This window comes from Leucopleurus acutus (assembly GCF_964270905.1).
Source record: "Leucopleurus acutus genome assembly, chromosome: 8".
Lineage (NCBI taxonomy): Eukaryota > Metazoa > Chordata > Mammalia > Artiodactyla > Delphinidae > Leucopleurus > Leucopleurus acutus.
This window is the reverse complement of record NC_139151.1, coordinates 67,313,902-67,435,678: the sequence shown is the minus strand read 5'-3', so window position 1 is coordinate 67,435,678 and position 121,777 is coordinate 67,313,902. Positions and strand designations below refer to the sequence as shown.

Below are 121,777 nucleotides of genomic sequence, written 5' to 3'. Positions count from 1 at the left end.
TACTGTGATGTTCTGCCTAGCAAGTTTTTCATGAAAATGTTTTTGTTTTGTTTTTTTAATATTCTGTGGCCCAATTCATGAAGAAATCAGAAGTATTTAGGTGCTTTGGGTCCAGGGTCACTTACTGTTTGAAGCCATACAGCTGTGAGTAGTAGAGGAGTTGTACATTAGAGAAGCCAGTCTGTTCTATCTAATCTTGATTTTGTAAAATTTCAGAGGATTTGCAGTTTGTGTTTAAGCAGTAACATCTTTCTTTGCTCTCACAGAAACTGAAATTACAGTATAGCAAAAATACAGTACAGCTAAACTAGTAACACAGGGAAATTATGTATGCCCTAGAATTGTTATGAAGGCCAGAAAAGCACTGTAATGCTTTTGGTGTGGCTCATCCTTAAACACACACCCACCGTGGAAAATTGATGATCCAGCCCTGTGGCATTTTTTTCCCTGTAGGATTTTTCTAATTACTTGAAATGTGAACAATATTTATAGAACAAGGGAAACATTTATTAAAAATATTTAACTAATACATTATACTTTAACCCATATTTATAGTAAAGGATTCTTACAAGGAAGAATAAACGGTTTTATGATACAATTAGTATAAGAAATATCCACGTGGGGAACTTCTTTGTAGTGTAAAAACACCATACATCTGAAATGACCATCTGCATATAAAAGCTACCAATGATGCTTCTGTGCACAATGATTGATTAAAAAATTCAACACAAACAGAATCCAAAATATACAATTAATGCAAGCTATCCACAGCTAGCCCAATAATCATCAATGATGAGGAAACACTGGAGCAGGCTTAGTTCCACTTTGTCTGAAGTTACACATAGTAAGATTGACTTGTATCAATGGCTCTGAGATGGCTTTTATGAAGACAGTACATAAAAGCTGTTCTCTCCTTATCCGGTAAGCTTCACAGACTGTATAACTCCATCAGTAATGCACTTTGATACTGTAGCTGTCGCCAAAGCAACATGTAGTGTTTACAGCGGCCATGGCAAGTCGCTAAAGTCAACAGGACCACCGAGCCCAGCATCTGCTTCCAAGAGGCTCATTATGACAGCCATTGCTGCTTCATCATTACTGGGACTGCTTGAGCCTTGATCATTGTCTATCATATCTATGCCTATGTGAGGGTTCTCACCTGTGCAAAGAGATGAAGACTGGTCAGTGATAATACCAAAGCATGTTTAACTTTAGTAAGCGGTTCCTAAGCACACTTTTAATAAGAACGTTATACCTAACAGTAGGGTGAGAAGGATGAGAGAGGCTGCTTTTTTGGGGGTGGGGTGGGTTGCCATATTTCTTTTTAACGTTGGTGATTTTCAGAGGGAAGACCCAACTTTTTAAGAAGAAAGTACTTAAAATTCAATGAAGAGTATCAAGTATGAGTTAACCTCATTTTAATATTCTGATATAACCAGTAATAAGGAGAGAATTATTACAGAAGGAACAAAATAGGAAGATAGAGATTAGGGGAAAAAAGATCTAGAAAGCTAAGTAGAGAAAAAGATGGGTGGGGTGGGAGAAACAAACTCTTCATTGGCTTAATGACTTTTAATACCCTCTGAAATGCTTACTGATGACCCTTTTAGGCTTTATCTGAACCTGCATGGCTCTCCCTCCGAAGAGATTATGTTCCACACATTGGGAGAAAGCCCATGTCCAGGGCGCTGTAGCCTCTTGAGTTCGAGGGACAGACCTGGACCCCAGCGAGAACCCAACCATTAAACTCAACTTTGAAGTAAAGATTTAAACAAATTTTAAACCTTTACTTTGTTCTTATCAAGTTTACCTAGAACTGGTTTGTTTTTCCAGTTCAGTTCTTAAAACTGACTTTATGCCACATGTTTTTTTTGCAAGCTCTTTGCATTGGAAGTGAATAATAATGCTACTTACCAAGAATAGAAGAGCTATCAGAATATGGATAACCTGGGTTCTCCTGAGCCTGCCCTGGTAGTAGGCCACTGGAAGGAATGTCTGGAGTCCCTCCATTTAAAATCTACAAACAAAAGTAAAGTTTTCCCATCATCAGCAGTTTCAATCAGTATTTTATGCAGTGTCACCAAAAAAAATGAAGCATGTTGAAAAGAGGAAGGTGGGGAGAAAAAGCTTCAAATGGCTTCAGTTTCTTATCGGATGATTTCACAGCAGAGACTCTTAGGAATGGTCACAGTAAGGAAAAAACCTCTCCCCCAAACTAGTCTTCTCTTTATTGGATTCAGCCCACACAGGCAATTTAAAGGCTGAATAAAATCCCTAGAGCATTCACATGTTTAAGGCCAAGGACTAAACCTCAGGGAGCCCAGCTGGGCAGGTCCCCTGTAAGGGAGGAAAACTTCTTACAGCAACAGATGTTGCTGAAGAAGAAAGGGCTGTTACACTGTGAAGAGACACAGCTCTGAGGAGTCGCAAATGAACAACAAAACACTAGAATAAATCATCACTATAGTTATACCACAGATGCCAACATTAGTAACCACTGGTTTAAGTTCTTAAGAGAGGCTACTGAGAAGTATTATTACCACTCCTCAGTAGCAGAACTCTGTCTCCCCCAACTCCCCACCCCCCATGACTGAGTCTCATAGAAAAGCACCTTTGAGAAGTATTTGGATGTAGGTGCGGAAACAGTTTGGTAGAAGCTGGGATTTCAGGAGAGGCAGTGATTTCAGGCCTTGCCAGTAGATGGCATTACAACTTTATCTCCGCAATTCAACTTTTTGAAGAGACTCTCAAAAAGACTACACTCTAAAAATTATTGAGGACTCCAAAGAGCTTTTGTTTATACAGGCTATATTTGTCAATACTTACTATATGTGAAGTTAAAGCTAATACATTAAAAAATATAATAAAACTATTACACATTAACATGAATAGCATTTTAATGAAAAAGAACTATTTTCAAAAATAACGAAAAGTTAGAAGTGTCATTTTACATTTTTTGCAAATCGAATGTCTGGCTTAACAATTTAACTGGATTCTCATTTGCTTCTCCATTCAGTCTGTTTAGGTATGTTGTTTGAAATACATATCTGAAGGAACTCTGGCCTCTCATAGATAGGCAGTTAGAAAAGGGAGGTATATTTTAATAGCCTTTTCAAATAATCGTGGTATTCTTTGATATTACATCAAAACTCAGCAAGCGGAAGTTTCTTAAAGATTAGTTGCAATGTGGAGTTTGAAACCATATCAATGAAATTTTGATACTCTTATGTTGAAATCCATTGGTGTATCTTGGCAATTAGGATGGATCTTTTTTACCTTTGCATGATTTTGAAATATCTTACGTCATTTGGAAAATACTGGTTCACTGAGTTACGTGTATCTTCCAAATGTGGACACACTTCATTGTACAGCATCAAAACATCACCACTGTTAATATTACCTACATCAGAAATATCTTAAGTTTTGGGAAGCAGTCAAGCTCAAAGTAGCAGACACAAGTTTTCCCCAAAATTCTAATTTTTGCCTGAAAGCTAAAATTTTATCACTGTCAGTTGTTTTCTTTGAAGTCGCAGGTTCATTCATTTTCAAGAAAATGTACACTAAATACCCAAGTCTGAAAAACCATAGTTTGCGACAGTAAAAATGGTTTCCTATGAAAAAGGTGATTGGGTTCGGTTTATAACAAACAGTCGCACAAGTGCTTTTCCTTGAGACAACCATCATACTTTGTGTGCAGCACAAGTGCTTTATGCACACTTCCCATTTTGTAACAGTTTTAAAAAGATTTACTCAAGGATTTTATAAAATTATTTTACTGCTTTATTAAGGACATTCTTAAATGAAGCTGGCTTTTATTATTTTGAGTATACGGTGTGAAATACACTGTCAGTACATTCTGGTGCCACAGGCTTGATTTTTGTAAAAGCACCAGCAGTCTTACCCAACATTGCTTTTTCACTATCAGTTCACATATCAACACAGTGAGAAAAAACTGTTTAGCATTATTATGAAAATACATTTGACCATGCAGACCCCTGAAAAGATGCCTTCTCCCTAACCCCACCAAAAGACCACAGATGACATTTAGGGAACTGCTGCTTTATCTCACCCTGCCTTCGTACTTCTGGATGTCCAGAGTCTCCTGGAACCTATGAGGCTCACTAAGCCTCCTCTTTTTATTATATTTAGGCAGGCTAAATGGCTCGTTTTTGGACCTGCCAATTTTGAAAGTGACTGGGAAGGGTTGGAAGCCTGCGGCCACCTTTACTTTTGTGGCTTTGGCACACTATTTAATGCTGTCATTTTTAACTCCATCTTGTTTAGATGCCTTTCTTATAAGGTCCTGCTGCTGATGACTCAGAATACATTCAGAATTTCTTCTCAGACCCACTTTCATAAGCCCAAAGAAAACATTTTCCAAAAATGCCTCAAAAATACTTGGGGCTTTGTGATGCAGAGTATACTTTTAGATCTCTGGCATTTGTTGGTGTGAAAAGAATCAGAAGTCAAGAGACCTGAATTTAGTTTGGGGCCATACTTACTAAATTCTGGGCTAGTCATGTAACATTTGGTAGCCTGGATTTTGTCACCTATGAGGTTGTGAGGATAGATGAGAGAGTGTATATGGAAGTTCCCTGAGTAATATTTAAGCACTGAACTGGAGTGATGACCTTCCAAAATAGAGTAGTGGGATTCTTGGTACCAGGAAATCAAGTGCCTAAAAGTTGAATTGAGACACAAAGAAGAGGATACCGTGCTAGGGAGATGGTAGATCCAGTATGGAGGAAGGACCTAGCGGTGTAACAGAACAGAGCTAAGAGCTCAGCCTGCGAGCAGGGGGGAGGGGTGTGCCCAGCCCAGACTTCATCTGTCAGTACTATCTTCTGAGTCATTACCGAAGGCCAGGCACTTTCACATATATACTTTCATAAGAGGACTTCATGTGCAAAGATGCTGGCTGCCCTAACCTATGTTAGCCGCATTATAGAGAAATCTAAGGCTTAAAAAATTGTATAGGGCCACATAGCCAGCACATGGCAAGGCTAGGCTTCAAACCCAGACCCATTAATTTATTGGCTTTCAAACCTTTTTGGGGGAAGCAAAACCTTTTTTCAAATAAACACTTTTACAGAAGAGTCATGTGTCAGAAGTAAAGCTTCCCTAGAAGAAGCAGGAGTCTTCCTACCTTGTCTTCCTCATCACCTGCCCCTCGCCCCAATCCTACCTGGCAGCACCACAGCTCCTGGTAACATGAGTCTCTGAGGAGCCCAGTTTTGGAAACCCATGTCCTGCTTTTGATACAGTTTGTGCCCTATGTAAATTACTCATATTCTTTCTCTGTGTACATGTCTTAGGAGCTAGGGGAAGGAAGACTATGTCTCAAGATGCTGGCCTTTGCAGCATCCTAACCTATGTTAACATCAGACACTATAGATTTATGATTTACAATTAACATTGGCCTAGGCTTGGTAAATTCTCTCATCAGCACTAAAGATGAAAACAGATTATTGGTTTCTAAGACTATAATATAGTCTTCTGGCCAGTTCTTCATGAGGGCTGGCGACTGATAAACTACTTGTACTCAATGCTGTCCCATCGTAGGAAACCCAGGCAGATACCTAAGTATTCTGCAACTGCAAAGGCATGACTTGCCTTCCGAAGGACTGCTGGTGGTATCACTGTTTCCAGGACCTGCACTAGACACTAACAATATTTTCTCCCTTGAAAACTCTCAGCAGAGAACTAGATAGTTTTAGGTACTCACTAACCCTTCCCTCACGGGAGCTCTTGAATTCCTCCCTCCATACAATGGACTGATAGCTCCCCAATCCTTAGAAAGATCTCTTTCTGCCTTCCCCCACTCACATGGGATAAATCCTCTAACAATGTCAGCAAGGCTCCCTAGCTCCACTGGTATGCTTTGTACCTCACCTAACACAGATGCATTTACTTCAAGGAGGAAAAAAAGGGCCCTACCTGTTTCAGCAACCACAGTTATATATTCCCACTTCCAGTATTTCAGAACTTGGGCAAGAGCTCTCTGGATGAAGAAGGGCCTTAGTCTAAGAGTCATCAGCCCTACCTTCTTGCCTCCTGGAGAAGAGGCATCAGGGGGAGGTGTACTTGTGATGTTCAATGGGCTGGAGCCACAGCTGGAAGGCGATGACCCTCTTATCCTGTCAGAGAAAAGAGGAGTTAGTCACATTGCCTTTCCTTTTTTTCATTGGAGTGTGTGTGTTTTGTTGAGGGATGGGGGTGAGAAGAAGGATGAAGATCTAGAATAGGGATTGGCAAACTTTCTGTAAAGGGCTAGAGAGTGATTATTTTAGGCTCTGTAGGCCATGTGGTCTCTCACAACTACTGAACTCTGCCACTGTAGCCTGAAAGCAGCCATAGATGATATGCAAGTGAATGGATATAGCTGTGTTCCAATAAAACTTTATTTATAGGTGATAAGCTGGATATATCCCATAGGCACCTGATCTAGAATACAGATCCTGGAGGCAAGCTTCTCACTGACAAAGCCCTTGGATTAGGGTTTGGATTTCAGGTTGTGAATTTCAAGTAGGTGGCCAGTTTCATTTGCTCACAGAATCCAGATCTCAGAGTTGGTGGCATTCTATCTTTGATACAGTGAACTAGAATCCACAGCAAATGACTTATTCTCTACCCTACAAACACTGCTTAGCTAGCGACTACTCAGGAAATGGAGGGTGCTGCAGTGGTTTCAGCCCCACCTAGAAAGTGGCCTCAAGTGAGCAGTTGCCATTGTCATCTTCTAAGGCAACAGGTGATGAAAAATGGGTCCAAGCCTTCCTCAGCTAGCTTATTTCTCAGCATAGTAGGTTTACAGAGGGAAAGACTTAGAGCTGTAAATCCACATAAACTCTTGTCAAGCTGAAGGACCTCAGCAAAGGAAGCCATGACCTGGCACCGCAGCTAGAGTTTAGGGAAACTTGAATGGCAGCTGCGTGACCACCAGGCTCTTAGCACCTACACGGATGATTGCAGCTTCTGGGTCTCCCAGGGACCCCTCCACTGCCTGGCAGTCTTAGCTTTTGGCCTGTACTGCCTAATTCTGTAATTTGTGAGTAAACAAGCTCTCTCTCTCTCTCCTGGATCATAGGCTTCTGAAAGGCGGGATACAACTATATACCAGGTGTTCTTCACCCACACAGATGACTACTAATTGCTTACTGAAAAATTGTTGAATGTCTCCCATTTTTCCCTACCTATATCTACGGAACCACTGTTTCCCCAGCTTCCCTATCTTAGAATTGCCTTTTCGTAGTTACTTATTTCATTTTCAATATCTAGTCCTTAAATTACTGATTTCTCTTTTGGACACTACTATCACTGTAAGGTCCGCCTCATTCCTGGTTTGTTAAGCATGCTTACCTTAATCTCTTCCTATTCCAATCCAATTTCCACGATGCTTATTTTTTGTTTTTGTTTTTTTGGGGTGTTTTTTGGCTGTGCCCCGCGGCATGTGGCATCTTAGTTCCCCAACCAGCGATCAAACCCACACCCCCTGCACTGGAAGCGCGGAGTCGTCACCATTGGACCGCCAAGGAAGTTCCCAGCCTCCACGATGCTTATTAACACACCACTTTGGACACCTGCTCAGCATCCTACAATGCACAGGGTCTTCCAATTTTCGTCCAGTCTCAACTGTTCAACATCATTTCTTAGAACTCTTAGCAGTCTCCCATCACAGCTCTGTGGTTCCTTTCTACAAAGAGGCTGCCAAGGTAGATGGCCTGCTTTTTGTGTCCTGAATACACCACTCACATGCCCATTCCAGCGTGTGCCTGTCTCTTCTAGAAGGAACACGCACATTCATCATAAAACCCAGCTAAGGCCAAGTTCAAACCGTCCTCCCTTGCTTGCTTCAGCCCATGCACTCTCCGTTTTTTCTTTTATCATAAAGAAAACAGGCTTCACAAAGATTGTAAGACCTTTGCGTTCAAGGACTGTCTTAATACTGTCCTTGGATGGTCTCGCGCAAAGCACAGGGTGTGCCGGGACTGATCAGCACCAGATTATCAGTGCACACTGCACCCACACCTTCCTGAAGTATCTTCAAACAGCCACATCCGTCATTCCTGAAGGGCTGGAACAGAACTGTGCTGTTCTGGTATCCCACTGGGATAAGAGCCCCACTGTGGCCAATTAGAAAACAAGGCCGGCCTCCAATTCTCCTGAGAGAATCAATCCAGTGGCAGCAGGGATCCTATGATTATGTTCCATTAAGTTTGTATGCCTAAGGACCTGGTTACCACCCTCTCCATTGCCCAAATTCAAATGGACTTATAATTACTGCTTCCCTCTCAATGACTGTTCTTAAAGACTTAATTAACAATTTTTGAACACTCGCTACATGTCAGTTCTAGGAACTTTCCTGAGTTCTCTCACAATCCTAGGGCAATTTCAGGGAGAGAGATATTGCCTCCCTTTTATGGCTTAAGTCAACAGAGTCCAGTAAGTTAAATGAATCTCCTAAGCAGAGGCCTAGGACTCAACCCCGATAAACTGCTTCAGAGCTTCTTCTCTTTCATATGGAACAGGAGTTCCGCCCAAGGGAGCTCCTATTACTAGCTGATTTGCTTGGTCTCTATTACTAACCCTAGGCAACTTTTTGACTGGAAGAAGCTAAGGTTTTGTTAAGGCCCAGATCAAGGCAGTTCACAGCTCTGCTCCTGCAGTCCTGTAATGTTAGTGTTCATCTACCCACTGGGAAGCTCCTTGGGTCATATACAAAGTAATGAGAAAGTTGAGCCTCCCAGAGTTCCATTTAGCTCTGGCCTGTTTGGGTTTAGCTTCCTTATTTAAAGGCAGGATTTCTCAGTCTCGACACTACTGACATTTTGGACTGAAAAATTCTTCCTTAGGGGTCAGGGCTTGGGAGGGCTGTCCTGTGACTGTAGAATGTTTAGCAAGCAGCATCCCTGGTCTCTATCCACTGGATGTTTACCAACAACCTCCCACTCAGTTGTGACAACTGAAAATGTCTCCAGACATCAACAAAACATCCCTTGGGGGGCAAAGTGCCCTGGGGTTGAGAACACTGGTTTAAGGGAACAACTAGATGTTACTTGCCTGTGGATTTCCATGATTTCCTCAGCAATCATTCGACCTATTTTTCCTGCCCCAGCCCTGGTTCCCCCTGGAATCCCTGGAACAGTGGGGTGGGTCCTCTTTGGGCCACCTACAACAGAGGAATCTGAGAGTGGGAAAGGGGAAGAAAGCAGAGGGAGAAATGCTATTATGTGTTAAATTAAATCCACTTCATCCCATGATCCACTTGAAGTTCAAGCTTAGGGTTGTGCCCTGAGGGACATGAGAGCCACAGCTTGTCAGGAAACGGCATTCCGGCAGGGAAAAGCTCAGGTTTCCTTCCAGGATCAGAGATGTTGATATTAAAGCTTCTAGTTCCTCATGCACTCAACATATGCTGGCCGAAAGCCACTGGGCTGCACACCAGAGTCACAGAGATAAGTCGGCATCCCTGCCCTCAAGGAGCTCACAGTCTAATGGGGAGACACACAAGATAAACAATGGCTGGAACAAACTGCGATAAGTTTTACAGGTCAGCAAGAAGCACCCAACTCATGCAGGGCCAGGTGCAACCTCCTGGAAGAAATGAACTCTGAGCTCAGTTTTGAGAGAGGAGCATAAAGTAGGTTGGCAGAGAGGTAAGGAGGGGAAAGCATTCCAGGCACAGCAACCAGTGTATGCAAGAGCACTGAGGCAGGACACAACTTGGGAGACTACACCAAGAAACTCATTACAAATGAGGATGGAAGAGTGACAGATGAAACTGAGAGGCAGGTACCAGTCAGACCATGAAGGGCCTTGGATGCCACACTAACAGATTTGAACAGTATTCACAGGGGACAAGGAGCACCAAAGTGCTTGACACAGAAAAGCACAAGTTCACCGTGTGGAGAATGAACCGCAGTGGAGGACGCGGGCGCAGAGGAGGGCAGGGTGACTAGAGTTGGGCAGTTATCTGCAGGAAGCCAAGTAACAGATGGGGAGGGTGAGGTAGCAACAGTGGGGTTGGAGAGGTTTAAAGAGAAGGGACAGGAGTGTGTGTTTTGATATAATGGGAGAGGTAGGAGTCCCGGTTTCTGGCTTAACCGACCAGACTGTGGGTGAGGGTGTGTGCAGAGAACCCATCTGGATGTGCGGAGTTATAGGTGCCTGTGGGACTCCAGGTGGCTTCGCCCAGGAGGCCGCTGGAAAGGCAGATCTGGAGCTCAGGAATGAAACCGGATGTAGGATTCATCGATGCAGAGGCAGGGGCTGAAGCCATGCAAGAAGAGGCCTGAGGAAGCAGGAGTCAGGTGCGGAGCGCAGCGGCCAAGGCCGAGCCGGGGGAGGGCCCCGCCGGGTACAGCACACCCCGGTGCTGACAGACGCCCTCCTCCCACCACGGGATCCCGGCAGCCATCCCCGAGAGCACTTCACATCGCAGCCACTGGGAAGCCAGGGGGAGGAGAGCACAGGCAGCAGGAGCTGCCCTGTCAAGGCTTCCGGGGTCCAGGCCGCCTCAGCAAAGGTACGAACAAGTTCCCGGCATTCCAGCCTCAACAGAGAAAGTAAGATGACAGCGTCCTCAGTGATCATCCCCGCGAGGCCTCCCTTGTTCCACAGAAGATGGTGGCCGGGGACCCCAAATACCGGGGCTCGGGGATGGGGGCCACAAGCAGCTTCTCAGGGGCAAGCCCAGACGTCCCGGCGGCACATAGTTACCTTCTCCAGAGGGCAGCGTGCTGTCCATGCTGCGGGGGGATGCTGTGGGCTGAGGGAAGCTTGGGTCCCCGCCTTCCAGGACGTTGGCTCTGTGAACATCCCAGCAACAAGGAAACGTGAGTCAGGCCTGCTCAGAACTGTGCACCTTTCACCTTGGCCAAGGTGTACGGTGTCCACTCTGGACCTGGACAGGCCACGAAATGAAGTGTCTGAGCGGCTCACAGGTCTCCTCACTGTCTGAGGACACGATGGACAGCACCCCGGCCTCTGGCCTCCCTGGTGCAGGTGGGGCGCAGTCCAGCGGAGGTGGCGACTGAAGCAGCCCACTGCCGGCCCCAGCCCCTCGATCGGCTCCGCCTACAGGTGGGGGGTTTGGACCTCATGGGGAAGGAGATGTGGGGAGCGGGCCAAAGAGGAGGGCCTTCCCTTCCCTGCTCACCCAGCAGGTGGCAGCCTTTGAGGGGGCATTCCAGGGGCTCAGGCCGCCAGCCTGGGGGCGCAGATCCTCGCCCCTCCTCAGCCAAAGCCAGTATGGGCTGGTGAGCCTCTCAAGGATTACCAAGCCTTCCCTCCATAGTGATACCAGTGGATGCCAGGCCTGCGGAACGCAAAGGCTTTACCGGGTAGGAAACGCTGCTGTCTCCGGCAGCAATTCCACCAGCCGGGGCCTCAGAGGTATGAGTACTGAAGCTCATCCCTCGTTAACCACCTTTTGGCTTCCGCCAGTCCCGAGGCTTCACAGGATATCAGCAAGACGGCAGTAAAGGATGCAATACTGGCTGTCACCTGTACCCCCTTTCCCAGGTAAGGGGCCCAAGGCATTTCCCTGTGAAGCAAGGGAGCTTCTGATATACGAAAAACACTTACAAAACAACGGTGTTGGTGGAGACAATGTATTCTACTTCCTTGGTCCAAGGGTTCATGAAACTGAACCACCGACTCCGTAGTGTGATGAAAGAACCATCTTTGATTTTAAACTTATAGCAATTAGTTGTAATCTTTTCTCTTGTCTGTAAAACTGAAAATACAAAGAGACCATGAACATCATTGTTTCCTCAGACAAATGCATTAAACTAACCAAATCCTAAGTGCGCTCGGGCTCCGAGGCCGTCCTTCCTTAATGAGCCACGGGAGCTGGCGCTTCAGAGAACAGGCTGTTTCTGAGGGTCTGACCCTGAGCCTTCCAACCTGCCACTGTTCTTCAGAGTGTATGAAATGAAGGCTCTGGGAATAACTGACTGCATTCTAGACATCTAACTGGAATCAGCTATGAAGTAAACACCACACAACGAGAAGGCACTGTCCAAAGGGCCCATGTTATTTCCCCATCACAAAGCCTGAAGGCAGTACAGCATTTTTAGGACATTTGGATTCAGAGAGGTCACTCACCTATGGAAACCTCATTCTTTCATGTAACAAACATGTAATGAGCATCTTTCATGTGCCAGGCACTGGAGGTAAAAGAGGAGACAGGATGTGACTCCTGCCCTCAGGAGAGGCAGAGGAGATCAGTCTTGAGGGATGAATACAAGTCTGCCAAGGGGAGAGAGGGAAGAACCCAGCACTGCCCGAGGAGTGGCAGGGCCTGGTAGGGCAGGGAATGGAGAGATGGTCAGTGTGGCTGGAGCACAGGCCTCTGCAGGCGGAGATGGGGGCAGGGGTAAAGCTGGGGAGGTGGGTCAGGGCCAGAAGGTGGAGGGTCTTTTGAATGCCTGTCAAGGGTGATTGGGCTTGAGTCTAAAGGCAGGAGGTTTTAAGCATGGATGTGACATTACCAGGCTCGATCTATCAGAGCATAGATGGGATAGTGACGGAAGACGGACTGCGGACAGAAGCGAGTGGGGAGGCCTGTTAGGAGTCCATCACAATTATCAGGAGGGTACAAGGGCTGAACCAGGGTCTTGGCAGTGGAGGTGGCAGAAAGGGGCCTCTTTGGAAATGCATGTCTGAGGTGAATGAACAGTTCTGATGGAGGAAAAAGTAAAGGAGGGAGTCGATGTTGGTTTCCATCTCAGGAGGCTACATATTTGGCCATGCCATTAATCAAGAGGGAAATGTAGGAGGCGATGCAGGGTTTTGCGGAAAAGAATTAGATCCGTTTGGGCCATACGAAACCTTTATAGGGTCCAGATAAATCCTCTGAACAAGAGATGTCTTCCGGAAATTGCCCTGGCCCAAGTATAGAAATCTGCTAGGCAGTGGGGTAGGGGGTTATCCGTAAGGGGCTAGATGGGGCTGGGCGAAGCAGTAGCCTCCTCTCCTCACAGATGTCTTGGCCGGAAGACTCCTGGGCTGGTTGACTCCCACGTCACAGAGGCAGAGTTCTCTGTGAGGTTACGTGGACTAGTCTAGAAGCGGGGGGGGGGGGGGCACTTTAAACTTAAGACCTGTTGTACAACCCAGCTTACCTTGCCTATGACATTCTGCGAGATGTCCTATGTCATCTTGGTGAAAATATTCATAACATGAGGTGCCTAGAAGTTCTTGTGGTAAATATGCCAAAATTGCTGTTGCCCTAAAAGGGAATTTTTTTTTAAAAAAAGAAAAAGCCATTCAGACGATTAACAGCATCTCTGCACCGGCTGAATCCCGCTACAGCCAGTGAAAACAAGGTCAAAGCCGGGTGGGTTCAGAGGGCTTACTACATGGGTTTTGCTTTTTCCTCATGAAACTGACTTTAATCAGGGCTATAAAAACAGAGGGAAAGAAAGCAAAGAATCCTTTCAAAGGGGCTGTTAGCACAAGATACCAAATTTTAGGAGGTTTAAAAGTAGTAACTGTATTAGATAAAAATGTGGTCGAACTCTAAACTCCAGGGCAAAGCTTCTCCAATTTACCGGCTGCTTTTTACCAGGATGACCAAACACCAGAAGCTCCAGCAGCGGGGCCCACAAGGACCTTGAGAGGTGGCCGCCTCCTTTTCCAGTATTTAGTGACTATTATCTAACAGCCAGAAAAATTACTACCCTGTGAATACTCTTAAGGAGGCAGCAGAGAACAGTGGAAATTTGGGGACATCTGGGTTCTTAGCCCAGGTCTACTGCCGATGGGTTGTGAATTCTGGAGAAGGCCAGGCTTCAGGCTGAGTCTCAGTTCAACCACCATAAAAAATGAGACTGGACTAGATCAGTGTTGTCCAGAAGAACTTTCTGAAAAGACAGAAATGTTCTACCTATGTGGGAATAGAATCTAAAAAAGAGTGGATATATGTATATGTATAACTGATTCACTTTGCTGTACTGCAGAAACTAACACAACATTGTAAGTCAACTATACTCCAATAAAAATTAATTAAAAAAAAAGAAATGTTCTGCATGGATACCATTAGACACATGTGTCTGCTAAGTACTTGAAATGTAGCTAGTGAGCCTGACGAATTGAATTTTTAATTTAATTTAAATTGATTAAAATTAAATTGCCATATGGGGTTACTATAGCAGATGACTGACTGTATTGACAGCTCAGGACTAGATAATCTTTTCCGAGTCCCACATGCCAGAATTTCAATCACAGTAATTAATGGTCCTGGAACCTTCCATGGATTCAGGTAGCATACTACACCTACTATTTCTCTTTCAGCCATGGACATCAAACCACCCCACTTCATTGTCTCTACATGCCAAAGAATGACATGGAGAAAAATCTCTGTATTTATGATGATAACCCACTGGGTCTCATTGTTCATCAGATACACCCATCATTTCCTTCTCTCTATCCCTAAGAAAGACAGCCGATGGCCCAGTCTTCTCTGCTTTACTCAGGGTTGAAAACCCTCTACCATCATTGTTCAAGCATAATGTGCAGACTCTTACCTCTGGTCTACAAAAACAAACTTCCCATCTATTGCATGCCGAGAGACATATTCCATAGATTTCACCCTGATTTCCCCGTTCGCCGGTTGTGGAACCATGTGAGAGTGCAGTCGTCCGATGGCGACCAGGCAGCTGAGATTACACCCCTCGTTGTCTGGTTCGTTGTCTTCATCCAGCCCCATTTTTGTGGGCGGCCAACTTTTCAAATAGCCTGTGCTGTGGATTGTGCAGAAGCTTTTTCGATCTGCTAGAAAGCAAAGTCCATGGTCAATGTCAGTGTGGCTTTGGGGTCTGGGGGCACAGGCAGCCTAGTCGGGGGATGTAGGTAGGGAATCAAAATATAAAAACCAAAGCCTTACTGTCCAGAAGTTAGCATCTAGTGAGAGAGAAGACAGAAAAAACAGGTATCATCCAGTGTCATATACGCCTTGTAGAGCTGGTTACAGCAAAAGGGCATCACATGCACCAAGGAAGCAGGAGCTAAATCTCCCTGGGGAGAAGAAGGCCGCCCCGAAGAACTATGAAGGAGGTGGATCAAGAAGGATGAGCACTGGGTAAGGGACCAGAATCTGTAAAGGTCTGAGAACATACAAAGGCACAGAGAGGCATCCTGTACAGGAGACAGCAAAAAGCTCCGTGTGGTCGAAGGGAAAAGGGAGGCGCTGGGGGTGGAGTTGGAAGGGCAGGTTGGGAGCATATCGTCGGAGCCTTGGATTATTTGCTCACAAATGTGTTAACCTTTTTCAGGTAGGAAATGGAGAGCTTCTGAAGGTGTTTAAGTGGGGAAACAGCAAAATCACATCGTGATTTGGATGTTCTAGGAGCAGAGTGTTGGGTGAACTGGAAGACATGCACGAGATGCTGAGGACTGTACCATGGCAGTGCCGTGAAGATGAGGCAGGGCAGGACACAGGAGAAATTTCTGAGCTTGAACTGCTGGGATTTGGTATGAGTATCAAAATATTTGGTATGAAAAAAGAAAATAAAGATGACTCCAACTTTTTCAGATTGAGTGGTTAGCTGGTATTATACAATTTATTGACTCAGGGCAGAGAATACAGAGTAAGTTTTAGAGGAGGGGGAGAAACGATTTCAATTTGGGACACATTAAGTGTGGAGCACCTGTGGATTCCAACAGTAACACATCCTTATGGAATAGTTTACCAAGCATCAGGTCTGTGCTAGTTACTGGGAAACAGTAGAAAACAAATCAGACCTGCCTTTGTGGAATTCACAGTCTAATGGGGGAGAGATATGTTAAACAAATAACTACATAACTGCAACTGTAAGCAAGTGTTAGAAAGAAACCCTACAGGGTGCTACAAGCAGACATAAGGCAGCCTGAGGGAGGGAGGGAGTGACAGACATTGAGGTCCACTCTAAAGGACGAGCTCGAGTGAGTCAGGGAGGGGAGCTGGTGGTGAGAGAGGGGCATTCCCGTCAGAGGTGACAGAGCATACGGAGACTTTGGGTAGAAAGGGTTTGGAGGCATCAAAAGGAGGTCAGCAAGTCTCAAACGTATGTAGTAGTGTCAGGGGCAGGGGTTTGCAAAGTCACATGAAGGATTTTAAACTTTTCTTCAAGAGCAGCGGGAACCACTGATGGGTTTAAAACGGGGCTGATACGAAGATTTGCTTTTTTTCTTCTTCTATTTTTTGGCCACGCCGTGTGGCATGCAGGAGTTCCCCAACTAGGGATCGAACCTGCACCCCCTGCAATGGAAGCGTGGCGTCTTAACCACTGGACAGCCAGAGAAGTTCCAAGATTTGCTTTTAGAAAGGTCACTCTGGCCACGTGAGGGGCTGGAAGCGTGCTTCACCAGGCCTGTGAGATCCAGGGTAGCCTCCATCTAGCGACAGTAACAGTAAACATGGAGGTGGGTAAACATACTTCAGATAACTTCTGCAGGGGCAATTCATGGCAGCAAGACATTATAACTGACTAGATCAGGAGGGAGGGAAAGGGGGTGAGGGTGCCCCCCAGGCTTCTAGCACGCACAGCTAGATGGACAGTAGTGCCATTTACCTTCGAGGGGAAGCTCAGGTGGTTACTTCTACATATATCACGTTTGAGATGCCCTTGAGATGTCCAAGCAGGTAGATTAAATAAGCAGTTAATTTACAAATCTGGAGTTCAAAAGAGAAGTGCAGGCTAGACAAATGAACTTGGAAGTTAGTGGCATATAAATGTCATTGAAAGCTAAGGGGGCGGATGACATTACCTATGGATGAGTATATATCTACTCTTAAGAGAAGAAGGCTGGGGACAGAAGAGGAGGAAGCAACAAAAGGAACCCAGAAGAAAGCCCGGAGTGGGAGAGGACAGGAAGAAAAACACTTCACAATGGAAGAAAAATGAGAAGTGTCCACTGCACTTAGCCACCTGCAGGCACTGATGAACTTAGAATAATTCTGGTGGGCTCGTGGGTGCTGGGGAGGCAGGGGGCTGTGACTTAGAGAGTATTCTTTCCCAACCACAGGAAAACAAACAGGACTTAAACAGAGGGAGCCTTCCCACAAACCTGTGTCATCGTGACACCATCAGGGCCTTCCAGCTCCCCCGCCCCCCGCTCCCCAACCGCCCCCACTGAAGGGGGGCTAGTGAGGTCCTGGCTGCAATCCTGGGACCCGCTGCTCTGAGCCCACCCCCTGCTGAGCGCTCCACCTGTGATAGGATTTAAAGAACTGTTAAGTGGTTACCTTTTTTCTTTGAGCAGGTGGAGGGGAAATCCTTGTCTTCAACCTTTACGGAAGGCCTGTTACACTTCATCCTACAGAAGAAAGAACGCCGTGCTCCAGAACATAATCGAGATGGCCCAGGGGTTATATCTGTTTTAACTGGAAGTCCAGCTGCAAATCAATACACAAAATGTGATAAACTGAGGGTAGTGTTGTCTGTCAGGAGGGGGAGTGTGCCCTTGAAGAAAGTCTTTTCTTTCCTGCCTTGCTGTTCTGTAACAATGACGTGACAATAACCCTTCTCCTCAGTCTAGGCCTTAACAGATGCTGTATGGACAGGGGCGCTGTCAACCCGGAATGCTTACAGATCACAAAGAATGCAGCGACTGATGAACGGACTAGGTGCTCCAGGGAATAAAGAAATACACACAGGGTTCCTGTCCAGCAGGAGTGGACGGCTGAGAAGGGGAGATGGAAGTTCACCAGGAAAAGACTAATGATAACACAACGTGACGTATGAGTGATCAGTGCCAAGTAAATGGCAGAAACAATCGGTGTTTCCCAGAGGCAGAAGCAGGTGGGCTGGGACTTGGAGGATGGGCAAGACCTGGATACTGGAATGGAAAGGAGGCAGCAGGACTGCCTTAAGTTCTCAACCCTGGCTGGATGCCAGAACCGCCGGATGCTTCATCAACCTGCAGTTTCTGGGACCCCATTCTAGATCTGTTCTTCCCAGTGTGGTAGCCACTAGCTACAACGCAGCTACTGAGAAGGTGAAATTGGAGGTGTGCTGTACGTGTGAATGAAAATAGGATTTCAAAGACTTAGTACCAAAAAAAATGTAAAAGACCTCATTTTGGATTTAGTGTTAAATAAAATACAGTATTAAAGATAATTCTGCATTTATTTTCACTTTTTTAAACGTAGCTACCAGAAAATTTTAAATCATATAAATTTCAAATATAAACTGGCTCATATCTGTGGTCTGAATTATGGTTCCGGACCAACTGAATTAGAGTCTCTGGAGAAAAAGCATGACTGTGATCCTGATAGAAACATGGGCTACTTGTCGGTGCAGAAGCCGGGGCTGCAGATCACGGCTGGGGGGAACAAGCGCCCACTGCCCACCGCGGGAGCAGCCATCACAGGAATGGCTACTGCCGGGGGCTCCTCCTGGGTCTCCCTGCTCTCACCTACCTCCCGCACTGCTGCCTCAGTGATCCTCCCCGAATGCCAATCCGAGCCCGCCCCGCCTGGTTCACAGCCCTTCACTGTGTCCCCACAGATGAAAAGGTCTTCGTGGTCCAGCCCTCTCCCTCCCCTGCGTGTTCTGTTCCAGCAGCACCGCAGCCCACAGCACCGCACGTCTGCACCCGTCCACAAATCATTTCCTCTGCTCCTTTCCTCCCTTCATCATTTGGCAAACACTAATTCATCTTTTCAAACCCACCTGGAGCTGTCACCTGCTCCGTGATGCCTGTACCCACGCCCACGTGAGAATTAATCATCGTTCCCTATGCCTGGCACTACATCTATGGCTGCACCCGTTATGAATGGCGCCGTCTCCTTTTCTCCCTGACTACATGGTAAGAGCTTTAGCGGCAAGGACCAAACAGCATTCATCTTTCTCTTCTGAGGTCACTAAAAAAATTGCAGGACCATACTATAAAGGGCAACAGGTACCAGGGACTGCATTGTACTTACAGGAAGAAGAGGAGTGCCTTAGTGAATAGGGTGATTTAAAGGAGATTCCTCTGGTGGTTATTTCCTTCCAGAGATTACAATGGAGAGCTTGGAAGCAAGAAACTAGTTAGGCTATGATGGCACTGGGCCAAGGTGAATATACCACGTTGTGCTTACTCTGTGCTGGAAACTATGTACTCCGTTATTAGCATATTAAATCCTCACAACTTGATGAAATAGGTAACATTTTGCAGATAAGGAAGCTGAGGCACAGAGAGGTTAAGTAACTTGCTCAAGGTCACACAGCTAGTAAATGGTGGAGCCATGATGCGAGCCCTGCATTTGACTCAGAGTCCGTGCTCTTAACTGCTGGAGTGCACAGCACCCCCATGGGGCTGAAGGAGAAGAGAGCTTCTGTGGCCTCACACAGGAGGCAGGGAGCGGGTGCAGGAGCAGGAAGCTGGGGGAGAACGTGAGTGGTGGCCTGCTGCAAGAAGGAAGCAGGGAGGCGGGCGGAAGGGCGGGGCAGGGCATCTAATGAAGAACCACTTTGGTCAAAGAAGCGTCATATTTACACTTGAAGTTTTCTTACTTTCATCTTATGAGGCTGCATGAGTGCAACTCAGATAAATAGAGGTGATTTTTTCAGGGGGAACAAATCAAACTGATGTGAACCCTTTTAACGCAGGAACATACAACTTGGAATTTCTAGATTCTGAAAAAAAAATGACTAAAAATCAGAAAGAATCAAATGAAAGTAGCTGTTTTTCCTCTCACGAGTTTGGACATTGAATTTTTTTCTTCTTTATGTAAAACAAAAGAGAAACAAACACAAAGTAACATAAACAATCCCACTGAGCCAAAGACAGCACCTGGGACCCAGATAAAGGGCAGAGAGGTAGGAACCCAGAGGCTGAGGTCCGCACACACTGCTCAGCCCGGCGCTCAGCCGTCTGGGCAGGCAGCTGAGGAAGCAGCGGCGGATCCCAAACTCACTTTTTGCATCTATGAGCCGCTCCCGGGGTGCAGTGTCAGAGGAGGAGAGCTGCTCCTTGACTTTGGCGATATCTTTAGGATGCAGGTAGTCAAATAAACTCTGACCAATCAGATCATTCTGTGGGAATGTATCATCAAAAAGGACAAGTCAACGGCACGTGGAACATACATTAACCAACAAGGGCTTGGCCTTTACTCTGCATTTTTAAGCACGAGAATTTCAAATATTTCATGTGTTAACATGTACACACGTCCAGTCGCTTTGCCTAGATATAGACACAATGAATGAGGCACTGGGAGTGTGGTTTTGATAAGACACGAAGGCAAAAGGGCTCAACCACATACATAAATAGTTCATGCTCCTCTACGGCAAAAGTCTTTCAGTATGTATTCCTTTTCATTTATTTCTGAGGCCCACAGATTCCCTTCTAAGTCCTCAGAGGGAGGAATGTAGGGCGTGGGCTCTGACTCTAGCTCCATTAAACCTCTGTTCTTAAACAAGTTGTGTCATACTATTCGCCTCACTAGCCTAATTGTTAGCAGAGATAAAAATAACTTCTTCCATAGCTTTGCTCTAAGACTAAAAAGAGCAAAACACCTTGGAAACACTAAATTTACATTAATTCTAATGTATATAAATGTTATTTTGATTCTGCAATTCTTCTGCTTTACTAAGTTTCCATGCAAATACCAGCATGTGAATGAATGAAAAAAACGAGTAAAAACTCTAGGGACAAAATAGGTGAAAAGCTCTGTTCTAGAAGCATTTATAAATGGTTATCTTATATGATCCTACAAACAGTCATAGATTGTATGGATTATTACAATCATGTTTTAGAGGACGCTGAGGTTCAATAGAGCTAATAAGTGACATATCACTGTTAACACAGTATGGGTGGATTCCCATTTTTCTTATTCCCTGGTATTGTATGGTCTGCCTACCTGTCTTCCTTGTCAGACAGCCCCTTGCCCCCCTACCCCTACACTGTGGGCTATTTATCTTGCAGCAGTGAGAAAGTTACAATGCTGGTAAGGTCGAACTTCCCAGTGGGGGAAGCACATTAAAGGAAGTTTTCTAAGTTTATATTCATTTCTGTGTACAGAATCTTCTGGAAGAAGGATGGGGTGGGGGAATATATAAGCACTTCACATGTCACTTGTCCACCATAATTATTCTGAGAAGTGGGGTGACCTTTTTGGCTGCTGTGAGGCTGCCCAGAACCAGCAGCAGGAGCAGTACCTGGCTGTAGTTGAGGATCTTGAAGACAGACTCTGACACAAAGAGGATCTTCCCTCGGTCACATCCTACGACAAACAAAAATCCATCTGCTGCCTAATCAGGAGAAATGGATAATCAATTTATCACACTTTAGGAAACATGATTTATAGTCACTCTGATAGCAAATAAGGATTGTTTTCTAAGTATCCAAAGCACAGGACTGCAGTCATTGACAGTTTCACAGGTATCCTGAGAACAGGATGTTCAGAACAAATGCCTTCCGAGAATAGTAAGATTCTCTCCAAGGCGGATATACACACATGTATTATCTAATGATTACAGGGGATAGTGCCATTAGAGTAAGTTCTGTTTCAAAGCAGAACTCAGCTTAAGAATTTTCCTTTGATTGCATGAAGGTCCAGAGAAATACATTTCATTGCTCTAAGTATAACAATGCTGTAATATCATAGAATCTGAGAGCGGAAGGAAACTTTAGGATCAGAACCCCCTGGTCCAATATCGCAGCCTCCATCTGTCCTCAACTCGAACACCTCCATTTCCAGGGAGCTCTCGGGAACAGTGGTTCTCAACATTTGAAGTGGGGTTTGCTTTCGGTTTTTTATGCTGATGGTCTGGAATGGGGCTAGATCACTGGTATGATTATTACCCCCTCCCCATCCCACCCTTACCCCCACCCCAAAGTGATTCTAACATACACAGGCTCGAGAAGTACTGCTCTCAAGTATTATCGCTTGACCCAGGGCTGGGCTGTTTGTATCCTAAATTATACAAAAAAAAGAAAAGCAAAAATTTCCCCTGACTTTCTTTTCACCTCTTCTTTACTTTAAATACAGGTAAAAATCCAAAGGGCCAGTAAAGATAGGTGTGGAGACAGGACAGTATTTGTTGGATAGATTGAAGCAGGTAAACACCAAAGCTACGGTACCTGAGAGCTTAGGATGTTTTGTGCATGTGTGACTGAATCCTATCCACGACTTTCCAGGCGGGCAACTACTCAACTCCTGTTGGGGCCTTCCCGGTGCCAGGGAGGTGCTCCGTTCTCTACCATGCACTTGCTCTACATTCAGCTACCACGGGCTAAATCACAGTGCGTCATTATCTTGCGTTATTTGCTGGGCCGCAGCCTGTCCTTTGGAAGAATCTAGAGAACCCTTTTCCACAAAAGGGCCTTCGGGATGCAGTTTAATTCAAAGAACTAGGAAATGAATTCATGTGCCAGAAGGTAACAGAATGGTACATGCACTTGTGCTGGGATAAAAGAAGTGAGTAAAAGGGGAACAGATTCACTATTGCTGTGAGAGGGCTTGGCAGGCTGTCCTGCCAGAAGGAAGCTGGGGATGATCCTTTCCTAAGTTAGGTCTCTGAGCTGGCCCAGGGGCAAGGGATGACGGTGAGGGGGAAGCGACTTCCCAAGCACCATCTGCTGGAAGCCTCATTCTGTCAAAAAAGAGAGTATTAATAACTTCCTCACTTGCCTTGCTGACAATCTTATATCTAACGAGAGAAGAGAGTATTTTGAGGCTTTTCATTAATGAAGCGATGTGGCACAAAAGATGCCTGGGAAGAAGGTGCTCATGACATCCTGGAAAAAATGCTGGGCAGAGTCAGGCCCAAACTGGTGACACGAGTGCAGTGGATTTGAACACATGCAGGGGAGGGAGAGGAGGGTCCAGAGGCTGGTGAACACGGTCAGCACAGGGGAGGCACAAAACATTCCGACACCGCTTTACTCGGGCAGATAAACACCAGCAGGTGAAGAAGCTGGGGCTGAGGGGACAGCCAGAGGGCAGAGGGGTGAGACACGAGCACCACGGGGCCAGGAAGACCAGGGCAGGCTCGCCCTCAGGGAGGACGGTGCTAAGTTAATGAATGACATGGAGCCGAAGCAGCCGCCACGTTTTCAAAACTCGGGACATACAGGATTCAGACACTATAAACTGATCAGGTTCACTGCTCCTTGACACGCCGGTTATTAAAGATATTTTGAAAGCACTTAGTAAAGAATGCTATTAGTCAGATTTGCACTGGTAAGGAAAAGTGGAAGTCCAGTTCCTGCTGCCAAACTGTTCAAACATCATCTGAGTGGACCCTGCCATCTGTTGAAGCAAATTCCCAAGAACTGGGCACCTGGAAGCGGCAAGGAATCAGACAGTACTTCACAGCCACTGCGATGGGCCAGAGATGTGAGAAAAGTTCCATCAGGGAAGACAAGTCACCACTGATGTTGTCTGAGAGAGAAGAGCAGAAAAGGCAAGCCCAAGATAAAGTATTTAGCTTGGATAGCATTAAAACTCTTACTCCAGACCTTGATAAGTGTGGGCATCTAATAGGAAATCATTCAGAAAAGCAGCAACAAGACAATTATTAAGCACTTGTCATCACAAAAAGAGCTGGTTTTATACATATACACACATATATATTTTTTTCTTTAAAAACACCAAATTTGGACTTCCCTCGTGGTGCAGTGGTCGAGAATCTACCAATGCAGGGGACACGGGTTCGAGCCCTGGTCTGGGAAGATCCCACATGCCGCGGAGCAACTAGGCCCGTGCGCCACAACTACCGAGCCTGCACTCTAGAGCCCGTGAGCCACAGCTGCTGAGCCCATGTACCACAACTGCTAAAGCTCCCGTGCCTAGAGCCAACGTTCCACAAGAGAAGCCACCACAATGAGAAGCCCGCACACCACAACGAAGAGTAGCCCCCGCTCGCCGCAACTAGAGAAAGCCCACGCCCAGCAACGAAGACCCAACACAATCAAAAAAATAAAATAAAATTTTAAAAAGTACCAAATTATCAGTATGGCAATTAGGACCAGCTACATAATCTGTAGGGCCCAGTACAAAATGAAAATGTAGGGACCCTTGTTCTCAAATACAATTTTCAAGATGGCGACAGCAGAGCATTAAACCAAGTGCCAGGCCCTGTGTGACTGCATAGGTTGCATGCCCGGGAGGCCAGCCCTGGTGGTCTCTCTGGAGATGCTGCAGGTATAGTTTACATCTTAACTCCAGCAAGTCCTCCCTGAGAACAAGGACATCTTTATGAAAAGGATGGAGAGGTGAGGGCAGAGTTGGGTCTTCCGAGCATGCCTTGAGAGGTAACCAAATGACCATCGCCAACTTCCTGAGAAGCCTTGGTCCCACCCTATAGCGTTTATCAGTGATTGGATGTTTGTAGGACAGGGCCATGCATAACCAGTAAGTACTAAAGTGTTTGCTCAATTAGCTAGTGAATGAAAATGGAAGACAGAAGACACACCTATCCAAGCTTCAACTCACATGAAGCTCTGAAGGGTCGCTAATGATAAGCTGGAATATGGGACTATCCAATAAATATACTTATTGGATGGACAAAAGAGAAGTTCAAAAAAACTGCACCTACGCACGATGTAAAAAACCTGGCCTAACAATAATTCACGTACAAGAGAGCCGGGGAGGGCCACTATTACAGCTACCCCGGATGGGGCTTCTACTGCAAGGGAGGCTACCAGGCCATCCAACCCCAGGCCAATCAGGCCACAGCTGGAGCTCCATACTGGGTTGTGGCAGCCACTCCTGGAGGGAAATCTAGCAGACAGATGCGGTTCTGTAATGTGTGGCAACCGCTGCTCCCGACCCCCTTCTCTCCTGCCTGCGTCTACGATACTTGTTCTGCAACATGCCTTGCAGCTATGGGGGACCAGGTGACATCTTCCGGATAAGCTGAAGTCCACTACTGTGCTTCCAGGAAGGTGCATCCTTTCTTGGTACAAAAGACGGCTGGCCTGGAGCCTCCCCTGCCCTTTTTCTGGCTGATCCGCTACTGAGAGCTGGTACAGGCCGTCTCACTCCAATGAGGCAACAAGCTACATGCTAGCTCAGCAGGGTTGTGTGAGAGGACACAAAGAGCCTGGTTCCTGCTGACCTCACTGAACCTCTATACGAGCCCCTCACAGCCTACCCCAGGACTGGCTACGCTGGAGAAACAAAGCCCTGTTTATTCAACACGTCTTCTGTTCCTTGCATTTAATACAGCACGTCACGAGGGGATGGATAGAGACTATTGGAACGAGCAGGCAGGCCAGGCTTACAGAGGGCCTGAAGCCGGGGTGAGCTGAAAATGGGTAGCGAAGATGCAAAAATGCAGCTGGACTAGCCTCTGTGCCGGGGCTTTGCAAACTTCTGCTCAGAGAAGTGAGGTCAGCCCTGGCTGCGGCGAGATGGGGCGGGTATCCTTGCCTTAAGTTGGGCTTCTCTGTTTCTCTCTTCACAGTTTGCAAGAGAACACGTTTCTGAATTTGGTGTCTCTCCCTTCAATTTCCAAGTGAATCTCGCTCTACCCAGAGCAGACCTGACTCAGCACAGAAGCCGGGTTCCCGCAGTGCCACCTCAGCTGCCTCTCTGCAGAGCCTGGCAGGAGAAAGTGAGCACTGCAGTCACGCAGGTGAAAGCATCGCCTCCTCCACTTACTTTCCTCCTCAGGCCATGGTGTCTTTGGAAGCTTGTTGTTTTGATGGAATTTTGGTATAAAGATTTAGGTGGCTGTTTTTGTGCTAGTGGTTAAGTGATGAGAGAAATTCTCAGCTGCTCTCAGTTTCAGTCCCTTTCTAAAACCTTCCTATTCAGGAAGGGGATTCTTCATTACCTCCTATTCTAACAAAATCTGCTCTTCTTATTTAAAGTCCCAGTAGCATAGACCTTCAATTTTTGCTTGAGCAAGGGTAGAAGAAGAGGGTCTCAGGGAAGAGATGTGAAGCCTGTTCAAACAGTAAGAACAAGGTGGAGACCCCAAAAGAGGAAGTGAGCCTAAGCAGGTTCAGTGTTGAGACATCAAATTCCCACACGCTGGTGCTTAACTCTGAAATTTGTAAAAATAAATGTTGTGTAAAACAATCCCATAATTGCAACATACCCTGAGAATAAGGTGTTTCAATTCATCATCTGAGAGAAAAGTCGGTTTGTAGTTTGCTTCTGTGTATGGATTGGTGGCACCTTACAGGGGAAAAAAGAGAAAGCGTTGGAACACTGTATTTTCAGATGTCTCATTCCATTCGACTGCCTCAAACCTTCCAGATGCGGCCAGTCCTTACCACCTGGGATCGAAATTTTGTCTTCTTTTTCCTTTACGGAGATAGGGCTAGATCTGACTTTGGACAGGAGCCTCTAATGCCAAAGAGAATTCCACCGAAAAGCAAACACTGCTGTCCACAGGAGACTTAGCAAGCTTGCTTTTGTCACTATAGTGAAAATCAGGAGCTGACACAAGTTAAAAAACTGCTTCTAAGAGAGAAGGCAGCTCTAGGAGCAAACTGGTAGAGACTCCTGGGAGGTTCCCTCCTCCCAAGATCTATATTAAATGGGTTGTCTAGCAGTTGCTCAAATCTCCACTCTAAATGTTCTTGGGAAATCATCCAGACTGCCAGGCCCTGAGTAAACACCCTGTAGAAGGCATTTACTGAGAGCTCCTCTTCATCAGGGTTGAATTAAATGAGCTTGGCAACCCGGAGAAATGCATTTCTTCAGTAAGTGCAACTCGAGCTCCCAGGACTGGAAGGCACAAGACTTATGTTTAAAAGGCTGTCAATCTGGCATCTTTCAGCAGAATAACTTAGAGAAAAATGCCAGCAGGAAATGACTTGAAATCTGCAGAATGGTTAGTAAAAGAGTGAAGAAGTAAAATGAAACGATCCATAACAATTCCAAGTACCACCGGGAAGGAGGGAAACAGAACGTGTCCTGACTTTCATATCAACCAACAAGGCACGTGTTACTGACCCACGTCCCTGCTTTTTAGGGTAACTTGAGCTCTGCCACTCTTTTCCTTCCAATGTAATAGAAATTAGTTATGATTTAATCTCTATCTTCACTAATATGAATTTTAAAATGCCATTCTCTGGGCAAAGGACACAACGTTTATATTTTTGAATAATGATCAAAAGTCAGACAAAACCAGCTACTTCTCATTTCCGGTGGCTTTGTAGAAATATAAAAGACGCAATTCTTTCACCACACAGGTCAGAGATCTGAGTGAGTGCCCACTTTCCAATTTCCTCAAATAGTCCAAGACTAGCTGTGGAAAATTCCAGGAACCGCAGTCACTCAAGTGCCTGATACAGTTCGGATTTCTCCTGTGGTGTGGATAAGTCACTTCCACGTCTCTGCCTCTGTTTTCTCACCCTCCCCGCACTCAGAAAAGAAGGAAAACACTGCTTCCCTCATAAAGAGTTGATCTGGTTTGGGAAAATTCCAGGAAGATGAAAATATCATCAGTGTTCATTCCTGACGATAAAACGCAGCAAGTCCCACCAACCAGTGACTCACTCTTCAAAAGGAACCATGATGAATTTTCCTCTTCAAAACTGAAACTGACTTTCCTGTGTCACTAAGGGCACCTACATTTCTGATGTATAGCATTGTATGCGTGGGGCCCAGGCACCACATATGCACCAGCTGGCGCTTCAGCAGGGTCCTCTCTGACACGTATGTCCATATACACACGCACAGGACATAGCCTCCACCCTCTGGAGACGTAGGACAGCAAAACTGCATCTTGATACCCACAGAAGCTCAACAATCGTTTCATTTGGCATCAGGTCTATTGCTGAAAATGACAGGCATATTACCCAAGGCTACACATTTGCAAGTAATAAACATTTGTCCCTAAGGAGACTCGGGAACATTCTAGGAAAGGGTGGTAACATTTGTGAGCAAGGGCATAAAGGACAATAAAGCCGGGATCTCACCTCGTAATGTTTTCATGTGCTGAACAGCCATCCTCAGCACAGTAAGTTTATCTAATTTCCTGGACATCGCGTTGCACGTTGGTACCAAAGAAGCCAGTTCATCAATAAAACTGTTCATTTTATCCCGACGCCTCTTTTCAATCTGGCTGTGAGCTTCCCTGAACAACAATATGAAAAATGATTTCTGTAAAATGTAACAGAGCATCAAGGAAACGATGAAAATAAATTATAGCTGTTTTCAATATTCATCTGTCAAGGCAAATTTAGAATCTGCAGAATGTTTCAAACTAGGCCTTCCTACTAAAGTCACCCAAAAAAGTGGGCTCACTGCCAGGTCAGTATTAGGTTTTATTTATGCTCACCTCATCCTTAGAATTGAGAAATATTACAAAAATTGTCTTTTCAGAGTAAACTGAGCTGTTAATTTCTCCTCATTTCTTTTCCTCTCAGCCCCGAGAAAGTTGGATTTTAAGACAGGGGTGAAGGAAAGAAGGGAGGTGGAGAATTCAAAGGGCAAAGCATCCGGAACAGACATCTGTGAGGGCGCCACGCTGAGCTGTCTCTGAGGTTTGTGGGGAGCCTGCTGTGTGGCCCGTCGGAGACCGACTGATTGAGACACCAGGTAACTAACACCACTGTCCTTGGATCGGCCATGACCCCACCTAGACGCAGCACTTGCTACATCTGTCCCCAAGAGTTTCCACTGAGGAATGTCACACGCCTTCCTCCCTGGAATTGCTGCCTGCCGAGTCAGCGTGACACTTCCATGGGCACACACTCCCTCCCTGACTGGTTTGCACCTGTCATTCGTGACTGTCCCCCTCAAGAGGTGTGTCAACAGGGCTTCCCTGGTGGCGCAGTGGTTGAGAGTCCGCCTGCCGATGCAGGGGACACGGGTTCGTGCCCCGGTCCGGGAAGATCCCACATGCTGCGGAGCGGCTGGGCCCGTGAGCCATGGCCGCTAAGCCTGCGCGTCCAGAGCCTGTGCTCCGCAACAGGAGAGGCCACAACAGTGAGAGGCCCGCGTACCACAAAAAAAAAAAAAAAAAAAAAAAAAAAAAGAGGTGTGTCAACAGTGGAAACGTAGTTTGCTGCCACTGCCGTAGCAACAGAACCGTAGGATCTCTTGCCAAAGCTGGTCCACGAGGGAAAAGCCAGAACTGTCGGGTCAAATTCTGCAGCCCCTGGTTCTGTGTCACGATACAGACTCAAATGGCCCTGGGGCTACTGGCAGGAGAGCTCAGGATCTGCATGGAAAGGAGTCGCAGGCATGGTTGGAAGCAGGAAAGACGGAGTTAGAGAATCTCCTTGAGGGAGCAGGGCGCCCCCAGGTCTAGCCTTCAACTGCACCTTGCAGAGCAATAAGGGCACTTTCAGAGGCTTGGGACAGCCCGGGGAACCGAGTCACTGAGCCAGGTCTCCCCGAAGGGCCCTGAGTCAGGAAGGAGTAACCTGCTGAAGACGGAGAAAACCTTTAGCCTTGATTTATCTCTGCTCCCTCCACAGCCCCCTTCCGGTTAACTGTGCTTAGACAGCAAAGAGTGAAGGCAGCTCAGCCTGGAGGGATGGAGGGAATGGAGGAAGGCCACATCAAGCCCGGGCCCCCCATCCCCTTCCTCCTTCCCTAAGGACGTGACAGTGTCGAAGACCGTCTGACAGACAAGGACCAGATATGCAGAGCCTCCTTGGCTACACACCAAGCAACCAAACCAGGACAGTTTATAGACAGAATGAGGGTCCAAGCTCACCTTGCATTTTTGATCCTTCCTTGGTGCTCTGTGTATTCTAACCTGGAAAAAAAAAAAAGAAGAAACACAATGTCCTGGAGATTGACAGCAGTTACACATCTGTTTTCTTCCCTGCCTTAGCCCTGTCATCTCTACATGACACACAAGAGCTTTGGTTGTTGGCCACACTGGGGGTGGGGGGAGGGAGACAAGTTCAAGCCCATAGGCTCAAGGCCTCCTTGCTTATCCCTAATCAAGGACATGGATGGAACCTGCACCACGTAACAGAATGTTTAATTATGCAAAGAAAATGGCTCTAAGGATGCTGACGTTCAAAGGACTAGATTCATGGTACCTTCCATGAGGGTCATCTTTGTCTGTGTCCATGCTTTCTCTGAGAAAACAAAAGAGAATGTGACTGTTAAGACATACAAAATAGCTTCTTATCGTAATACAGAAGGTCCTCATTTATCCAGAAACCAAGCAATTAGAAAGCTCAAATAGTCATAGTATTGACTCTTGATGTATAAAAGTAAAACAAACAAAACCAACTTGAACCTACTATAAAACCCAGACCAAACAAAAGTTATATATACCGTCTCAATAGAGTTCGTGTGTTAACATATTTTTACCGTATTGATTGTTTGAGAAAATTGGGAATACATACAGCATTTATGGAAACTCTTAGGTAACCAGAGTATCTGAGTAACTGTAACACCTCATTCCCCCCCCCCATCATTCTGGATAAATGGGGCTCATTCATTTGCAAAACACGTCAAGCATCAAATACACTATATATTTGGTGATGGTGGGTGAGGTGAGGAGGGGAAATCAAAGTACCCACAAAGAAGTACTGAGCAGAGCCCCAAGCCAGCTCTTCAAAGGCACTGCTACCCAATGCTCTGGTTCTCAGCTCAGCGGGAAACCCCGAGCCCTGAGAAACTGGGACAGAGGGAGGCATGGAGTTGGGGGGCCACAGAGATTCCTGAGGCCACAGCAGGGATCTGCCTTCCTTGCAAGGACTCCAGAATCCAGTTTTCACATCACCTTGTGGTTCAGTAGAAAACAGATTGAAATCCTCAGAGGAAGGAGTTCTAAATCCCCTGGGTCAGCTCACACCCTTCTCCAACCCCTAAATCGCTCAGGAGGGCACTGGCCAACATCTGGGCCTCCTCCTTTCTCCTGTAAGTAAGGAGGGATTATGGCCTTCCAAACAATGTCATCTCAAGGGCAAAAACAACTTTCTCAGGAGCACTGAGGCACATCACGGGCATTCTAGAACAGTGGTTCCCAACCAAGAGCCCTCAATTTCCTCACAGGCAGAGACTTTCTCTAGCTAGTTCTGAAGTTCAGAAGAAAATCTACAGGCCACAGGGGAAAACGACAACTCTCTCTTCCCTTTTGTCTAGACTTGTATCCGCTCACTGAGGCAGATGACCATCTCAGGTGAAAAGCAGCTCTGCCCTACAGGTATGAGTTTAGTGCATTAAAATGATAAGATAAAGGATTATGGTCGCTTAATTAATAGGGTCTCCATGAATTACAGAAGACCTGCAAACTGGGGTCCATGCAGGAAACCTGAAAGTTCTGGATGGAGACAAGGTTGGGAACCACAGATCTAGATAGCAGAGGTCTTAGAACATGTCAAGGCCTCCATCAGCACTGGCCCAAGACAAAGGCTCCACAGAAAGCACCTAGTTTCCCTGTTGGGGAGTTACTGCCATGGAAGAACACCCTCTCGGTCCTCACACCCACTCTCCATCCCCTGGGCGTCCACTCTCTTAATCATCTGGGATCACTTACATATTACTCATAGCATCTCCTAGTGGGCATCTGACCTCCAGCCACTGTGCTCCCCAAATTCGACCTGTGAACTTCAGCAGAAAGGACATCTGCTGTAGGGGGATACCTCCTTGGAGATTTTCCCTCATTAAACAGAAGAAAACCTCTCAAATGGACATTTGGGCAAGACTCCACAGTTGCCTCTACAAAACAAAACGTGCCTTTGGATGTTCTATGCTGACTTATTCCCTAGATGTTTGTTCAGCTCCAGAAGAGCTGACTGTAAGTGTGAAAACTTACTTACTCAAAAGAAAAGCCATCTAGTCTAAAAAGAAAAGTACTATTTAATATAAGAGGAACACACTAATTTAAATAATGTTTAAGGACAGTGTCACTGTTCCTATACTGTTTCCAGAGATGACCTCTACTTATTCACTCCACAAACGTTTAGTAAGCCATTGATGTCCTCCTAGAGAGAGGCCTTCAGGCAAAGCTCTTTTTGAAACCACTGAGGTTACATCCAGGGACTTAGCCATCTTGCTCAAAAGAGCAAAGGAAAATGAAGAAAGGGGTAAAATGTGGAACCTGGCTTTAAGGCTATTCTTTTTCCCTCGATGTGGAACAATCTGGGGACAGGAGCAGGGAGTAAACACCTCAGCGGTACTGGAAGCTCCCTCCTGCTTGCAATCCAGGGGGAAGATAAAGGGCAAAATCAACTACTGTGTGGCCACCTGGAGTTGGATCTTTCATTCCCACCCCTTTTCACAGAGAGGATCCCTTCTTCCAGGAGGGACAGTAGAGGCCCTAGATGGTCATGCCTGTGAGCCGACACCAAGTTTAGCCAGAGGAAGATGAGCCCAAAGGCCTTACTGGTAGTCCGTGGAGCTGCCCTTGCGTTTCCGGTTGCAATCCATGCCACCGGTGCCCAGGGGGCTGGAGAGGAGGTCGGTGGCACCTGGGGACATGAAGTCGCTGATAGTTGAAGAAATGTCCATTCTCTGTTCGGCCATTGGAGTCTGGAATAGGTACAAGGAGGCACAGAGGCACGTTTATTTCTACGTGCTCTTCTAAGGTGGAGGACGACCAGGGTGGCTCTGTGGAGGAAAAGGGACTTGATTACAGCACCAACATCTCTCTCGCCCAGCCAACCAGAACAGGACCAGGTAGAACTGGAAGGGGCATCGTATTTACTCTAGGAGTTACTATAGGTAATTTAGGCTCACCCACTCGTTTTTCTTGTAGCCACAAAGCTCAGAGAAACTGGGTGGCTTCTCCTAGATCCCCGTGCCAGGGCATGGAAGAACTAAACCAGAACCCAAGGCTCTAGAAGTTACAGCCCTGTGCTCCTCCCACGGAGGGGACCAAGTGTCTCAGATGTTCTGACAGTCCTAAATTAATCTTCTTCTAATCAAATCTAATCAATGAAATAAATATGATCTACTTGTTATCTTTGCGTTTTTAAAAATTTATTATTTTATTTATTTTTGGCTGTGTTGGGTCTTCGTTGCTGTGCGCAGGCTTTTTCTAGTTGTGGTGAGCGGGGGCTACTCTTCGTTGTGGTGCGCGGGCTTCTGAACGCGGTGGCTTCTCTTGTTGCGGAACACGGGCTATAGGGGTGCGGGCTTCAGTAGTTGTGGCACGTGGGCTCAGTAGTTGTAGCGCACAGGCTTAGTTGCTCCGCGGCATGTGGGATCTTCCCAGACCAGGGCTCGAACCCGTGTCACCTGCATTGGCAGGCGGATTCTTAACCACTGTGCCACCAGGGAAGCCCTATCTTTGTATTTTTACTACAATTTTTTATCATAGTTGTAGGAAAGCAGAAAATATCCTTTCTCAGCCTGTAAGTCCCACTTGGGAGTCAGGAAAAAGTGGTCCCTCTCCATCACTGGCCCAGGCAAAGTCTGTCCTGTCCTCCCAAACTGTCCTTTTGTACTCAGGATTCCACTGCAAGGAAAACCTAGCATAATGAAGTGAAGACACTGCAAACACTTGCAAAACATTTTGAGAATTCATATCTTAAAAGCGCAAAGTGAGTCGGCCCAAAGGAGAGGCTGGCAAGTACCTTGCAAGGGACTCCAACTGCAAACCCAGTTGAAGGTGGCCGTGCACTGCCCGCTGTCGGGGTCCAGCTCCAAGTGACGTGACTGGGGCTGTCACTCCCACTCTCTGGGCCCGAGTTTCCTCATCTGCAGAGTGAGAGGCAAGGGTGAGCTCTTGTTTTCACTGTCACTATTGTGCCCACACATTAGAGACCTGAGCCCTCCTGGTTAGGCGTGTGCGGTGTTTTCACTCTCACGACCATTGCTGGAGTGAACATCTTTGTGTGCGTAGCTCTGCACATTTGAGCTATTATCTCTAAAAGTCAGACTGACAGGTCTGAAGGGGACACACATTGTGTGTTTTGGTAAATACTGAAACACTGTGCTCCAGAAAAGCACCAATAATTTACATCCCCAATAAGAGCTCCTGTCAATCTGAAAGAAAAAAACGAAACCTCACTGTTTTTACTTGTAATTTAAAATTATTATGGGTGGCGTTCCTACGTTTATATGGGCATGTTTTGGTTTTCCTTTGTGCCCACTCATGTCCTATTTTCCTACCATATTGTCTTTAGGATCGATGGGCCTCCTAACTCATGCTCACCCGGGCACCTGAACTGGTGGGAGAAAAGCATGCAACGATCCTTGACTCTTCTGCTCCATTTATTCTCCCACTCTGCTACCATACTTGCTCTTTCCTCCTCGAACCTCCAACATCTCCCCAGTCCTCATGCTTAGCTGATACTTCACTAAGAGGCCAGCGACCACTTCTACCAGCTACCTAGATGCTGCAGGCTAGGACCCCAGCCCCAAAGCATGCTGACCCCATCCTCTTTTACTAGTCCAGACCATCTGCCCCAATCCTGCATCATCCACTTCCCCCACTCTAAAGCATCACTCCCATTAGGATAAGAACACACTCAAACAACTCTCATCTTGGGGGGGGAGAAAAACACAACTTTTTTGAACCCCACTCCCTGCCAGTTACTGCCCCAATTCTTTGTTTCCAATTGCTTTCCTCTTCCCTCGCTATAACTCAACTCAAATCAGGCTTTTGTCCCCATCATCCCACTACAACAGCCCCTGTTGGGTTCACTAGTGACCTCCTCATTGCTAAATCCAACAGCAAGTTCTCCATTCCCTCCCTACTCGTCCCATCAGCACATCTAATAGAGTTGATCTCTCCCTCCTCCCTGTCTCTCAGCTTCATGGTTCTCCTACTTCAGTGGCCACTCCTCTTTGGTCTCTTCAGCTGGTTCCTCTCGTCTCCTCGCCTCTAGCTGTCCTCGGCCCTCCTCTCTGTCTATACTCACTCCCTAGGAGATCTGTCTAGTTTCATTGCTTCAAATACTATCCATGCTATGACAACTCCCATATTTACATCTCCAGCCCAGATCTCTCCCCAAATTCCAAACCTGTATAACCAACCATCACCCTGATATCTCCCTTTGAATATACAACAGAAACATGAAACATCCATGACCAATCCCTGGTTCTCCCCAAGCCAAGCCTCTTGGCCATGCCCAGGTCAGTAAGTGGTACTTCAATCCTGCTTGCTGCTCAGGCCCCAAACCTAGAAGTCACCCCTGACTCCTTTCTTTTCTTCACAACCTGCATCCAATCCACCAGCAAATCTTATCAGCTCAAGATTAAAAAAACATCCAAAATTCAACCACTTCTCCCCTTTTTCTTTCATATTTCTGCTCAGATGAAACTTCATCAGTGAAGCTTCCTTGAAGAGCCACATAATATGACCTCCCCACCAACTCTTCCTAACCACCCCAGGCCTGCTTAATTTTTTCCCATCGCCCGTATCAGCATTTGGCCTGCAATAATCTACTTAATTTACTGGCTGTCCTCTCCATTAGACTATAAGCATCAGAAGAGCAGGGACTTTGGTTTACTGCTTGCACCCTTAGTGCCTAGAACACTTTCTAGCACACAGTAAGCACTCAAAAAATGCATGTTGAATGAATAAATTTATGTATTAGGAATATTAATCTTTGCTCGTTATAGATGTTGTAAATACTTCCCCCCACTTTTGCTTTTTAACTTTGCTTATGGTATTTGTATATACTAAAAGTGACATGTTTTAAAAACCCTGTCACCCCAAAATAATAAAAACATTCTCCTTTGCTGATGTTTTTATAATTAAAAAAAAAATTTAGTTCTTTAATCCACTTGGAAATTATTTTTGGTACACGACGTAAGGTTGGGAATTTCTTATTTCTCTCCAAAGAACAGACAGTTGTCCCAACACCACTCACTAGACCATGTGTCCTGTTACCTGTCACTTCAAATGCCATCTTTATTGATTTGTTTTCTATTTCTGGACTTTCTCTTCTTTTCCTTTGATCTGCTTATTTCCATCCTGGTACCACACTATTTATGATTGTGGCTTTATAATACATTTTAATATCTGGTAGAACAATTCCTTTCCTGCTTCTTATTCTTCATTTTTAGAAATTTCCTGGCTAGTCTGATGTATTCTTCAAGGAGTATTTTATAATCATTTAATCACATTAAAGGCCCTGCCGCAGCTGTAGCTTTTGTTGTTGTTATTATCATTATTACTGACATTAAGAGAAGTAGGCCAGCAGTGAGCACAGACCTCAGGGTCTCGGTGACCCTTTGGGTGTCAGACCTGTGGTGCCCCCTCTAGCCCCCACTCCTCTTTTTGAACAGCCATACATTTGCATGAGGTGGAAAATTTCAAGTTTCAGGGCTTCTGGAAGAAACCACACTTCCTGAGGGAAGGACTACCATCGGAGCTGCCAATGATAGTCACTCTAGGCAGGGGTGGGTGGGATAGGATTGTTACCTGAAGTTATGGTTCTTAAACCCCAGATCCACCTTGGGAGAAGCAAGGGGCCACTGGACTTGTTGGTCACCTCAAAGCAATTTTCATGTTTTGTCGCTTCCTTTCAGGCAGTCAACTTCTTCCAGAAACCTACAGTGGGGCCCACAGGAAAAGAAATCCCAAACAGGTCAATTTGGAGTAAATGCAAAGTCTCATAGCAGCTGAGGAAGATGGGGAACTTGCTCATGACTCCTGATTACAGGGAGCAATGCTGAGCTGACCATCCCGTCCTTCAACTGCCTGTTAAACTCAACTGCAAACACATGAGGAAGTCTGCCAGGAGATATTTTCTGTGAAAAACAATGCCTTTTAAATTACTAAACGTAAATTCTTGGACACGGCCTTAAGAGGAAGAAGATAATTATATTTTTCATTTCTCCTACTGGGTCAAGCAATAATAACAGTGAACAGTGACTGAGCGTGTACTTGGCGTCAGGCGCTGTTCTTACTGCACCATGTGGACTAACTCACTCAGACCTGAAAATAACTCTGAGGTAAATACTGTTGTTTCCACATTTTACCAAGAAGATCGAGGCAGAGAGAGGTGAAGAAACCAGCCGAGGTCACATAGCAGGAGAGCAGTGGGGCTCCAGGAGCTACACCTGCGAATAACGACACCACTCAACTCTCTCTCCAGCCAGGTGAGTTACCTAAATGCACACAACGAGGAACCACAGAAAACAAGTCTTCAGGAAACATTAAGCCAAGACGAAATGCCAGCAGGGCCAATACCTGAAACCGCTGGGAGTGAGCTGACGCTGACAGAAAACGTCCCTGAACTCAAGTACATGTGGTAGAGAAATCAGTTCTGAAAAGCTGCGCATGTTAAATTAAAGCGGGGGGAGAGTTTGCTGCCCTGCCCACCTCCTGCTGGCAGGATACAGGGGTCTCCTCTCTGGCCCTGCGACCCCTGTGGAAAGAACAGGCTCTGAAGGAAGAAATGGGCTGCACCCGCCCCACTACTCCCTACCTGCTCCACCTTGAGACGGAAAGACAGATTTTAACTGGGGCCTTCCTGACCTTCCTGAAGCACAAATTCTGGCGCTTCACATTCCACTGGCTAATTCTTGCATCTTCAATGACCTGCTTTTGTCTTGATCATTATAAAGGTCTTCAAATGAATATCCAGGGATAGAATGGACCGTGTCCTCCCGATTTATTCTTCCTCGCAGTCTGGTTCAGAAACCCTCACTGTCTGACACAGGTAACCCTGTCTGGGCAAGTGCAAACGATGTGACCAGGAATTCTGGACTCCCAGTCCCTAAGCCTCGATGGATAAGCAGCAGGGATGCAAAGTCCCCAGGGCAGGGCTGCTTGGGGGAGGCTCAACACACACGATCCCACCTAAATCTGATTCCCCATCCAGGTCCCACACTATCCCGCCAGCCCCCAAATTCGCAACCCAGGATCCACCCTGGGCGACCTCCCTTCTCCTTCTAACAGCCCCAGAGCCCACACTTGGCCCTTGGATGGGTGGGTCCAGCCACTTCATCCATCCTTTATTCATCGCCTCCATCCAGGCTGCTCCCCTCTCCAGTCTCGTCCCCTCCTCACCGTGGTCAGAGGTAGGACACCCCCTTGCTTAAAATGCTTCAGTGGCTTCATTGCTCTCCCCAAGCCTTCCAGATAAAACCCCAAACACCCCTAGCAGGATACACCAAGCCTCCGCAAAAGACGTGCTCTCTCTCCAGCCCGACAGCTCATCTGCTACCCGAGGCGCCGGGCTGCTGAAATACTTAAGCTCCCAAAAGCACGCAGCCGAGAGCACGAGGCCTCAGCTGTGCCCACTTTGTTTTACAGGCGTGGCTCCCTTTACCCACTCGGTCACCGGGTGAACGCCTGCGTGCCTTTCAAGTGCCCTCAGGTGTACCCTCAGAGAAGCCTCCAGCTCTCCCGGGCTGCCCCGCCCCTTCCCCTCGCCCGCTGCGGCCGCTCTGCCTAGACCCCGCCCAGCCCCACCAGCTGCGCCTGGATCTCACGGCTCAGCATCTCCCAGCACCATGCCTTGCATTTTCTTTCCCCCACTTCCCTGAAATTTAGATAAAGGTTCTCCGTACCAAACTCCATATGAAATTTCTTATTTTGAACATTTTTTTCCAGCACTCATGTTTACTTTATAGAAATAATAAATGCTAACATAGATTTTTGGCACTGTATTTTGCAAAACAAAAACCATGTTTCTTATATGCTTGGACAAGGTAAGGAAGCTGAATCAGCTGTGACAGTTATTTTTTGGAAAACTGTTTTCTCTCCAGGAAGGTGTTCTTAGATGTAAGACAATAAATGGAACAACGAAAGAAAAGGGACAAAAAACGTCTTCTGTGCTAACTACTTCCAGAAGAGATTTGAGCCAAGAGAGGGGGCTCCAAGAGGCCAAAGGTACCTGGGAGAGGGACGCTTGCTGACTGGGGGCTCAGGGCTGGCCCCGGTGCTGCCATCCAAGTGACGCATAGCGAGGACGCTCTTGGGAGAGCCTGGCCATGGTCCTGGAGTCAGGGGTCACACGTGTGCCCACTTCTGACCTGGAGATTTCTGAAGGGGGGAGGGAGGCTCTCTGGGTGGCCAGAGAAAGCCAGGCATGAAGGGACCTGGGACGTGTACCTGGCAAGAGCTTGGGGGCACCCTCTGTCCCACCTCAGTCCCCTTGTGCTCCTCGGAGCATAGGGAGAAGATTCTCTGGGGCTCCACACAAAGGAGCAACGGTGCTAGCAGAGGTGAGCCTGTCAGCCACTATTAGGTGCCAAAAGGAGACAGCTGGTACTCGGAGCAGAGTGGGGCAAGGCTGAAGCGCCCCTAAAGAAACCCACACACACCATCCACAGGAAGATGGCCACAGGGTGCCCTCCAGCTGTGGACCAGGCATCTCTGGGCTTTCCCTCCTCCCTGCCCCAGAATGACAAGCAGAGAAAGGGGAGCGTGTGGATTGTATCAAAGTTCACACATTAGCTGCTCCTCTGTGTGGGAAGTCGGCAGGCTGCCTCATGCCAGGCCTGGCCAAGTGACTCGCCCTGATGGATGAATGTGAGTGGAAGGGACAGTGGCAACCTTCAAACTGACCTTTACTGCGTGTCCCCCTGTTTGTGCCGAGACCAGCGATTCCTGGATAGAGGCTCCTCCTTTAGCCAAGACCCTGTATGGATGCAGCATGAACAAGAAGTAAACCTTGGCCACTGTAAGCCCCTGAGATGTTGAGGTTGTTTAACACCAGGGTGACTGGCTCTTCTGTTTGCCTCTGACCTTCCTGATTTAGCACTGAAAGTCCTGCATCCCCGGAAACCCCTTGGTCCCCTAGTTGACACAGGCAGGAAGAAGGAAATAGACTCTGATCCTGGAGCCACAGACCAAGCCTGAACTGGGAGGAGGGAGCGGGAATAGTGGCGGCCACACTGGTGGAGTTTAATCTTCACAGTAACCTATCTGTTAATTATGGTCATTATCCCAAATTTCCAGGTAAGGAACTAAGCATTGAAGAGGCAAAGACATCTTGCTTAGCAAGTGGGGACTGAAACCCACATGTGTCTGGCTCACTGGCGGTGGTTCTTTTTTTTTTTTTTTTTTTTTTGCGGTACATGGGCCTCTCACTGTTGTGGCCTCTCCCGTTGCGGAGCACAGGCTCCGGACGCGCAGGCTCAGTGGCCATGGCTCACGGGCCTACCCACTCCGCGGCATGTGGGATCTTCCCGGACCGGGGCACGAACCCGTGTCCCCTGCATCGGCAGGCGGACTCTCAACCACTGCACCACCAGGGAAACCCTGGTGGTGGTTCTTTATTCTGCCACACCACTGCCCATCCTGCCCCCAAAGCCACCCCTACAAAGGAAAATACAAATGCCCCCCAAACAAGCACTCCTGAGGAAGGAATCAGGGAAATGTGAGGAGAAGCAATCCTGGTTCAGGAAAGCTACAGAAACTGAAGTAAGAAGTTGTCTCTGGGCTTCCTGGAAGCCAGGGCAGAGAGGGAAATGCTCCTCTTACTTTACTAGGGTTAGCAGGGAGAGGTATCTGTCCAAGAGACTTGTTGGTTTTTTTTTTTTTGGCCACTCCAGGCGGCTTGCGGGATCTTAGTTCCCCGATCAGGGATTGAACCTGGGGCCCGGCAGTGAAAGCACCGAGTCCTAACCACTGGACCGCCAGGAAGTCCCCGGGAGACTCTTTCTATGTGACCTGAGCAACGCTGTGCCGAATGGCTCTGGCTCTGGGGAAACAAGCTTTGTGAAAGGACAGAGGGCTTCTCCCTTTATAAAATAGGACCCTGGTAAAAGCATGTTTCTCCTCCTGCCCCCGCCTGCAGGTGTAACAGCTGGATGGAGCTCTACTGAGACCACTTTGTGAAGCCTCAGGACGTCACTGGGGTAATGGCTTTTGATGTTTAATAAAAGGGCACAGCTTAGGAAAATATGGACGATAGTGAGTCAACACCCTCGCTTACCCGAGTCTAGTAGCTACATGCTCACCGATCTACTTTGCCACAAAACCCCTAGCTGCCTGCAAGGACCCCTGTGTGGCCACCTCTGCATCCCCACCACCTTCAAGGCGCTGGCCCTGGACACAGCATCTGCTCCAAAGTACTGTCCTTCCCCCATGCAGAGGAGCAGGGCAGCTGGCCCCGGTTCCATTCTCCATATTCTCAACTCAAGGTTTAATGAGGGGATGAATGTGGAGTTGCTCTGGTCTGTTCAGATGGTGGTGGCCTTTGAGCAGAGGTGAGAGACTGAAGGGTCCCTATCCCCTCTGCAAGTCCCCCTGATCCCCTGGTTACTCTGAAAGTTTGTGGGGAGTTTGGTTGCCTCACTTTACAACAGACGGATTTAGAGAACACTCACCCATGAGACCAGGTGCCTCGACCCTAAGATAACCGGGGTTTGCACCACGATCAATCAGCAAGCATTTCTTTAGCCCTAGTGGAAGCCAGGGCACTGGGGACACAGCGGGGTATGTTTAAAATCCCCTCAATCCTGATCACTGCAATAGGCAGGGCCGTGCCTGCAGTTGTGCAAGCAGTGCACTGCCCCATGTCAGTGTACCTGCGCCTCTGTTAAGTGGCAGAGATTTGTGGAGCCATTACTACAAATTTCCAGCAGGTGGCAGTCAAGTATCTTGAGGAAGAAATGCCTTTTTTCCCCTAGCTGTGGGGCATATGTGAGGTACAGGAGCAGAACAGAGGAGAAAATGATTAGCTTACTTGCTGGTGTGTGTGGGGTAATGGAAGGAGAAGGGACCAGGGAGGAGGGGAGACTTGAACCAGGTTTGCCTGGTGGACTGGATGATTAGAATGATGTTCTGAGCAGAGGAGAGCTCATTTGCAGTGGCTGTCAGGGGCCTGGGGAGAACCCCGTTTGTGGCACTTGTGTACCCAGTCCTACTGGAAGCTCTAGATGCTTGGGAATCCTGAAATCAAACAAAAATCAAGGCGCTTGCATTTGGAACAATGGGGCTTAGAGAGCCTATTGAGAGGGTCTCACAAGAGGCAGGGGTTGGGAATCCTGGAGAGTTTGGGAATCAAAACAAGGCTGGTCCAGGCTTCCCTGGTGGCACAGTGGTTGAGAGTCCGCCTGCCAATGCAGGGGACACGGGTTCGTGCCCCGTTCCGGGAAGATCCCACATGCCACGGAGCGGCTGGGCCCGTGAGCCTTGGCCGCTGAGCCTGCACGTCCGGAGCCTGTGCTCCGCAACGAGAGAGGCCACAACAGTGAGAGGCCTGCGGCCCGCATACTGCAAAAAAAAAAAAAAACCCAAGGCTGGTCGGACTTCCCTGGTGGCACAGTGGTTGGGAATCCGTCTGCCAATGCAGAGAACGGGTTCAACTCCTGGTCCGGGAAGATCCCACATGCGGCAGAGCACTAAGTCCATGGGCCACAACTACTGAGCCTGTGCTCTAGAACCCATGCACCGCAACTACTGAGCCCGTGCGCCTAGAGCCTGTGCTCCACAACAAGAGAGGCCACTGCAACAAGAAGCCCGCGTACTGCAGTGAGGGGTAGCCCCTGTTCACCGTAGCTAGAGAAAGCCCGTGCACAGCAACGAAGACCCAACACAGCCAAAAATAAATCAAATAAATAAGTTTAAAAACAAAAACAAGGCTGGTCTATGTGGAAAAGGGCCCCAACACCACTGATGGAGGAGAGTCCACAGCATTCCAGTCTTGGAGGGCTACTGAGGGCTGTTAGGAAGATTCTGAGATCTACTTAAAAGGCACAACACAGAGCACGCGCCTAGCCCAGCACACGAACTCAGTAACTGTTTGTTGAACGAGTGATAAAAGGGACACCTTCTTAGACCGTCGCCACGTCTGTCACTGAAGTACAGGAAAGAGAACAGCCTGAGGAACAAGCTACAGCCCCACTGTGCTTTCTGGGAGGACTCTTGGTCCTGGACGGGGATGCACGGACCACTGATGGCACCTGTGTGGGAAGTGGCCCAATTCCAGCCGACAGCTGAGCAGCTGCCCAAAATTGAGGTGGATCATGATATGGAGGCAAAGCAGAGAGGCCATAAAGAAGGGTCGTAACTTTCTGGACACTTGCTGAAGGAGACTTTTTATTTTATGTGCAGAAAACAATGAGTGGACAAGCAGGTCCAGATTATTCCTTTAACAGGTTTGATAAAAAAGACTGCAGAATAACTTGGAGTCTCAGGAATGTCCGGTTCCCCTTCAAATATCCATGAATCACCTGAAAAGGGAACTGATATTCCTTATTGCTTTTAATGCACCAGGCCCTTTATGACACAGTGGTTAGGAGCATGCTCTCTGCTGAGAAGTGATGGTCAGGTTTCAAATCCCGACTCTACCAGGTGTTAGTGTCTGGGGTGCAAATCTCAGTTCCAACATATACACGACCCTTAACTTTGCGTGTCAGGGTCTCCTGACCTGGGAGATACAGATGATAACATTACCTACCTCAGAGCTGTGGTGGAGAAAGGAGATGAAGAAAGTGCTTGAAGTGGTATCTGGCACATAATACACCCTCTATACGTGTTAACTATTATTATTTTGTTATTTAAGCATCACCAAAGCTCTATTAGATGTCATCTCTCCCACTTTAAAAATGAGGAAACTAAGTTTCAGAGAGGTTAGGTAACTGGACCAAGGCCAGGGATTTTATAGGAAGGTAGATTTAAACCCAGGTCGGTCCTTTCCACTATGTGGCATGGCCTCCATGCAAAATAAAAAATGGGCACATTCCAGAGTATGCTGTTATGAAATTCTTCACACCAGCACTTCCCAAAGATCTCTTCCTGAATACCAACCCCATGAAACTTTAATGATGTTACATGGGGGGGAAAAATCAATGGCCAAAGCAGCGTGGGGAATTCCGGGCTAAATGCTGGGTTTCTCCTCTGCAGGGCTTCTCGGAACGTTAAACAGGGCCCTGCAGAGGGCGAAGTCCAGGAGCGGCAGGGTCTCCACCTGCCCACAGATGCTGGTCCACATGTTTTTCTTCACCTAACATCTAGTGGACAAAGGTTGGATGGGGCACATTAAGGGGAACCTTGCTGTGCAGAATCATTCAGGATGCAGTGATCCTGCTTCCCCTCCCTCCCTGCCTATTTCCTCGCCAGAAGGTGGTCGGCATGGCTTTGTCAGCCTCCTGGCTCCTCTGAGAAAAGCCGAAGTTCTGACGACCCTGTCCCACTTGCCTCGTGAGTGGTCCCTGGCCGCTTCCTCCGCCCAGTGCCTGCCCTCTGCCTCTCAGCACCCACATGCATTCAGCCCACCCACCAGCCCAGACCCAGGGCTTCTCTGCATTGCCTGGAGGACCACAGTGGAATGTGAAGCCGCCAGGGGGGTTCACATGTGCTGCCACCCCGGAGGATGCAGGCCTTGTTCTCCTCGGTGCCCCAGTGCCGGGGAGGCAGGGCGTGCTCTGTACCGGTCACATCCTGGCTGCTCTGGGAGGCCACCTCCCGAGGGCCAAGCTCTCCTCCTGGCCCTCAGCCTTGACACACCCCTGCATTTGATGATGGTACAGGGGTGGTCATCAGGAGGGACCAGTGAGTCACACTCAGTAACCAGAGACACACAGCCTGCCTCCAGGCTGTTGGGGGCTTTTTCTTTTCTTTTCTTTCTCCTTTTTTTCCCCCTTCTTTTTTTAAAACCTACAGGGTAAGAGAATAGAGCTTGGCCCTAAAGACTCAGGGGAAGAACTCTCTTTCCACCAAAACACCTGCTGCCTGAAGTTGAAGAAAGTCCTAGAAAACATTTGCATCTTGTTCTAAAGGAAACAGAAGGATGCACTGCTGTTATTGGCGGTAAAGAGAAGGATGCTGGTGTGAGGGGAGCAGAGTCAAAGATGGGGCAGCCCGAAAGCTGCTGAGTTTCGGGGTAGGGCTGTGGATGGAGGCCGGCTGGGACAGGCAGCAGGGGGTGGACCCGAGCAGCGTTGAGACTCAGAGAGGAAAAGGGATGTGCCTCCTTTGAGAATGTGGGGAAGGCAGAGAGAAGGACAGAAAAATGGGAAGAATATCGAGCAGTGGTGAAAAGAGATGGAACAGCCTTCGCCTTTCTGCCACGGCAGGGAGCAAGGCCGACTACAGAGTGGGCAGGGACCTGAGGACAGGCCGGGAAGCGGTGCAGAGCAAGGGTGGGCAAGGCCGTGCACTGGGGGCTTATCCAGGCCTGTGACCTGCCCGCACCTCCCCCGGCAGGAGCAGAGGAAGAGCCAGGGTTCTGCCCTGGAAGGCGGGGCTCGCGGGGCATGGACGAAAGGGTGAGGGGATGATATGGGTGTGAAGAGAGGTAGGACGGGGTGGTGGTCAGTCCTCTGGAGCCAGACAGCCTGGGTTCAGCTCTGCCGCTTACTAGCTGTGTCCTGGGCCAGTTCCGTGACCCCTGGGAGCTGCAGTCTCCTCACCTGGAACAGGAGGACGATCCCTCCTCAAGACTGAATGAGGTCAGTACATGAAAAGCACTTAGGATGCCCGTCGGGTTAACTGCGGTTACTGAAATGGATGAGCTGTGAGGTGAGACAAGGAGAAGGCTGGTGGAGGTAAGCACGGAGGTCACAGAAAGCAAACTCAGACCACAAGTCTGGGGTGAAGGGGCTCAAAAATGGTGGAAGCCGGAGCACCTGAGGTGGCAGGGAGTGCCTGGCAAGTGGACAGTGAGCTCTGGGAGCAGAAGGCAGCCGATGAGCGACGGGGAAAGGCCTGGAGAGGGACCTGGCGGGGTAGAGGCCGTGCCAGAGGCCCGCGTCTTGCAGCTGGAAGCACTGAGGGCTCCTCAGAATTTGAGAGGGAGGTGTTACTTTAAGAAGTCCATTGGGCTTCCCTGGTGGCGCAGTGGTTGAGAGTCCCCCTGCCAATGCAGGGGACACGGGTTCGTGCCCAGGTCCGGGAAGATCCCACATGCTGCGGAGCGGCTGGGCCCGTGAGCCATGGCCGCTGAGCCTGCGCGTCCGGAGCCTGTGCTCCGCAACGGGAGAGGCCACAACAGTGAGAGGCCGGCGTACCGCAAAAAAAAAAAAAAAGAAGTCCAACCTCTTCATTTGACAGTCAATGAAACTAAAATTAGAGAAATAACTCCTACGGAAAGCTGGGAAGAGGATAATGAGAAAGTTAGATCAACAGGTGATGATAACAAAACGTTAGAGTGACCCAGGAAGACGAGATGGCGAAAGCAAAGGATGACGATTTCCCTGGATGGAGACCGCGGGAGAAGCAGAAGCCAGTGGCTGCCAGCGTCGCCCAGGGCTGGGCTGCACGGGGGACTCTGGGTGGGGGGAGCACCGGCTAAGAAGGGTCGGGGCACGGTCCCACCCACCACAGGATTTTGCTGATGGGTAAGGAGGCCTCAGAGGGCTACCACGGCCCCAAAGGCCAAAAGCAATGCATCCAACAGAACTTACTAAGCGTCCATATGCCAGGTAGTTTGTACAGTGGAAGAACTGGTAATTTGAGTAAACCTGCACCACAAATTGCCTGTGGCAGTCCAGTTTCAATTCAGGACGGTTCTGTCATAATGGAGACACTAGGAGTGTGCTGTCCCACGATGGTTCATTAACCTTTCAACAGATATCTACTGGGAGCCCCCAAGTGCCAGGCACTGTTCTCCATGGCAGGGCTGGGGCAGGGGACAAGGAGCCTTCTGCTCGTCTGGCATACATTCCGGTGACCAAGGCAAGCAAAGGGTTAAAGGCTGAAGGATTCTGGGAGGTGGGGAGAAAGTCGGAGATGGGGCAGGAGGCACACTGGGGAGGAAAGTCGAGCTGTGGGGAGACGGGGGTGGGGACAGGAGTGCTGCAGGTGAGAAGAGCCGGGGCAAAGGGCTGTGGTGGGGGCCACAGGGTGCCGGGCAGACCTCTGTAAGGCTGTGACCCTGAGTGAAACGGCGACGACATGATCCCACGTGGGATTTAAGTCTGGCTGCAGTGTTGAGAAGAAACCGTGAGGAGGGTGGATCCTGTTGGGGGTCTGTGCGCGTGTGGCGGTGGGGCTCTGTGTTCATGTGCGCGTGTGTGGCCGTGGGGCTCTGTGTGTGCGTGTGTGCGGTGGGGCTCTGTGTGCGCATGTGGCGGTGGGGCTCTGTGTTCATGTGCGCGTGTGTGCATGAGTGTATATGGGGTGGGGGGGTAAAGAGAGCACCACCAGTGAAGGCCAGTAAGGAGACAACTACAGTAGTCTGGGGAAAAGATGATATGCTTCAGGCCTGGTCTGAGGAGTGGCTAAAAGAATTCTAGATATATTTGCAGGTAGGCTGTGCTGATGATGGATGGACGTGAGGTGTAAGAGGAGGCGGAGCTGGGTGGCCATGGTGGGGCGATAAGAAGCTGTCGATTATTGATATGTTGTGAGGGAACAGCCGGCGGGATTTCATGTCTTTCTGCTGTGAGGGGTGTAGCCGGTCTGTAAAGTACACAAAGGCCCCCAGCCCCGGGGGCCAGTGGGGGTGAAGATCCCACCTGAGCTCCCCCTGCCAGGCAGCGTGCCCCGTGTGACAGCTGGAGGAAGAGGTGCCTTCTTTTCATCCACCCAGCAGGGCAGGAGCTGTTGGTCTGGATCGTGCTGAGTGGGGGGTCTGCATCACCGACTACATTGCAGCCCACGTACCCCCCTCCTGCCTTCCTGGAGCAGCGCCCACCTCCTGTTGACTGAGTATCCCGCGTGCTGAGGATGGTGCTAGCCCTTACCCAACTCATTTGGTCCTCAAAATGACCTTTTGGGGATGGTAAAAAATCACCATCATGTAAAAGATGGCACTGAGGCTCAGAGAGGTGTAGCAACTTGTCCAAAATCACACAGCTGGAATGGAGGAATCAGGGACAGAGCCCCGATGTGCCTAACTCCAGAGCCAGGACTCCATACATACTTTGTTGCTTCAGAGACTCAGCAAAGAAAAGCAAAAGCTCCACCCCAAGCAGGAGGAAGAGGTAGGGCCGGCTCTCACCCATCTGCCTCCCGCCTACAGTGCAAGGATGCCCAAACGGGTCACAAGGCCGTGAATCGACCAGAGTGCTGGGGGCACGGCAGGTGTGCTAAACTGGTTAAACAGTTAACCAGATGATCCTTCCTGTTTCAACTCGGAATGACTGGGAACCTTTGTGAAATGCACTTGTCCACTTGCCTGCCCTGGCAAGCACCGTTTGAGGGAGACGATTGAATTGTGTGATAAGCCTCAAGGCCTCTTGCCAGGGCCCTGGATCTAAGATGTTCATCTGAGTGTTTCCTGACCCCAGGAAGAACCCTGCAAGTTCCTCTTTTAACTAAAACGGAATCAGCTTGTTTTCTTTCATTGGTCTCCTTCCTACACAAGGAATAAACAAAATTTCAGTGATTTCAGTTTCATTTTTCTGAGCTTTGGTTACAGCAAGTGAGTGTTACATGTCTAAGAATCTGAAACAACATGAGTTGTCGAGCTCAAGATACTTTTTCTGAGTAAATATGCAGTGCAGGAATCACAACAAAAATAACAACACAAAAACTGCAGCAGCAGAAACCACACACTGGGCTTTTATTCTGTGCCAGGCAGTGTTTTTTTCATTTAGTTCTCAGTTAGAAGTAACTAAGTCTCAGAGAGGTCAAGTAAACTGCCTGTAAATCCTCAGTGCATGAGTGGGAAAGCCAGGATTCAAACTCAGGTCTGTCAGACTCCAAAGCTCTGCGACAGGTAAAGGAGTTATTATCCTTTCTGAATTAAGTGGAACAAAACAAAAATAAAACCTGCTGTAAATCAATAAAAAGGCAATCACCCTAGTGGAAAAATAAAGATTATGAATAGGTAATTCACACAATCCATTTGCGCAGGCAGAGGCCACAAAACAACAAAAACAAACTTGGTAAAAAGCAAGGAGCCTGACTGGTTTTCCTTTCGGTAAAGATCTACACATGGATGTTAAAATACATAAATACATACATACAGTTGGGAGGGGTGAAAAAAATAGAGATGGCAAAGATGAAAAAAGAGAACAAAAACTATGTTTTAGACTCTTTAAGATTATATATTTTCTAAAACGGCCAGGGGAAACATCCAAACATCTTATTTCTCTGGCAATGGATGCAGTTAAATTCTGACTTCTATTATATATCCTTATGTAAAAGGACATTTCTAAGATAAGTGAAACCATTTCTTTTTATTTCAAGTCTATCCTAAGGTTTCTCCAGCTGATTTATAGGCTAAAATACACACACACATTCTCTCTCCTTCTCCCTGTCTCTCTCGTACTTTCAAAGACTCAATACAAATATTTTCAACATTCTTTTCATTCTCTTGAAATAAAATTTGTAAATAATATAACCTTACCAACACTTATAATTTCAAAAACAATGTGACTGTAATACAAAGAAGAAAAAAAATAAAGTTAAAATAAAATAATATGTCTATCAATACACAAAGATTGGACACAGCTACTCTAGAGACATAGTGAAAGATATAATGAGATGCTTGTATCTATTTATAACAAATAGGTAAACCTCATATACCTGGTGGTTGTGTTCCTGGAAAATTCAGTATATATTAAAAACATGAAAAAATTATTTATGTTTATATGTAAAATGGAGTCAGACTCTAGGCCCAGATCATTATAAACAGGGTCTCACCTACATGAATGCCCACTGAACTTTGGGAAGTTGGGCAGGATGTTGGACAATCCTTTATTCTCTACGTGTTACATCCAGCATCCCTGCTGCCCCCCAGTGAAAGCCCTGTGCCCCAAGTTGTGACAGCCCAACCACCCTGCACATTCCTGAGATGTCCTATAGGGGGCGCTACGTACCCATTCACAACCAGTAGTACGTTTCACCTGCATTTTCTACAAAGAGAAGGGTCAAGGAGGGCTTAAGATATTTACTCAAAGCCATATAGGAAATCAACAGCAGAGTATACAGTAGAGGAGGAAGGGAATTATTATAATATTTATGTTTATTAAGTGCTAGACATTGTGCCAGGTGCCTTTTGTTATGTCCATCCAGGATCTCATCTAATCCTCCTACCAACCTTGGGGTTAGTTCTATTAGCGTCCCCCGTTTTCAGACAGAGACACTATGTATCAGGGAAGCTAGGACACTGCTCAGGGCCCCGTTTTAGGTAACTACAGAACTAGATTTTATCCAGTCCTTTTTCTATTGTTTCAAGCTGCTCTCCCTCCAGGTTTTGGGCCCACACCTTGGAAACGAGGTCCCTCACTTTGCTGCTTATCTCTCGGAAATAGTAACTGGGATACATGCTATCTGAAAAGCAACCGACAAAGATAAAGATGGTTCAGTCCGTTTCTCAGCCCTTCTGGCTCAGCCAGTGTGGCCAATGCCTGGACCAGGAAAGCCCAGGGGCACCTGAACACAGGAAGCAGACTCTTGATAAAGTCATGAATCACCTTTTCCTGGATTCTTGGGGGAACTTGGCCTGAGCTGCCAGGGTCAGGGCAGGATGACCAACGTGACTGCAGGCTGGGTTTTGGGGACTGTTACTGCCCCAGAAGACCCCATGCCTCCATAGTCCCACTCCATGCCTCACAAGACGGCTGGCAGCTGAGGGGCTGGGGCCCATGCCACTGAAGCAGGAAGGGCCAGACAGTGAAAGAGGGCTTGGTCACCAAACCTTGAGGTATCATCAGGTGTGGGGAATGGTTTGAAACAACAACTACAGCTTCATGGCACATCTGCCTCTGCTTATTTAACCCTCAAAACATCCCTAGGAAAAGGTACTGTTATTTCTATCTTATAGAAGAGCAAAGAGGCAGCCAGTGACTTGCACTTAGTTACACAGCTGGTGAAGGGCAAGACCAACACTCAAGCCCAGGTTAGACTGGCCCTGACATGCCCCTTCCCACGTCCCTCTCCTGCCCTTCCAAAACGCTTCCTGATGCATGCATTTCAGGAAAATGTGTATTCGGCACCTGCCATCCCAGCTTTGGAGGGTAGGTGGGCCTTGCACCCCTCTACTCCACAGCCGCTGGGGCTGTTCTGGGAGACTGAACGTTGGATTAGGAACTTGAAGATATGGTTCAGTCTTAGAATTCTTAGGTACCTTTCTCCCTCTGCTTTCTGGCTACAAAATCATGACGAAGCATTTTGAACAAGAAACCTATTGCATTTGACTTCATGTGCAGGAAAAGAAAATACTAAGAGCCCACATTTGTCACCCTGATCTAAACTCACTGCATCATGAACCCTGCAGGCCTGGCAGAGTTCAGATGAACCCATTTGTTGGTGACAAGGCAAAGGTCTCTGGGGCCTCTGGGGACTTCCCTGGCGGTCCAGTGGTCAAGACTCCGTGCTTCCAGTGCAGGGGGCACGGGTTCGATCCCTGGTTGGGGAACTAAGATCCCACACACCACACGGCCAAAAAGTAAATAAATAAAAAATCAAAAAAATTAAAAAAAAGAAAACAAAACAACAACAAAAACAAATTCTGAGGAGGTTTCATAGGAAATGGTTCAACTCAGGCTCCCTTCCAATGATTTCTTGCAAAATAAGTCAAAGTAGGACCAGCCCCAATCTAATGCACCATGGGCTTACTTTTAGCGCTAAGATTATGAGATATTATAGCTCTGTGGCTCAGTCTTCACTCTGCCACTTCCTTGTGTGATTCTGGACAACATCTGACCTCTGCTCCTCAGGTTCCTCACTGGCAAAATGCAGATATCGACAGTACCCACCTCATAGGTGATTGTGAGTAGTAAGATAAGTCATATAAGGAGCTGAGAACAGTGCCTGGTCCATGGTAAGCACTCAGTGAATGTTGCCAATCATTAATATTAATGTGGACTGCCATGTCGCACAAGGATGGCAGAAGGCACTGGAGACATTGGACCCTGGGGAGGGAGGTAAGAAGGTGGGGAAGAGAAAGGAAGGGAGCCCATGAGCACAACTTCCACACTCAGAAAGTGGAGTCACGCCATGCCTACGGACCTTTGTTCTGTGCTGCTACAAAGGGCAGAACTAGGTCAATGAGGAAACAGTGCCAAGAGGCAGATTTGGATTAGAATAAAGAAGGGTTTTCTAACAGGCAAACATATCTGTAGAGGGGGAGCAGGAGGCTTGGTGTGTGGGTGCCCCAGGGGGCCAGGGGCCTGACTGTCCTGATCAGTACAGATGGGATTTTCCTGCACAGGACGGTGGCCAGAGGAAGTGACCTCTTGATGCCCTTCCCCTGGACCATTCTATCACTCTGATAAGGAGCAAATAAGTGCAGATAGCCAGGGTGTGGCTCATCAGTCCAAAGGAAGGAGGATGGACTTTGGACAGGTCTTAAAATACACAACCTTCAGGACTTTCACTTAATGCTCTGAGAACACCAGGTGGTAGTGACAGCGGGGCTCTGACCAGCAATGGCTCCATGAACCAAAAGTGTTTCTGGAATGCCTGCTGCGTGCCTAGCACAGTGATTCAGAGAAAGAGTGAAATGACAGGGGTGTGGCAACAAACCATGAACATTTCCTTACTTGGGAGAATTTAAAGGCAGCATCAGTTACAAACGCCACCGTTACTGGGGACACACAATATGAAGTGATCAGGCCTGCTAACACCATGGGCTGGGACTGGGACAGGAAGAATTGGGGCCGTCCTAGTCCATAGGCAACTTCCCAACCTCTTCTCAGATGAAGGTGTCAATGTTCTTTACCACTGAACCTTTTACTGACACACCCCCCGACCCGGGTTTACTTGGTCTCCTGGGCTGAGCTGCACACAGAGAAAGGTGCTGGGACACGGTGAAATGCCTGGGAGCAGGAAACAAGACAGAGAAAGGGGAGAATCTGCTCCTTGAAAACTGGTTCAGAGGTGGGACACCCAGGAGGTATCCTCCATCTTGAAACTGTGTTACCTTTATAAACTATAAAAATGAAAATTTTTATTTTATCAGCAAAAATATTACTGGGCTGTATTAAAACTACAATACAAATCTGAGAAAAAGTATGAAATTCCCAAACTAAAGCTCATCAGCTATTTTCCAGGTAGTGGAAACTGCTAATTTATACATTCTCAACTCTGAGAACTCAAAAGCAGGTGAGTGGCAGTAGGTATCAAAAGATTAAGGAAAAATAACAAATTACGGAGGTGACACTGGCGATGTTCTATGTACTGATTTCATTCTTTGCCACTTGGAAACGCCTGGCAACATGTTTGAGAACCACTGTCCAGGGTGGCTAGGAGCTCACTGGGCAGGAAGGCAGACCCTCTCTGCTCAAAGAAGAACGTGCTCAGTAACCCAAAGGCCCAGCTTAAGTAACACAGGCCCCTAGCCACTGGGTCTGCCGTGGCCGATTCCTCCCTCCCCACGCGGACCTCCTCCCCTGCGGTTGTAGGTTCAGTCCCAGCACATCACTGTCCTTCCCTCCCCATTTGTCTGTCTGTCTGTAAGTAACTCCCACTGCTTCTTCCGGCCTGTGATCCGTCCTCTCCTCTCCCACTCACTCCTCTCTCACTCACTTGTCTCTGTGCTGCCCACTACAACCTCAATTTAAAACCACTGGCCTCCAGCACTGTAAGAGGAGTCTTCTCCAGAAGCTTCCACAGTCTTTCCTTCCTTGAAAAGGCTTCTTCAGCTCCCTCTGTCCCCTCCCAGCCTCAGAAAGAACTAACACCCAGATCCCACCCAGCCCAGGCATGTGCTGGGCATCGGCCCAGGGCAAGAAAGAGACACATGTTCCAGCTTCCGTGCCAGCTCTAGTCCATCGATACTGGCTGCCCAGAGGGCCGCGCAAAGAAGGATCCTGAGGGTCAGAAAAAAGAAGACCACTGTGCTCAGTTATTACCCTTCTACCTGGCGGTCAGAGGACTGGGAACAACAGCACTCATGCCGCCCTCCCCCCCAACCCATGCTGGCCCAGGACAGGGCAGAGCATCCCAGGAACTCAGACCACCTGCCCCTGGCCTGCACCCAGTCCTTCATTCCCTTGGGTGTTCCCTTGAGATCTCCCCAATGACCCATTCCCAGGCTCCTCCAAGACTTCAATATTTATATTTACCTTCACCCACTACTGCACCGCACTTTCCCTCCTGCAATATGCAGCAAATGTGCTGCGCCTTTCACAGCATCAGGACTTCCCTGGCGGTCCAGTGGTTAAGACTCCGTGCTCTCAATGCAGGGGACTTAGGTTCCAGCCCTGGTTGGGGAACTAAGATCCCGCATGCTGCATGGCATGGCCAAAAAAAAAAAAAAAAAAGAAACTTCACAGCATCTATAAAGCTTTTCCCAAGTAGGTCAGAGAGCAACTGATTTTACCTTTGCCTTGGTATCCAAACACACAGATTCTAGAATTCCCCACTTTACCATCATCTCCTCCACTCACTAGCTGGTTTATTGCACACATATAACTTGGTTTACTCATGCATATGGTGATTATTGACCATCTTGAGGTCTGTCTGTCTGAGACTGTGAACCCTGAAGGGCAGGAATCAGGTCTGTTTAACTCACTGGCTGTGAGCTTGGTAGAGCAGGGACCATCAGAGAAAAGCACAGAGACTGCGGCCCCAGCGCAGCTCTGCCGTGACTCACCATGGGGCCCAAGCCACTCTGTTCTCTGGGCCTCAGTTTCCCCAACTACAATAAGATGTACTTGAACTAGAGGCTCTCTGAAGTCTCATCCCGCTCTAATGCACTATGAGAACAAAGGCCCAAAAGTGTTAGACCCACGTCTTTTCATGACATGTGTGGGCAATATTTACTCAGGGTCTGGCTCAGCAAGATATCACAGTACAGCTCCTGTGAGTGGCGTGGATCCGCCATTGCGATGAGTGAAAACTCTACAGTGGATATTTAGTGCGGTGGGATGTATGCTTGGATGGCTAAGTATGATGGACAACAAAGAATAATTTTATTTCCCTTTGAGAACATAAGTACACTATTCTATATTTATACCCTCCATCTCCTAATTTAGACAGTGTAGAACTTCTGAATAGCACTCACTTGCCAATAACTTCCTTCTACATCTAAAAGAAGAATAGGAGTCATATAAGTTCACAGATTGAATGGATGGTTGATTTACAAAGCCCTTAAAATGTGGCTGCAGGCTGACGCTGGCAACCCCATAATTAGATATGGCATATTCTGCAATGATGTATTTTTTTTTTACTGTTTTTTAATAACTCAGTTCTCCTTCTGGGATGAGGGGGAAAATGGAATTTGTTAAAAATAAATCGAGATTTAGTGGCTTTTCAGCCTTCTGCTGCTTGTTGCTCACAATATTCTATAAATAAACGAAGCCCTGCCCTATAGTGCACTGTAAACACCCACAGACACTCAGAGCCAAGTTCTTCCAATTATGACCCTGTGCCAGTTGCCAAGCTACTGCAAGGACCCACTTGAAAGGCAGCCATCTAGGCCGTTTCCTGATTAAGCTGCCCAGTAGCAAGGAATCAAGGCCTGCTGCCTTGGCATCGTATCTAGTCTCAAAGAATTGCTCGATCTAGTCTCAAAGAATTGCTCAATGTCCTTGAAATTAAGCCTTTTCCTTGTGATCGAATTACAATTCAGAGGTAAGTGAAAAACTAACTACCTATCCATCCATCCATCTGCCTGGGTCATGTGTGTGTTTCAGATCCTGGGCTGTCACATATTAGACTTAAATCAGCAGCAGAAGTGCATTCACAGCAATGTCTTTAATTGCAGCGAGCAAATCAAGGTCAAACAAAAGTAGGTCAGCAATGAATGTGACAGGTGAGTCAGAGGCAGCTTGCCCTTCCGCTCAGCAGCCTCACTCACCAATCGGTTTGGGTCACTGTTGCCCAACGCAGAGGCTGAAATGGTCATTTAAAAATGCATACTATACCCTGAGAGGGGCGATGCAGATGGCGTGGAGTGTTGGGCTGACAGTTCTGTGGTCCAAATGCCAACGTACAGGTTGGGATGGCCCCAGCTTTCACATGGTCTCCACAAGCCCTTTAAAAACTGCATGTGGAGAATCCGGGGAGTGCAGCGTGCCAGAACCTCCCTGAGAGAGAAACTGCTCCAAGCAGCACTGGAGCAAAATGGGCTCTGGCTAGAAACCGATGACCCGCCCTCCTGACATGGAGGCTCTTCATTCAGTGTCAGCTCCACTGGGTGAGCGGGAAGCAGCACTTCTCCAGCTCGCCAGGAGGCCTTCAAAAGGCCCTGGACTCGGCTCCCAGCCCCGGAGCTCATACTCGGAATGGGGAGCCAGTTAGTGAACAAGCACCACCTAATGGAGAACCGACACGTGCTCAGTGGTCAGATTATCCAAACTTAAAACTGGGACCTACCCTTAGAGGGCAGAATTGTTAACAGCGGGTGTCCTGGAAAACCTGGGGTCTAGGGGGTCACATAGCACCAAGCCTCCCCCGCAAGGTCCCCCCTGGCATTGACCTAAAGTGGCCCTGCCTATGGCTTGCACCCCACCTGGGGGTTCTAGCTTCCTAATTTCTGAAATTGTTTCTTTGTGTCTCCTCTGATTAGAATGTGAGTTTCAGAAGAGCAGAGAGACCCCCTCTGTCTTGTTCTTGAGTGTTTCCAGAGCAACTAGGACGCTGACTGGCTCAGAGTGGGTGCTGAATAAACAGTCACTGAGTAAAAGAATCCATGCCAAACCTCTGCAAGCGCATCCCATGTACCAATCTCCCTGAATCCTCGCAATGATGTTAGGGGGTGAAATTATTCTCTCCTGCACAAGGAGAAAATCAAGCCTTCAAGGAGGGTATGTGCTTTCCCAGGCCTGCACATCTAACGAGTTGATGGAGCTGGAATTCCAAGCCAGGCGTGAAGAGTTCTAATCCTGGCTTTAAAGTGAGCATCTGTTGCTTTTATAATTTAGAAAAAGAAAAAAAGAAAAACTTTAAAGAAAAAACTACACATCAGAAAAAGCTTTATATTAAATGATCTAATATGTGATGAATTTACTTCCTGTGCCCAAAATCCAAGTCCCTCTTCTAGCTGCAGAGGGCACTGGCACTGTAGCCCGAGCAGGAGGAAAAATTCGGGGGCCTCCTTTGTGGAAGGTTTGTTCTTGTCTTTCTGTGAAGACCCAAAGGATGGACAGGAAGGGAAGCGGGCATCAGAAGCAGCCCCCATGATTCCTGTTACAAACAGCAGGCCCATTCCATGCTTTGCTGGAAAGGCTCTAAGGAGATGCCGACAAGCAAGTTAGAAGACTAAAGAGTTAAGGTGCTTGGAATCTGCCTTCTCCCAGACCCATACCTTGAAAACTGGAATGAGAGAAAAGAAAAGGGGAGGAAGCATACTTTTTAAGACTAAAATTTCAAAACAAAAAACGTAAGTTAAAAAGTAGAGGGACTTCCCTGGTGGTGCAGTGGTTAAGAATCCGCCTGCCAATGCCGGGGACACGTTTGAGCCCTGGTCCGGGAAGATCCCACATGCCGCGGAGCAACTAAGCCCATGCGCCACAACTACTGAGCCTGCGCTCTAGAGCCCGCGAGCCACAGCTATGAGCCTGAGTGCCACAATTACTGAGCCCGCACGCCTAGAGCTGGTGCTCCACAACAAGAGAAGCCACCGCAATGAGAAGCCCATGCACCACAACGAAGAGTAGCCCCCGCTCGCCGCAACTAGAGAAAGCCGGCGCGCAGCAACGAAGACCCAACACAGCCAATAAATAAATAAATAAATTTATATATTAAAAAAAAAAGTAGAGATTTACATTTACCTGAATTTAAACCACTAAACCCTACTGAAGCTAAGCTTATGCACCTTTATAATCTATATATCACAATAAAATTCTTATTAGTCTGATATTTGGGGCCAAAAAACCCTCTCCAGTTGGTCTCCTAGATGCAGTTATGGCTTGAATTTATGTGCACATCAGTAGGTCAGTCTCATCAAAAAGACTAGGCCAGTTCTAATGTGTGGATACACTTCTCAAATATGGGGAAGAAATGAAAATGGCAAATCATATCAGTAAAACAGGTATTTCCAACTGCTACCAGGATGGCCCAATAGCCCTCGAATACAAACATCCTACAGAAACAGACGCCCTCCACAGTTGTGAATGAGGAAAAGCAGGAGGATAAAAGAGCATGTGAATTAACCTACTGGGTCTCAGTTTCTCAGCCAGGACCCCTGGATGGGCTGTGGAGAAAATATTGGGCTTATCATGGCATTTTTCGGGAGAGAGCCTCCATACATTTCACCAGATTCACAAAGTGATCTGTGACCCCAAATGATAGGAACACTCACCAGCCCTATCTTTGCCGTGCCTGTTTTCTCTGGATAATCCTCCTGATATAAACAACAATACAGGAAGCCCCCCACCCCCACCCCCGCCATGCCTCTGGCTTTCACAGTGGACGAGATGACACTGACGATTAGGGAAAATTGTCCAAGCTGTTGCCTGAAGAGCCCAGCCACTGAGGACTGCCCAGTCAATGACTGAAAAGAGGTCACTGGGCTGGAAGAGACCGAAGATCTTTTACGCCTTAGCTTGAGCCCACTGCCCACACAGGGACAAACAGCACAACCAAGAAGACCGAGAGTAAACTTAGGGACCAGAAAGTCTTAGGCAAGATTAACTTGGGAGCAACAGTGTGGGACGGGGGAAGAACGTGGGCTTTGGAGCCAGGCAGGGTTAGGTTCCAATCCTGGCTCCATCTACATGCTAGTCATGTAGCCTTGGGATGGGGATGATGACGGTGCTGCTGATGAAAGCAGTATCTACGATGAGCTATTATTTACTGACAGCACAAAGTCTAGCATTTAGTAAGCCAGTACTTATGAAATAACATGTTATTTTATTTAATTTTTCACAGCAACCCTGTGAATACTCTCCATATTATCTCCATTTTCTACATCTGGAAAAAGAAGGTTAAGAAGGTTAAGTAGCATTCCCAAGGTCCACAGCTAGGGGGGATGCAAACCCAAGTCTGTTTGGCTCTCAGCCCAGGCTCGTAACTACTAAACTTCACTGCACTGCCAAGCCTCAGCTTCCTCATCTGTGAAAAAGACAATAATACTCACCCCTGCAGGGTGGGAAGGATTAGACAGAATGCATGTGAAGGGTTTAACACAGTACCTGGCACACAGGAAGCTTTACAGTGTAGCTATTAGTGTCATTCCTACGACATCTGGACCTTTGGAAGAGAGAGGGAGATGTGGTAGGCGGGCATCTGGCTACACAGATGGGACAGCATCTCACACCACAGGGCTCGGCAAACAGGATTAGGAACTTTGGGCCAAGGCTTAGGGGCCTGGGATGATCTACTCCCCCTTAGGGACAGAGAGGGAACACCTCAGCAAGATGGGTAAGAACGTGTTTACTCAGAGATGAAAGGCTTTGCATCAAAATGTGGGGAGGATTGGGGATTTGGGGAGGAAGGAATAATTCAAGTTCAAGAAGAAAGTTCTCAAGAGGCAGTGCCAGACAGCATGGCTGTGCCTGGGCTAGGAATGCGGGCCCACTGTCCTTTCTGACTCCCTGACACCCAGGAAAGGATACGAGTTCCTGTGCATGTTTGTGATAAAGGAGATGCCTAGCCCCCAGGTTATCAGTAAACCCCACGCGGAACTTGAGCAGAGCCTAGTCATTCTTAAAGAAAAAGAGCATTTGTTAGAGCGAGTCTCCCTTGGAGTTAGATATGAAGAAATGTACTCATTGCAAGAAAGAACCAATGACTTAGTGTGGCTTGTAGTGTATAACATCAGGGACCCATCTGTAGGAAGACGAATCAGACTCACTGATACCATCTTGACTACTTTCTTAGTGGAAGACTGAACGGGGAGTCTAGGAACAGCAGAGTCACTCCTCAGAGAGATAATAACTGCACTGCAGGGGATGTGCATCTGGGGTGTGACATTTGCTTGGGGAGAGAAACATTACAGAGTGTCACCAGCCTCTCCCCAGACCAGCTAGTCCCCTCTTGTTTTTCTTTTAAAAGAATTGCTATACCAAGTTATTCCAATAGGAACCAAAGATACTCAAAGGTCTTCAAAACCTGTCCTCAGTCCCCTCTTTTCCTCTCTACAGCTCTACATAGGGCTCGCATCAATTTCCTGGACCATTTTATCTGCCTCTAACTAGTCCTGCTGCCGCCTCCTACAGTCCAGCCTCCACACTGCCACCAGCTGGCTTTCTAAAATAAAAGTGCTGACCACGTCACTCACCTCCTGAAAGATGTCTACTAGATTCGCACTGCCCATGGAATAAACACCAAAGCCTTAAATTGCATTCATTCATTCATATTTTTCATTACCAACCTAATGTGTGATGATCACCTACTGTGTACCAGGCTCTGTTTTGGGCCCTAGAGATAGAGTGGTGAATGAGACAGATTAAGACAAGGGCTCATCCTCATGGATTTACATTCTAGATAAGACAAAGGATAAAGAATACAAATAAATCTATAATATAAAATCACGTGCTAATGAAGAAAAATAAAGCAGAGTAAGAGAACAGAGTGATGGTGTAAGGGGTGGGGTAGGACAGTGCCTTTTAAATAGAGGAAAGACCACTTGAACACAGACCAGAACAGAGTGAAGGGAGGATTGCTGGGGAAGAGTAATCCAGGCAGAAAACAGCTAGTGGAAAGGCCCTGAGGCAAGAAAGAGGAACAGCAAGAAAGACACAGGGGCTGGAATGGAGTGAGCAAAGCAGAGAGTGCTAAGAGATGAGACCAGAGAACTAGGAGGGGCAGGAAGGACAGGGCAGGGAGTTCAGATTCTACTCCAAGGATGCTAGGAAGCCACTGGAGTGTTTTGAGCAGGGGAGTGCTGTGATCTTATTTACTTTTTAGAAGGTCATTCTGGGGGACTTCCCTGGTGGTGCAGTGGTTGAGACTCGAAGCTCCCCATTCGGGGGCCCTGGGTTCTATCCCTGGTCGGGGAACTAGATCCCACATGCATGCTGCAACTAAGAGTTCGCATGCCACAACTAAGGAGGCCTCGAGCCACAACTAAGGAGCCTGCCTGCTGCAACTAAGGAGCTGGCAAGCCACAACTAAGGAGCCCACCTGCTACAGCTAAGACCCAGTACAACCAAATAAATAAATAAATACTTAGAAAAAATAAATAAATAAAGGTCATTCTGTTTGTGTGGGAGGCTGCTCGCAGTGGGGCCAGAGTGGAAGCAGGGAGACCTGTTGAGAGATAGGGGACCTCTGGACAAGGGGAGGGAGGTGTGGCGGCTTTCAGGATATACTGTGATAGAACAGCTGTCAACATTGTAAACACACAAGGTGAGGAGCGAGGGAAGGAGCAGGGTCAAAGGTGAAACCTACATTTTGGGCCTGGGTAACCAGGTAAATGGTGGGGCCACATAACACGGGGGAGACTGGGGAGGGTCACATTTCTGCCTAAAACTTCTATTTAGTTATGTTGGGTCTGGAATGCCCATACACACTGAGGGGTGGATGCTGGGTGAGCAGTGGGTATGTGAGTTGGGGGCTCAGGAGAAAGGTCCCAAAAGGTCATCAGTGTGCACATGACCGCCAGGACGTGGCAACTTGGGTCCTCGCCCCGTGCCCCAGCTCCAGACAGATAGCCAGTGTTACCTCCCTCAGGGCTCTGGCCTCTGCCCCGTGGCTCCTGCTTCCTGGCTTACTCTGCCTGGACTTCTGCAGTGTGGACTCCTCCTCACCTCTAAAGACTTGCTCAAAGTCATCTCTTGTGTGCTGGGTCCCCAGGAGAGGCCACTCGGTCCTCTTCTCCCATGGCACCCTATGACATGCCTGGGTGACAGCACAGCTCGTGTGTCATACTGTCTATTTGCACCTTTCCCCCTGTGAGCTCTTGCGAGCAGTGGCTGTGAGTCAATTCCTCTCCATATCCCACCTCCTCGCATGAGGCCTGGGCACGGCGAACACTGGCTAAATGAATGGAGTTCTCTCTGCAGAGAGATGCAGAAGAATTTATACACAAGCAACTGACTCACGCTGCAGCTGCTGTCTGCAGCCGAGACAGGGCAAGAAAGGAAGGCGCTGTCACGGAGGCACCAGCAAAGCTCAGTGGGCTGTACGCTTCCTTTGAGGAGTTTCTCGACCACATAAAGGAACTTCAAGAAATCTGGGAGTCAAGAATCTCAGGGTGCTGGAGGTGTGATGAGCACTGCACCTAGGGAAGGTGTTTTGGGTTTCCTCTGCAGAAACCCTGGCAAATCCCCAACCAAAGCACTCAGGAGTCGGAGACAGAGGGAAGGAAACTGACCTTGTTCCCATGGACTCCCGTCGTCCAGACAGTGAGCCTGGAAGTGGGTCCTACTTGCCTTGCTTTACAGATGCAGACAACAAGTGTCAGAGAGGTTAGTGGATGTGCCCAAGGCCACAGACCTGGGAGGTACGGGAGCCAGCCACACTCAGGTCTTCCTCAGACCAAGGCCTGCATCCCTTCCAGTACACTCCAAAGTCCTGCTCCATCACAGGAGCTCCTACGGCAGCGAGCAGGATGGTTAGGGAGCACCTGAGCCCCAGGTCACACTGAGGAAATGCAGCTCTGGAGTGGGGATGAGGTTTACCCACTGTTACCGGGGAGTCACCAGCAGGATGAAGCTGGAACGACAGTCTCTGACTCGAAGGCCAGGTCCTTGGAACACTGTGCCCACACCCTGTCATTTATTTCTTAAAGGCCTTGCCCTGATCCCAGGATCCCCAGCCAGCAGCTACCAGTTTGGAGCATCCCCAGAGGAGAACCTTCTTTCTATAGAGGAAAATGAGAGAGGACTCACATTTATAAAGTGTCTATTCTGCACTGAACATCTGAGAGGCACCTTTCAAATCTTCATTCACGTATTTCTCAAAAAGCCTGTATGAGAGAATCATTATCACTATTTTGTAGAAAAGGATACTGAGGCTCAGAGACATAAGGTCAACAGTGAGAGGTTCACACTGCTAGTAGTAAAAGCGAGGGGGCCAGGATTTGAACCCGCTCTACCTGACTCCAGATCCCTGTTTACACTAGACCAGACCCCTGCTTGGATCTAACGAAGCTGACGGCATCCTGGAAGGATAAGTGGTCCGGGCATCAAATTTACCTGCAGGCTCACAAGTGAGGTTACTGCTAAGGAGCTTTGGCCAATACAGGGTAACCTGTTAGCAAGAGCCAGACACAAGGTCAGAGAGGCAGAAAAGAGGTCTCTGGAGAAGACGAAATTCAAAATTTTACACACAGTTAGTAGGCAGTAAGCTGACCATCTCCTGAGACCTGTCCTTTTTAAGGAGGAGATATAGTCAGCAGTTCTCAACCACCTGTGATCAGTTAAGGCCCCTGGTCAAGAATTCACAGATCCCTCCCAAAGGCTAAGGAAATATTCGAGAACATGACTGTAAATGTTAGCACTGCTAGGAGAAAGCTGTGGACAAAAATGAACGCAGGAAGTCTGGGAATATCACTTCCCTTTCCTTTCTCCGCCCCCAGTTCAGTAAAGGAAACGTCTACGGTGTCCTATAGGCAAAAAACTACCACTCAGCCTCACAGGGCTCTGACTCCGCCATATCTGGAGTCAGAACACCCGGTCCAGTGCACTGACCCTGACCATCTGTGTGACACTCACTAAGTCAGACCTTTGACCCTAAGCGTTTCCAGATATAAATGAGGGGAGAGGGGAGTGCCTGCTTCACAGGGAGGTCATATGGATCCTATGAGAAAATACATGTGGGAAGAACCTGTCAACGTAAAACGGCTTCATGTGTAAGGAGGGGATGCTGGGAATCCTCGGGTACTTCACCACATCACTGCTGTCTCTCCCTCCCCAAGGCCTGGCACTCCCATTTAAATGCTGATCCGACCTCCGTCCTGAGCGCTCAGCCCTTGGAAGGAAAGACAAGGCAGCCCTGGCGGACCAGTGGAAAAGGAAGCCGTGATTTGTCTGTTATTCTTCCAAAGGCTCCCTGGCACAACTGAAATCCTCACATAAGTATTTAATAATTAAATTGGTAACAACAGTTGGGGAACATTTTTGTCACCTTGCAGGATGATAACCATCACTAGGTATGAAAATCATTTAATTAAATCTATAGCTATATATTTCAAATGCTTTTCTAAGACAAATGTGTCATTTTGATGGCATATTTGTGAGTTTTTAAAGTTTACTTTTCTCATGCATGGTTAAGCAAAAAACTAGATTATTGGAGCCATAATTGGATACTCTTAAAAGGAGCATGAACTGGTACAGCCTTTTTGGAGGGCGATTAGGCAATATTGATTCAAATTTTAGATGGCAAACTACTTAGGCCAAAAGTCCCACTTTCAGGTGTCTATGAGCAGAAAAATTTCATGCAGAAGTTCACAGGTCGGTGTAACAATTTCCCCAGCAGCAATGGTTGCAATGGCAAAAATCGGCAACAACCTGGGTGTCTACCAATACAGGGATGATTAAATAAGCTTAAAATGCACCCATACCATGGAGTACAACTGTTACACATAATAGGGTACATTTATCCGTACATATGGACTTGAAAAGAAAACCATAACAATTGACAGTTAGCTTCAAAAAAAAAGGAAAACTGCAGAACTATAGGTATAGAGAGAGTCTATTTCTACAAAAGTAAAAACGTGTATGTTGGGCATGAGGGCAAAGGAGGCAGGAGTTAAGGGGATACAAGCAAATGAAAAAGTCCAGGACTATACCCACCAAAAAGTGCCAATCTCAGGGGAAGGCTGGGAGTGGGGAGGTGGGTGTCACAGAAGACCTTCTTCCTTTATGTTAATGCACTTCTTCAGGGCTGTCTAAATTTGTTACAAGTGTATACTCTTTCATGATGGCAAAAAATTTTTTAAAGCTCATAGGATAATAGTAATTTAAAACATTGCTTTCAAGGACTCCCCTAAAGTAAACACTGTGGGGCTCAGCACCGCCCCCCTCCTGCATATGCACCCATTTCTGTGCGTGCTCACAGGCTGGAAGGGGGTATGGGCTTGCCTGAGAAAAGCCTACAAATGGGGATGGTCTCCAGTGTTAAGAATCCCAAACTCCTCTTTCAATAAGGATTCTGCCAATTACAACTATTTCAATGAGATGGCTAAAAACGACTAAGTATCTTCAATTGTTCAAATTTACATCATAAATTACTGAATTAAAGCAGGTCACTTGTGTTCAACCTCCCTTAAATAGAAGCAATCAAAATGTATACCCTGCCTTATCCAACATTTTACACTGACTTGTAAGTCTGGCTGAAGACTCTTTCGAAATTACTAATGAGGAAAATTCACAGGGAGGAGAGAAGGTGATTCTACTAAACCCAAAAGAGCCGAAATAAAACACTATAGCTACTTGGCTTATAAAAATGAAAACTTAGCAAGTGAAATAATCTTCTCTATGGTCAACGCTGCCGGTAAAAATAATTCTAAACTGATGCACAGTGTCTAAGAAATGTTGGTTACATTTAGCACAGATTACAAACTCAGTTACCTACAGGCCATGTACAGGAGCAGGGGCTTGGGCAGGGCCGGGCAACTGGAGAAACATGTCCCCATAAGAGGGACCACCATACTTCATCACCGCCATGAGGGTCCAGCGCTGCTAGACTTTCGGATTTTTGTAAAGATCTGGAAATCCAGATTTCTAGATAATATCTACCAACTTTTAAATGTTACCCACTAACTTAAAGGTTTTAAAACATTGTGAGCACTTAACAAAATACATCTGCAGGCCAGATGCAGCCAATAAGTAGAGAATTTTCAACCTCTGTCTAAAAGTATCTACATTTTAAATTTTTGTTTGATTTCGTTTTTGGAAGGATGGGAGGAGACAATGAAATGGTATGGGATGGAGATAAACACAAGAAAGGCAAGCAGTTGATGTTAAGAAAATATTTCTAACATACTTGAGAAAGCAGTGGTATTTGTCTACATCAAACGCTGAATAAATTGCTTACATTTCTTCAGCTATATTAGGTACAAAACTCTGAGAGTGAGAATTTCTTGAGCAAATTCTCAGGAATTTGTCCTAAGCAAATGCCCACAATTTACTGTCAATGGACTTACGAGAACTTACTATACCACTGTGTATTAAAAGTTTATCATAAAATATTTAAAATAATATGAGCAGCCACAGAACTGATCCTCTGCGCCAGGGGCTCGTCAGACATTGGGCACCTGGGATCACCAATGTGGGTCACACAGCCTCTGGTCAAGATTCCAATTAAGGCCTGTCTGACAAATCTCCCTCCAAAACAAAAACCAAAACCAGTAAAGAACTTAGACTCAACATCATAAAGTTGTGCTCTGTCATTTTTTTCAAAGCCAAAACAATAAAAGAGTTATTTGTGCTAATAATAATATCTGCACACAATTTGCAATTCACAAAGTGCTTTTCCCACACACCCATCTCATTTACTGCTCACAGCCTTTACCTGTGCATTTTAGACTTTGTATGCTGTCCAAAGTCTTCTTACAATTATTGACAATGCTACTTTTCAAAAACAACAGTAAAATGATAACAAATATTTGGCACTTTCTACACACTGTGTACAGTGCTAAGCGTGTTTTCATTTCACCCTCACAAGGACCTCACAGAGGTGCTTACTATGATCATCATCCTGTTAAACAGGTGAGAAAACTGAGGCTTAGAGAGCGTGGGTGATCTGTCTTAAGCCCCACCACTAGTAGGTGCAGAGCCGACACTGTGAAGCAGGTCTGCTTCCAGGGCCTGAGACCATTGTGCTGGGTATCCTAGAGGCTGTAGGGTGATCTCAGTTTGTTTCCAGCAAATGTAAGGAAGCCAGGGGCTTCCCTGGTGGCGCAGTGGTTGAGAGTCCGCCTGCCGATGCAGGGGACACGGGTTCGTGCCCCGGTCCGGGAAGATCCCCCATGCCGCGGAGCGGCTGGGCCCGTGAGCCATGGCCGCTGAGCCTGCGCGTCCGGAGCCTGTGCTCCGCAGCGGGAGAGGCCGCAACAGTGAGAGGCCCACGTACCGCAAAAAAAAAAGGAAAAAAAAGATGTAAGGAAGCTGGAAGCCGTGGCTAGCATCCTCCTGCTCCCCACCCCGCCCCTGCCCATGCCCACTTTCCCCACTTGGTCAGAAACCATTTTTAATTTTTATTTTTCCCACTCAAAACCAGTGTGAATCTCTCAGAGCTCAGCCAGCCGGGCCCCGGAGGCCTGGTGAGGTGCCCTTGGGGGACCAGGCCTCCCTGCTGCCAGCTTGGGCAATGTAGCCTGGCGCCCTGCCAGCCTGCCAAGGTCTAGATGGGGCTTTCACATCACTGCTGTCTGAATGGGGTCTGGGAAGGGGGTACTGATAGTCACAACAACCCTATGAAATGGTCGGAGAGGTACCAAAGTGGGGATGGGGACGAGGGGAGGCGCCTTCAGCTAGAGAGAGGAGGAAAGATCTGTTTAGCCAACAGCTCTGAAATATCTATTATTCAGAGCCCTACATTAGACCCCTGAGAGAAGGAGGCATGGTCTCTAATGTGCACGAGGATAAATTATGCAAGTAAAAACATCGAGCAAGAAACACACACCCCCCCATACATACTCACCAGCACAGGTACACCCCACACACTCGGAATCATGGTGCAACTGCGCTTAGGGTAGTAACTTTGGTCCTCTTACCCCCTCTGTGGCCCCCTCAGCCCTGACTATACAAGACACTGCCCGGTCACAGAGGCCACACCAGGGATGGTCCCGAGCAGCTGCAGAAGGACAAGGAGGACAGGAACACAGGTCAGGATGGCCCATTGTGGTCAGAGCCATCCCGAGCGTGTGCAGGTCCAGAGGAGCAGAGGACGGGTGAGGGCTCTGTCCTGGGGGAAGAAAGGGGTCGACTTCTTTATACAAGGATGAGGACGGGTTCACAAGGTGGAGGAAAGGCAAAGGGACAGACCCAGCTAGGGACAGAAGCTTCCTTAGCACCACTAGCTCTGACACGGAAACAGGAGGGGAGGGTGCAGGCTAAACTGTGGGGACCCCCAGGGAGTTCATGTTCACAGCCCAGACTCTTGTGATGCAAGGGGCAAGGAGATCCAGCGGGTGAGCGGCTGTCTAGGCAGGCAGGCTGTCGGTGAACTCTGCCCTGAGTGCCTGCCTAGAGGTCAGGCTCCTGCCGTCCTGGGGCTTACCAGGCTGCCCAGTGGGAGAATGAACATTCATTCATCTATAACCACACAAACAAACGTAAAATGGCCTCTGGGGTGAGTGCTGAAATGAGTGGGAGGATGGGCTGCTGAAGGCCTGGCAGAGGGGCCTGCAGAGTAGAGAAGAATGGGCAGAAGCACAGACCCAGTCAGGCACCTGGGGACAAACCCTGCTCGCATGCCCACAACTGATCTGGGCCTCAGTTTCCTTGAAAGGTATCTTTGGGGTAATAATGATAACCCTGACCTCAGCCAACACCTGCTGAGGCCCTAATACTAAGTGGTTACCCACCAAGCACTTTGACAATGTCTGCCCCATTGTGGGCAATCAATAAGCAGTATAAAGTGATAACAGTAGTGGTGATGATAAGACCTAGGTTTCTTATCAAGGTCAGGGAAGGCTTCCCAAGAAGAAGCAAATCAGCTGACATCTGAAGGCTGAATGGGCATGAACCAGGCAAAGCAGAAGGAAAATGCATTCCATGCTGAGGGAAGAGCTTCTGGAAAGTCCCTGAAAGGGAAAGCAGCAGCATCATCAGTATTTCCAGGCAAGAAAAGCAGCCCCAAGTGCCCGCTGGAGCACCCTGGTCAGTAGGACACGTCTGTGTTGAAAATGGCTCCTGCTTCAAGGAAGCCTTCCCAGATTACTGTGAACCCCCAAAGAAAACCTACATTCTCCGCACAATTTCCCAGTTCTGTGGCAGAACCAGGAAGTGGAGGAGAGGCAACAGCATCAAACTGAAAGCCCCACATGAAAACATGAGAAGGTACCAGCCTAGCACCTAGGTGCATCACAGCAGCTCCCATGGTAAATACAGACACAGACCTGGCATCCCTGTGCTCAGAGCCTCTTCCTATTTGCTACTCCTCAGTATTCACTGAGGACTTTACAAGGTTCCAAATGAAGATAAAGATGCCGTCGGGCACCTCCACAAAGGACCACCAGCTATCCTCATCCCCCAGCCAGAAAAGCACTCTCAGCTTGAATGTGAAAGGGAAAAGCTGTCAGTGGTTAGCAAGAATCATTATTTTGGCTAATTTAGGAAACTTGGGATTCATCCAGGAAGCTGGGTGGACCTCACTCCTCAGCATTCCTTGATGGACTATTTTTCACTTTGCATTGCTTTACTATCCCATCAACAATGGGAGTTAAAAATAAAAAAGTCAGGGGCAAAGAATATAGAGAAGATATATTCCCGAGGCCTCAGTAGGCTGAGAGATGCAATAGGCAACCACAAACCCAGGCCCACAACAACCTATCCTGCCATCAAAACTGAGAAGCAAGGAGGCCCCACCCAACTCAATAGCCAATGAACCTCCAGTTTCAAATACATTTGATCACATTATAAATCTGTTGTCTGGCTGCGCAAACAGACTTTGCTATCCTCACTCTTTCAACAAACACTTCCTGAACCAGGTACATAGTGCTGGCACCGAGAACCCAGAGATGTGTGTGTGTGTGTGTGTGTGTGTGTGTGTGTGTGTGTGTGTGTGTGTTTGTGTGTTCCCCACCCTTAAGGAGCTCAGTTTACTGAGCATAACAGATAGTAAATCAACAGTTACGCCAATAAATGTTTTGGGAGAGAGAGAGATGCAGGGTGTTCTGGAAGCCAGGAGGAAGGTCACCTCCAGGTCACAGAGAAGTGCAGGGTGGGGAAGGAAGGTGTCCAGAAAATCAGAAACTTGACCTGAGTTAGCGAAATGGGGAGCAGGAGCTGGGTCATTCCCAGGAAAGGGCCCAGTTCTGGCAAAGGCACCAGGAAGTGATGGCTGTTGAGAGGCCGGGCTGATGTGAGAAATACGGGTTAGGGAAAAAGTGAAATAGGGAAGGTGGCCAAAGGCCAGTTATGAAAAGACTGCAGGCCCGCTGTGGGGGTTTAAGTTCTATTCTATAAGCAATGAGGAGCCCCTGGAGAATTTTAAGCAGGAGAAAGCCATGATAGATGTGTGAGTTAGAAACATCATGCTGCTAGGAAGTGGAGGTGGACTGAAGGAGGACAAAAGTGTGCCCGGGGAGACCAACCAAGAGGCTGCTGAAACAATCCAAATGAGGAGTCCTAAACGAAGGGGAGGGCAGGGAGTGACAAATTAGAACATGGGCTCTTCCAGAAAAGGTGACCAATGGAAGACGACAGTTGAGGGAAAGGACAAAGCCAAGGGTGACTCCTGCAGTCGACATGACTGAGGGGGTGCAGTCCCACCCCAGGCAGGCACCACAGGGAGACAGACACACTGGGTACCAGGCGAGGGCTGAGTTGGAGGTGCCCACAGGATAGGAGCTAGGAAGGAGGGCTGGGCAGAGGTTCTGGGCTGGATCTGCAGATCTGGGTGACTTCAGGAGAGAGGTGAACAGTGGATGAGTTCACCGGGGAAGAATACTGGGACTGACCAGAAAGGGATCAAGCAAAACCTTATTAAGCTAAAGGTAGAGAAAAGAGAACCGGCACAGCAAGCTGCGGAGTCGAGGTCTACGGAGTTGGAGGAGAACCAGGGGGTGGCAGGCCAGACAGGAGGGTGAGCAGAGGAGAGGGGCCAGGAGGGGAGCACTCAGCCCTGCCAGAGGCAGGAGGCTGCTCTGGCCCCAGGAGGGAGCTCTCGCTGGGGGGAGCAGTTAGCTGGGTGTTAGCAACCACAGCCAAGCAAAAGAATTAAAACAGAGTGGACAGCTTAGACGACATATCTGCAGTCACCCCAAAGTGCATCATTATGACTTTTTTCAGAGGATTATCCTGCCTGCCTGACCTCAGACTGCACATCTCACCTGTCTATTCTGTCTGTCTCCCCTGCTGGCTCATCTGCCTCACGAGGACAGAACCTGTCCTGTGTCACCTGCAAAACTGCAGTGCCGACGGCAGTGCCTGGCACACAGAGGTGAAGCTCCTTGTCCCAAGCTGCCTGGCTCACTAGAAACAACAAATATTCAATCAGCACATGCTACACGCCTGATACCAGGCTGGATGCTGGGGGTACGGTGGAAAACAAGTCAACACAGGACCCTGGCCTCGGACCAGGTGATGGAGGTGAGCAGAGAGAGATGCAAGTATTTAAACAAAAAGTAGATTATAACTGCCTTAGAGCTAGGACTGGAATCTGACTGTCATGCCTTCTAGTGAGATTTCCTTTCCAAGCCCAAACCCGCCACCTTCTGCAACTAAGTGAAAATTTCAGCAGGGGAAACAGTTAGTGTTTGAAGTTTGGCCTTAGTCTCCCCCAAGGATCCCATACTGCTTCCACACTTTTAATAGACTCCTAAGGAGCAGAAATACCCACCACAGCCTCTGAATATTTAACCTTAAGAACTCATTCTGTCTCCAGTCCTTCTATGTAAGTTAGAGGAGAAATTCCACACCCAGGTGGGAGAAAACAGAAAGTGGCCTAAACTAAGGGGGTCAGATAGGTCTGGGTTCAAATCCCTTGTAACCTCAGGCAACCTCTTGTGATTTAATTTCCTTATTGCTGAAGTGGGAACACTAATTCCTCTTTCACAGGTGGTTGCAAAGATGAAATAAAATGATACCTACAGAGTACTCGGCACTATGCCTGGGATATAGTGAGACTTCACTAAACGGAGGCTCCAAACCAGTTCCACCTGTTGCTTTTATGACTCCATCTCTAACTGCTATATCTGCAAAAACGACCCAAAGACTACTCAGAATTCAAACCAAGGAACATACACTCGAAATGCTTGGCACATAAATTGCTATCTAGTTGAGCGACTTGAGGAATTATCGCAAATTCCCATACTTGGGCAGACTCTGCAGTAAGGAGTTTAATTTCCGTTTCTTGCTCTACCCTATTTTCTCCTCCAACTCAGGCAAATGCAACTATTTCCCCAACAGATCACATCTTGTCTCATGGCAAGGGTCCAAACATGGGCTAGATTCCATTGGTGCAAGTTATGACAGAGCTCAGAACACCACACCTCAAAGAAAGCATAAGAACGCAATCACAAGCCCAAGGTACACACAAACTCCCAAACACACTTGGCTCCAGAGACGGACAAGAGAACTGGTCGTGGCTTGCTTTGCTTGCCTCAAAGCTAAAGAAAGGGTTACCTTGGCATGCAGACGCTGAAATCTTTGTGCCTCCGTTCTTTTACCATCCAAACTCTCCGTAAGTGGTCACTTTTACTAACGTATCTGATTCTTTACCCGTCATTTATGATGGACCCTGTGCAACCTGGCTTCCTCCCCCCTTCCCCCCTCCCCACATCTCATTCTCAAGGCCAGCTGTAGCCACCCTGTCACCAATTCGGCAGCCTTCCCTCAGGGGCCTTCTCTGTGGTCTCTGCTGTCCCATCCTCTTCCCTTCCTGGGACTCTCTCCTTCAGCCCTCTGCTCATCACGGGGAGAACTTATTAATCCTATGGTTTCTGTTCTACACCTCTAGACCTACCCTTCCCAGCCCTGGCTTCAGCCTTGCATTTCTTTTTTTTTTTAAAGATTTTTTTTGATGTGGACCATTTTTTAAAATAAATAAATAAATTTATTTATTTATTTTTGGCTGCGCTGGGTCTTCATTGCTGCGCATGGGCTTTCTCTAGTTGTGGTGAGTGGGGACTACTCATCACAGTGGCTTCTCTTGTTGCAGAGCACGGGCTCTAGGCACGTGAGCTTCAGTAGTTGTGGCTCACGGGCTCAGTAGTTGTGGCTCGCGGGCTCTAGAGTGCAGGCTCAGTAGTTGTGGCACACGGGCTTAATTGCTCCGCGGCATGTGGGATCTTCCCGGACCAGGGATCAAACCCATGTCCCCAGCACTGGCAGGCAGGTTCTTAACTACAGTGCCACCAGGGAAGTCCCGATGTGGACAATTTTTAAAGTCTTTATTGAATTTGTTACAATAATGCTTCTGTTTTATGTTTTGGTGTTTTGGCCACAAGGCATGTGGGATCTTAGCTCCTCAAGCAGGGATCAAACCCGCACCCACTGCATTGGAAGGTGAAGTCTTAACCACTGGACTGCCTGGGAAGTCCCCAGCCCTGAATTTCTAATTGCCTACTAGACATATCCTGTGGATGAATCAGTACCATCTCAAATTCAGTGTATCAAAAACTGGACGCATCAACTACCCTTCTCCATCCCCAATAGCCACATTTCTGTCAATGTTACCATTGTGAACTATCAAGTTTAAACTTTCATCTTCTTTGGCTCCTGTCTTTAAAGTCTAAGAAGACCATAAATCCTACCATTCTTCCTTTGCAATATCTCTCCTATTGGACCTTTTCTCCATTTTAAGCACTGTTAACCACATGACCTCACACCTGGATTGCTACTGCTGCCTTGGAACAGGACCCATACTTCTTGTCCAGCTATCAGATGAATGCTCCTAACTTGTTACTTCGGCCATTTCACTTCTTTGCCCCAAATAACTTCAATGGCTTCCCACTGCCTTCAGAACAAAGTCCAAGTGCCTTAGCCCAGCACAGCATTCAGGGTCTAGAAAAGGAGTGGGCAAACCATAGCCCACAGGCCAAATCCGGCCCACGACCTGTTTCTGTAAATAAAGCTTTTTTGGAACACAGCCACACCGTCATATACATATTAACTATGGCTGCTTTCCCACTATAATGGCAGAGTTGAGTAGCTATGACAGAAACCATATGGCCTAGGAAGCCAAAAATATTTACCATCTGATCCTTTACAGGAAAAATTTGCTGACCCTGGTCTAGAATAGAATAATCAACCACCAGCAGATCCTGAAGAAGTTCCTACTCACCACTCCTTTGGATGAAGTTTTTGTTCCTGTGGGTCTTCTGCTGAGCCCACTTTCTTTACATCTTACACCCACCTTCTCAAGCCTGAAAAGCTTATTTCACTCCCCCCCCGGACTTGTCCATCCTTCAAAATGCAGCCAAAGCTGCACCTCTCTGTGAGGCCAGCTGCGTCCATCCCTTGCACCCCTGGGTGTTTCTCCTCTGGCTTCTCCCTCTGCACCTACTGCAGAAACCTACAGTGGGATCCACTTTTCCTGTGGATCTTTTCCACCTATACTGTAGGCTTCTCTAGGGTCCAGGCTTGGTACCCTTCACAGAGCAGCACCAATGATAACTACCTTGCCCTTCATTCCAAATACCAATCCTTGACAGCATAATTTGGTAAGAAGGCATCAAACAAACTTACCAATGAAGGCCTAGCATTCCACATTTGAAAAGTTAAGCTTGGGTCCAAAAGCATGCACTCTAGCCAGCACCACCTAAAAGCCAATGAAATAAGAGTTTAACTTTAAAAGAGAATATTTACATGTTTTCTTTAAATTTACAACCCCAATAAGTTTTGATTTACTGTCCTCCCAGGATGTCTATCTCTGCTTCTCTGCCTAGAAAATACTGCTCATCCTTCAAATCCACTGGACAGCCTTTCCCTGGAAGCCATCCCAGCGTCCCTGACAGGCCAGGCACGCTCCTCTCGGCTCCCATGGAACCTCGGTGAGACATTTATGGTAACATGCGGTACAATGTAGCATAATTTCTTATTTGGGAATGGAGTCCCTAGACTGTAGGCTTATCAAGAGAAGCGATCTGAGAAATTCACCCCTTCCCTTACCTCCAGTGCCTAGAATACTACGGGCATTTAGACAGTCCTCAATAAATATTTGTAAAATGGGTGGAAAAATAACCTACTCAATTCATGAACATATGCCCAGGCATCTAAAATTCTGCTAGGCCGCAATTTTCATCAGAGAAATGCATGCTTCAATCCGAGTGCTTTTAATAGGCAACGGGTTTAACAGGAAGGATTAATGAGATTAAGCTTCTAAATGCACATCTCTGGAATGACACTCCCATGGGCAGAAACCTTTAGAGGCTCCCAGAACCTAAGAAGGCAAGCCCAACTCCACAGCCAGGCTGCCAGGCCTGCAGCAACTGGCTCAGCCTGAGTCTGCAGCCTCAGCTCCTGTGATCTCCCCCAGCGGATGCTTCAATCTAGACAGATAGGACTGGTGCCCAGACCCTTCTCTCAGCATTCCTTCCAGCTGGATGTCTTCCTCCCCTTCTCTCCACATGATCTCCCTCTACTGAAATGACTTCCATTTCAACATCATACTCCCAACCAAGGTCATGGTGGGGCTCAATAAGATTTTTTTTTCCTTTCTGATTTTGTGTGTGTGCGCGTATGTGGTGGTAAAACACACATAACAAAATTTACAAGCTTAGCCATTTTAAAGTGTGCAGTTCAGTGGTATTACATACATTCACATTGTTGTGCAACTACTACCAGTCATCTCCAGAACTTTTTTTCATCTGCAAAACTGAACCTTTATACCCCTTAAACAACAACTCTACCTTCTCCCTTCCTCTCAGTCCATGGCACTCAAAAAGTTTTTGTGGAATGAATGAATGAATCATTGAACGAATGAAGACATGAATTAATCTGACCTCAAACCTCCCCACAAAAGCCAGAAGTACTGTCTGTTTCTGCTGGGCTCCCATGATACTATCTTCACATCTTTCTCAGACTTGTTTCAATCAATCTTTAATGACCCTTTTTTGCACACCTGTATTCTCCTTCAAGGCGGGAACTATGACTTATTTGAAAGGCTAAGTTTGGGTCCAAAAGCACGCATTTAGCTTCTCCTCCATGTTGTTAGATCCAAAGGGTGAGTCTGAGTCCTCCTCTTACAGCTTTTGCTACCAGTGAATCATGCCCTCTTGTTTGACTACTCTTCACTTGGCTTCCAGGCTAGCACTCTGGGTTTTCCATCTACCTCACTGGCTGTTCTTTCCCTTTGCTGGTTCTTCCTCATCTCCCCACCTCTTAATGTAAGAGTGCCCCAGGGCTCGGTCCTGGTTCTCCTGTCTTCTCTGTATTCCTTCAATCACCCCCTGGGTGATCTCACCTAGTCTCATATTACCTATAGGCTGAGGATGCCCAGATTTCTCTCCAAGTGCAGACCTCACCTCTGGACTCCTGGCTAATATATCCTACTGCCTGTTTCAGGTACGATGTCAAGTGGACAGGAGGTCTGTGTGAGATGTGTTCCATGTCTCAAACTTGACACGTCTCACACAGACCCCTGATCTTCCCCCAGACCTGCTCCTCCAGAATCTTATCCATCTCAGTTTAAGGCCATGGTCTTCCAGTTGCCCAGGTCAAAGATTCGGAGTCATTCTCGTCTTGTCTCGTCTCTTTCTCTCTTATTCTCTATCCAATCCTCTGGTTTTTACCTTCAAAATATATTCACAATGTGACCATTTCTCACCTCCTCCACCATTACCAGCCTAGATTATTGCAATAGCCTCCTAATTGGTGTCCCTGCTTTCCCTGCTTCTATTTTTGGTGTCACTCCCACTTCCACCCATAGCCTATTCTCAATACAGGAGGGAATCTGTTACAACATAAATCAGATTATGTCATTTCTTTGCTTAAAATTCTTGCAAGCCTTCCCAGCAAGGACAATGCCAAAAGGATAAATGTTTCCAGAGCAGACCTGCAGGCCCTGGGGCAGCGATGGGGGAGGCAGGGCCTTCAGGCCTGCATCTTCCTCTCAACCATCTATTTCTCGACTGGCAGTCCTGACACACCTCCTATTATCTGATTCCTTAAAGAAAGGAAACTTTTTAAAGGGAGAAAAGTAGAATCAATCAGCTTCCTTTTCCAGTTAGGACACCACAAGAAGCCAGTAACACCCACATTTCTTAAGAAGCAATAAGAAAGATATGTCAAGTCTGCCACCACTTAATGACTAGTTTCCAAAGAGAAAGCTAGCCTCTCAGGGAACAGTTGGTGCTGGTGGTGAGTCCTCCTGAAGCACCCCCTGCCCCCTCCAGCTGTTCACCACGCCCTATTTGCCTACTTGTCTCCAGACTCTGTCCCCCTCCTCAACCCCTCGACGCTGTGGCTGGAGGGTGAAGTCCAAATGACATAAGGATCCAAGGACTTGAATTAGCTCAGGTCTCATCTGTTCTCCCCAGAACTACAGCAGCAGCCTCTCTACCAGTCTCCCCAGCTCTCCTCATTTACTTATTTCCAACTACAACTTTACACAGTGATAATTTTAAGAAAACCTAAATTTGATCAAGTCCCCTGCTTTAAAACTCTCCAAAGAGTTCCTACATTGCCATACTATAAATTCTTCAAAAGATATTATACAGTGAACCATAGTAAATATTCTTTTCTATCTTCCGTAGATGCTTTTCTTCTGCCTTCTTCCTTAGAAGTCCTTGCTTGCGAGCCCCCTGGTGGCCTAGTGGTTAGGATTCTGAGCTTTCACTGCCATGGCCCGGGTTCAATCCCTGGTCGGGGAACTGAGATCCTGCAAGCCATGCAGTGTGGCCAAAAAAAAAAAAAAAAAGGCCTGGCTTGATCTAATGGGGGTGGGTAAACCATCCGGCTCAGATTAGGCTACTCCCTGCAACAGTGATAGGTCAAAAAGGACAAGCACATCACCCAAGCTGGGCCAACCATAGCCTTTCTCTAGCATTAATATATGGATGCAGAGAAAGGAGCTCTCCCTTCTCTGGAATTGGTAAGTGGGAGCTGTCAGCAGTGGTGCCCCCCAGGGAGGGTGGCCTGTCTGCAGTAAGAAAGACTGATGTCAACACACAAAGAATGTAAGGTGCCAGACAGACCACCAGCAGCATCAACTCCCATTCCAGAACCTCTTGCTTTTGTGAACTCCTACAGCACCCTTCCCAGTTATGGAACCAAGAACTACCCACTTATGCCTCAGCTAGCTGGAGTCCCAACAGGCCCGCCATGACGTTTCCTGTATCTGTGCCTTTCCCACAATGTTTCCTCTGCCCGGAATGTGTGCTCCTTGGGTTTTACACAGCAGCCAGGCTTACTCTGCGGAGCCGGCCCTGAAGGGAAGCACAGTTAGTCCAATCTTCCGGTCATGCTCTAAAAGGCCTAGAATATACCTACTCTGTTACACTTACACCACTCCCCTAGCTCCCCAATCTCCTAGCTAGTTGCCCAAGCTAGAAACCTCAGACTCACCTGGTCCTCGGACTTCCTTGTGGCCCACATGGACTCTCCCTTCTTCCTTTCTGCCCCACGTCTGCTGTCGCAGTCCAGAAATGCATCCTCACCTCCCTGGGCCCAGGCACCAGCCTCCGGGTCTCTCTGCCACTCCCCTCCCCATCCCTCCACACTGCTGCAGAGTTGAACCTCCAACATCCCTCCTGCCACCTACAGAGTCAAACCCCTGGCGTGAAGGCCCTTCACACACTGGCTTCAACCCAATCCTCTAATTTCTCCCAACCACTTCCACTTCCAGGAGGATGCGGTAGACACACCTTTCCCTATTCCACCTGCTGTGCACAACAAAAACCCCTGCACGCGATAGGTAAAACAAACAAGAGAGGACTCTGAAAGGCGGAGTGCAGAAGGCAGACCAGTGAGGGGCCTCAGGCCTGGAGGAAGGACACCATGGTGAGTGGCCTGCATTTTCTTTTTGCCTCACTTGGAACGGAAGAACCTGGAGATGCCAACAAGCACAGACGAAAAAGGCTCCAACAAAAGCTTGCTGCCTCGAGCAAGATAGACAACTTTTAGATAGTAACTGCCCTATATCAGCCAAACACCACAGAAAACCCCATGGTCCCACCCACACCCATACAACAAAGTGCAAATGACATGTGCAAAAATCATCTACAGCTAACCATACACTTAATGGTGAAAGACTGAATGCTGCCCCCCAGGATTAGGAATAGGCAATGCTGCCCACTCTTACTCAGCAAGGAGCCAGCACAAGAGGCAACAAACGGAAATAAAACAGATTGGAAAGGAAGAAATCATCTGTATTTGTAGATTATGTGATTGTCTAGATAGAAAATCCTGTGGAATATACAAAAAAAAAAAAAAAAAAGCCTGCAACTAATTAGTGAGTTTATCTAGGATGTAGGATACAAAATAAAAACTCAACTGTTTTTCTGTATACTAGCAATGAACATGTGGACACTGAAATTAAAAATACAGTACCATTCACAATCACTAAAAAAAGAAAAAGAAAAGAAAAAAAAGGAAAATGAAAGAAACACTCAGGTGTAAATATAATTTCTTCCAGCAAATCACTGTATGATCTAGCCACATGGGTCTACTCTGTCAGGAGGGCAGGAATAGTACATTTGTTTCCCTCTCCAATGAAACCAAAATACCCAGCCAGTGCCCAGCACCTAGTAGGCATGCAATATTTGCTGCCACAGCTCGTACCCTGCTCTGTTTAAGATAGACTTTCTTCCCCTTATGCTCCTAATGGGAGCACCATCTACTAAAAAATTCCATCTCTCATTTCTGCCTTGGCGGGTCATGATTGCCAAGTAAGAACCAGGAAAACTGCTTCCACTTCCACTCCCAAACACACTTATATTCTTACATTACACACAGCATGGACTGGAAGTGGCCTCTGCAGGTATCTCTTGGTTACCCAGGGGGACACTGGGTCCCTTCCACATCAGTCCAAGGGGCCCCAAGACTCAGTCCAAAGATCCCAGGCAATGATGTGAGACCATTGCCAAAGTTGTTCCATCCAGGCTCTGTGCTGGGAGGAGCTACAGATGTCCTCCCTCTGTCTGAAAGCTCCACTGTGGAAAAGAATTGCTAAAGAAAGTACTGTAGAGGAGAAGAGGCTACGCGAGATACATCAGGGCCCAGAGGGCGTCCAGATATCTTTTTCCAAAAACTTTCCCCCTCTTTTTACTTCTGTGGGTAGAAAGTGAGTCTAACAGTCATTAAGCAAAAGCCAAAAATCTCAGAACTATCCCGATTCCTTTCTTTCTGTCACACACCACCACCAACCCCGCAGCAAAACCTGTTGTTCCACTTTCAGAATAGATCTCAAATCCAACCTCTTCTCCACGCCTCCACCATCACCACCACTCGGGACCTGGCTGCTCTCACCACTCACTGGATAACGAACGGCAACAGACTCGACTGCTCTCCCTGAGTCCTCCCTCAACACAGTAGTCAGGGTGAGCCTTTCATGATGCAACTCAGATCAGTCACTCACAATGCAACCAAGTCCTGACAATGACCTTAATGGCCTGGCCCCCTTCACTTCCCTGCCTTCACTTTCCACCATGTCCTCATCTTCTCCTCGCTCCACTCCAGCCACCTTAGCCACCTTTACTTGCTGTTCCCATGCCTAATGCTCTATCCCAGTTAAACCCACGACTCACTTCTTCCCCTCATTCACCACTATACTATGAGTTCACCAAAACCCTTTTTTTTTACCTTGTGAGCACATGGCTGGACTACATTTCCCAGCCCTCCTTGCAGTTAGGAGTACACTGAGTGGGACTGAGTTCTGGGTGGGAGGGATGCATGCTTCTTCCAGACTGGCCCACAAAAACCTCCCCACAAAGTCCTCTCTCTTTTTCCTCACCCTCCAGCTGAATGGAAAGGAATCTGAGGGCCTTGAAGAGGGCAGAGCCACAAGATAGAAGAAGTGTGGGTCCCTCAATAACCACCAGGAAGGATGCCTGCTTAAGCAGGAGCAGCCACATTGGAACTTTTCTATATGAGAAATAAAAGTTCTCTTGGGTTGATATGCTGAGATCTGGGGGGCTGTTTGCTATTCAACCTAACAATTTGGTCTCCTTCTCAATGAGGCCTTCTTTGATTGCTCTATTTAAAATGCTCCCAACGCTTCTTAGCTGACTGCCTTGCTTTCTTTTTCGCCACAGTCCTTATTACCATATAGCGTACTGTATATTTTATTTATTATTTTTTTCTCTACCTCCCCAAATTTGAATGTAAGCTGAAGGCAGGAATTTTTGCTTTTTTTTGTCGTATCCCCTGGGTCTAGAACAGTGCTTGGAATGTTGTAGACAATCATGTGTTGTTGAATGAATGAATAAATGAATGAATGAATGGACTACATGGGCTCCAAGGTCAGAAAGGCCTGGGTGGAGGCCCACTCTGCCATTTACTACCTGTGTGACCTGGGGCAAGTTACTCTCCCTCTGTAAGACTCAGTTCCTTCAACTGTAAAATGGGGGTAACAGTACCTTCTTTATAGGGACTGGGAATAATTAAGATCATGAACATAAATCTTTCAGTATAGTGCCTGGAAACAGCTCAGGCTCCATACACGCTAATTACCAGCACTGTCAACTCAAGGCCAGAGGACAACTGGGTGTCAGGTGCTGGCAAAGTCACTGGTAGGGACACCTATCAGAAAGGAAGAAACTGAATGGATTATTTACATGCACAAACTCTTCTAGAAGAAATCGTGGCAAACACTTAGGTAGTGAAATTCAAGAGCAGCCTAAAAGTTCTCAGTAAACTGCAAACGATCAGAAAAACATGACAACTGGTGTCAGGGGTGATGAAAAGTCTGCAGAAAAGCACTGCTCTGGAGAGAGCACAACCCCAATGATGAGAGATCACTTTGTGCCTTTTAAGAAACAATTTTCACAGCAAAGCTCCAGAAAAGAGAGGCCTCCTGCATCATGAGGACAAGGTAATAAGGCTATAAAAATGGAACTCAAATAAACGACACACAGAGCCTACATGGGCCCAATTTTCCAGGAAAAACAGTGATCGCTACAGCATTCAGATGAGGCAGTCACACTTGTGCCTGAGCATAGCAAATAGCTTTCAGAAATCATTAGGCTGCAGAAAAGCCACTGAGTTTGCCAAATTAGCAGTGCCAGCTCTCACCTGCCCTTCTCTGTCATGCTCTCGTCTTTCTACTGACAAGAGGACACAGACAATCATAGCCAATGTCTGCACCTGCTTCACCATCTTCAAAATACACAGCATCCTGGAGTGAGCAGCACCGCAGTCAGAACCCTGCAGAACCATGCAGAACCCTTCCATTGCCCTTTGTGTCTGCAGCCTGACCAACCCCTCTCCCAGGCCCTCTCAGCTTTCACTGGCTCAGACCTGCTCTCAGATCTCACCTCCTGGAACTCTCTGCAGTGCTGGGCCTTGTTGACAAACCCCCTTTTTGAAACTCCTTCTTCCTGTGGCCCCTCACAGCTCTCACAAACTCCCCCATACCCACCACTGCGATCCCTCTCATCTCCGTCTCTGGCCCCCTCTTCCACCTCTGCACCTCTAAACATTGGTACCCCAAGCCTCTACGATAGGATGTCTACCCACCTTTCTGGTTCTAGTGCCTGTTCTTCCCCTATATTGGAGGCAGGACAGCTTGGTGGTTAGAAGCAGATATTCTGGAGCCAGACCAACTGGGTCTGATCTTAGCTGTACAGCACTATGGTCTTGGACAGATAATAAATTGTTTTATGTCTATTTCTTCAGTTGTAAAATGGAGACAATTATAGAAGACCTCACTTGGGTCACTGCAGGGATAAAATGAGCTAATATAGATAAAGGTCTTAGAACCATGCCTCGCACCTGATACACTCCATAATGTGCTGGCTATGACCACTATTACATGAGCCCATTGTTTCAGCCAAACCCCAAACATACACCATGTCCTTCTACCTCCGCTTCCTCTACTCAGGCCTTTCACTTCTCCTGTGAATGTCTATCTCAGCCAGGCCTTAAGGTGCTGACAAAAGCAACCACTCTTTAACACCTTTCTATATTCCCTCACCCCAGCTGTCCAATGAGATGGAATACCTCCCTTCTCTAACAGGGTGGGGCGGACTCCTCCCAGGGCCCTCTTCTTAATCTCGCTTGAATAATCATTAATTTTAGATGTGTCTTACCTTCCCACTCCCAGTTCATGAACTCCTCAGAAACAGTGGTGCATTGGGTTTTTTCTTCCCAAATTTTTATCCCCTGTAACCTTATACAGACTCAGTCAACATTTGCTGGGTTAAGCTGAAATGCAGAGCCTAAAGCCTGGGTCTACATAACAATCTATAGAGACTAAAACAACAACAGATCAGCAGGACAGGGGAAGCCTCCCCCATCACCCCAAAGCCAACACAGATTTCAGGTTAAAAAGAATACAGGGGGAACTTCCCTGGTGGCACAGTAGTTAAGAATCCGCCTGCCAATTCAGGGGACATGGGTTCGAGCCCTGGTCCAGAAAGATCCCACATGCCGTGGAGCAACTAAACCCATGCGCCACAACTACTGAGCCTGTGCTCTAGAGCCCGCGAGCCACAACTGCTGAAGCCCGCATGCCTAGAGCCTGTGCTCCACAACAAGAGAAGCCACCACAATGAGAAGACTGCACACTGCAACGAAGAGTAGCCCCAGCTCACCGCAACTAGAGAAAGCCCACGTGCAGCAACGAAGACCCAACGCAGCCAAAAAAAAAAAAAAAAAAAAGAATACAGGGGACCAAGTCAGTCATATTTGTTTCTCAGTTTCATTCTAGCCATTTCCTAATGGCCAACAAAAAGCCAACCTTTTGGCAAGTTTGCAACCTGCTTCCACTTCTAAGAGTACTTCCTGACAGGCTCACTCTTAGGGAGACATGTTTTCTTCCCTCAAAAATCCTATTTACTTTTTGTTTTAGGCTACTTCTTAAAAACATCCTTAAGAAGAGATCATTGTTTATTTTATTTTGTTATTGTTTTAAATAAGGTGCCAAAGATATAGGGACACATAATTCCTCAATTTGAGCAGGTAGATTACTCCTTAAGAGAATGTACTGGGCTCACCTCCACACTTAAGAACAAACAAGCCATGTATTGCTTGTAAATACACAGCCTTTCACTTACATCTAGTTTCACATTACTGTTAGCCTGCTTCTTCATTCATGGAAAACATGACAAAGACCTTCCTAGCATTTAAAGTAAAATTTGAATATATCCTCATTCTTCTTGGAAAAAAAAATTCTGATTCTCCATCTAATCTTGGGCCATTGCCATTAGCTAGATAAATGCCAAACTAATGAAATGATTCTGTAATACACAAAGACGGCTTAATGCAGCATGAGCTGAAAGAGCAAAAATTAGAAGTAATCTAAATGCCCCGTAACAAGCTCACGTCTTATTGAGGGCATTCCCTTGATAGTTATGCAGCCATCTTAAAGAAGCATGCTGAAAACGAGGGAGCCACATGGAAAAACGCTGAGGATATCATCTTAAGAGGAAAGGGGATGCAATGTGTAGGGATATGTGTTTGTGCCACTAAGGTTGCCCCAGCTGGGCAGATTAGGTCACAGGTTAGAAGTAAGAAGCAAGGAAAATTAGGGGAAAGTTGAGAGAAAACCTCAGTAAACAGGGCCAGAGGGGCTGGTGGTAGGAAAATGTGAAGCCTGGGCATGGGGCAGGGACCCTACTTAGGAGTACAGAATGGGAGATAGGAAAGGCACCCCAAAGCCAAGGTCATTTCAGGAATTCTATCCCAAAGCAGGCAAGGGGAATGGAGAAGAGAACCCTTCCATTGCAGAATGAATCAATCTTTGGGTGAGAAAACAATTTTCAAACCCCTAAGATACTTAAAGTCAAGCCTTGGCCTTTCCACAGCGTTGCCACCAGGCTCCCACTGGAGGGCTCGGCCCTTCCTAAGCCTCTGAGGCTAATCCCGCCCCAAGGCAGGAGGGATTTAAGGGGCTCTAGCCTAGAACACAGGGATTTCGCTTGTTTGCTGATAGCCTGGCAGATAAAGAAAGTGAGCCCCAGTGAGAACAAGTATCTTGGCCAAGGCCACACAGAGAGTTAGGGGCTGAGCTGACACTTGAATCTGAGTCTGCCAGTCTCTGGGTTTAAAGCTCTTCCGTAGAGCAACCTGATACAAGACTGACAGACGAGTCAGACTGGCCCTGCACAAAGTGTCGGCACCCAGCTGCTGACAGAGATGCAGTGGCTTATGAACAAGTGAACCAACCAGAGCAGGGCAGGAAGATCCCAGGGACCCCAGGGTACCAACAGTGGCCCCCAAAGAGAAAAAGCCCCCTCTTGTACCCCAGTCCATGCCAAACCCCTGCCTCTAACCCCTCAGCCTCCTGTACTTTGTGGGTTCAGATGAAGCTCACTGCCCTTGTGGGCGTCAATGTTGGTCCCTAAAGGCATGACCTCCGGCACTGCTGTGCCACCTGTGGGTTCCACAAGACAACTCCATCTCTGGACAGGAGAAAAAGACTCCAGAGCTCCTCCCCACATCTCCCGTCCCCCTTGATTCCTACCCATACCCCTACCAGAATCCCCAGTCTAGACACCTCCTGCCAATACAAGAGGCCAAACTTCCGGTCTGGCATGTAAGGTCCTCCCTCAAGGGGCCCACACCACCTACCTAATCAGGCCTCCTAAGGCACCCACACCCCTCCCCAGGCTGGCCAGGGGCTGCCCTCTCGTCCCTTATGCCACCTCCAGAAGCCATGCTCTCCTCCCCTACCCCAAAGCCCCTAAGCGCCAGCTCAAGCTTTCTTTCATTTTCCCAGGCCTCCTCCAAACACATTGGTGTTGCTCACATTGTCTCCACTGAATGACCCCAATCCTTTGTGGGCTAAGTAGCCAAAGGGCCAGGCTCTCAAATATGGAACAAGCAGGTCACCCAGACACTGCCATCCAAAGGACTATGCACAGGAGGCCCTCTTTTCCCCCAAACCTGCTCTAAATACACCATTAGACATTCCATCATTTAAGTGGTTGTCAAACTCTCCCTTGATCCGCCTTGGGATGGAGCACAAACATTAGGCAGTGATGCTGGAGCCGGGACAGCCAGTAAGGGTCCTGATGGATTCGAGAGCATCCCACCTACCACAGCTGCCTGCAATGGGCACTTCCTGGGCTCCTACTACGTGCCAACCAGTGGGCACAGGGCACAAAGACACAAATCCAAATGCACCAGTTGTTGCAGGAATTCAAACTCAAAGAGAAAAGAGTGAGATAAGTCTCTCTAATGCAGCGTAACAAATGTCACCCAGAGAGAGAAGGCACAGAGGGAAGAACAGCAAGGAAGAGAGGCAGCCAGGATTCAATTCAACAGAGAAGGGGCTGGGGAAGGGCTCAGAGAAAGCCGAACGGTCCCTGAGGAGTCATCAACAACAACAAGAAGCAGAAGAGTTGCCAGCATGTACTGGGTGCTGACTGTCTGCTGAGCACCGCACGGAGCACTTCGCTTGCTCTACTGCAAACTCATGCACTTATTCATTACGGACCCCTACTACCTGTCAGGCACTGTTTTAGGCACTCCGGATAGAGCAGTGAACAAAATAAACACGCGTTTCTGCCCTCAGAACTACTGAAAGAAGACAATAAACCAGATAAATAAGTAAAATGTATTATATGTTAGATGGCAGTAAGCACTAAGAAGAAAAGTAAAGCAAGAAAGGGAGACAGGGAACGTGGGGGTGGGGCAGTGGGCTGGGTGGTACAACTTTAAACCAGGTGACATTAGAGACAAGACCTGGAGAAGCTGCATGAACAAGCCATCCAGATATCTGGGGGAAGAGCATTCGAGGCAGAGGGGCAGCCAGTGGAAAGAGCTTGGACAGGAAGCACGCCTGGCGTGTTTGAAGAACAGCAAGGATTCCAGGGTGGCTGGAGTGAAGCGAGAGAGGGGCAGGCAGGGTCAGTGCAGACAGCCGCACAAGTTGTGCACTGCACAGCTCAGGAGGGCGCCGCTCACATGCACCACAGTGCGCTACGCAGAACCCAGTCTGCTCAAATCCTCACCAGGCCCTGGGGTGGGAGATGAGGTCAGAGAAGTACTGGGAAGCCCTGTGGGCCAGGAGAAGGCTTTTCCTCTGAGTGAGACAAGAAGCCACTGTCAAGAGGGTTCTGAACTGGAGGCATGACCTGAGCTGAGCCCCTCTGCACAGGATCACTGGGCAGAGAGCACAGAGTAAGGAGGCAAGGTTGGAAGCAGAAAACTGCTTCGGAGGCTATTGCAATAATCACACTCAACTATGTATCGTATTATCCTCACAATCCCACGAGGATGGTTCAATGATCACTCTTTCATAGATGAAGAGATTAGGCTCAAGAGAGATTTGGTAACTTGCCCAAGGTACTCAGCTAGGCAGTGGCAGATCGGCCAGGACTGGGAAGCAGGGGATGAGTACATTCCAGGTGGAATGAATAGCATCAGTCATAGAACAGGAGATTGGCAGGGCTTGCACACTTGGGGAAAACGGCAAGGGCAGTCAGCGAAGGCCTGTCTGTGCCCTGGCCACTCTCACACAGAAGCCTGCTAGCAGTGTCCAAGTCAGCACTGCTCCCTGGACCAGAACCACCACCGCCTAACCCAGCTCCCTCTCCACGCTTGTCATCCCCACCTCAGTCCACAGGCAGCCAGAAGAGTCCTTAAAAAACATAGATCAGATATTATTTCTTGCTCTCAACACTCCAGTGGCTTCCCTTCATGCCAGGTGACCAGTAGACCCTCAAGTGATGCTGAGTGAATGGATGACTCCCTCATCCCTGCAGCCTCATCCAGGCCATCCTGTCTCAAAACAGGGGGAAGGGCCACCTCTTCCATCCCTCCTCAGCAGGTGTGGCCAGGACACCATATTAACCAGTCAAAATATACGAGGAGAGAGGGCAGCATTCAGACAACCTTGGGGCAACTTTCAGATTAAATTTTTTTAAATAAAATTGCTTACTCCAGAGCAACCTGGACACACTTAACCACGTTGTGGCCAAGGAAAAGGAGGTCTGCAGATATGCTTGGGCTGGAAAGACTGTAACAGGTGTCTTGTCCCTCTGAGTTTCCAAAGCTCTGGACAGCACTCTGTGGGGACGATGTCTAAGAGCTGCATGAGCTGGACAGAGTCATAGGCACTAGGCAGCCAATGAAAGGCCTTCCTCACCGAGTCTGTGAATTTAAGGGGTGGAGCCAATGACTATTCTCTTCTGGAGGCTAAATACAGTGGACCAAAGTTATCTCAGAAACTAGGGAAAACTATGAAATTAAGGCTGAAACAAAACTTTACCAAATGTGAGCTGGTGACTATTTGGAACAAAAGGATTTATTTCCCAAGGATCACTACCACTCCCATGGTTTAAACCCAGGCCCTCTGAGGGTCAACTCCTTCCAAAGCCTTTGTTATAAGCAGAAGGAGATACATAAACATACACACATACACTTGCATGTATGCAGATATATTTTTACAGGAATGGTAACAACACCGAAAGAATGAAAATAGTAACAAGCTCTCCCCCACCCACCCACCCAAGAAAACCGAATTTAGTAACAGAGAGCCTCCCAAGCAGGCCCTGGTAGGAGTGTTAAATGATCACTGCATGAATGACTTGTTCTCTGGTTAAACGGCACAGTTTGTGGGTGGGAGAGGGGTGGGGGGAGCTCTGGAAGCCAAGTGAGTCCCCAGACCCCTTCAGGAGGCAGATAACTTCAAGTTTTCCTATACTGCATCAAACCGGTACGTGGCAAGCTTCAAAGGCTTTGCTCTTTGAGCAGGAAGATGGGAGGAGAAGGGTCAGAGAAGCAGTCGTAATATCTGTAGAGGAAGGGGGCTGAGTCTCCATGGGGGTGAGGGGCCTGTCTGTCCCGGTTCTCGGAAAGAGGAGACACGAAGAGCAGGATGAATGGCTGAGTCCTAGTCTGACAGAGAAGTATAATATAAAAGAAGGCTCAACAAGGGAGTTCAGGAAAATTACTTTTATTTGACCAACTCCAAGCTTTTCTGGGCAGTCAAAAGCCAAGCAGATAAGTGAGGCAAAAAGGTCCTGTGAGAGCTGGTCATCAAGACTTTCAGAAAGGGCAACAGCTCAGTGAATTCTTCCAAATACATGCAAAGGTCAGACTCGGGCACAAGCGAAAGGACTGGGGGTGGCTGGGTGATGGGGAAGCAGGGTGAAGCTAATGAAAACTAGTTGCCCGAAGGTGACAGCCCAATGTCCCACTGGAGGGGCAATGAGAAGCTGGTCCTCATTAAAAGTTGGAAATTAGGGAGAGAATATAAGCTTATCTTTAGACAAAGTTGTGGCATGCACAAATCCAGACCCCTATGTGCAAACTGGCTCATCACTGTTCGGAAAACATAGACATGCACCTTGGGCAGTCCAGAGATGGGCAGGTGGAGGGACCAAGAGAGCCGGCCCCTGGCTCATGCCTTCAGCTTTTGCTTTCTCCACCTGTAGATCCCAGCTGGCCCAGGCTGACTGAATGGGAGAAGCAGCTCAGAGGTCTCCTTGATCTCACCCCTCTGCGCCAGAAAGTACCGAGGATATAGCAGGAGCCAGGCCTTGGAAGCTTTCCAACTCTGGTCCCCCTGCTCCACTACAAATGGGCGCATGTAACCACCTCTGGGGCCACTCTTACAATCTGTAATTGTCTTTATCATTTATTTCTCCGTGGACTGCTTCTCTCTCCCACCAGAATGAAAGCTCCATGGGAGCAGAGGCCAGGCCTGCCTTGCTCATCGCTGTGCCCCCAGCCAGCATCTAGAACAGTGACTGCCACATTGCAGGATCATAGCAAATGAATGCATGGCTCGGAGACTGCCTGGCTTCAAACACCAAGCAGTCATCTCGAAGAGCTGAGCCTGCCCTGCCCTGTCATGAACAGATGGAGGGGACACTAGAACTGGAAGGGTCCTGAGAAAACAAAGGACAGGGTCACGCAATCCCAGGGTAATAGAGCCAGAGGTACCTGAGGGACACAGGAATACAGGATAAAGGAAAACAAGTCACACAGCGAAGGGGAAACCTGCAAAATTCATTTCCTTAAGTGACTGTAATAAAGGCTAGTCAAATTCCAGGAGGAGCATTACTCAGGACATCTTTCCTAACACATTATAAACATTTAGCTTTCTATGTTAACTTCCAAAAGGAAAACATCCTCTTTATAACAAGTTCCTAAATGCCTCAGTCAGAAAATAATTTGGAGAGGTCTGAGTTAACATGATGGTTTGAAACCCAGGCCAGGTTGCCAAAAATAAAGACTCTTGATTTGGCTGGAGAGTATTAATTTGTGGGACTAATTTTTAACTGGCCTTTTATGATTATAAAAGTAATACATGCTCATTGTTGAAAAATAGGAAACTGCAAAGAAGAAGATGAGAATGAAAATCACCTCTAATTCCACAAGATGAGAACCACTGATAACACTGGTGCATTTCCCTCCTTCTATGAATGAAATTTTAAGAGTTGAGTGCACACCGTGAATATAATTTCAGTTCCTGCCCTCTTCCAGTAAAGTTCACTTAAAAGCACTCCATTGGTTTCCAAGAAAGAAGTTTACCCTTAGTGAATAAACAAATTAAATAACAAAATGAATAAAAGAAACCCTTCATGAAGTTAAAAAAAAAAGTGATTATTCCACTGAACCCCCATTTCCTTAGCAAAAGAAAAAAAATCACTACAGCTGAGACAAAAATGGCCCATAAGATAGAAGGATTAAACTCATCTTTGTATCCTCTTACCTATATCATATTTTCAAGAAATATATTTTGAACAAGCCACACATTTTTCAAATCAACAGAAGAATTTTATAACTGTATCTTATTGTTTTGAAGCAAAAAATCAAGTCTTAATGGTCTTGGGAAAGTTTTATCTTCCAATCTGCAGGTGAACCAAACCATTTAAAGATGATCAGTTCACATTCACAGACCATGACATCCAAACGAAAGTCTTATCTCCAGTTTTGTTGTATTCTGTGACCTAAACTGTGGAGTAAGCAAATAGCCTTGCCAAGGACATATGTGTCATGTGCTACCCGGCTGGGAGCTGCCCTGATGTCTGCCTGCATCCTGGTGGGGTACGTGGTTTTACATGTAGGCCCAAGGCCTTGGCCAGTGGAGAGTAGAAGAACCTTTCCACCTAGCAGAGAAGACTATCCAGGATCAAGAGCTCCTTAGCACAAGGCATTTTTTTTTCACCTCTCATAATAGTTCACACTTCATTCAACAAACGTGTCCATGTCAGGCACTGGGCTGGGTGCTCTGGACACAAAGGTGAACAACACTGAATAACACAGACGCTGTGCCCACTTCCACGGAGCTGCAGTTCGCAGAGCACTTCCCCATCCATTATCCTCACACTAAGCCTGGGAGACAGAAAGGTCATCGCCATTGTTCCCATATTCTAGATGATAAGGCAAACATTCATTGGAGTATTTTACCCCAGATTATGACATGGAAGAGCTAGGTTTTCTGACTCTTCATCCAGTGCCTAGTTTCTGAGCAATGAGTTGCCCTGACTTCTAGATGGCTGCACGTGTCCTGGTTTCTGGAAGCCTTCTTAGATTCTGACCCTGGACTCAGGCATCCTCCCAGCTTTCCTGGCAAGAGTTTCAGATCCTATTTACTCCCTTCTACAGTGTAGCACACTGCTAGCCTCCCCCAGTGTTCGGTCTCCTTTCCACCCTGAAAAACAGATTTTGCTGGACTCACGGCCTCCCAACTGAAGATATTTCCCAGCTTCCTTTGCAGCTAAATGTAGCCATAGGACTAAGTTCTGGCCAATGGGATAAAAGAATGTGCTACTTCCAGGTCTTGCCCTTAAAATTACTGCATGTATTACTCCCTGATCCTTTCCCCTGGGAGACAGTAAAAACTGAAGCTTCCACCTTCAACCACCAAGTAGAAGCCACATGTTGAAGACAGAAGGCCTGGACCCTTATCTACTCTAAACTGGTACATGAGAAAGAAATCAGCTTCCACCCAATTTCAGCCAATGTGTCTGTGGAGCTCCCTAATACAGGAATTTGCTCTGTGTCCCATCTAATACAAGAAGCTTGAGTGAGACCAGTTCTACATTCTCTTAGCAAAGCCCCTTGTCACCAATTAAATACCTTAAAGGGGATGTTCAAAACTATATAAGAAAGTATTCCATTCAGGTTTATTTCATGGAAAACTTTTCAAAAATGAAATTAACAGGATCTCCAAGATGATTTATGTTCAGGTCACAGGAAAATTGAGAGGGCCCAGAAAAGCAAACCAGCCTCCTATAGTAACAGGAGGGGAGACAGCTCTAAGTGATAACACCACCAGTTCTCTCTCCTACAGCAGTTTACTCCATTCCTAGAAAAGGCACCAAGAGCTGAAATCATGTGAATCAAGGCTCATTTCTCCATGGAAACAAGCTTGTGTTCCCAACCAAGTATTCGATGGTCAACTTTTTAAAGAAATTACATAAACTCCATGTTTTAGCATCTATTAAAGCCTTGGGACTTTTAAAGCTAGAAGGGCTGCTGGTCCAATAATATACCGCAGAAGATCTTTGTATGTTCTGTACCATCAAAAGTAGGTGCAAATCAATTAAACCTAACACAATAACCAATCACATGACCTTTCATTTATTCTGATTCAGTAACAGTGTAGTTTGTAGCACTTCACTTCAATAATTCCTGCTGACCTCTGAATATAGTAAATCAGAACACTTAAGAACATCTTCAACAGAGTAAGCAAAGAGGAACTTGGGAAGAAAGCAGAAGTTGTCAGAAAAGTGGTGTTTAAGCCTGACTCTGCCACTGACTAGCTTTGGGACCCTGGACTGTAGTTTAAATTCTCTAGGTATTTCTAGCCTGCAAAATGTGTCTTGATAACTCCTCTCCTTATAAGGCTGTGGTGAAGACTAGACAAGACAATACACGTAAAAACTACTTTGTAAATCACACATGAAAGGTGGATGGCATTGTTATCATGACCGTGACCTCAGGAAAGGCTTTTGTGAGATTTTGATGAGCATCAACGTGAAAATGGAGTAGACTACCAACTACCCAGACACTTTTTGAAAAACTGACCCAGAGCAATTCTTTCGTAGTCCTCTCTTTCCCTCTTTAAAATCCCCCCATAGGCACTAGCTGGCAAGAGTTAGTCAATCTGCTGCATTCATCCTTGCCATCCATTTGCTCACAAGCCACAGGGAAGCCGGCAAGAGCTGCTAGATGTCAGCCATGGCCATGAAGGAGGGAGAGACATGGCCACTATCAACCAAAAATGCCTTCCAAAGACCCACTGTGCTGTCAGAAACCTCAAAACCAGATTCAGAAAGCATTTTTGGGTCCCAGGAAAAGGGAGGAAGAAGAATGCATCAGGTAAGAGTGCAGGCTCTGGAGTGAGACTGTCCTGGGTTTGAATCATGGCTTTTCCACTCACTGTGTACCATCAAAGGCACTGGGTCTCAGTCTCCCTAACTAGAAAGTGGGACTGACAGTGCCCACCCCACAGGGCTATTGTGAGTACTAAATGGGAAGAGTCATGTGAGCACTTAGCATAGTTCTCGGCAGAATGGTAAATGCTCGAAGGTTAAGTACTGCTATAATTATCATTATGAATAGTAAGTACATCATGCAATACTAACAGTAATTAAGATTTGGCAAATCTATAGTCCTTCATATCAAGACTTTGCTACAAGCTTTATAACCAAGTATTACCTGGACAGCATGCTGAATCACCCACTAATTCCCCAAACTAATCAAGGTTCTTCTGGACTTCTTCCTATTGCCCCAGGATAGGTGAAACGTCTAAGAATGCCCAGTTGGCCAGCTGGCTAGATCCTGACACTTGTTTTTCTGGTTCATAGCTGTCCATCACTAGCCTGAGAGGTGTGCACAGAGGAGAAGAGATTAACTAGGATGTCTGTGTCTAACTTTTCTACCTATGCCGAGGCTGGCCCCCCATCTCTCAGGGTGCAATATATCATCATCTTTAAAACACGGCCCTACACCAGCAAAATGAGGCTAGTCAGCACCCATTTGGTGGACAGCGCCACATCCCTAAACACACCCTGGAGGCAGGGGAACTACCTCGGTGCCCTCGGGCTCTCCCTGAAAGGCTAGTACACCTTCACTATTAACACCACGGCTGCTACTCCCTACAACCAGGGAGCAACTTTACCGCTTCCCAAATCCCTACTCTTTCCTTATCTCACTCCAGCATCAAAACCACACTGTAAGGGGCTGGACAGGAATTGTTATACCTGTTCCACAGATAAGGCATCAGCCACAGTTTGAGACATTAAGTTATTTGGCTTAAACTATCTGGTGCGTAAGTAGCAGAAACAGTCTAGAATGCAGGTGATTATCCGGTTCCCAATTAGGGAACCTTTCTGGAAAATGTGGGTATTTGTTTTTAAACATTTGACTTCCATAATGGTGCTTTGCTTCTCAAGAATTCATTAACCAAGGTGTCTCGGTCACAGTACAGTGCAGATTCACATACTTAAAAGCCACTCACACAAGCAGATGTTCCCCACACTCTAGAATTCTGAAGGGCAACTGAAAACAGCCATGCCGATTAACATAACTGACAATTCCCAGTTCTGGCTCCCCTGAGATGAATCTCTGTCTGGATTCAGCTAGTAGCCTCATATCAGGTCTCTGCTGCGGTTAGTCCCTCTGCTCCAATCCAGCTGGAACATTCATACTGGACTAATGCTTTAGGGAGAATCATTTCACATCACTAAAATCATAATCATAATAAAACAACTTCAGTGGTTTTTTACCACTCTCTACCTCACTAGGTAAACTTTGACTTGCCACTTAACGTTGCTGAGTTTCTTCTTCTACAAAACTAAGGAGTGGACTAAATAGAGTCTTGTCCACTTCCAGCTCATGACTCTAAAACCCCCAGCCAAGCCCAAATCCTGCATCTGGAGGACAGTGGGAGACAAAGGATTCCACTGGTCAAGTGTCTCCATGGCTTGGTTTTTACACCTGGATCCACTGCTTCTTAGCTATGTGACCTTAGGCAGGTTACTGGATAACTCTGTGCTTCAATTTCCTCATTTCTAAAATGATGCTAATAATTGTACCTACTTCATGGGGTTTTGTAGGCATTAAATCAGGTAATATATGTGAAGTGCTAAGGACATCATAAGAACTCTCTATATATTAGCAATTATTATCGTCTGAAATGAAGAACCCTCCATTCTAGGCAAGGCTGTGTCCCTGAATACAGGCTGGTCATTCCTACCTCTGTGCTTTTAATTATGATGTGTTCCCACCCACTTGCTCCCTGGAAATACCTGTGCTACCCTTTTCTGTGAATCAAAATTCTACACATCCTTAAAAAGTCTGGATTAAATCTGATCACTTCCATGAAGCCTCCTCCCTCACATGGCAACTCACAAAGAACTCTCTAGTCTCTGAATTCCTGTAGCAATTATAGATCGTCTAGACCACTTTATTGACATTATATGTGGCCTTGGTTTATCCATCTGCAGATAAAACTGCAGGCTCCTTGGCCACAACAACTATTTCTGTTCTTCCTCTGGGTCTCCATGGTGCCTGGTATATTGCCCTTCAGGTATTTGTTGACTGAATAAAGAAATGTATAGTACTACACCCAAAGAAATATGCAGTAGGTTTTCTTTTAGTTGATGTGGCTCAGCTATTGATTTGCTGTACTTTGGAGCCAATTAAAGATAACATAAAGATAAACATCAGCAGGGCAGGGACATCCATGGCCAGCTAAGTCCTGATCATCAATAAAAGATACTGATATCTGGCCAACCTGAAGAATAAGAAAAACACAGGTGACAAAAGGAAACAGTATCCTAAAATGCAAAGTACACTGCAAGACCAAGCACATGAGCCTATATACTCTTAGGGTGGGAAAGTTGAGGTTTTCCCAAGCTGAACTCACTCACTCAGCAACAATTTATTGACTACTCTGTGCAGACACTGTCTTAGTTGCTGGGGATACAGCAGAGAAAAAAACAGACAAAATTCCTGCCAGTATTCCAGGATCTAAGGAGGAACGCTGGGTATAATGCCACCCTCTAGCTCCCAAGTGAAATCCGCAGAGCAACAACTTCTTGCACCAACTCCTCTTGTTATGCCTTCAAGTAACGGAAAAAGAAAAAAATGAAACATACTATTCACAAGTAATCAAACAGAGGCAGAGCTCAAAGTGCACTGTCACTCCCAATGAGGCTTCCCTCATTCTAGAATCTACTGGGGAAGTTTGCCACGTAGCACTCTGCACCCTAAGACAGCTGAACTCTAAGCCTCTAACACCCTAAGTCCCAGCTGAGCTCTGAGACTAGCATTGCTTAAATATCAAACCTCTCAAATAGCAAATGTGGCTCTTGAGGCCAAAAACAACTCAGAGGTGGGAGAGCAGGAAGGGAGGGGTGGTAGGTAAAGGATCGGGTAGTTTTCACCACTGCAAAACCTGAAGCTCTTCTCCTTTGGAGCAGGAACCTCTTCTAATCTAAAGCCTCAAAAAAAAAAAATTTTTTTTTTTTTTCCTCCAGCAGGATACTGAAAATAGCTTTGCATTTAACATTTAAAATTGTTTTTGATCCCACACTCCTTCAGCTCTGCTCTCTCCTGCAAACTCGTTCCATTCCCTAAGGGCACTTATAAGTATATTTCAAAAGCAACAAACCAGAGTCACCATTTTTATCCCTAAGAGTTAAAAAGAAAAAATGATTTACATAATTACATGGAAGATAAGTTGAGGAAGAACACAGGAATCTTATCTGGACCAAAAGTTCTAGGACAAAATTTCTTTCAACTCGTCAAGAGAGATAGCAGATTAAAATCAAGGTTCATATCGAAGGCATAACTGTTGGGTACCACACATGGGAACTTCTTGAGTTCCTCATTGTTTGTGTGCCACCTACTTCTTCAAAACGAAAGTGGAGGTAGCTACTGGAGGGCAGGTTTGAACAATGAAATACATGCATGTTTTCCCGTGACATTGAGAAAACAGGATTTTATAGCCAAGAAGGACCTGAGAAATCAAAGTTCAATGAGCGTAACTTACTCAAAGTTACTCAGCAAGTCAGTGGCTGGCAAAGACTGGAGCCCAGGCCTCTCCCAGCTCCCAGCCCACAGTTTTCCCCACTCTCCACACCACTGTCTCATTTATAACACATGAAATGAAATCTTAAAGGCACAAAGGCAAATATCCCTTTTATAAACCTTTTTGTCAGACTAGAAAAATAGTAGGAGAAGTGACTTAGGTAAATGGGTCCCATTAACGCTAGTAGTAAATGACCTTTAATGCTATATAGATGGGGGTCTAGCTTCAGAAGGCTTAATTAATGCTGATAATGCTTTAGTACTAAATAGTATGGTTTCAGCTAGAGTCAGCACTAAATGGCTTTTGTGGGCTTGCCTGGGACCCAAACCACCATTTAGTTCATTTTTTTCTATAGAAAAATTTATCCCAAGTTTCCATCAACTGCCTTACAAATGAACTTTTGAAACAAAATCTGTTTTTAAGATGGCTGTGCATATAAAACAGAATTCTGAAGTCTGAAGCTCTGCACTAGACATAATTAAAACAGTAATAGGGCTTCCCTGGTGGCGCAGTGGTTGAGAGTCCGCCTGCCGATGCAGGGGACACGGGTTCGTGCCCCGGTCCGGGAAGATCCCACGTGCCGCGGAGCGGCTGGGCCCGTGAGCCATGGCCGCTGAGCCTGCGCTCCGCAACGGGAGAGGCCACAACAGTGAGAGGCCCGCGTACCACAAAAAAACAAAACAAAACAAAACAAAAACAGTAATAGTTGGTGATACATGCTAGGAGTATATTTATGAGAAAACCCTTCAAACCCTTAATTTGTTTATGTGCAATATAATGTTTTATTAAAAGCCTTCTCAGCAGGATACGGTAAACTGCTTTTTGTACAATGTATAACCAAGGGCAAATGCTCCAATTTTGAGTACAAGTATTTACAGGGCTGTTGGCACTCAGCTGAGGGTTACAGGGAGGATAAAACATCTAAACTCAAGGAACTAAAAATCCAGTTACACTGGCCCTTATTTTACTTCAAAAACAATCAAACTACTTCCAATCTCAGGACCTTTGCACTGGTTGTTCCCTCTTCCTAAGATACTTTCCCCACATCTTCCTGCAGCTGAGCTCAAATGTCACCTCTTCACCTGAGGACCCAGCTAAAGCAACCTCCTTCATCATCACTACTGTTTTACTCTATGTGGTTGCTTACCTAGCATCTAGCACTACCAGGAGTTAACATGCTTAACTGTTTACGGTCTGTCTCCTTCCCCTGGGACTCTGTTTTGTTCACTGCTGTACCTTCAGTGCCTGGAACACTGCTATGCACACGGCAGGCATCCAATAAACTTCACTGAATGAGTCAATGAGTAGAACTGGAGGGTGGGAAGTGAGGACAAGATAATTATTCATGAGACGATTAAAAAATGAGAGAACTGACCATTCTAATTGGAATCGATATGATCAATATGCTAATTATGAAGTACCAATGCTTCTGAATGAATGGCTGGCAATCAAAAGTAAAAAAAGTGTGAGAGAGAGAGCGCAAAGGGGACAAATGTCATCAGAGGAAGTTTCACAAAGAAGGGAGTTTCAAGGCAGGCTGGGGCCAAGAAGAGAGGCCTCTCAGGTCAAGGGAGAGAGCTGAGGGAAGACAGACAGAAGGAGAGAGTAGGGCATGGGGTGGCCTGGGCAGGGACAAGCAGAACTGAACCCCAGGCACTGGGCTTGGTCTGCAAATGGAGGTAGAGGCAGGAAGCAGGGCTGGTGAGCAGGGGGAACAGGGTCAGACTCTGGAGAGCCTGGAAGACTGGATACAGGAGTGTCAACCACAGGCCACTGGCAGCAGGGCTGTTCTTGGAAGGCAAAGTTGGCCACATCATGTGGGAGGAACTGAAGGAAGTAGAAGGTAGAGCAGAAAACTGGTTAAAATATGACCTTGATGGTCTAAGCATGAGGGAGGCAAAAAGAGCCTCTTCCCTCTGCTTAGACATGAGAGAGATATAAGTGAGCAGGAGACATCCCCCCTCTTCGCCCCCCCAAAAAAGACGACTTCCAGAGTATTTCACAGTAGCATTCCATGGCAGATTCGGGTCAACTTCCCAAACATTCTATACTTGGAGCATTCAAGAAGGTGAACAGAGATTGAAAACAATAACTCTGAGGGCAGGGCATGTCTTTCCATGCCTTTCAAATCTGAGTTTAATTACTTTCAGTATAGCCTGTGTTTATTATCTTTCTACTCTTTGAAAAAAAAAAAAGTAGTATCTAATTTCACCGTGCAGTATACATTTGAACATTATATAACACATTTTTATGTAACAGGTTCTTGAGATAAAACAATGTTTCCCTTACTATCTAAATGTATTTGCGGAACAACTGGCATTAAAAAATATATTTATATATACGTACACATTAAGGCTGTGGACATCTGTCTTTGGGGTAAGAAGCTGGAGAGGAGGAAGAGGTGAGAGACTTTACAAAAGGTCTCCTCCCCGTGACGCTCTCCGCAGATGGCCCGGCGGGGGCAGTGGGTGAGGAGTTCTGTTAGGAGGTTCATCTCACACAAGCTGCCTGGGGAGGGGCTGGCTGAGCCACATGAGGCTTACGTCAGAGCAACGCCGCAGAAAGGCAGGAGGAAGCAAGAGATACAGAAATGTACAACAGGATGTGAGATGCACGCTCACAAGCCCCTGTAACTCACACTTGGGTAATATCCAGACGCGCACCCCTTGTGTCCCACCACAGAGGACTTCAGTCCTGCTTAAAAGGAGGTATACACCATGTCTGTCAGCAATAAGACTGGTCACCAATCACCTCGGGCCTGCCTGGCTCCTGGCCTGGTGCCGGCTGCTTCAGACACGGGATCAAATCCAGTGGTTCCTCCCAGCAGGCATCTACCGCAGTGGTTAGACAGCAGACTCTGGAAGTGTCCGTCCCTCCCCCGTCCCCCTGCACCAATCTGGCTCCACCCCATACCAGCTGGGCAGTTCACAAAACCACCTCACTTGTAAAATAAGGATAATCATGGTACCTACCTCATAGGGCTGTTATGAGGATTAAACAAGTTAATAAACATAAGGTGACTAACATATCTGCTGGCACTTAGAGAATGTTCAATAAACGTTAGCTGCCGTTACCATCATTATTATTATTTCTATTTTGCAAATGAGGTAAATCAGACTCAAAGAAGCTAGCTAATTTGCCCAGGTCACACATTTCAAACAGTGGTTGAAAGCATAAGTACTTGTAAATGTTTTACTCAGCATATGTACAAAATCTAATGGGTAGAGTATTAACCAGAATATTAAATTAGACAGACCATCCATCCCCTTCTTTAACCAGGCTGGATAAACATGAGTTTACCCTATTTAAAAGGACAGCATGTACTAACATAAAAATAATTTCCCATCATGTGCCAGCACTCAACGTTCTCCTGAAGCAAAGATGACTAAAGCTTACCCAATCTCATCTCCCCGACTTTAGGTCCCCAACTCAATCCCTCCTTCCATGCAGACCTAACTACTCATGGCCACGCCCACTCGTGCCCCTGTTGCATCCCTCTTCTCATGCTCCCACCTCTCCACAGGTATATCCCCTTCCCTCCATGTGCTTAGTCCCTGAGTGCCTATCCCACCCCATCTCCTCCTCCTCAAGGTCATTAATTGGCATTGGACAAGCATATCCTGAAGGCTCCCTATGCCTGTGATTTGGGGAAACCAAGATGAACTCCCCACAAAGTGCTTGGCCTGGAACCAGCAGGTAAGATATTCCCAGAGACAGCCCAACACGATATGGGATGCAGCAGTACCTAAAATAATTAGAGCTAGATCAAGGGCTGGGGACACTGCCGCCCAGTGTGGGGAGGAAGAAAAACAAAATGAAGAAATAGCTCCAGGAGGACCAAGCATTTGAGCTGGGTCTTAAAGAAGAGTAGGATTTGGATGAGAGAAAGCTGAGGCATAGAACGGGCCAAGGGCTGGTCCAGGGAGCAGACAGCTCTTCAGCTTGACTGGACAGTCCTGTGCACACAGCCAGGCGGGCTGCGTGTGGAGACGCAAGAAGGAGCAGCAAGACTGACAGCTAACATCCATGAACGTTTACTATGTTCCATGAAGAGCTTCATGTATTTTTAATTCTTTAACTCATTGAATCCACACTGCAACACTCTGAGGTAAGGACTAAAGTGATTCCAGTCTTACTGATGAGAACACCAAGACAGAGAGAGCAAAGCAACTTGACCACAAGTCATAAACCTAGTAAGAAACAGTTAGGATATAAAATCTGGCTCCAAAGTCTGTGCTTTTAACCACCCAACCAAAGTCCCTCTCAGAACAGCCTGATGGTGAAGGGGTACAGCTGTCATGAGGATGAAATGAGACCATGCTTGCAAGCAGTTTGCAACCTGTAACTCCAAGGCCACGGATGCTGGCAATAGGCTGCCGTGAATGTCTACAATGGACCTGCTAGCAGCTGAAGCAGGAGAGACACATCAGGACCGGAAAGGGGACCTGAGCCCACTGGGCTAGTGTGAAGAGCAGAGGCCCAAAAAGACACCTACTTTTAGGGTGTGCAGGAAGGAAACCAAGAAAGCAATGTGACCTAAAGGCTGAGGGAGGAGGAGATTTCAAAAAGGAGGGAAAGACAGGTGGGTATAAGCTGCAAAAGGGCCAAGAACAACAATTTAGGACTAAGAATGAGGGCCTGGAATTCAAGACTTAAAGTTTTTGGAGATATTTGAGATGAAGTATGAAGAAGGATAGTAGAGAGGGTGCAGGAGCTAAGAGTGGAGCCGATGAGAGAGTGGAGGGGGTGACCGTTCACAGCCCTGGGAGAGGCTGCCAGGCACGGAGGGGAGCGAGACAGGGGCCCAGGGGCACCAAGTGCAGACACATGAAAGCTGCCCGCTGCACAGTGGCCCACAGCAGGCCTGTTTCTTCCCCTTCCATCCTTCCCTCCTCAATCAAGACAAGGGCTTTTCTAGGGTTGGTAAGGAGACTGAGGGCAAACAGCACGAAGGATATTGCCGTGACAGGACCGACAGGACCCTGGCAGCACTGAGAGGGAGTGTCAGCAGACACTGAGGGAGGGCTTCCTGTGTGCCAGGCGTTTTACCCACATCATCTCCCCTGATCCTCACAGGGACTGTAGGAGGCAGGCTCCTTCATCACACCACAGAGGAGGAGCCTGCAGTCAGAGGAGTCTAGCGCTTGTCCAAGGACACACCACCCAACCCAAGTCCCAGGTCCTGCTACCAGAGACCAGGCTCCTGCCCAAATTGAGGGTCTAAGAAGAGGGAACAGGGGAGAAATTCACTTGCTTTTTCCAAACTGGGAGGAAAAGAGGAGAGATGGGGGAAAGGGACAAGACATTCTGAGCCGGAAGGAAGAGATGCTGAGGGAGCTTAAGTCAGAGCAGGTCTTGTTTAGAGACAGAGGGAGGAGAAAAGCCAGGGTGGGTGTCTGGGGTAAGTCTGGGTATTATGATGAAGTGGCAATGAGAGAAAAGACTGTAGAGAAGGGTGACATACCTGTATTTCCAGGCTCCTAACTAAACCTCGAGGTCTAAAAAGGAAGTAAAAAATTACTTCCCTGCAACTGCTATCACGATGTTAACGAAAATCACTACCAATGACTGTAACATCACATGGGGCAGAAACTGTTTCTTTAATATCTGACTTTCTCCAACCACCATGAGTTGATGGACTCATAAATAGAAGAAAGCCCATAGAAGGAAGGCAACCCTTATACCAAAGAGAGATACAGAATATTTCGTTTTTACATATGCTTATGCATTTTGTTAACAAGTCTTTCTACAGTGCCTGTCCATTGTTTAGTATATAAATTGCGTAGAGATCGTTGGTATGGAGCGATAAATCTGAAAGTAGGGCCACTTCCTTTTCCTCTCTGTGGTAGGCGAACCTCTTCTGCAAATAGCAGACAAATTCCTGAGTAGTCATCATTTTATAAATCATTTGAAATGGATTCTTTAAAACACCATCTGTTGATCTGTTTAAGTTTCCCAAGAAAATAGGACTTCAGCTCAGATATTCTGGAGGCTCCAGCAGGTAAATACCAACCTGAATTCAGCTGTATTAAATATTTAGAGATGCACAGAACTTTAGAGCAGCAGGAACCTCTGAGATCACCTAGTTCAACTGCCTTACTTTCCATCTGAGGCAAGCAGAACTCAGAAAGGTTCAGGGACCTGCCCCAAGTAGCACAGCCATGAAAGCCCAAGTCTGGGCTAGAACCAGGAGATTCTCTCAAACAAGTGCTCTTCTACCACACCTGCTCCTTTCTCTTTCCCTCTTTCTAAACTCTAGGGGTTGGAATAAGGTATAAATTTAACCATAGTTTTAACTTACTATTATTATGCACTGGCTACATCTACAATCAAAACCAAAAATGCCCCTACAGATCCAGCTGTAGATAATACAGGCAATTTCAAATCCTGCCCAGGAAATTTTAAAGCCTTCTAAATATGTTCAACAAAGTGTTTTAAAGACTTATTAGTAAAGTGAATTCAGTAACACAGCATGGAGTGAAAGATTCAATTTTGTGTTAAAAAATATTTTAGAGTTTCATTGATATGGAAATCAAATTTAACAGCAGTGATTTTTTTTTTTCTTTTTAAAATCTTGCAAGCACGGAGAGCATGAGATTATTCAAAACTGCTCAGGAGCAGCAATGATTATTTTAAGCTCATGATTCAACCAGTACATTAATTAAAAACTCCACCAACCCAATTGACAGATCCTGATATCAATGAGACAAGAAGAATTAAAATAATAGTTGTCATATAAAAATAGATTAAAGGAAGGAACAGCAGCAGATGTCAGGAGGACAAATGACAAGCAAGCACTGTGCGAAACTAGATGCAGCTAATGGGCAGCTTTTATGGATTTTTTAAAAAACGAAGATCCTGGAAATACACGTACGGTCAAGAAATGCTTCTTCGAATCTAATTTCTGGAAGCTGAGTGATAAAACTTGGCTAATAATTTCTCGCCGAGGAGTAGCTATGTAAGCAGGGAGAGGAGACAGCACGCGCAAAAGTGCCAAAACAACACTAGGTGACTCGGAAGGGGCCGAGGCAGGGGAGGGAAAAGAGGATGGGAAAGGTGAGGTGAGGGGGGACAGCCTGATACCCCACCGGCCCGCACAAACTTGACAACAGACGCCCATGTCCAGTGCAGCCTTTCCTTCCCCCGCGCCTGCCCTCGGTTCCGCAGCCGGTTCCCACGACCCCTCGGGGTGACTGACTCGAGCCCCACAAGGTCGGCATTAATTTCTATTCTTCCACTTATTCCTCTGAGCAAACAAGAGCTCTCTTGGCTGTCAACGTCCGGCAATCGTGAGCGGGAAGCTTTTTCTTTGACATCTGTCAAACCCCGTGCTAAACCCAGCCTCGCTGCGGTCTCCAGGACTCCAGGGAGGGCGGCGGGCCCACACCTGGGCGCCGGGCGACATCCCCGTGCCGTGGAGCACCTGCTCGCAGACCCAAGGGGGATCCTCCCCGGGCTGCCCAGGACCCAGATGGCGCAGGCCGGACGAAAGTTCGCAGGCTGGGGTCGGCCGCATCTCCGGCGGGGAATACCCGGGTGCAGCGGCAGCACCCGCGACAGGGCCGAAGGGGCAACGGGGGGCTCGGACTCCCCAAGCCCGGCGGAGACGCCCTCCCCGCCCCCACCCAGCCCCACAGGCTCCCGAAAGGGAAGTGGAGGAGGCGGAGGAAAAGCAGAAGCAGCATCTCTCGCCCAACGCCCCTGGGGTGCAGCCGTCAAGGATGGTCGCTTCGGGGGTCCCCGAACCTTCCAGGGATACATCCTAGGACTCGCCCTCAGCCGGGTCACTGCTCCCAAAGGGTGGAGCTGTCCCTTTAAGAGGCAGCTGGCTGCTCCTACCTCCTCTCCCCGCCACCCCCCGGGTCAGGTAGCGATGCCCGCAGAGGGGAGGTGGGTATTCCCGCGGACTCTTTCCCGGTCCCTTTAAGGGCGCCTGCGGCACCTCTGCCCGCTCTACCCCGCAGCGCCAACCCCCGCGAGTGAGGATGGGGGCGGACGGGCGCGGCGCCTTTAAGGAGCGCAGCCTCCCCGCGGCCCGGGTGGGGGCAGGGAGCGGGCACGGGCCCTTTAAGGCCGGCAGCGGGCACGTCGGTCAGGGCTCCCCGGCGGCCGGGCTGCGCCCCGGGCGGCGGCTGAGGCGCCGCGCCTGCCAGGGTGCTAACGGCCCCGACGGGGTGCCCGCGGCCGCGCCGCTGGCCGCGGCCAGCCCGACACTCACCGTGGCTCGCCGGGAGCGCCCGCACCCGCGCCCCCACTCGGATCCCGCGGCGGCGGCGGCGGTGAGTCCGGCGCGGGTAAACAGGCACCTCCGTCCCTGACCTACTTTCTGCCTTCCCTAAATGTCGCACCACTAACCTACTTTCCGACCAATCCGCTCCCCGCCGGCCCAGGCCCGGCCCCCCGCCCACCAATCGCTGTGCCCAACCCCCCTTCCCCGCCCACCAATGGAGGAGTCGCGGAGCCCGGATACCTGCCTCTTCCCGCCAGCCAATCCTAGCGCCCGAAGGGAGCCGGTCTGGGCGGCCGCCCCCGTCCAATCCGCGCGCGGCTCGGCGGCCTGCGGGCCAGTTGTGTGGCAGCTAGAGAGGCCGCTGACCAATGGCGAGGCGGCGGGGGCCGGTTTACCTGCTACTTTCCCGCCACCAATCGCTTGGCGCACAGAAGCGCACGCCCCAAGGAGAGGACCAATCCGCGCGCTTTCCCTGGATTTCCTCGCCCCTGTCCTCTCTCCCCTCAGGTCTCCCGCTAGCCTTGGCCACTGCGGGCGCAGACGCCGCACTCCTTGCAGTCGCCTGCGATGTCCCTCTTCTCTAGGTCCCTGACTTGCTTCTGGCTCAGGGCTCTCACTCCCCCTCGCCCTTTTTCACTCGGGACATGCTGACGAAAGCAACATTCCCTCACTCCCCTTCCTCCAACTCCATCTAGGAGACCAATTTTAGGAACACAGAGTGCCAGACCCTTCCCAAAACATCTTGGTTTGCCAAAGTCCAAACGAGAGAAAAAATACTTAGTATTTCCAGAAGTCTTTTCCATCCAAGTGTTCTTACGTTCTTTTCTTTCGTCCTGACCTCCAAGCATCCCATTGGAGCTGTCATTCTTGTTCAAAAGCGGAAACTCAAGCCTGGAGCGATTCCATTCAGTGACCGCACCTATTGTGTGGCAGACAACTTCCCGGTGGCTCTAGTCTTTACCGTAGAAAAGCTGTCCAGTGAGTGAGACGGAAGGAAACAAATAGTTACAGAAAATAAACATTTCATAACAAGATACAACTTTAGTACTGAGAGGACGGAGAATCTGTCTTATTTTTGCTTCTCAAGCATTTAACAGAGGGCCTTTAGCTCAAAGAACTCCCAACCCTTTTAGATGTTAAACTCCTTGAATACAGGGACCTTGTCTTTTTTGTTATACTCGCCCCTCCCCTTTAGTACCTAAGGGGGTGGGGGGAAGGAATGGAAGTGTGGGGAGGGTGCATGTTTGTTGACTGGATATATGAACAAACAGATCTAAATCACTCAGTCCTGTGACCCAGACTAGCCCCTATGACTCTAGAATTCCAGCCTTGCTCCTTGAACATAGATGCTGCATTTAAAACATTGTAAAACTGTAGCCCATCCCCAGCTCACTGCCAAGCACATAGTGGTTGCCCAGTATGTGCTTGGGGCCTGAATGTTGACGGTTTTCAAGGTTAACCAACTTCATTGGTAGCTTACTACTTTTCCTAAGTTTACATGCAGGGAGAATCTGACTGCTGTTTACTCTTTCTCTGCCCTGATTTCATGAGGAGACCACACTATGTAAGTGGGATTTTAACAATGTACTTGACGAGATGTTGTGGACAAGATGAAGAAATATAAGCCTGGATTCTAATGTAACTAATTGGATGAATAACTGCTAAGTAACCATCACCTAAAGATGCTGATTAATGAATCCTTGCTGACCTGAAGGGTGGAGGTAATAGATATTTGTGCAGCATCTATTGCATGCTAAGTGCTTTCCCTGCATCTTCCCCCTTAATCCACACAATCCCATTTTACAGATGAGGAAACTGAAATTCAAAGTTTAACCAGCTGACTCAAAGCCACAAGTCAAACCAGGTTCCTTCGACTTCAAAACCTTCAGACCACACCAGTTACCATCAGGATGGCAGAAGGCTCTCTCCATGGCCCAGACTTTGGGACTTTTATTACAGTGCTCTGAATGAAAACCCAGAGGATCTGCACCGAATTTCCAGATAACACAGAGCCAGGAGGGAAAGAGACACCATTATGTAACATAAGCCAAATGCAATGTTGGAGCAATGGGCTGACTCTAACAGGGATAAATGTGGGGAGTCCTGCCCTGGACAATCAACTGCTGAAAGGCAGCTGGGGGCAGAGGTATCTTAGCAGATGCATGTAAGAGTAAGACTAAAGGGTCTTAGGTGACTCACTCTGAGTCCTCAGTGAAGTGTGGCTGCCAAAATAATGCTGATTTAGGCTGCATCGATAGAAGTCTAACATGTAAAGCATGGTGGGGTTACAATGCTGCCCAGTGTTTGTCATTATGCACGTGGAATACTGTCTCCAATCAAGGCTTGGCAAAGAAAAACTATGCACAGAAAAGGGACCAGGATGTAACAAGGCTGGGAACTATGTCTTACTAGGAAATTATTAAAGGAAGCAGAGGGTTTCGCCCCAGGGGTACAAGGTAACTGTCTTCATAAATTTGAAGAGCTGTCAAATAGAAAAGAAATTAGACTTATTTTTCAGGGCCCCACAGGGTGGAAGGGGGACCCCTGTGGGTAGAAATTCTAGAATGACTCAATATGAAGAATCTTCTAAAAAACAGAGCTTCTTCTGCCTTGATAAGTTGAGTTTTTTGTCACAGAACTTGTCCAAATAAGAACTGGATGACCACATGGTGGGAATGGGGTTGGAATAGTTATCTTTCAGGACGCTTCCCCCCTGAGATGATGTGGTTCTACTTTCCATACCTTGGTTTTCCTCTTTTAAAGTTTATCACTCTGCCATTTCCTACCCTCAGTCGCCAAGCTACTATTTGTTCTCACATGCACCTGCTCTTCCATATGTAATTATGTTTTCCCTTGTTTCTCTTTGTTGGAGATCCCAAACACCTCCATCTTTCTCAGGTACCTGCTTCCCTTTTATTTGTACCTTCTAGAATACCAAATTTCCAATTCTCTGGCCACCAATAAGGTTGAAGTATTGTCCTCTGTCTAAAATTCACTGGGCATGAATAGAATCCCTTGGATAAAAGGAAGGGAAAAGAGAACCTTTTTTTTTTTTAATTTTATTTATCCTTGGCAGCGTTGGGTCTTTGTTGCTGCACACGGGCTTTCTCTAGTTGCGGTGAGCAGGGGCTACTCTTCATTGCGGTGCACAGGCTTCTCGTTGCAATGGCTTCTCTTTTTGCGGAGCATGGGCTCTAGACGCGCAGGCTTCAGTAGTTGCGTGCGGCACATGGGCTCAGTAGCTGTGTCCTGCGGGCTCTAAAGCGCAGGCTCAGTAGTGGCGCACGGGCTTAGTTGCTCCGCGATATGTGGGATCTTCCTGGACCAGGGATCGAACCAGTGTCCCCTTCATTGGCAGGTGGATTCTTAACCACTGTGCCACCAGGTAAGTCCCGAAAATAGAACCTTTATTGGGTACCTACTGTGTGCCAGGTGATTTAAATGCATTATTTAATGTAATCCTCACATCACATTAACCCCAGCAATTGATACGTTAGCTCTCTACACTTGCTAAGTGGACGACATTTATCAAGTAACTTAACCTCTTTTGCATCACAGTTTCCTCATCTGTAATATAGGGACAATCTAGTATCTACCTCACAGGATTGTTGTGAGAGTTAAGTGAGATAATAGAAAGCCCTTAGCACAATGCCTGGCACACAGTAAAGATTCAATATATATTAGGTTAACAGTTCAATGAAATAGACATATTACTGCGCCCATTTTACAGATAAAGTTAGTGAAGATAAAGTAGTATAATCCAGACTCTGATTCAATGATCAGACCCACTAGACTTAACTGAAGAGTTTTAAAACATACAGACTCTCAAGCCCCAATCTAGAAGATTCTGATTTACTATATTTGGGATCTGAGATGCAGTCAAATTTGGGAATGGCTGGTCTAATGGAATAAGCACAGGCTCTGAAGTCAAACAGACCCGAGGTCAAATTCCAGGACTGTTGGATTGAATGGAGAAGCCAGTGACAGGACCGGGAAGTTATGTAGTCATGCTCTCTTTGGAAGGAGGTTGAGAAGTCCTGAGGTGGACATGTTAAAGTTCTTGTGGAAAGCCAAGTACGAATGTGTTGCTATAAATAGTAGTAATAATAACAACAATATTTACTGCAGGTTGACAGTGAGTCAAGCACTGTTCTAAGAGCTTTATATGCATTACCTCGTTCAATTTTCACAAATTCCTCTAAGGCAGGTACTTCTATTATTCCCATTTTACAGATTGGGAAACTGAAGATCTCAAGCTGTTTAGACAGTCTGACCTCAGAGCTCACACTCTTAACTACCTCAGTAATTTGCCTCTTCCTTTGGACAGTTCCTCTGGAAAACAAATAAGCCTCATATTTTAGAGACATAGGTTCAGGAGTCATCAATTCAAAGACGGTGAGCATTATTATTTTTAAAAATTTTCCAATTGATTAGACGGTGAGCATTATTATTTTCCAATTGATTAGACGGTGAGCATTATTATTTTTAAAAATTTTCCAATTGATTAGGGTTTCATGTAGAGAAAAGGAGAATATCCAGGACTATGCCTTAGAGATGAGGATGTCATCTCAAACTTAGGGAATGCAAGAAACAGAAGCCTCCTCAAGTAACTTAAGCCCAAAGGGGGAGATTTCTTGGGAGGAGACAATGGTGACACAGAACCTTAGAGTAGGAAGCACAGCAAATCCTCACAGAGGACTAGAACTGGGGCACCATTAGGCATTAAACAGTTCTCATCTCCTCCTCTCTCTGGGGTTGTGTGGCCTCTGGACTGGTCTTTTCTCTGTCTATCTGCCTGATGATTCTCTTTTTCTGTAGCTCTTTACCCTCCACCCCATTTGTACATGGTCCTCCGTGGATGCTTTCAACCCCTGAGAGAAAGAGAAAGAAACAGGAGAAGCTGTCAAAGTGGGAGGTGTGGACTGAGCAGAAGTCCCCAGATGTGTGCCTACGGAGGTGAAAGAGAATCAGAACAGGAGGAAATACAAGAGAAATAAGAGCAAAGGCAGGAGGAGTGAAAAAGTGAAAAGCTGGGTTTGAAAAACTTTGGAAGAAAGTCTCAACAGACAGGTGTGGAAGCAAGATGAGGGAAGCTTACACTTGAGCAAAAGGTTTTGGTTAGAGCAACAAAGACATCTGAGTGTAAGAAAGCTGTTTCACTAAAACTGCTCCTAGAGCCAGAAGCTCGACGTAGGATATTAGGAAAATCAGGGATGGAAACCAGTGAAGACATGACGCCAGGGAGTAACAGATCACCTTTTGAAGACGCTGGTTATTTAAGGGGAAATTAGAAAAAGAATCATAGCTATCTCTTAGCAGCCAACCCAACTGAAAGCGGTTTGTGTTGATATGTGTGTGTCTGCTTTGATTTTTTTTAACCAAGGTGGACATATCTGGGTGTACAAAAATGGGAACTGTAAAAGGTCAGGCGTTGATGGGTTAACCAGTGTTTCTTTCAGCTACTTTTTATAAAAAGAACTCCTTTGGCTCTTTTCTGAATGGGACGGTCCTAGCAGCTCAGAACGAGAGAGCAGTAATACCTTATTTGGAATGTGCCCTAGACCGTGTAATTGGGCTTTAGATTAGATCTTGTTTGCAGACATGGCCAAGATTTCAGAGATCTTGGTGTTCAGATGTCAAAGGGGCTTTTCCATTTGACTGAGGGGTGTTTGCTAGAGGGAGCCAAAGCGCCCGTGACCACACTGCTTCTCGACAGAAGCCCTGAAGAACAAATAGACACTGTCTTCAGAAAACTGGCATAGGTTTTGCCCTGCTTTGCTAGAATGAGCAGCACTAAAATTCATGCTCCAAATTAAAAAGAGAAAAAAGAAACTTTCTAGTTAGTAAAGCAAAGTGAAATGTTAAGTCAAGCCATTTAAGAAGTACATTAACTTAAAAAAAATTACAATATGCTTTTGAAAAATAAAAGAGGGCATGGATTGGGGGTAATCTGACCTAACACGTTATCAAAGCACACTACAGAAGTGTGGCAATTAATCTGGTATTGGTTTAGAAACAAACCAATAGGTGAATGAAAAGGCATAGCATCCAGAAACAGACACAAAGGACATGAAAACTGAGTATAATATAAAGGTGAATTTTAAATTATTGGGAAAAAATATGGGTTTTTCAATAAATGCTATTAAAACAACTAGCTAGCCATATGGAAACACATAAAGCTTACTCTCTACCCTAATCTTTACATGAAAATATAACCCACCATTATTTAGGATTTACATGTAAAGAGTGCAATCTATAAAAACATTAGAAGAAAATGTGAGTAAAATGTTTATAAACTTGAAAGGCCTTTCTAAGCCTGACACAAAATCCAGAGACCACAAAGATAAAGGTGGATTATACAAATACATGCACACAGCTACACACCCCCCCACACACATCATGAAGAAAAGAAAGGGCCAACCAGCAAACAGGCCCAGAGCACACTATTAAGAATGCACCATATATATTCCAGTTAAAAGGTCAAAAGTTGGGGTAGTGAGATGTAAGTAGTACTACTGGGGGCATTATTTAAACCTGTCACTTGTAATAGAAAAACTACTCTTTTTAAAGCATTATTCCTTGTAAAGCTGTCTTATTTTACTGGGCTTTCCTCTCTTTGTTTCTTGAAAATAGAAGTCAGTAATCTCTTAGAATGTCTATATGTGTATAAATGAGTCACTTCGATGTATGGCAGAGATGGGCACAGCATTGTAAATCAACTAGACTTTTAAAATGTGGCAGTAATAATAATAATAATCTCCAAGCACTATCCCAAGCAACAAATCCTGTCTGGGTTCTCTGCAGTAACTCTGGGTCCTTTACTTCTCTCACATAAAAGCTACTGATTCAAAATCCACCTAAGGAAAACTTTCATTTTGCACACAGATGTCTGTGCATTAAAAGAATGATTGCTACTCAAATCTCTCCTTTCTCTTTGCAATTAAAAACAAGAACAAAGAAAGAAACAAGAACAAAGAAAAAAGAACATCTGTTGCTTTTCTCCCCCAGATTATAAAACCAACGAAAAATTGACAAAAAATTTACAAACATGGAGAAGAAAATAAAAAATAATCTATAATCTCATTAAATATATATAACCCCTGTTAAAATACTGATGTATTTTCTTTGTCGAATTTTCTTAGTAACTATATTATATTGTGACCTAATTTTTATCACACCGAAATTTTCTTTTGTATCCTACTTCTTATTTATAAATTTATTTATTTTTGGCTGCGTTGGGTCTTCGTTGCTGCGCGTGGGCTTTCCCTAGTTGTGCTGAGCGGGGGCTACTCTTCGTTGCAGTGCGTGGGCTTCTCATCTTGCAGTGGCTTCTCTTGTTGCGGAGCATGGGCGCTAGGCGCGAGGGCTTCAGTAGTCATGCTGCGTGGGCTCAGTAGTTGTGGCTTGCGGGCTCTAGCGCACAGGCTCAGTAGTTGTGGCACACAGGCTTAGTTGCTCCGCGGCATGTGGGATCTTCCCAGACCAGGGCTCGAATCCGTGTCCCCTGCATTGGCAGGTGGATTCTTAACCACTGCGCCACCAGGGAAGGCCGAGAAGTAAGAAGTTTGATTCACCTTTGAGAAAATAAGTTGTTTTATCAACTGGATATGGTATTATGCCATCCTTTAACATGTTAAATATAATGTTAGACCAGAACTAGACAGAAAAAGTCGAAGAAAATAATACAAATAATGCCACATGAAAAGTAAGACCCCCATCATATGCAGAGTGGATAAAATTTAGTAAATAATATGTGTACATATGGACAAAGTTGTAAATGTTCACAGAGATATGTCAGTAATTTTATGGAGACGGTTATGGGATAAACTTTCTGCAAAGCTGTTTATAATAATAAAAATAATTTTAAAAGGAAACTAGGAGAGCCAACTGTCCCAGAACACTTTGTGTGTTCTCTGGCACCACTTCATGTTATTCTGGTTTTCTCTCCTTAGTTAAAGTCACCAGTTATTCACCTTCAAATCGCATAGCCCTTGCGACGGCTTGCTGTGGCTGGGCTGGAATCCCTGGAAAATCCCAAGGTGATCTGCTCTTTGGCCTTGGAGCCCCTTTTTGTCTCAATAAACTGAGAAATACCAAGAGTTGCATTGTGAATTTCCAATTCCAAGATGAATTCAAAATAACTTAAACAGTGTACTTGTAGTCCTTAGTGTTATTTTTACTTTCAAATATTCTCCAGCTTAAAGCCCTGCTTCTGGGGAAGACACTCTGCTGCCCAGGAACATTCGGAGCTAAGAGACCACCACAGTGTAACACCACAACCCCATACACCACACCACGTCACCGCCTTAACCAAGGATCCCGGTCTGGACCCAGATGAGCAAAGTATATTTATTTTCTCGGTAACTTCCTGCTTCCTGGGGACAGCAGGTTTTAGAAAATGAAGGTGACTAGATTACTAGGTGTTCTCATGTAATCCCTACCTCTTTTACTTCTCCACGCTCTCCTCCTATCACAGGGTACCATACGGGCATCTTGGAAGGCTGGCCCTGACTCCTGCTTCATTACAGTGTTTCCAAGCAGGTGAAGCTAAAATCGTTGGCAACCTCCCTTTTAAAATCACATTTCCTCCCCGACCCCTGCGTAATCCTAGGAGTTAAGGATATATCTGATAAAAAAACAATTTCACTGTACCAGAAGAAAGGAATACATTAAGACTTTCAGTCTATTTAATACTTCAGACTAGGTTTTAAGCATCCAGCTGTCTTCAACTGCAAGGCATCTCATATTTTCATATTCCACACATGGGGCTATTGAGCAATGATGAATGAATGAAGTACAATGCAACTATTTTTAGTATGGTAATTGTAATTAAAAGGCAGTGGAATGATAATCTTGCCCAAGCACGTCTGAGATCTTTCCATTTTCTCAAAACAATACTTTCTATGTCTGGCTGCAGAGACTTGTTGCTTGTTTCCCTTCTGGTGAAGAACAGGTAACACTTGACATTCTTTCTAAACCAAGTGAAATTGTGGTTTTGGTTAGACACAATCCTCGTTTCTCCATTTCTCCATTTGCACATCCTGGGGGATGAAATTTCTTTTCCATACCTAGTGATAAATTACCATGAACCAAATTAGTTTCTTAGGAAAGTAACTCTATTATCTATCCATAGATTTTTTTTTTTTTAGCCTATGATGGTTTGTTATTATTGTTTAAGAAGAGACAGGAAGCACACATCATATAATAACTAACACTTTTATAGTGGATTATCACATGCCAAGTGTTATGCCAAACACTTCCTATATATTGACTCAACCCAACACAATCCACACAACACCTCTAGAGGTGTTTCTATCTTATTCTCATTTTATAAAATGAGGAAATTGATGCATGGAGAAGTTAAGTCTGAGTTAAGTCCAAGGTTCCTAGCAAGTAAATGGCAGAGCCAGAATTCAAACCTTGCATCTGGCTCCAGAGTCTCTCTGCTCTCAATCCATGTGCTGTCCTCACAGCAGCAACCCTGGAATCTGAGCATTATCCCCATTATATGGGTGAGGCCACTGAGGCTTGGAGAGGTGAAGTTACTTGCCCAACATTTTGAAACTGGTCAGCAGCTGACCTAAGATTCAAGGGAGGCTCAAATCTCTTTGGCTCCAATGTCTGTGTTCTTTCCATCCCTTAAATAGCACTACCTCAGTACTTTTTATTCCTACTGTCCTTTTAAGTATGTCATAGCTTAACTAGACTTGTGGGCTAGTGTGAAAATCCGGTCATCGCAAAGAAATTTTTCCCCCATTAGAAAGTGCTTTCCGACTTCCAAAGGCTCACCTTATAATTGACTATTTACAATTCATTACATCTGAAAGTTATGGATTAATCGAGATTAGAAAATAGGATCAGATTCTAAAATGTTAGTTACTTTAGTCTTTCGAAAAGGTAGATGAACATTCCATTTTGTTTCTTATCCTGCAAAGGGTCCGTCAATTTGGTTGCACTAGAAAAATACATTTTCTCTAAAACAAAACAATGAATAGAAAAACAAAAAATATATAAGTAATGCTTTTTTTTTCTTGATTAGTTACTCTCATGCTTCTGAACTGTGCTTATTCTCCACAAACAAGCAATAAGAGGCCATTAACTACAATACAAAAAGGTTTTGTGTTTTTTTTTTTTTAACTTTTTTAAAGCTTCCCTCTCCAGGTTTCTGTTTGCAGGAAAGTCCTTGGTGAACACTTGAACACACCAGGGGGATGAGCTTGCCTGGAGAATGAATCTAAAGATAAAAGCTCCTTGGAAAACAAGCAGTCAAACCTATCACAGAACACCACAGAATAACACATCACTCATATTTTCTTGTACACATGAAGACCCAAAGGGCCTCATGTATGTTTTTATTTCTGTTTCAGCAAATTTTAAGCTGAAGTGTGACTTCAATGTTCAGCATTAATGAGGCTTTTGCTGTGCTTTGAAACTTGCTGTCATCCGTTTCCTGTGCGTTACTGTTTTTGAGACCAACTCAGCCAACGACAGAGTCCTGCCTGCTCTCTCTTGCCTGGGTCATTAGAACCTGATTTATTGGGCAGTGTTCTTCTTCTCACAAGGTGCTGCCCGTTTAAAAATATTTATCCTTTAAAACAGCGACAACCTATAAAACAGAAATATTTTAAGTGCTGCTTAAAAGAATAGGCTTGGGAATCCATTAGTAAAGGAAACACCCATGGAAGGAAACATTAAAATGAGCTATATGTGTATTTGAACATTTACTTCACAGAATGTAGAGAAAAAAAAAATTGCAGGACTTCAGATTTAAGAATTCCTGATACTTTGTGTTAAAACCATTTTGAATCTGGTATATATATACACACATATATATAAAACGAATGTATAATACACATTATATATATATTTCTTATACATTTCTAATGTCAATGGAAATATTTATTTTCTACAGATACATCGTTCAAAAAAATTTGCCATTATCTTTCTCTGCCTCAGATTATTTGTTGACACACTCTCAAAAAACGTTGTCTATGTTTGTGGCCTTCTGTTATTCACTTCAAAATCCTTCCTTTTCCACCCATACACCCATTTTTCTGAATCAGGTTCTTAGAAGTCATCAATGACATCCTAAAGTCAAATGGCTTTTCCTTAGTCTTCAGTCTCCTTGACTTGAGAGTAACACAAATGAACAGAGTCTAATGTTGGAAAAATAATTATCATAGTTAATTTGACATATATTAAGTGATAGGCAAAATAGTATTTTGCCACTTAGTAACTGGGCATAACTATTAAGCAAGTATTGTAAATTGCTTTAATTGACAATGTTACTTTTACCCAGCCCAATGGTTTCATTTTTCAACTGTTCTTTTTGCTTTATTTTATCATATTTTAAAATTATTTATTTATTTATTTTTGGCTGCGTTGGGTCTTCGTTGCTGTGCGCTGGCTTTCTCTAACTGTGGCGAGCGGGGACTACTCTTTGTTGTGGTGCGTGGGCTTCTCATTGCGCTGGCTTCTCTTGTCGCAGAGCACGGGCTCTGGGCGCATAGGCTTCAATAGTTGTGGCTCGCGGGCTCTAGAGCACAGGCTCAGTAGTTGTGGTGTATGGGCTTAGTTGCTCTGCGGCATGTGGGATCTTCCCGGACCAGGCCAGGGCTTGAGCAGGCTGATTCTTAACCACTGTGCCACCAGGCAAGCCCCTATTTTATCAAACATTGAATTTTATTTTATTTTATATTTTCTATGTGCCAACCACCATGCTAAACATTTTAGGCATATTATCTCATTTAGTCCTCATGCTAAGATTATTGCCCTTATTTTACCAATGATAAAACAGAGGCTCAGAACGATTAATTTATCCAAGATTACATGGCCAATGGTGGAGCAAAGATCTGAACCCATCTTTGTCAACAAGAAAGTACTTGCACCCAGTTCTCAATATCTACACACAATATCAATTGTGATAGGTTTTTCTTGGCACCACATACATTTTAATACTCTTTAAACATCCATTTATCCAGTTGGTCTGGCAGTCAATAAACATTTAGGGGTTAAGTGAGATACCAAAATAAATAAGACACAGTCCCACCTATCAAGCAATTCATGGTCTAGTGGGGAATATGGGTCAATAAAAAAAATTCGTAGTCCAATAAGACAGTTATCATAATAGAGAGATGCATTAAGTTCTATGAGAGTGGGGAATGGCCAAAATCTGCCTGGGAAAATGAGGAAAGTTGTCAGAAAATGGCTTTGACTTGAATAGAGACTTGAAGGACACGGAGAAGTTTGTGGGCAGAGAAGAGATGGACTGGGGTCCAAGGCAACTAGGCTCCAGCATCTGGGAGCTGTGGTTACCAAGCCTTCAGACTTCTCTGTCCCTCCAAAAATCTCTGGAGTGTGTGCACTTAACTGGAATACTTCCCAGCTTGTTCGTCAAGGAGAACAACATATCTTGGAGATAAGAGGTATCTGATTCTTCTGGCTTAATACTCTTTTAATGCTCTGTTTCCCATCCTCCCATATACTTTATTCCAGTGGTTCTCAAAATGGGGTTCTTGGACCAGCAGCACCTGGGAGCTTGAGTGAAATGCACATTTCTAGACTCCCCTCCAGATTTATGGAATCAGAAACTCTGTGAGTGGCCCAACAATGTTTTAATGGGCCCTCCAGGTGATTCTCATACACGCTGCAGTTTGAGAACTACTGCTCTGCATGTCTTCTCCTCTATGTGTGTACTTTAGAACAGTAAAGCTAATTTCCCTAACAAGCTTTGAAGTGTAGTGCATCTGTTTTTTTCACCCTTGTACAACCAGCACCTAGGCCAACACTGGACACATACGGTAGGTGTTCAATAAATGTTTGTGGTAAGAACAGATGAATAATTTAAAAATGAATTCCACAAGCGCCAACATCCCTTGAAGAGCTAACCTAATTGCACCTCAACCTCAATGTCTGATAAGAATGGGAGGGGGCAGAAAGTGAGAGGCCTTGCGAGGGAAAGAGAATTAACATCTGTGGGGTGAGAGGCTTTTCAGAGGCTCTCTAATATCTTCACAACAACCCTGAGAGGCAGGTGTCAGCATCCTCACTTGAAAGATGAAAAAGCTAAGGCTCAGAGAGGAACTCTTCCCAGAGTCTCACAGCTGGTGGTAGTGATACGAACCCAGGGCCCTCTGGCTCCAGAGCCCTTCCTCTTTTGTCTTCTCCATGGCACTACCACTAGCAGCCAGGGAGGGGACAGCTGGAAGCAGAAAGCCCTGAAGGGAAAGACAAACCTCACGAACCACAACTTTGATCCTCACCATCACCACCACCTGCACACGGGTCTGTTTAGGACACGAGGCTACGCAGAGTCTTAACCCGTTAGCAGTGAGTTCTAGGGCATGTTATACTGTTGTCGGCGTCTTCTTCAGAACCCTCCTCCTCGCCCTTGGCCCTGATGTCACACCATCTCCTTCTCAGGCACCTTCACTGACCCTGCATGGAGGCATCAATTTGCTGATCTGTCCACGTCTAGGCTGTGTGAGGTTTTCCACGTTGGGTCAAACTAAGCTTCCGGCACCACTCCCGATGCTGCCCTTCATGAATTCCTTTACGTTTCAGTTTTGTGATCACATCCCCCCTGGAAACCAAAGATTTGTGTTTCCAGTAGTGGCTTCTCTTTTCTCTTCCTTCCGTACCCTTTAAAGATTTCTTCCATTCTGAGAGCTTTGCTGACATTTTCATGACTCTGCAAGTGGCAGCTCCAGCCCTGGCCTGGCCCTGAGTTTCACTACAGCACCATCTACCTGCTGGATGTTTCACTTGGGCGTCCTGCCTTCACTGTAAATGCAACATGTTACAACTGAACTCATCAATTTATTCTCCAACCTTAATCTCCCTCCCAAACTATTACTGTTTTTGTCACTGGCATCACTTTCTCCCAGTCATCACGTTTTTGAACCTACCCATTTGAGTACTTAGCCTTAACCTTCCATTGTGGTTTCTCTCTCCCTCCCTCTTCCTTCCTCCCTCCCTCCCTCCCTTCCCCCCCCTTCCTTCCTTCCTTCCTTCTTTCCTTCCTTCCTTCCTTCTTTTCTCCCCCCACCTCTTCCCTCTTCCCTTTCTCACCTACTCCTCTTTCCACGAATATTTATTGAGTACTTACTATGTGTCAGCCCAGGCACTGTCTTCGGCTTCCTGGAGCCTACATTATAGAATGGGAGAAAACCAACAAGCAAGCATATAAACGAATCGTAGCTCGTGATAAGTACAGTGAAACAAATACACGGGGGCAGGGGAGGCTAGGTAGAGAATAATGAAAAGGGTGTCCAGGAAGGGCCTCTTTCATTTAAGCTGAGACCTGTGAGGAACACTGAACACGGAAGGATGGGGTGAGGCCCCGTTGGGGACCAGAGCTTTATGAACTGGTGGGAGAGTGGAAGAACCAGGACAGACATGGGCAGGGGCAGATCATGGGGGAACAAGAGGACAAGTAAGGAGGCTGACTTCATTCAGAGTGCTGTGGAAGCCTTCAGAGAGATTCACATGAGGAGTGGCCTAATCTAACTTACACTTGGAGGAAACATGGAGTGGGCCATAGTCTTTCCAGCTCTTTGTAGGAAAGGATTGGAGACATGGGGAAACCTGGGAATTTACTTTTATCTTTCAGCGTCCTCCCGATAGAATGACCTTCTAATTAGGATTGATACTCTCCCTTCCACCAAAAGGATGAGAGTTACATTCTGCACCACTCAATAGCTGTGTTTCAGAGAGAGAGGGTCTTGGGCATTGGTAATGAGCCACATCGGCAGCAACAACAGAAAATCTTATTGAATGTTACCATGTGCATGTAATATGAATACTTATACATATGTTTTAACGCTCAACAATGCTCTAAGTAGTATATGATGATCATCATTTCACAGGTAAGGACAGAGAAGTTAATTAACTTGCTCAAAGTCACACAGCTGCTAAGACAAAAAAGAATAAAGAGACCACTTCCAAATAAACATGGTCAGACTTTGTTTGTTTGTTTTGTTCCTTACTGTTTTCCATACTCATTAGGGAAAACTCAAATTGTACAAAACTATACAAATTAGAAAGCTAGGCTTCTCTATAATCCTGCCCCTAAGGTATGAAGTTGGTCTTTCACCACGGTCTTGCCCCCAGCAATGCTCATACTTCACATTGGCAATGCTGAAAAGCTCTTCAGTACCCAGGTCCTCTGAAGGGGCTACTTCTTTCTGAAGCTGGTTTAGAAACAGAGGGATACGGAGCCACTTTCTTACCATCTCTGCTACAGGCAGTGGACGCCAAACTGTTCTGGCTCCAAAAGAAGCCACACCCATTTGGGGTGAAAGAACTTCAGAGAGTTTACATCACTGCTTGGAAGGACAGGCCAAAAACAGCAGAGAAGACAATGGGCGATTCCCTACACCAACAACCCAACAAGAAGAGTTCAGAGGTGAAGTATTGTTGTTTATTCCCCCTAATTTTCACATCTCATTAAGAGAGATCATTTGGGTTTCCTCTGTAACAAAAACTTCAACTTCAGCCAGAATATTAATCACAGCAAAATGATATTCTGGTGTCATTTTATAATTCTGAATAAAAGCTTGGAGGTGTTCAAATTTCTAAACCCTATGGTGCAAAAGGCAGTTTTCCAAGCAGGGGCAGGCCACACTAACTGTTGAAGATGAAAAGTAATTAGCATCCTGTGTGAACTATCTTGTCTTTTTTAGGACCGGAAATCAAGTGGGAAGGGTTCCCTCCTGTTCCAAGTGAGTTCCAGAAGAATTACTCATGCTCCTTAACCTATGAGTCAGACAGGAGTCTAGGAGAGTGTTTCCAAAACAGGCCAACAATAAGATAAACAGAGCAATTGATATGTGACAGTCTGGAGAGGCAGGACTGCAGTTGGCCAAAGCAAGTGATGGAGCGTAGAGCAAGAGGACAGTAAACCTGGGATGGCTGAGCTTCCCTAGAGAAGCCGTGGATAACTGGAGCTCAGCAAACCAACACAGAGCGTTTCCTGAAAATGAACGTCCACGAGGAGGTTTGTTTGCAGATCCTTTTTTCAGTTTCATTGACCTAGTATCTTGGAATTATAGCATCTTCCCCCCCACCCCCATGACTCAAGGGGCTGACTGCCATCACACTGCACTGCCTGGCTCTCTAAAAGCTTTGGCTATCATTGCGTTTTGACATCTCACAGCACAGGATATTAATCACTTTGGGACTCTGGGCCTGTTCCCGGTGTCCATATTTGCCATTGTTGATCTGCAGCCAGAAAAATAACTCCTAAATGACAAAGGCTTATCCCAAATTGAAATATAAAGTCATCGAGAAAGCTCAGCTTAGGAAATAACCCAGCATCAAGCTGGACTGTCTCCTGGGCACATAAAGGATAAGCTTCCTCTTTGCTCCCTCTAGGAAGGAGTCTGAAGCCAGGTTTTAGCTCTGTCTGAGCCTGTGAAGGGACTATGGGCATCTCTTAAGGGCGGTGGGGGTAGGAGAGCAGTGGTGTGCACGGGGCTTCATAAGGACACTGCCCCACCCCCCTGGTTCCCATCATCCCTAGAGAAAATGGCTGGGTGGGTGTGCAGAGTCCACCCTACTGGGGAGGAAGGGCTAGAACCAGCTGATATTTTCCTCCATCCCCCATTAAAACCACTGGGGTACAGAGGCCAGGCTGGGGTGAGGGTGGGGGGCCTCCTCCACACAGCAGTTAGAGTGATTCCTAAACACTGCTCTGATCACCTCCCTCCTCCTAAAGACCTTTGAGGGGCCACCCCCGCAGGAGAAATTCTGAAGTTCTTCCTAGGCCATTCAAGGCCTTTCATTCCTTGACTCTCTGCCTAACTTTCAGCTTCATCACCAGCCACTCCCTGACCTTCTCACCACAAATGCCTGCTAGTTATTTCCTGAAAACACTGTGTACTCTCAGCTCTGCTTTCTTTATTCACGCTGCTGATTCTACGTGGAAGGCCACCCCTCTACTGACTCTCTCCTACCCAGCCCCCCAACATCACCTCTTGCTGCAGGAGGGCTCCTATTCCCACCCCTCGCTGAGTGCATGGCTCCTGGATGTGTGTTTCTGTTGCATTATAGGTAGGCTCCCTTCTAACAGTTACTAGCTGGTGGGGTTGTCCCACGTGTCAGCCTTCCCCACTTGTCTGTGAGCTCCCTGAGGGCAGGCACTGTTTGCTGCATCTTTGGCTCTTGAAAAAATCAACAATATTTAATTGGATGAAGGAGAGTTTTGCATATCAGTTATTATACTCTTTGCTATTCAGATAATGGCCAGGAGTTTTAAAATGCTGTACCCCAGCTCCATGATCTCCTTCCTTGTAACTTTTTGCAATTTCAATCTGACTTTCAGTAACAATCAGCTTGCACCATGAAACTTAGG

At 46.7% G+C, this 121,777-nt stretch overlaps 1 protein-coding gene across 7 annotated transcripts; it reads right to left on the bottom strand.

Moving 5' to 3' along the window:
- Positions 1-509: 509 nt before the first annotated feature.
- Positions 510-104,516, bottom strand: BMAL1 (basic helix-loop-helix ARNT like 1). Of its 7 annotated transcripts, none has more exons than XM_082845250.1 (20): positions 104,413-104,516; positions 73,784-73,856; positions 36,222-36,350; positions 33,424-33,547; positions 32,232-32,455; positions 29,935-29,973; positions 29,601-29,642; positions 27,853-28,010; positions 26,022-26,101; positions 21,129-21,221; positions 19,889-20,006; positions 17,231-17,380; positions 14,532-14,778; positions 13,128-13,234; positions 11,587-11,737; positions 10,720-10,808; positions 9,061-9,169; positions 6,044-6,137; positions 1,915-2,017; positions 510-1,159 (listed from the first exon to the last, which is right to left on the bottom strand). In XM_082845250.1, exons 5-20 carry the CDS (start codon positions 32,369-32,371, stop codon positions 999-1,001), a joined length of 1,881 nt encoding a protein of 626 aa, XP_082701376.1. In that variant the 5' UTR covers positions 32,372-32,455; positions 33,424-33,547; positions 36,222-36,350; positions 73,784-73,856; positions 104,413-104,516; the 3' UTR covers positions 510-998. The 7 variants fall into 7 exon arrangements, with proteins under 7 accessions (XP_082701376.1, XP_082701380.1, XP_082701379.1 ...); XM_082845254.1 differs by having other exon boundaries at positions 14,532-14,775; XM_082845253.1 differs by having other exon boundaries at positions 32,232-32,377.
- Positions 104,517-121,777: the final 17,261 nt, after the last annotated feature.

What these genes read in the sequence shown, in the direction of transcription:
- BMAL1 (XM_082845250.1), bottom strand. Translation starts at nt 32,371, where the DNA reads ATGGCCGAACAGAGAATGGACATTTCTTCAACTATCAGCGACTTCATG. An exon ending in AAAGATGACCCTCATGGAAG is followed by an intron (nt 29,643 to 29,934) that starts GTACCATGAATC and finishes TTTTTTTTCCAG; the next exon opens with GTTAGAATACACAGAGCACC. An exon ending in CACGCTGCCCTCTGGAGAAG is followed by an intron (nt 9,170 to 10,719) that starts GTAACTATGTGC and finishes CCTCTGTTGTAG; the next exon opens with GTGGCCCAAAGAGGACCCAC.